This window comes from Pelodiscus sinensis, chromosome 9 (genome assembly GCF_052426305.1).
Source record: "Pelodiscus sinensis isolate ZL-2025 chromosome 9, ASM5242630v1, whole genome shotgun sequence".
Lineage (NCBI taxonomy): Eukaryota > Metazoa > Chordata > Testudines > Trionychidae > Pelodiscus > Pelodiscus sinensis.
Window position 1 is genome coordinate 21,141,258 of NC_143060.1, and position 144,179 is coordinate 21,285,436.

Here is a 144,179-nt window from a genome sequence, read left to right on the forward strand (position 1 = left end):
TGGTTCAGTTCCCCCCCCTCCCCGGAGAGTGTCGAATTTTAGCATGAATGATAGTTTAGAGGATTCCCTTTCAAGTGCAGATGTAAAAGGTCTTTGTAGCAGAATGCAGGTAGTTAAGCTTTTCTGGTTGAAATGGCAAGAAATTGTTTTGTCTTTGTGATCCTGTCTGATATCTGTTTTGTGGGCATTAATCCTTTGGCGAAGTGTCTGAGACGTCTGTCCAATGTACATAGCAGACGGACACTTTCGGCACATGATAGCATAAATTATATTTCTGGATGCTCAGGAAGCTCTTGCGCAAGAAAGCTCTGACTGCCATTTACAGAATGGCCATGACAGCATTTGTGCTTTTTCAGATTTGCACAAGAAACCCCTGTGCAGCGTCCACACATCCTTTTTGCGCAACAATTGTAGCACAAAGGAGTTATGCCTCATAGAAGGAAGTTTACCTGCACCGCAAAAAGCCCTCTGTTCTGACGTTTTACTGTCGATTTACTTGAGCAAAAGCACACTTAAGGTGGGCGCACCACAGGTTTTTGCCAAAAACAGACGTTTTTGAGCAAAAACCTTGTAGTGTAGATGTAGCCTCAGCGTCCCACCACAGAGAAACAAATAAGGTAGATACCTGTGGAAACCTTTGGGAGAGGATTGCTGAGTAGCTCCATGGAAGTTTCATGAAAATCTTTCAGAATGATTGAAGGGACATATCTGTGCCCATAAACAAACTGTTCTGCAAGGCCCCTGGCCTACCTCTAGAGGTGAATAAAAAGCAAATAATTTTATCTCTTTGCGGGGGGGGGGGCGTTATAAATTGAAAGCCGGTTGCATGATTGTTCACCTCATGATTTTTTAATACTTGGGGTCGTAGGTACTGCTGTTATGGATGTAGACTGGCATGAACCCGATTTGCATTAGGGGTGTGTGTGTGTGCTGGTGATGAGGGACTCGAGGGCGGGGCGGGCAGAGTCGGTTGCTCTCCCTCCGCCTCGGATCGCCGCTGGGTGGAGGGGAAGGATTTCCCTACGCGCGGGGAGAAGGGCCTGACAGGGCGGGGCTTTCTATTCTCTACGTTAGACCATCAGCTGTGCTGCGCGGCCTGGCAGCGCGCGTTCTGGTGTCGGGGGCGTGCAACAGCCCGGCCTGGAGCGTGCACGGGGCGCTGTCGGGGGCGCGCCCGCCGCCTGTGCGCGGTGACGTGCAGTGTCTGTGCCCCCGGCGGCCCCCCCCTCCCTTGGCCGCCGCATCCGTGACCCGCCGCCGCCGGTGCCGCTTCCTTCGCCGCGGCGGCGATGTGACCCTTCCCCCTCCCCGTCCCGCCCGCCAGTCAGGCCGCGCAGCGAACATGGCGGAGGTAAGAGCCCGGCTCTGGGGCGGGGGCCGGCCGGGAACTTGTTGCGCGGGGCCGCGGCCGGGAGGAGCTTCCCACAAGTTAGTTACCTGGGAGGGGAGGCCGCCCTGTGCCCCTCCCGCGGACCTCTGCCCCGGGCACGGCCCCGCCCTGCTGGCGGGGGTCCTAAGTTGGGACGGGGGGTGGTGAGTTGAGGGGCGCGCTCCTTGCTGCCCCTGGGCCGGGAGCGGTGCCTCGGGGCGGAGACAGACGCAGCCAGGGATGAAACGGCCCTACCCTGCGGGGGGCGGCCGGCCACGGGGGCGCCACCCCTGTGAAAGGAGGGGCAGGCCAGCCTCGGGGCAGGGCATCACCCAATGGCAGGTGGGCAGCCTGGGGGGCGCCAGGGCTCCACCCTTATGGGAGGGAGGGGGCAGCGGGAAGTGCTGCCTAAAAAGGAGGAGGGGAGGTTTGGTGATTCGAATGGCAGTGGAGGTAGCCAGGTAGCCTGTGGGGTTGGGGTGGGTAGCTCCTGCACTGTGTGCTTGGAGAGAGGGTCAAGGTTGGTTTTTTTCCAGTTGGGGGGACCCCCTTCGAGGTCTATGCGCTATCTATATTTGTTCCCTTTTGTGGCTCATGTATGATGTGATATAAAAAGGTTGACTTGAGTTTTGTGTGGTAGGGATTTGCATCTTCAGATGGGATATGGTAGGGAAACGTTTTCCTCTTCGTGGGGAATTGCTCAGTTCATGTTCTGGATGGAGGGAGTAGAAATGTTGCTGAGGTTTCTTTGGTTTCAAATGGAAAGTTTGAACTCATATGCTGGTAGAACCATTTCAGTGAATTACATTGTACATGTTCATTTGCAATTCATACAGTAAAGCCACCTTCTTTAGAGGGAGCGTTTTTAGAAACAACTGACTTACAGTTAATCAACTCAGGGACGCCTGTCCCTTTTTAGAATACAGATTGATGTCTATCAGATGTTATCCTTTTTTAAATTATGGGGTATGAAACCTAGTTTTTCCTACCTCCTCTCAAAACTTGCACTTTTTTTAAAAATTTTTGACTTGGGGAAGTTTTTTCCCATTATGTATCCCTAGCCATCTCTAGTGAAGAACCTGATTTGGCATTCAGACCCCTTCCTGACAAAGAAGTCTGTGCTATCAAGGTGCTCAGTATGTATCCTCAATGTCACCACAATTGGGAGAAAAATATCTTCATTTTTTCTTTTGACATCTTGGGAGTCAAGTCAGTGTGTCACAATTTTTCTCACTTACTTGAATTTTTGCAGGTTATAGAAATATTATGTAACTCTTTTCTCCTCTCATATTGTCAGGGCTGTGAAATGTAGGGGTGCTTGATGTTTTGGTCAAACAGGATCTCTGTGTGTGTTAAATTGCTAATTGCTTGCACATTTTGTCAATTAAATACTGTTGTTAGTTCTGGAATCTCTTGCATGCTAGTGTGAACTCAAGTTCACCATGTTGTTGCAAGAGCCAGTAAGTGGTACTTTCTGCATTGCTTTCCAGAGTTACTTCCTTTTAATGTGTATTACATATACGCTCACATTGTACAAGCTTATACAATGCACAGTGCTACAGAGACCATACAGAGCTGTAGAAAGCCATCTTGGTGTAGCTTGTGAAACTAATTTTTTTCCATATGCTTTGTTCTGGAGCTATAGTTGTATTCTTTTGGGCTTGATATTTTGCTAATGGTTAGAAAAAATGTTCAGCAGCTACAGTAGTACTACAGAGGTTTATTTTAAAATTTTGATGTTTCTGGGAATATGGACTTAGGCTGAGATGCTCATCCCCACTTTGGCTATTTTCTGCTCTTGTACATATCTGGGAAGGCTGTGTTGGTTTGTACTCAGGTGGTTATCCCAAACTGCTGCCTGGGTTTCCTGACCAGAGGTTAAATTGATGTTTTTTGCAAACTAGCTCAAGCAGAAGTAGTGCATCTCTGTCTGTGCTCTGGGAAGAAAGCTTCCAACTGCAGTACAAAGTACTTTAAGTGAGGAAGTATCATAAACTCTTTTGTTCAATGATAGAGCTCTTTAAGACCCAAATTATAAATGTAAAATGATGAATAAATCTAATACAAATATTAAAAGACTGGATTATTTTTAGTTCAATGGTTGCATCGGGTTTGAAACAGTTTCTGTTGATGGGAACTCAAACCCCAATATGCTAGTAAATGGGACCAGAAAATGAAACTGATTTTTAGCAGCAAAAGTGAAACTATTTTTTTAAAGTTAATACTGGTTTAAATGCTCCTTTTTATATATTTTTAGTTTGCTTTTACTTATTGAGGACTACTTTTTATTTAATTTATAGACATTTCTGTGGCACAGGCACTCCTGATAAATTCACTTAAATTTAACTTTCCTGCTTTCTTTGAGATAGGAGTTAATACTGTCGGTTGGATCTCCCTGGTCTGATATCCTCAATATCTGACCAGCCCCAATCAAAGGAATTTTCTAGATGTGGGAAAGTCAAGGCTCTCCCTCCCCTCCTAGCCACCGGCCTGGCCAGTAGCCACTCCCAGCCTCTAGTGCAGGTGTGGGCAAAAGGGGCTCCATGGGCTGGATCTGGCCTGCCAAGCAAATTGATCTGGCTCACGGAGGCCTTGTCGCTCCCCCTTCCCCCAGGCTAATCAGGGCCTGGGGCTGGGGGGAAGTGTGCAAAGTCTCCTCCCACCCTGCCTCCATCCTGCAAGAAGTGCATGGCTCTTAAAAGTGCCACGTGCTCCTGGCAGGGCAGTAGGAGACTTCATGCGCTCCCCCTGCCCCGAAGCCTTGATTGACTGGGGTGGGGTGGAAGGAAGCATATGAAGTCTCCTCGTACCCTGTGAGGGGTGCAGCGCTTCTAAGTGCTGCACGCTCCTTGCAGGATGGGGGGCGAAGTGGGAGGAGACTTTGTGCGCTTCCCCTGCCCCCAGACCAATCAAGGCTGGGGGGGTGGGAGGAAATGCATGAAGTCTCCTCCCAGCAAGAAGCTCAGCACTTAGTCAACCTAAGCACCTTGCAGGGTGGGCGCAGGGAGTGAGAGGCTTCTCGTGCTTCCCCTCCCCAGGCCCTGATTGACCTGGGGACAATAGGGGGGAGCACCCAAAGCTTACAATCAGGAAAAGAGTCAATTAAATTGCATGTACACCATTACACGGGCAAGGGTACCTAGAGGGAACCTCCAGCTGTTCAGAACATCTGGCAGTTCTCTGGGGGGGGAGGGGCAAAGACTTTGTGTGTTTCCCCCACCCTCAGACAAATCAGGGTCTGTGGGTGAAGAAGCATGGAAGTGTCCTGTCCCCCTCTTCTGCCTGGGGCCCTGCCCCTTCTGGGGTGGCCTGGGGCCACTTAAAAAAATTTCTGAAGTGGCCCCTGTTCAGAAATTATTGCCCACCCCTGCTCTGGTGGCTGCTGGGCTGACCAGGCTGCATTCCCAGCCTCCAGTGGCTGTCAGCTGCCTGGCCTTCTGCCTCCAGACTCTCAACTGACAGCTGCTGGGGCTCAACTATCCAGAGGCTCTCTGGTCCAGCAATATCCGTGGTCCTGCTGGACTACCGATGTTGCCAGACCAGAGATGTTCAACCTGTACTTCGCTAAGAACAGTGGATTTTTAGAAACATTTGTCTTACACTGTAGAACTTCAGAGTTACCAAATGCTTTGGGAATGAAGGTTGTTCATAACTCTGAAATATTTCTAAGTCTGAACAAAACATTATGGTTCTTCTTTCAAAAGTTTAAAACTGACTTAATACATCTTTGAAAATTACTATGCAGAAGAAAGACTGCTTTTCCTTTTTTAATAGTTTAACATTGTACTGTACTGTGGGTTTTTTTTCTTTCTCTGCTGGTGCCTGATTGTGTGCTTCTGGTTCCGAATGAAGTTTATAGTTGTTCAGTTCCTAACTCTGGTATTAATAACTGAGGTGCTACTGTACATTCATTCTGTAATGGTGTACATGCAATTTTAATTGACACTTTTCCTGATTGTAAGCTTTTGAAAAAAATTAGTACCCTTTTATGGTTCAGCATTTTTAATTGGATCTGGCCCACGAAAGCTCATCATCTAATAAACCATCTTGTTAGTCTTTAAAGTGCTACATAGTCCTGTATTTTGTTTCAGCTACACCAGACTAACACAGCTACATTTCTGTCACATTTTTAACGATGAGAGTAAAGGGAGACACTTGCTGGAAAGGGAGATCTTACTGTTAAAATCATTTGTAAAATTAATGTATAATATTTTGATTGGGTATCCACATTTTGAACAGGTTTGAAAATAGGTATGCAATTGTTAATCAGAATTCTAGTTTAATACAGAGGCTGAGGAGAAAGTGTAATTACATATGTTCAGTTACTTTGGCTGATATGTTCTTTTTTAGCCCATACTAAATACCACAGATTTTAAAATGCTGTGCTTGCTCTTTGATGCTCCTTTCCCTCCTCCCCCCCAATCTTTATCGTTAATGGTGCTATGGGAACCTTTGCAGCTCGTGGCATCTGTAACTGTGTTCTTATGTGTTTCCCATATATTTTAAGTCTCAGCAGAATACTGTATAATTTGATTCTGTGAAATGTTTGCTCTTCCAGAGGGTGAGGGGAGAGGGTTCTAACTAACAGTAATGCAATATGCTATAAGAAATAGAGTAGCATTGTCACTTGTTTAGCAATCTTATTAGCTCTGACTGAGTTCTTCACGTTTTACAAATTGAGGAGCGACGAGCTGTATGAAGGTGGGAGACTTCCAAGGAATCACAGGCTGCTACAGGAAACTTCAGTCAAATCAATCTTCAGGACAAATTAATTACTCAGTACAGCGTTTTGGGATGTTGTGCTGTTGAGAGCTTATGCTTCTGATGAGACATAAAGCAGAGGTTTTGACTAACTATGATCCTCAAATTCTTCATCACACTTCTGTAAAAATGACCAAATATGGGTAATTAGTTTGTCTTCCTAAATTTGCCTAAGTAGTTATAACTAGGTTGGATTGTTCACTTTGAGTTTATGACCATTAACTTATCTTAGTTTAGAACACAGCATTTTAAAAAAATTTCTCACTTATAAATACAGGCAGTCCCCGACTTACGCGGATCCGACTTATGTCGGATCCGCACTTACGAACGGGGCTTTCTCGCCCCGGAGGTCGAGGTGGCGGATTGCTACCTGCGAGCTCCGGGACGAGAGAGCCCCGTTCGTAAGCTGCTCCAGTGCCCCTGGTCTGCTGGAGACCGTCTCCAGCAGACCAGGAGCACCGGGCGGGTTCCCCCATTTCTGAGGCTTTGCCAGAGCAAAGCCTCAGAAGCGCGGGGAACCGCCGCTGCTGCCGCTTCAGTCCCGGTGCCTGTGGTCTGCTGGGGACCGTCCCCCGCAGACCACAGGCACCGGGACTGAAGCCGCAGCCGCGGCAGGTTCCCGCGCTTCTGAGGCTTTGCCAGAGCAAAGCCTCAGAGGCGCGGCACCCTGCTGCCGCTGCGGCTCTGCTCCCCGTGTCCCTGGTCTGCTGGAGGGGGGGGGAGCAGCTAGTGTGCCCCCCCCCCCAGCAGACCAGGCTTTTGTTTTCGGCCCTGGGGCAGAGCAGCTGGGGCGCTGCCGATTGGTCCCACAGCGCCACTCTGGGCACTACTGGACCAACCCGGCAGCACCCCAGCTGCTCTGCCCCGGGTCCTGATTCAGCCGCTGCTGGTCAGTTTCAGCAGTGGCTGAATCAGGACGCCTAGGGCAGAGCAGCTGGGGTGCTGCTGGGTTGGTCCAGTAGCGCCGAGGAGCGGTGCTACTGGAGCACCCCAGCAGCACCCCAGCTGCTCTGCCCCAGGCGTCCCCAAGTCAGCCGCTGCTGAAACTGACCAGCGCTGACTACAGGAAGCCCGAGGCAGAGTTGCTCTGCCCCAGGCTTCCTGGAATCAGCCGCTGATCAGTTTCAGCAGCAGCTGACTTGTGGAAGCTTGGGGTTCTTAAGTTGAATCTGTATGTAAGTCAGAACTGGCGGTCAGTTTCAGCAGCGGCTGAATCTGGACGCCAGTTCCGACTTACATACAGATTCAACTTAAGAACAAACCTACAGTCCCTATCTTGTACGTAACCCGGGGACTGCCTGTAGAACAAAATCTTTCCTAACCCCTTTCTCACAAGAACCCAAAGTAAATCAAAGTTGGGCTGAATCTGATTAAAGGGAATTTTGTAATCAAAGATCCTCTGCTGAGAATGTGTTGGATTATCTAGTCTTTAATGTACAAGCTTGATTGTCCCAACTGACCTCAGCTTTCTGAGTGAGTCACAGGGGAGTCAACAGTCTCTTGAATACCTTGTAACCAAATAAAAGTCTTCATAAATTCTCAGCCTTCCCCCAAGACCCTGCCCCTTCCTTGAAGCCCCGCCCCACCCTCTCTGTTCTCCTCCTCTCCGTCACTTTCTATCCCCTACCCTTATAGTGCTGCTTTTTCCCCCAATTCTTCTGTAGGATGGGGCTGGTGTGCTGGAGAACAGAGCCTACAGCTGGGTGGAGAGCCTTGATCTCCCCATGTCTGGCAAACTGTGTGTTGGGAAAGACTCTGGTACTGGGAGTGCCAGACCAGGGAAGTCTGTTGGGTACAACTCTCTACCTACTATTCCATGTTTATAAAGCTTGACTTCAGAAGTTAGATATTCCCCCCCCCCCCCCCCCCCATTCTTTCCTTAGATATACAAGCATTTTTCAGCCCAGTTCTTTATACCCGGTCACAGATTTAGCGTTTTTTATTTAAATGTCTTAAGAGCTTATATGTTTATGCTTTAGTATACTTAGTATTACATTCAGATTCCATATTAAGTAGGTTTATTTTTATAAACTTGTAATTGTTAAAAAAAAATCCACAAACCAAAAAAAAAAATGGATTTTAAATGGGATTTATTACATTGATTTTTATCTACCTTTTGAAAGCGTTTCAGAAACAGGTCATTTTTAAGAGCTTAGTCTACACACTTGGCATGGTGCACAGTCATGGATCTAGTCAAGGCAAAAGTGAAACAATGCTTTTGAGATTTTTACAAGAAGATCTTACTATGGGCCTAAAACTGAAACAGCTGTTGTCACGTGTTAGACACAGCAAACAGACATAGAATTAATCTAATTTAGGTACAAGATTTCTCAAAAGTGCCTCTCTTCTTTATTCCTTGTCAGTAAAGAGAAGTCTTTCTTGGACTTATATTAAACACTGGAACTAATCATAATTTTGATCCCTCTTAAGCAGTGGCCATTATTTTTTTTACTTTAAAATTGGCTATCCACATGCAAGCAATTTGGTAAGGAGTAAGGATGTTAAAATTCAGTTAATTGACTAGTTGATGGAATTTCCGTCGACTAGTTGATAGGCACGTCCGCATTCCTCCTTTGGGCACTAATCAGGAGTGGAGCCAATACAGTCTCTCAAGCATCGTTAACAAAACTACCTAATGTACCTAGAATTTGTGCGGTATGTCGACTGAACTCTAGCAGCAGTTTGGATGCAGAGGGAGTGCATGGCGCTCTGTCAATATTGTGTGCAATCAGCATGCATCTCACTTCATGTGTCTGAAGCAAGGAGTTTGTGTGTCACTTTAGTAATGGTAGGAAAAGAACTATGTAGAAGGAAACTAGCAGAATCTGGCAACCCTGCTCATGGGCTGCATGCAGAATCCTGATGGCTCCCAGGTTGCCTACCAATGATCTGGGGTCTCACTGTGTGCCATCCCCACCAAAAAAAAAAAATCATTATTTCAGGGAGTGGCTTAGCTACTTATGTCCAGAATGTATATTCCTGAGAAGAATAAGGTTATTGCTTGGAGTTTGATAAAACTATTCTCTACTAGCTGAAAGCCTTCACCACCCCCTCCCCGTTTGTGTGTAATGGGTAAAGTTGTGTATAAATGAGTGAGGGAGGCAGAAATGGATAAGAATTAAAAAAATCAGATCATAAGGGAATGTGAAACTCAGTGATGATTATAACTAGTTGTCAGCCTAGGGATGTTAGCGGATAGTTGACTAGTCACTTGACTAGTTGCTTCTCTCCCTCCCCCCCTCTCCCTGCCCCCCGGCCTCTATCAGAGACAGCAAGGAGGGGGGGAGCAGGAGCCAGTGCTGGGGAGAGCCAGCTTAAAAGCCAGTTTCCCCCAGCACTGTCTCTTCGGGGGGCAGGAGAAGGAGAGGGATAGCGGGGACCAGGAGCAAGCTGGGAATCAGCTTATTCCTGGCTCTCTGTCTCAGATGCTGTGCCTCTGCTTTTTAAATGTATTAAGAGCCTGCTGACTCTTAATATGTTTAAAAGGCTGGTGTGCAGCGGGGGGACCAGTGCAAGCCAGGACACCTGATTCCTGGCTCATGCCAGGTTCTCCCACACTGCCATTCAGCCTTTGAAATGTATTAAGAGCCTGCTGGCTCTCAATACATTTAAAAGGCAGAGCCACAGTAGGGTTAGCCTCCCGGAGTCAGCTGCTGGTCAATTTCAGCAGCAGCTGAATTGGGGACAGCTGGAGCAGAGCAGTTGGTGTGCTGCCGGGTTGGTCCAGTAGCGCTGCCCCTCAGCGCTGCGGGACCAACCTGGCAGCACCCCAGCTGCTCTGCCCCGGGTGTCCCCAAGTCAGCTGCTGCTGAAACTGATCAGCAGCTGATTCCAGGAAGCCTGAGGCAGAGCTGCTCTGTCCCGGGCTTCCCGGAGTCAGCCCCTGGTCAATTTTAGCAGTGGCTGAATGGGGACAGCTGGGGTGCTGCCAGGTTGGTCTCGCAGCCCCGAGGGCAGCACTACGGGACCTACCAGGCAGCACCCCAGATGCTCTGCCCTCGCCTTCACCGATTCAGCTGCTGGTCAGTTTCAGCAGCGGCTGAATCGGGGAAGCCGGGGACAGAGTAGCTCCAATGGTCCGGCTGCTCGGAGCGCTTCTGGGTTCCTGATGGTGCCGGACCATCAGATGCTGGACCAATGGAGTTTTACTGTAATTGGAGGTTTTTGTGTGTGGCTTTTGTGGAATCACACTGGTCAGCCTTATTTTCCTTCTGCTTCAGTGCATGTAAATATTTTGCTGAAATGGGAAGGAGCTAAAGATGGGTAGGTATTATGGAACTTGATAGTTTCAAGAGGTTTGATCTGTAGTCAGTGCATGTTCCCTAATGGCTTATTGCTTTGGTTCCATGGTGTATGAGGCATGACATACTCTAGTCCCGGGGTTCCCAAACTTTTTGAGACGGGGACCAGTAAATCCATTCACGAGCTTTTGGAGGACTGGTTACATTCATTTGCAGATTTGCATATTCATTAAGCAAATGATGAATATGCAAATAAGTTTCTGGTCCTCCCGAAGCCATCAGTTCCAGCTTTAGCTAAACTTTTGATACGATCACCCACAATATTCTTGCTAGAAAGTTAAGGGAATATGGATTGGATAAGTGGACTGTAAGATGGATAGAAAGCTGGCTAGACCAGGGTTTCCCAAACTTTTTACTTTAGTTGGAATCCATTTTTTTAGTACTGTTTTTTGCAGCCTAAAAATATAAATGCATATGAAGAAAAAGAATGAAAAACGAATACATTTTCATTGTGTATTATTTATTCACAACAATAACAGTACATAACATAAATCTTAATTACAATTTAACCAATAGAATTTTAACAATTGTAAAGTTTGTTTATAATTGAATGAGTTGAATACAAGTCATTTGTGTGCACTTTATAACTTTTAAATAACTAAAAAGAGAACTAATGGGAAGGGTGATGTTGTTTTGCATCACACAGCAACTTTGTCAGGAGCAAAAGAAGAAAGTTTTATCCTCAAATATGGTTCAACATTCAATCAATTTCTATATTTATTTTTGAAGAAAACCAAAGATGAGAAACTAGATTCACACTTATATGACGTGACGAAAGGCATTAAGAATTTGACTGTTTTCTCAGATAAATGTGACTATTCATTTCTATAGCTCAACGAAAAATCAATCAAGGAGAGTTTATCAAAGTTCTCATTTAAGGCAGAGTCACAGGAAAGTTCAATTAATGAATCCACTTCTGATGCACTCAGTTGTAGTATTTCTTCATTTTCGGTGTCAATAGTAAAGGGGTTCTTAATCCACATTTTATTGGCGTCAATTGGAAGAAAATATTCATTTAAACTTGATGTTAGCCCCAAGAGGTGTTCTTGGATTGCTGCAGAAATCGCATCTGAGATATTAGTTTCAGCATATTTTTCTTGTAATTCAGTTAAAGTACAAAAAGACTTAAAGTTTCTCATGTTAACGTGCTGTGCCCATAAACAAAGTTTTTTTTAATTGTTGCCTTAACTTTTTCATGAACTTTGAAAATATTAATTTTAGTGCCTTGTAAATTCAAACTTAAATAATTTAAAAGACAAAATATGTCACATAAGTAAGCCACCATTGTTAATCAATCAAACTCATGAAACCTGTCTTTAAATGTAAATATAACATCTGTTGCTGATGGAGGATGTTGCTCCAAGAACAATAAAACTTCATCCTTCATTTCAAAGAGTCATTTCAAAATGTTTCCTTTCCATAGACATCAAATCTCACCGTGTAGTAAGAGATGCTCATATTCACTTCCTAATTCGTTGCACAAAGCAGTAAAGATTCTGGAATTCAAAGGACGAGTTTTTATATAATTTATAAACTTCACACATTCTTGAAGAGTGAAACTCAAAAGTGATGGCATAGTTTTCACAGCTAGTGCCTCTCTGAATACTGCAGTGCACCCATACACAGTCAGGCGCTACAGCTCGAATCCGCGGGACAAGCCCAGTGCGAGACCCTGCCATTGCTTAACCTCCTTAACTGCTCAGTCCAACACACTTTTTCCAGTCAATATCGCTTTGAATAATAAAATCATTGATTAGCTTAAAAATGTTGGCAGCTGTTGTTCTTGTTGGAAGTGGTTTACAAAATAAGAGATCTTGAATGGAGCTTTCATAATCATATCTAACAAAACACATTAAATTGGCAGCATCAGCTATATCAGTGCTTTCATCCACTTGTAATGCAAATAACGGACTATTCTGTAGTCGATGAATGAACATTTCTTCAATATTTTTTGCCATTTCTTTAATTCTACATTTCACTGTATTAGATAAAGACAGAGAACCCAACTGATTTCCATTTTTTCCTCCATAAATACGGGATGTAATAGTATTCAAAGCAGGAAGTATTAACCTTTCACCAACAGTATGCGGGTAACCTGTCTCTGCTATTAGTTTTGAAATTTCATATAAGCCAACACAAGGTTTTCATTTGAAGAGCCCATTGAAAGTGCACTTGTCATGCTTTTTTTTAGCAATAGCTAATTCATTTCTCTTATTTATGAAAAAAAATCTATGGGCTTACTCGTGTATTCTGGATGTTTGCATTCCAAATGGCGTTTCAGTTTTGATGATTTCATGCATTCGTTGGATAGTTCCATGTGACAGATTAGGCATAATAGCAAGTGATTATCACTACCAGCACTTATAAAACCAAATTTCAAATACTCCTCAGAATAATTGCGGGTCGAAGGAGTTTGTATCTTCTTATTCTCACTTGTACTAGGCTGCACTTCATTCAAACATTTTTTAGTTGTATTTACAGTCACATTCTTCAGCCACTTATCCATATTGAAGATGAAAATGAGAGGGTATGTTATTGAAAATAAATGAAAGCTTAAGCAGTTAACCTAAGATGACATGCACCACTGTGCAGAAACAAGCTGAGGCTGCTGTATCACATGACGGGAAAACCAATGACACAAGCTGGGCTGCATGAAAATACACGTGCTTCCGGGGAGACGAAGCCCTTTCCCTGTCCTTGTCAGGTGGCGTGCGCTCCCCGGCACTGCCAAAGCACTGTGCTGCCTCAGAGAGCCCGCACCCTGGAGGGGCCACTGAAATCCAATAGGAAGTAGTCCGCCACTCACCCATGGAGACCATCACCTGTATCCTCCGTCCAGCACTGACCAGGGCTTGGGGATGCAGTGCCGCATGGGCAGTCCGGGAGCCCATAACTCCTGGCCGTATCCTCTGTGCAGCCTGGGCCAGGGTTCGGGGCCACGGCGCCGCATGGGCCAGCTGGGAGGAGGGAACTCCCAGCTGCATCCTCTGTGCAGCCCGGGCCAGGGCTCCAGGACGCTGCACCCCAGCAGCCATGCTGAGGCCCGGTATATTTTTGCTGCGGCCTGATAGCGGGCTGCAGCCCATAGTTTGGGAAACACTGCTCTAGTCAAGTGTAATGATTTTCAAACTGAAGGTCGTGACCCAGTACTGGGTTGTGGAAATTCAGGCACTGGGTCACTGTGCTGTAGGATGACCAGGTTACCAGCAGGAATGCTATCGCAGGCTTCCTCCCTGTCCTGGCATGGCAGACCCTGCTGTGGCCCAGAAGCAGCCAACAGCTAGTTCAGCTCCTAGGTGGGGCTGGATGGGGCTCCCTGCACTGCTTCCACCCTGGGCATTGGCTCTGGAGACCAGTACCTGGAGCCGTGCACAGAGCCACTGGTGCACCTCTGCCTATGAACCAGACCTGCTGCTGGCCACTTCCGGGGTGCAGTGCAGTCTGCGGTGCCAGGACAGGCAGGAAGCCTACCTTAGCAATCCTACTAACTGCCAGCACTGCTAACTGGGGGCTGGCAGAGAAAAGCCCATGCCCAAACCCTGAGCACTGCCCCTCTGCCACAGCCCTGAGCCTCTCCAAACCAAGAGCCCCCTCCTTCACTCTAAACACCTCATCTCCATTTAGTCCCAGAGCCTGCACCTCCTGAAAACTGCTCCAACCCCAGCCCAGAGCTTCTTCTCACACCCTAAACTCCTCTGCCTTGCCCCTACCTTGGAACTCCCTATTATACTCCAAAACCTCATCCTACTCCGCACTAGAGCCTGCACACCCAAATGGAGCCCTGTGCCGCCCTCCGCCCCACACCAACTCCATCCTAGCCCCACCCATCGCTCCCACTCTTGTCTAAAGATATAATTATGTTGGGTTGCAGGCATCAAGAGTTTCCTTCAACTGGGTCACTGGGTCAGCAAGGTTCTCTGTAAGCTGCAGAGGTTCAGCATTCCCTGTGCAGGCAGGGAGCACAGCTGATTGGCCGGGGTGGGGGAGAGTGCTGCTGACGATTGCTGTAAATGGAGAAGCTGGCTCCAGCCTCTACTCTAGTGCTGGGCAAAAGGTGATCTATGGACGGGATCCTGCCCATCCCACACCTGCTTGGCACTCAGAAAAGCTGGGTGCAGGGCCAGGTGTGTGTTTCTGAAGGGCCTGAAGGGAGGGTAGACAGGGTTCTTGTGCTGCCCCCGCCTCCAGTAGCTTCCACTGGCCTGTTTGAAAGATAGGCAGCATGTGAAGTAGGGATGTAATGTATAGTTGATTAACCGATAAGCAAAAGCTTATCGGTTAATGTTATGGATTACATACATTTTCCCCCTACTCTCTCCCGCCAGTAAATTTTTTAGCAGGCTGGCCAGCAGCCTGGTTCAGTCCTGGCTTGTGGTGGGGTCTGGGACCTACCTCTGCTGTGGCTCTGCATTTAAAGTGTATTAGGAGCTAGGTGGGCAGGCAGCCTGGCACAATTCTGTCTCGCACTGGGTCTGGAAGCTCAGGACCTCCTCTCCCAACACCGGACAGGGGTTGCTGCCACCCTGTGAAGAGGCAGCAGCATGGGACAACAGGGAGCCAGTCCACATGGGGAGCTGGTTTTTAAACTGGCTGCCGACCCCGCCCTTGGATACTATAGAATAGTCGAGTAACCGATAAATTATGAGGTTACTTGATGATTCACTTAACTGATGTTTAACATCCCTAATCTGAAGTTCCCCATTTCCCTCATCCCCTGGGCTCTCAGCATTCAGTTCAGAGCAATAAATATACTTGTGCAACACCCCTGAGCACGTACAGTGGCTGGAAGGCAGGGACCCTGGCTAAGGCACCTGCTAGGCTGCTGGCTGAGAGCCAGGTAAGGTCTCCCAGCCAGAGCCTACCTCTGGCACCCCAACCCCTTTCCCTTCCTTCTCCAACCCTCTGCTCCACTTCTGCCCTTGTATCCCAAACTTTCTGCACCCCTGCTCCAGCCCTCATACATTTTCCCAGACACTGCATCCCCTTCCACACCCCTCCTCAGGTCACAACCCACTCTAAGACCTTATATCCCAAGCCGCTATCCCTGGTCAAGCCCAAATCCCTGCACCCCCTCCTGCATTTCTGTCTTGGGTCACAACCCCATCCCAGGTCCTGTGCCCCCTCCTCACAGCAGTCCGTTGTCCCAGGTAATGATCCCCTACTTCACCCAAACTAAGGATGTTAAGGACTAGTCAACTATCTGATAAGCAAATGCTTATCAGAAAGTCAAGTTGACTAGTTGATTCTCCCCCTCCCCCTGCTGCCTCTATCAGAGGCAGTGAAAGTGGAGGGAGAGAGTACTTCAAAGCAGCAGCACCACACAGCTGTGGCAGCGTTTCAAAGTGGCAATGCCGCGTGGAGCCCAGGGTTAGCTGGGGACTCCCTAACTGACCCCAGGCTCCCTGTGGCATTTCTGCGGAACCTGGAGTCAGCTGGGGAGTCCCCAGCTGATCTTGGACTTGGTGTGGCACTGCCACTTTGAAATATTGAGCAGAGCCCAGAATCATCTGGGGACTCCTCAGCTGATCCTGGGCTCCAGTGCAGCATTTCAAAGTGCACAGAACCTGGGTTCAGCTGGGGACTCCCGAGCTGACTCTGGGTTCTGTGGAAATGCTGCGTGGAGCCTGAGGTCAGCTGGGAACTCCCTCTGGCCCCAGGCTCCATGTGGCATTTCAAAGTGGCAGTGCTGCTTGGAGCTCGGGGTCAGCAGGGGACTCTGAGTCTCACGCTGACCCCAGGTTCCTTCCATGAGGGCGCTTCCACTTTGAAATGCACACGAGCTCCTGCTGGGCTCTTGTACATTTCAAAGGAAGAATGTGGAACTCCACCTGCACCCTGGGCTCTACGGGGGTGCTTCTGCTTTGAAATGTAGATTTCAAAGGCGGAATGTGGAAGTGACTATTGACTAGTCAAGTAGTTGATGGAAACTCCATCGACTACTCAGCTAGTAAATTGATCATTAGTTAATATCCTTAACCCAAACTCCCTCTCAGATCCCACATACCTGTCTCTTACCCCAAGCTCCCTTTTGCAACCAACATCCATCCCAGACCCCCACACCACTTCCAATAATATAATGGAAATGTGTGGCCCTCATCCACTTACCAAATTCTTGGAGTGGACCCCCATCAACATTTATTGCCCACACCCGTGTTAATGGCTAGTGGTCAGAAAGAAAAAGATTATTTTAACAGAATTTTTTTGAGTGTTGCAGATATCTAAAACTCGAATCTTAATGATTTTTTAAAAATCCTGTGTATCTAATTAATACATGGTAAACTGTAGTGCAGTAAGGTCAGATCTTTGCTATCTGTTAGAGTTCTGGCTTTTGAGAGTCAGAAGTAGCAAGTATTAGGTGTGATGCTAGCTGTTTTGTAGAATGAAACCTTATTTGCAAGATCTTTGAAACTTGCATCTGTCTGTTAGAAAGGATACATAATACATGTACTCTAAGGTCTCAGAGGGGTAGCTGTGTTAGTTTGTAACTAAAAAATGTAAAAAATAGCAATGATCCTATAGCACAGTGGTCCCCAACATGGTGCCCACGGGAGCCATAGCGCCCGCGGGGCCATTTGTGTGCGCCCGCCAAGTGCTCGGGGCTGGCCTGGCCCCAGGCACATGGTGCATGCATGGAGCCGGAGCCAGACACCGGCCCCAGGAGCACCGCAAATTGGCTGCTCACGCCCCGGGCATGCGGCGCTTGCGGGGGGGGTGCCGGGCGCGCGGCGTGCATGTGTCCCCGCCCTCTGGTGCTCGGCAGGCGAACGGCCACGGCCACGCCCCCTGGCACCCGGCAGCCTCTAAAGGTTGGGGACCACTGCTATAGCACCTTAGACTAACATATATAAATAGTATCATGAGCTTTCGTAGGCACAACCCACTTCTTCGGCCAAGGGTAGTGTTAATTTTCTTTATTTGATTTCATATTAAATAATCATAAGCATTGTTTCTTATTAATTATATCTTGTTTAATAGATTTTCTTCCATAGCTATGGATTATTTAAAACATTCATAGATACAGTTTTTGTTTGTACTGCTGGGGGGCACATCCACACGCTACCTCAATATTGGTGTTGCACATAAGAAATTTCAACTTGCTTGAGGATGGAAAATCTTAGAGGGGACACTGTCCCATTCCCTGACACACTTCCAACTTTCTGCTAATCCCATTGTTGGTTGTTTAGTAGTTTTTGTCACTGATCACGAGGAAAAAAGTTTGAAAACCACTGCTCTAGTGTAGCTGTGTAGAGAGATCTTTTGAGAATGTATCTGTTTACCAGTATCTAGACTTTGTCCCCTCTCTTATCTATGCATCTGTGAGAAGTAAAACATTCTTCTGTTGCAGCTGACAACACTTTTAAGCAACACAACAAAATTTAAGAAACTGGCTAGTTCCTTTGCTTCTGAGAACTGCCTAGGTAGCAGCAATTAAACTGAGCAGTTTATCAACTGAAAGTTTTACCCAAGGTTGCTCAGATCCTTAACTTAAATTTTATTTTTCTTCATTTAAATCATTGTTCTGGAGTGGGGTTGGGGATGAAGGGTTCAGCATACAGGCTGCCCTGGGGAAAGAAAACGGCTCCTTTCTCATTACAGCAGGTTGGGGCCAAATGAGAAGTGCCTGTCCGCGGCCTCTGCAACTGAAGTGGCACAGTCAGGAGTGGGATGCATGTCCCCAGCTGTGGGACAGATGGACAGACACAAAAACAGACAAACTCTCTGAAATATATAGTAGATCAGTGTTTTTCAACCTTTTTTATAAAGTACTCTTTCTTAAAAAAATAAGTACTTCTGGTACCTACAGTTTTCAGACATTTTTTTTCCTACCATTGCAACACATTTGTTTAAACAACTTAATCGTAGCCAGGTGGGCAATTACATTTTTGGGTGTAAAGTATACAAAAATAATAAAATGCTGTAAAACTTAAAACAAAAATTCAGTTTTCTCCAAGCTTCAGTTTTGCTGATGTACCCCCTAGACTTCTCTCAAGTACCCCTAAGGGTACTCATACCACTAGTTGAGAAACACTGTAGTAGATAACTGTCCCTTTCTCCATCCCTACCACTTTTTGGTCCCTTGCTGCCTCTCAGTGGTCATTCTGCAGTATAACTTCCTCTTACCCGTAGGGATGTAAAGTAGGAATGTTGGGTCGCAATTAATTGAATAATAACTGCATCAAATATTAGGTGTTACACGATTAATCGATAGTTCCCGGAGTTGGGGGGGAGCTCCACTCTGGGGGAGCCCCCTGCTGCTCTGTGCAAGAAATCTAAGAGTGTCAGGCTATGTCTATACTGAAAAGGTTTGGTGATAAGTGTTGTCTACATGGAGAAGTTGCCAAAACTGAAAATGTGTCAAACCAGTTTTTCTACCATCCATTGTCAACATTTTATGGCCACGTTCCTGTTGACAGAAAGAGAACAGCAATATGGGTAAACATTCCACAGTGCCTGGTGTCACCTTCAGTCACTAAGCACTGTGGGAATGCACAGTGCATTTTGGGAATGTGAAAATGTCCCATCAGCCACTCCTTTGCTTCCCAGCCCACCCTGGGCTTCCAGCTATACTGTAGGAACCATTGGGAAAGGGGTAATGAGAGGAAAATGTTTTAACCACAATATAGATATCCTTGATGCACCCAAATCTTGAGTACTGCATACAGTTCTGGGCAACTTATCTGAAAAAAATTGGAAAAGCTACAAAAAAGGATAGCAGAAATAATTAGCATGTGAGTAGAGATTAAAAAACTGGAGTGTTCAGCATGGAAAGGAGACAACTAAAGGGGTATTTGATAAATCTGTAAAATTGTGAATGGTGTGGAGAAAGTGAATAAGGAAGTGTTATTTACCTCTTCATATGACACAAAAAGGAGGGGGTCACTCAATCAAATTAATGGGCAACATGTTTAAAACAGACAAAAGGAAGTATTTCACACAGTGCACAGCCTGTTGTACTTGTTAGATGATATAAAGGCCACACATATAACTCAATTAAAAAAGAGTAAATGAAGTTCCTCGAGGAACCAGGAGAGTCAGGATGCAACCTCATGCTCTGAGTGTTCCTAAACTTGAGATTGCCAGAATCAGAAGTTGCCCAGGGATTGTATCACTTGGTGATTGCCTGTTCTATTCATTCTCTCTGAAGCTTCTGGCACAGGCCACTGGCAATGACAGGATACTTGGCTAGATGATACAGTGAAATATACTGGCCACAATAGCTCCTCTTACCATTTTCCCATCTTTTTGACCATTGTAGTAAGTTGCAGCTTAAGAAATGAGCAAACATATTCAGAAAACTTTACGGCATACATTTATTTTAGCCAATTCTGTAAAAATATTCATATTTGGAAAAGTTAATCTGAAAATAGCTTCTTAGTTTCATTAGAAGGTTTGTTTCAAGAGTAGGGCTCTTGTTACATTTTACAAAGCAAGAGCATTGTGAGAGCAGGGGGCGAGCAGGGGACTCAGGCAGACCCCGCTGGCCCCATGCTCCCTGCTTTTGAAGTAGACCCCTCCCTGCCCAATGCTCTTGAACATTTCAAAAGCAAACCATGCAGAGGGAGCACGGGGCTAGTGGAGGACTGCTTGCCCACTGGCCCCATGCTCCCGCACGTGCTTCTGCCTTTGTATTGTAGCAAGAGCCAGAGGTGCCCTTATCGACTAATCAAATAGTCAATGCAAATTGTATCAACTATTCGATTAGTTGATTAATCTAAATTTAATATCCTTATAGGAGAGGTGACTTTTAAGGAAACTTTCAAAAATCTCCCAGTTTTGGGTTGCAGATATTTACTAGTTTATCTCCTTTCTAAGGATTTCCTATTGCGGTTTCTGACTTTAAAAGGGGGAGAGGGGAGATTTTTAGTATTTTAAGTGCAAATGAGATACCTTAGTAATGTGCTACTTATTTACCTTGGTTTCAGAATTGCTGCCTTTTATGATCTCAAACTCAATCATTGCTTCACAAAATGGGGAATTATTCCCTTTATTATTTGCCTAAATATAAAACAACAAAGCTGAAAGTATAAAGAAAGAAATGAATCTATCATTTTAAATCCATTTAGAATCATCCTGGTGTTTCTGATATCTTGGTGGAAAAAAAAAGTGACTGGTAATTTTATATCTGATCAACTATTGAGTTCATCTTCTGTGTTTATACAGACAATGTGGGGGAAAACTAATGGTGTGTTTTTTTTTTTTTTTTTTTTTTTTTGTAGCCTTCCCTACAGTCTTCAAGCCCAGGTAAAAGATTTCATGTAATATTACATTTGGGAGGGACGGACACTCTTCAGAGAAAAAAGAGTCTTTCTACTTTCTACTTTTAAAATGTTATGCTATTGGAATTAACTCAACAGTGCAAAGTTTGAGACTCCTGCATTACACAATTTCCTGTTTGATTTTTTTATCATGATTACATTTTTACATTTTATTATTTGTAGTGCTTGTGCTTAGATCTAGTAGTTAGAATCTATAGTTAGTATACATATTCCTATTTGTATCTTTTAAAGAAAAATTATAAAAAAATATTCAATTTGCATATATCACAAATAATTTGAGTAGATGGCCAATAAATTTCTACACTTTCAGTTTGTGGATTGAAGATTAAGATCATTTTACCGAGCACTGTAATTTGCACAGCAACTACTAGTGTTATGTCTAGTATGTGGCTAGTGACAATTATATTTGTCCCATGTTTTCCCGTGTGTGAAATTCGGTCACATTAAAAGGAAAAACAAGGTTTTATCAGGAAAAACGGTACACTTTTGTTTTAAACTGATCCTGCAGTACACTATTTGCCTGTAACCAACAGGAGCATATTTGCTTCTATGAATTATTGAAAAACAGACATTTCCATCTACTTTTTAAAAACTAATTTGTGTCTGATATGGTTAAACTCATTTTTTCTGGGCCTTTTAGCATGCCGTCTAGTCATAAATACTGAGTGCTTGCTTTTTTACCTCTTGCTACTAGGAATGTAAGAAAGTAGTTGACTAACCAATAAGCCTAGGCTTATCAATTAGTTGAATTGTGGCTCTGCAGTTTAAATGTACTAGGAGCCGGGTTGCCTGCCTGCCCTGCTCTTACTGCATTGAAACTGCAGAGTCACAACGGAGGTAGCTCCCAGACCTGGCGCTAGCAGGTACTGAGCACCTTCCTTTATCAACTATCAACTACACGATTAGTGAAATACCCACGTCTTAACATGCCTTCTTGCTATTACTGTAGCCAGTGTTACATTATATAATGCTTTGTCCAAGATTGCCATTTTCGAGTGACATCTTAGTCGTTGAAAAGCAAGCAATCCAGCATTAGCAGCTTCACTTTTGTTAATTACCTCCTCTTGATTGTTATACCACTTAACTATATTTTAGCAATAAAAGCAGTACAAACCCCTACTATCGATGCAGTTATATTAGTATAAGACCTTTTCTACTTTTATAACTCTATCCATACTAAGGAGTTGTACTGCTATAACTTTGTTTTTCAGCGCCAAAAAAAAATAAAATAAAAATCACACCTGCATATGGCTTTAGTTTAGCTTAATGGTTTTGTTTGCTCAATTTTCACTTTGTTCCTTGAAAAAAAAAGGGGGTTCTTTTAGAATTAGTGACAGTGAGTATTTTTTCTACTTTAGGTAATGAATATGCTGCTTTTGGTTATGAAATGTCACATATGTTTTCTCAATTTTTCTGAGATAATTTCAAATGAAAGTCAGACTCTGATGAAAGTCCTATAAAAGATCAGGTTTTGGCATTGGAATTTACTGCATCAACGAAAGTCCAAATCTTTAATTTTTAAGATTTTACAAAGCATCACTGTTTGTTAGTACTCTTTCATGTACTGAAAATGCTAAACAAAATAATTCAGTAAATTAGGTAATTATACAGGCCATAAATTACCAGAAATGTCAAATAATATAAACAGTTGGAAATGTATGTTTTCATTTATCATGTAAATTCATTTTTGAACAGTTTTTTTTTCTCTCTTGAAGATATCTTCATTGTCTTTCTGAGAGGGAAACTGTCATCTGTAGTGACTTCATAACCTAAAGACATTTATTAGGTTTCCCTTTGCATATTAGATGCTAAACTTCACTCTGTTCATATCCCTGGAAAATAGTGTATTTGAAAACATAAATATAGCTAAAACTCATTTAATGGTGATACTGATGCACTTTTATATTAAAATAGATTTATAAACAATCTTTATTATATCATTGGAGATACATATTATCACTTCTTGCAGATCTGGAAACTGAAACACACATGAAGTTATTTCCCCAAAGAAGTACAGGCAGTCCCCGACTTACGCGGATCCGACTTATGTCGGATCCGCAGTTACGAACGGGGCTGCCCCAGAGTACACGGACTGCGGGACCTCGCGGTCCTGCCGCCCATGTACTCTGGGGCTTTCTCTGCGTCTCCCTGGTCTGCAGACCAGGAAGACGCAGAGCAAAGCCGCGGGGAAGTCGGTGGCGGGGCAGCCCAGGCACGCCTGGGCTGCCTCGCTGCCCGAGCCCCCCCAGCGGCTTTCCAAAGCTGCGGGGGGGGCTCGGGCAGTGAGGCAGCCCAGGCGCGCCTGGGCTGCTCCGCTGCTGGCTTTCCCGAGGCTTTGCAAAGCCGCGGGGGGGGGGGCTCGGGCAGCGGGGCACCCCAGGCGTGCCTGGGCTGCTCCGCTGCCGGCTTCGCAAAGCTGCGGGAGGGCTCGGGCAGTGGGGCACCCCAGGCGCGCCTGGGCTGCTCCGCTGCCGACTTCCCCGAGGCTTTGCAAAGCTGCGGGGGAAGCCGGCAGTGGGACAGCCCAGACGCCCGGCGGCTGTCCCACTGCTGGCGTCCTCAGAGGCTTTGCTCCCCGTCTCCCTGGTCTGCTGGTCTCCAGCAGACCAGGGAGACGGGGAGCAAAGCCGCGGAGGACCCAGGCAGCGGGACCGCGGTGCGTCTCGGTCCGCCGCCCGTGTCTTCCTGGTCTGCTGGGGTGGGGGGGGGGGGGCGCAGCTAGTACGACCCCCCCGCCCCAGCAGACTAGGCTTTTCTCCGGACGCCTGTGGCAGAGCAGCTGGGGTGTGCTGCTGGTTGGTCCCGCAGCACCGCTCTGGATGCTACTGGTCCAACCCAGCAGAACCCCAGCTGCTCTGGTCCTGATTCAGCCGCTGCTGGTCAGTTTCAGCAGCGGCTGAATCAGGACGCCTGGGGCAGAGCAGATGGGGTGCTGCTGGGTTGGTCCAGTAGTGCCGAGGAGCGGCGCTACTGGAGCAACCCAGCAGCACCCCAGCTGCTCAGCCCCAGGCGTCCTGATTTAGCCGCTGCTGAAACTGACCAGCGCTGACTACAGGAAGCCCGAGGCAGAGTTGCTCTGCCCCGGGCTTCCTGGAATCAGCTGCTGATCAGTTTCAGCAGCAGCTGATTTGGGGACGCTTGGGGTTCTTAAGTTGATTCTGTATGTAAGTCAGAACTGGCGGTCAGTTTCAGCAGCGGCTGAATCTGGACGCCAGTTCCGACTTACATACAGATTCAACTTAAGAACAAACCTACAGTCCCTATCTTGTACGTAACCCGGGGACTCCCTGTAGTTAAAAGTGCTGGGATTAGAAATAAGTACAGGCAATCCCCGGGTTACATGGATCCGACTTACATCGGATCCCTATTTACAAACGGGGTGAGGCAACCCCACACTAGCTGCTTCCCCCCAGCAGACCAGGGAGATGTGAAGCTAGCGCCCCCCCTAGCAGACCAGAGAGACGCGGAGCGGCTTTTCTCAGCAGACACCTCAGCTTGAGAATAAAGGACTGAGGGAAGTGAGGTGTGGGAGAATAAAACTGAACTCTGGAGAAATGTTTGGCTAGAGTTTCCCCTACAATATGTACCAGTTTCGACTTACATACAAATTCAACTTAAGAACAAACCTACAGTCCCTATCTTGTACATAACCCGGGGACTGCCTGTAGTTTGTGAGTTGCAGCATTGTGCTCAGTCTATTAGACTAGTCTGCCTTTTATTTATTTTGTCACTTATTACTGCTGATGGTTGGTATATCTAGTGTATTTTTAACACTGAATCATGTAATCTGTGATATTCTATAATTATGAATATCAGTGAATCTATTCATGTTCTTCCAGTTTCAAGAGTAGTATCTTCCAAGAAGCCAAGAAAATTCCCTTCATATAGATAGCCAATATTTGTTGTAATTTACTTAATGCAGAACTCTGGTACAGACTGTTGAATATCTCAGCCTTTGAAGACACAACCCTCCTCAGTTATCAATGTGAGAGGGTTAAACTGAGGGCTGCATGTAGCAGCAGCAGGTGTCTTGCAACTGTAACTGTGTAGTACTTTGAAACTGAATAGTCAGACCATCACTTCTGATTAGATAGTCAAAAGCTATAAAAACAGAGTATAAACCTCTTCTTTGAATAAATAGAACAGTTGGATTCTTTAACACTTCAGGCTTTTCAAATATTTTTTGTCTAGATTTTATTTTAGTTTTTAGCATGGGCATTAGTGAAACTTTTATTAATACCAAGCTAACTCTTTAAGCCCATGATGTGATCAAATCCTTTTCAAAATTTGTATACTAGGAGGTTCCGCAACATCTGATGACCATGAATTTGACCCATCAGCTGACATGCTGGTTCATGATTTTGATGATGAACGTACATTAGAAGAGGAAGAAATGATGGAAGGAGAAACAAACTTCAGTTCTGAAATAGAGGATCTTACAAGGGTAAATGGCACTTACATAAAATGGTATTTTTGTTTTATAACCTGTAAGATGGCTATATGTTGTTGGATTTGATCACAACTACATTTGTGAACAAATAAGTCCTAAGAATGGTGATCTGTGGAGGTACTTTGTTTGCAGTTCTGTAACAAAGATGATGATATGTGTATAATAGATTAATACTTGTAGAGATATAGGTTTCTTTTGTTTATGCCCACTGGTGTAGATATCACATTTTAGACCTATCCTAAACTAAGTGCACTATAGCCAAGCATTTGTTTTACCTAAATTAATTATTTCCTATGTATTTGATTAGTATGTTAACTTCAAATTTCAGTAAATAAACTTTCATTCCACAACTTTTTAATTTTTATCGTTTACATTCTTTGTACAAACATTCATCCTCATTCCATTCCTGTGATGAAGTAAGTAGTATTTGCTGCATTCTATAGGTGGAGAAACAGAGAGGAATTAAGTGATTTACCTGGAGCCACATAATGTGCTCCCAGCAGAGCTGGGATTAAAGTACCAATTAATGACGACTGTGCATTAGGGATGTAAAATTAAATGTTAAGTTTAACCGGTTAACTGATTAAATGGGGACGAGCACAAGGGCAGCTCCAGCCTAGTCAGGCTGGAGCACTCTTGCAGGCAGGCTCTACAGGACTAGACCAGTCCTGCTATGCATATATCTTAAAATGTGTACTGGAAATAATCCCTACTATGCATATATCTTAAAATGTGTACTAGAAATAATTGCCTTCTAAAATTCATTAATTTTTTTATCTTGGGCTCCTGCTGTCATCACTTTAAATGGACTGTTCAGTAATATGAACTTGGAAGAACCTTGATTTGAAGTACAACTGGCTATTCAATCAAGAACAATACTTTTTGGTTTAAGGATCTTCACAGTTAATTCTAAATTAATTTAAATGCAGTCTGATTTCATTGGTTGAAAGGCTTTCTTCAGCACATGTAATTATCTTCAAATGTATATCTAAACACATTTTCTTCAACTACAATAAATCATTGCTAGTTAAAATTTAAAGAGCTATTTAGCATGTTTAATCTACAAGTAACAGTAACAAATTGTCACTTATGTTTGTAGTTGCAAGTTTTATATTAAAGATGAAAGTGAAGTTAAGTATATCAGATTATTACAAATTTGGAGACCTTGGGTGAATTCTGGGAAATAGGATTCCTCAAATGTGTAGAAAGAGCTTTCCATAAAATTGCTTTCCTTACTTATATTTTACCCTCTGCATTCAGCCTCTTGTGAATGGATCCAATTTTTGGATCAAGCCAACTGGGTCTGGGTAGAATATAGTCATAAGAACAGCCATCCTGGGTCAGACAAATGGTCCATTTGGCCCAGTATCCTGTCTTGCCGACAGTGGCCAATATCAGATGCCCCAGAGGGAAGGAACACAACAGGTAATACTCATGTGATCCCTCCCGTCATCCACCTCCAGAGAAACAGAAGCTAGGGATACCATTCTTACCCATCCTGGCTAATAGCCATTGATGGACCTAACCTCCATGAATCTATCTATCTAGCTCTTTTTTTGAACCTTGTTAAAGTTCTAGCCTTCACCACATCCTCTGGCAAGGAGTTCCAGAGATTGACTGTGCGCTGAGTGAAGAAAAACTTCCTTTTGTTTGTTTTAAATCTGCTGGTCACTGGTTCTAGCTATGGAACTCTAGAACAGGGGTTTCAGACTCCTAGCCCATTGGCCATCCCTGGCCAGAGCATGTGTGCAATCTGGCTTGGGCGTTTCAATGGGATGGAGGCACCTGCCTGTTCCCATCCTCCAAGCCCTGTCCCTTTCTGCCATCACTCTGCCCTCTCCCCTCATGACATTCCATTTTTTGAGGGATCATATCTGGATTATCGGGGGATCTGGCATGGCAGCAGCAGTTGGGTCTCTCTGCAGTCCCCGTGACTGCAGTAGCCACAGAGAAGTAGACCACACTCGGCAAGCACACTCGCTCTGCTTCTCTACAGTTCCTGCTACTGCAGGGAGTGTGTGGGAGCCCAATCACTGCTGCCCTATCATGCAAATCCACACACCCCTCTCCTGGTAACTCCCTAGGTAGCATCCCTCAGTGAACAGTTTGCCATGGGAGGGAGAGGGCAGGGTGATGGCGAGAAGTGACAGGGCTTGGAGAATGGGAATAGACAGGCGCCTGTGTCCCACCAGGACTCCCAGGTCAGATTATACAACTGCTTTGGCCAGGGATAGCCTGTGGGCTAGGAGTTTGAGACCCCTGCTCTAGAGAGAACGTTCCCAAAGCTCAGATTGCTTGTCTTTCATTCTTCTTTGAGATTTAGAATACTTCAATCCAGCTCATGTATATCCTGAAACTAGTGTCAGATCTCCCAAGTCATATGATACATCAGTTCTGCCTAGGTTGTGGGCACTTGGGGCTTGCTAGTTTTAACTCTTCAGAGATGATGTAGTAGGAAAGAAGGGAACACAATTTTAGCAAAGGAATTGCTTAACTGTAAAGTTGCTTTACTTTTAAAGTATTCAAAAGCTATAGATCTTTGAAAATAACAAAGTTCAGATACACACCATCCCCTAATTTAAGATCAACCCTACTTTTAAGTCAATTATTTGTCAACATCTTGGGCTGCACAGTCTCCCTTCAAGTTTTTGTATATGGTGATTGGCTCCCTAAGGCTAGTATACCCTTCTTAGACTCTGTGCCATGTGCTGTCAGGAAGAAGCTCCAAATCTACTAGTCATGTTTCTGGTCTCCCTCTCCCGGGTGTAGAGGAAGCATTGTGTGTGGGCCAGTAGTTAAGAAACAAAGTGATGGTTCTAAATTTCAGTCTTGATAGATCTCAGTTATAGTCACTTCAAGGTGTCATACGCCTTTCCTGAGCAGGGTAGCTCTCTGGAATACAATAGTTGCCCTAGGGTAAGTTCAGAATCGGACAGTTATGATACTTATATTTCTACAGATAGGACAACATAGAGATAATTGGATACCAACTGATCCGCACCTTATCTCACAGATCACCAGCTAACACTTATTCACCAAGTAGCAGCATTGGTGGCTGTTGAACATCTTTGAATAGTAAATAGGAGGACTTGACCCTGCTCAAAAGTACTTTCTCTTCCAGTTTAGTTCTCAGATAAATGAATATGTAAAAATGTTGCCACTATATTTCACAGATATACTACTTGTGTTTATCTAGAGTCCTGTCGTCTGACTTCATGATAAAATGTGTTTTTTCTACTTTTTACTTTTGGCAAAATTGCAGAGCTAAGGGATTGGATTGTTAGCTGGCTTCTTTGTGTGTCAAAAGAATGAGTTACGAAGTTCCAATAACAAGGCCAATCAGAGGCACTAGTCCATCACCACTTAAGGCAGTGAAGTTATATAAGTGTTAGAGTGTATAATTTGCCAGCAGAACTCATGTTGTGATTCAGAAAAATGAAAGATCCCATGTTGACTTTGCATGGCTGGCAGTTAATGCTGTATTTTAAGCTGAACACACACCAAAAAGAAAGATCTAGGAGCCAAATGTAGTCATTCTTCAGAGTAGAACCTCTTTTAAATATGAAGACCTAAAAATGGACAAATATTTTCAAAGGTTACTTTAACTGTGTACATTTTGAAGTCAATTTTTAGTAGTATTATTTTTAAAGTAGTGCAACAGTGTGCTCAGTATTCGTTTCTTGCACATGAAGAGCTGAGGTGTAATAGGGATGCTAGAGAGTAGTCGACTGCTTGACTACCTGATAAGCATAGAGTCGTGTGGAGTACTTGATTGTAAGAGGAAGCAAGGTGGGGGAGGGACAGGAGACAGTGCTGGGGGAGCTAGCTTAAGCTGGTTTCTCCCAGCACTCTCTGCAGTGCCAGGGATATAGGGGAGGGCTGTCTTGACTCGTGCCAGTCTGGGACAAAGCAGTCCCAGCTTGCACTAGTCCGGGATGCTGCGCCTCTGCATTTTAAATGTAGTAAGAGCCCAACGGCTCTTACTACATTTAAAATGCAGAGCCATTATGCGGGTGGCTCCCAGGGTCAGCACAAGCTGGGACTGCTCAGTCCCAGCTTGAGTTGGCTCCAGGAGCTAGCCCTGCTGCAGCTCTGTGCAGCGGTCCTTACTGACTAATCATGTATTTGATGCAAATTGTATTGACTACATGATTAGCGAGATAACTGTAGTTTAACATCTTTAAGGTGTATCTGTGAAGTGACTTGCTAGTCAGTGTTGTGCATAATTTGGGAATATGTATGCAAAATTAGGTTGAAATTTCCACACTTCTAGAATTTGGAAGTCCTGCCATGTGTCATTCAAGAAGAAATTTTCCACAGCTTTGTAAGGTTTCTGATTTTTTTTTGTCGATGACCGAATTTTCATGTTAGCTCAGAGTCTTAAAACGTGAATTCCTCATATTTTTGCCTGTGTTGGGTTGTGCAAAATACAAATCTTAAAAATGTGGCAAAGGTCTGAATAATGTGGAAATGTCTTTGTGGAAGTCAAAACTTTGTTTGGTGGATGTTATTCAGGAAGGTGATATGCCAATTCATGAACTACTTAGCCTTTATGGCTATGATGGTAGAGTCCCACTCCCCGAAGAGGAGGATGAGGAGGAGGAGGAAGAGGAGGAGGAAGAGGAAGGAGAAGATGATGAAGATGTTGATAATGATGACAACAGTGGGTGTAGTGGAGAAAACAAAGTAAGTGACTGTACTAATTGGGGAAAAAAATTTCCCATTCTGTATGTCTAGTATGTCCTTAAACTCTAAACTATTTTGCATCCTCTTTCTAATTTAGTTACCACTAGGACATAACAGCCCAGCATAAAAGTGAAAAATGCCAAACAGAGGAACATAAATAACAGCTATACTGGGTCAGACCAATGGTCCATCTAGCCTAATGTCCTCTCTTTCAACAATGGTCAGTATCAGGTGTTTCAGAGGTAATGAAGAGAACAGACAATGATTGAGTGATCCATTCCAACTTCTGGCAGTTAATTAGGGATACCCAGAGAATGGAGTTGCATCCCTAATCACCTTGGCTAATAGCCACCAAGGAGTCTATCTTCCATGAACTTACCTGTTCATTTTCTGAACTCCATTGTAGTGTGAATTAATACTTCCTTTTGTCTATTTTATACCAGCCCAGTTCTTGTGTTATGTGAATAGAGAAGTACTGTTATACTCACTCACTTTCTTCAGTCATAGTTTTATAGACCTCTGTCATATCCCCTCTAATCATCTATTTTCCAAGCTGAAAAGTTCCAGTCTTTTATCTTTTCTCCTATAGAAGCTGTTCCAAACTCTTAATCATTTTTATTGCTCTTCTCCATATATTCAATTTTAATGCATCTTTTCTGAGATGGGGTGACCAGTACCGCTTTTAATATCTATAACTGATGCACATTCAAAGTATGGACATACCATGAATTTATAGTGTGGCATTTTGATGTTTTCTGTCTTTCCTAATATTGTTAGCTTTTTTGACAGCCACTGAACATTGAGCGGATGTTTTCAGAGCTGTCCACAATAGGGATCTTAAATTTCAATTAACTAATCGAATAGTCGATGGGATTTCCATCAACCATTCACTTAGTCGATAAGAACTTCTGCGTTCTGCCTTTGAAAGGTATAAAAGTCCCTAGCAGGAAATCATGTGCATTTCAAAGCGGAAGCACTACATGGAGCCTGGGGCCAGCAGGGGACTCAGTTCTGTGCGTGCCCCAGGCTCTATGCTGCGCTTCCTCTTTGAAATGCACAAGAGCCCCTGCTGGAGTGTCTTGTACATTTCAAAGCTGGCATGCCGCGTGGAGCCTGGGGTCAGGGGAGGACTCCTCTGCTGCCTTTTTGTTATCGAGGCAGCAAGGGGTGGGGAAGCGACTAGTTGACTAGTGAGTCGACTATCCAATAAGCTTTTACTTATCAGATAGTTGATTAGTAGCTTACATCCCTAGTCCACAATATCTTCAAGATCTTTGAATAGTGACAGCTAATTTTTAGACCTATGATTTTATACGTTGATTGTTTGCATTACTTTTCATTTATCAACATTTGAATTTTATCTGATATTTTCTTATCTAGTGATCCAGTTTTGTGAAATGCTTTTGTAACTCTTTGCAGTCCGCTATGGACTTATTATCTTGAGTAATTTTGTATTCTGCACAAATTTTGCCACTTCACTGTTTACCGATTTTTCTCAATCACTTATGAGTATGTTGAAAAGCACTGGTCCCAGGACAGATCCCTTGGGGAACCCCACTATGTACCTCTCTCCATTCTGAATGTTGACCATTTATTCCTGTCTTTTTATTTTCTGTTCTTTTAACCAATTCCTGACACGAGAGGACTTTCCCTATTATCTCATGATGGTTTAGTTTGCTTAAGAGTGTTTTAGGGACTTTGACAAAGGTTTTCTGAAAATCCAAGTAAATTCCTTATCCACATGTTTATTGACAGGGCTCGACAAAACGCGGCGAGATCTACTCACCAGCCCCACACTGTGCATGCGCCAGACTGGCACTGTGCATGCTTGCAGCGCCAGTGAATGGAGTGACCAGCTGGAATCTACTCGCCACAGGCGATTAGAAACAGCGATTTGTCGAGCCCTGCTTATTGATTCCTTCAAAGAATTCTTGTAGATTGGTGAGGCATGGTTTCCCTTTACAAAAGCCATGTTGTCTTTTTTTCCTAACAAATTATGTTCATCTATATATCTAATAATTCTGGGTTTTTTTACTACAATTTCAATCAATTTTCCTTGTATTGAAATTAGATTTCCCAGCCTAAAATTGTCAGGATTACCTCAGGACTAGGGATGTAAGTGACTAGTCAACTATCCGATAAGCAAAAGCTTATTGGTTAGTCAACATACTAGTTGATTAGTTGCTTCCCCCTACTCTGCTGCCTCTATCACAAAGAGGCGGCAGGGGGAGGAGGGGCGGAGGGGAGAAAAGGGGCTGCTGGAAGACGCTGGCTTAGAAGGGGGGAGGGAAACAGTGATGGCATTCCAACTTTGAAATGTACAAGAGCCCCTACTGGGGCTCTTGTGGCATTTCCTCTCTGAAATGCACACAGAGCCCAAGGCCAGCGGGGGAGTCCCCCGTGACCCGGGCTCCACGTGGAGTTTCAATCTAACTCTAACCCTTACGTTTCAAAGGAGGAACGTGGTAGTTCTTATCAACTAGTCAAATAGTCGATGGAAATCCCCGTGACTATTTGATTGATTAATCAAAATTTAACATCCCTACTCAGGAGCCTGTTTTAAAAATCGGTGCCACATTAGCTATCTTCTAGTCATCTGTACAGAAGTTGAAAGAAACAGGAAGAAGTTTTTTTGAGTTGAGGCATATCTAGTTTGAATTCTTGCATGCGACTGCATTCCTGAACACTGCATAGTTGATTTCAAAAGGCCTCCAAATAGAAGTGTGGAAGAAGCAATGAATGGTACACCTAATGGATCTTTGTATGAGAGGTCCACGTGGCCTAAACACTTTTATCAAAGGGCTGAATTAGTTGTTGCTCCCCCTCATCCTGCTTCTGCTCTACATCCAGTTGTAGTTCATGTGCCTAGGCTAATGTTCCCTCTACTCTTTCCCATCTATGTGCAGAATAAATTTTATGTGCACCACGAGAAGAAACGTAAGCCTAGCTGTGAGTGTTTTTCTAATCAGCTGGGCAGCACTAGAATCTGTGCTGAGCGACCACACAGCATACAGAGAATACCATACTTAAGCCTTTTTACACATGTTGAATCATAACTGTTGTCTGCCAAGTTTCTTGCAGCTGTATCTAATACCTAATCGCTGTCAGATTTAGAATAAATTTGTCTAGATGGACCAGCAGTCCGACCCAGTCCAGCACTTTCTATTCTCCTGTAAAAGGAACTTTTACTTGAACTTTGCTCACTTGTTCAGGAATGAGTGCTAAACATCTATTCCATCCCATAAACTCTTGGTGCGTTTCATCTTTGTAGTATCCAGAATTGATACTGAGACAAATTAAAAATTGCACTTAGCTGTAGTGTTATGCACAACAGGCCCATAGTTTGCTTTAATACAGTGTCTGACTCTTCTCAAAACAGGCTATTTTATGTACTTGAGCATATTACAATGGATGTGATTAATCCTTAGTTATTGTATTGATGTAATACTAAAACAAAGTTCCCATCATGATTGCAGATTGCCTGAATTTCTGAAATTTAGCCATTTTATATCACTCTTGACTGACATTATAAGCCGCCAGTGATTATTCCTGATAATAAATAGCTAAAATAAATGTCTGGTTAAAATATTTAATGAGAATATATAGTTATGATCACGGCCTCTTTAAAATTCATTTGTGAACTCTTAAAATAAGTGAGCATCTTGCATTTTTCTGCTTGCAGTTCTTCATATCCTGCAATTAACTGTGGTTGTAATTATTCCGTTTTTTATTTCTTCTATCCTGTCATGATATAATTATATGTTGGCCATTGTTGGTGGCCTTTTAAAGCACATGATCTTACAGTATTACACTTGTAATATAAAATCTTTGGTTAATAGCAAAAGGATCAAGGAAAGTTAGGAAGCTTAATCTGGATTGAAAAAGGAAATACTTTGTCTTTATAATAAACAGTACATTATTTATATTAGTGCTCTCAACTGAAGACCTATCATACTCATTTTTACAGATATAGAAACTAAAACACAGGCAGGTAAAGTGACTGATGTAAAGTTGCATAATAGCTGTATGGATAATAAGATATAAATTAAGGCCTGGGGTCACCTGTTTCTTTGAGGTAATTTGACTTTTTGTCCTTTGAGAGAGAAACCAGTTTGGTGTGATTTATGCATTCTATTATGGTAACATGAAAGCAAATAGAATTTAAATAAACATATCACTGTCTAAATTAATATAATTTTCTTAAACTGAGGATGATTAAAACAAAGGCTATAGTTGAGGTTGATTAGTCAAAACATTGAGGAGTCTTGTGGCACCTTAGGCCTGGTCTCAGGGCAGTCCTTAGGATTTATGGTGCCCTAGGCGGGATCGTTAAACTGGTGCCCCTATGCCTGACTTGCTCTTTCACCCCTATCCCCTCCCCTTCCCAGAGACCCCAGCAGCCTATCCCCTCCCTCAGACTGTGCTGCAGGGCAGCGCATTCAGCCCTCTCTAGGACCCAGCCCTACTGTTATATGTGTAACCCTTTCGCCAGGTAGTCCCAGCAGCAACCAGGGCCGGGTTCAATATCTCGGGGTCCATCTCACACAGAACCAGCTCGAGCCTCCATCCAGTAGCCTGGGAAATTCACACACCCCTTGGTGCCTCTGAGAAGCAATGCTTCCCCACTCACAAGCACAGTCTGAGTGAAGAAAAGAAACCTTTAATGAAAGACAGAGAAGTCACATGGCATTATCTTGGGAAAATACTACGTGGCTATGTCTACGCTCGCAGCTTCTTGCGTGAGTTATATGCAAATGAGGCTAAGCATGGAATATTGCTGAGCCTCATTTGCATACCTAATACTTACTTTTACTTACTGCCCATTACGCCAATGGCGCATAGGGCAGCAACAAAGTCCTTCCACTTCTGTCTGTCGCAGGCCAAAGCGCCTATTGTTCCCCAAGTGTGATGATGGTCTTTTAATTCTATTTCTGCCGTTCGGCGCCAGGTTGTTTTTGGTCTTCCTCTCTTTCTCTTCCCGTCTGGTTTCCAGTGGAGTGCAATTTTCGTAATAGATCCGTCTTCTCTTCGTAACACATGACCTATCCTTCGCCAGCGTCTTTTCATAATTATAGTGGCCATGTCTTCTTGTTTACACTGAGACAGTAGATCTTCTTTGGAAGTTTTATTTGGCCAAAATATCCTGATTATTCTTCTAAGATTCTTGGTATGGAATGTAGACAATTTAGTAAGGTCTCGTTGTATCATGCGCCAACATTCTGCTCCATAGAGAAGCACTGGAAGAACACAGCTGTTGTATAGTTTCAGCTTAGTGCGCATGCTGTACTTTGAGGATTTCCAGATGTTATTTATACTGATAAAGGCATTTCGTGCTTTACTCAGTCTATTCTGAATGTCTTGCTTACTTCCACCATCTGGGGTGATGATACTACCCAAATATACAAATCTATCAGTAAAGGGAAGATCGTTGTTATTGATCTTGATGGGGGTACCTAATGCATACCTAATGAGCCACCATTTTTCAGAAGAGGCTCGTGCACAAGGAGTGTCTACACTGCCCCTTCTTGCGCAAGAAAAACCCTCTTGCGCAATGCTGTTATTCCTGAAAAGTAATAGGTGTAACAGTATTGCGCAAGAGGGTTTTTCTTGCGCAAGAAGGGACAGTGTAGACACTCCTTGTGCAAGAGCCTCTTCTGGGGAAAAAAAATGGCTCATTAGGTATGCAAATGAGGCTCGGCGATATTCCACACTTAGCCTCATTTGCATATTACTCGAGCAAGAAGCCACAAGTGTAGACATAGCTCAAGAGTTCACTTACCCATACCCCACTTAAAACACCCCACTTACAGCTCTATCCAGTCAGTGCAGACCCTGACACATCATCCGGATGACTCCCCTCCTTGAGCCTGAAGGTAGGCCACCTTTGTGCTGCTCCTGTAGTCCACTGGCTGCTCCCACCAGCCACTTCGCTGGCCATTCCACTGGCTGCAACGGGTCTAGCTCCCAGCCAAACCAGTGATTTCAGCTCTTTAGCCACCACCTAGGCTGGTAAAAGATTCCAGCTTCCACTGGGCTAGCAAAAAGACACCTCATGGAGTCTGCTTTAGGTGTGTCCTTAAAACCAGGGGAAAAGGAGCAGGTTGAGCCAATCTTACAGCTCACACCTGACAGGCATGAAGCAGGCTGACTCAGCCCTCAAGCCCTTCCCCCCCCCCAACTCAGTTCATTTAACTCTGGCAGGGGGGAGGCTTGTTCCTCTGAGACCTCTTACAATGATGGTGTCTCTCCTGCAAGCACTGGTGTCATATTTTACAGTTCCCACATTTAGGGGTGGCATGATTTGTGACCCCCTAAGATAGCCCCAAATTGGTTACAATAAACCACATTCCATTCCAACACTGATCCTCCATCAGCCCTGGCTGAATTGGATTTACATAACCACACCTCCAGTTCCTTCCCTCTCCTGGCATGAGCTGTATTTATATATCAACAGTTAATTATCTTGCAGAGCTAAACAATTGGAGTGAGCACACCCACCCACAGGGTAGCTCTCCTTTTAGCTGGCTGATAGCAAGCAGTAGTTTAGCCCCTGCTTATGCATACCCCACTGCTTCCTTTCAGTCCCTGCAGAGTGGTGTCCCAGAAATACTGGTACCCTAGGCAACTGCCTATTCTGCCTATGGCTAAGGACGGCTCTGCCTGGTCTACACTAGACCAAGCAGGATGGCTTAAGGTATGCCACCCAGCTACACAAAATGGGTAGCTGGATTTGGCTTACCTTTAAACTGAGCCATTGTAACATGTACTCTGCGGGAAGCAGATGGTTGCACATACTCCCATCGGCTTCCCTTACTCCTCACAGAATGAGAAGTACAGGATGCCAATTGGGGCTGCCTTCCGTGTTTGATTTTGGGGGTCTATACCAGACCCGCTAAAGCAAATGCTAGAAGATCAACCTCCAGAGGGTCGATCTTCCCCGTAGTGTAAACATGCTCTTGGAGACTAACAGGCTTATTAAGGCATAAGCTTTCATAGATAAAATCCACTTCATTAGGTAAATTGGAGATGAAGTGGGTTTTACCTACAAAAGTGTATGCCCTAATAAGTCCATTAGTCTCTTAGGTGCCACAAGACATTTAGTCTGTATCTGCAAAAACAACACACACAGCTACCCCTGTCAGACTTCATCAGTCACAGTATTAATATCATAAAGGGGGTTCTGTAGTTGATCAGATCAACACAGTCAATTGTATCTAGAGGTCAGTGATTCATATGATGAATCTTTGGTCTACCTTTAATTAGGAGCCCCCACCTGTTCCTGTTTAAGCAGCTGACCAATTACACAACAGTTAACTGATTAAACAGGATTTTACAGCCTTACTTTTGGTGGTCCCTTCTGGCTTACCTTACACATACTAACCTCATATAGTCAAAGGCATAGTTTTCTCAGCTCCTGTTCCAGCTAACTTATCTGCTTTTAACACAGTGATGATCAGGAGCTCACAATTCCCACAGTGGGTAGACTAATTTAATGCTGACATCTCTAAGAATGAAAAATTACACTTTCATCTGTAAGTTGCTCAGAATTTGAGTTGGTATCTAATTGTATTACTTTTAATATAGATTTACATAGTGCTACTACATAAATATCTACATGTCCACGTTAGAAAGGTAGCAAGAAATGAGTTATATCACAAACTGTCAGTTATCTAATTAAGAGGTTTCCTTCACTTTTGTCCAAACCTAAGGACAGAACTGTTGTTGAGATCCTGGTAATGTAAATACCATCTCAATAAAGCAAAATGAAGTTTATACACTTGAAGCCACACTATGTAGGCCCGCATGTCTTGCTTGGGTTTTTGGCTGAGCTAAGAATAGAGCTCTTTGACATGAACTCTCATATGTTCAGTCTCTAGTCAACATATGAGTGAAATCCTAGCAGCAGTTTTTAAAGGATTAAAATGTTATAAAATTCTAATTATGCTTCTAAAATAGGGCTACAGAAAAAATGGCTGAAGCATGGCATTTGCTTACTTAAGGTACATTGGTGCCTTAAGTGAACTTCAGGTTTTTCTTTAAGATATATTAAAGTTCTGACCCATTTGAAAATTGAATGCTGAATAGAGCTCCAATTCCATAAGCTCATGAGGATGAGTATAAGCCTTTGGTACCCTTGTCAATATTCCATTGACACTTCCATCCCTTGTATCAGTGGGACTCTTGCCCACCCACTCTTTAGGTGGAGTGCACCAAATACATGAACAGCTTTTTAAAGCATTTATATTCTTATGATTTAAAAGCTACCCGGTAAAAATTGCAAAGTCTGTGCAAATTGAATGACTCTGAAAGATGAAAGTTGTAAGGTTTGAATATCATTCTGAAGGAAACAAAAAACATAGAAAACTAATGGGGGGATGTATTTTATGCAGTATAGCGAGTGGAAATTTAAAATTAATAACAGTAAATTAAAAATGGAAAGTTCCTATGGTGTCATTGATTTGGTTGTGTTTGCATTTGGACTGTTAGATTTCTAGTTTACTTATTAAACTTGCAGCTTATATTCTGTTTTTCCTTTAAAGGAATAAAGGATGTGCATAATGTGTCTGAAATGTTGCATCAAATATTGAGCAGGTTGCATTTGTTATCGTCACCAATGCATAAATTAGTCCACTAACTCATTTTTAACCGTTCTCATGTAACTTTGTTTAGTTCTAGTATTTCCCACTGGTGGTTTCATTTCCGCACAGGACCTGTTCTTTTAATGTTTGACCTCTTTACCATTTTTACTTAACTCAAATGTTAGATTTAGAGTATCCTGATATTTTCTTGTGGGATGGAAAGGTTTTTGTGAACCTCACACCTTGAAGAGTAACTTTTTGGCTACATCTATGCTACAAGCTAAGTGTGTGATTCCCTGCTCACGTACACATACTAAGCACAAGTATAAATAGGAGAATATCTTCAGTACCATGGGTAGTAACACATCTGAGTTTTGCCAGGTACATGCTTATAAGGGATTCAAGCAGGTTTGTACTTGGCATGACTGAGCCGTGCTACCACTGTCTGTCTACTTTGGCTCCATTACTATTTTTTGCTTATGCTAGCTCTCATCAAACTAGTATACATATATGTATGCAAGCGGAGGATCTCACCTGTAGCTCATAATGTTCCATATGACTTAAAAATTATTATCCAGCATTTCTTATTCCTGATATTAAAAGAACATCCAAAATTCTGTAAGAATTTTTACATTTTAAAAGAAAGAGAGCTATAAAGAATTTTATGTCTCTATAACTGCATATAATTTATTCCATCAGACATTTAAAAAACTGTCTCCAATTAAAAGTGAAGGGAACTTGTACCATTCACTATTAATATCTGTAAGTTTACTGACTCATTTTCAGTGCCCAGTATGAGAATTTTGTGGACAGCTAGTGGTTCATATAATAAAATTTGTGAAATTAATCTATTCCTTGGTCCCAAGATCCATACAAACAGCTTCACCAAAAAAAGTCTGTATACCTGGAGTTGCTTCTAGCAAAACAGAATTATTTTGTAATGCAAATCCAGCATATCCCCATCTCTGCTCAGTTTCATTAGGTAAAGGATGTCAAATATAATCAATTTCTCTCTCTCAAATAAATCCCTGCATCTCTGAGAAAACTCAGTTCACACAAACGTGACAGCACTTATTGTTACTCATGGGATAATATTGCAACCCTAAATTTCCATACTGGAAAAACTAGATGCAAGGATTAATTCTGATTAGATCATCTATGATTAATATTTTTCAAAATCTATATACATACTCTGTAATTCATCTAAATAATCTTTGTGGTTGTCCACAGCCAGTATGCAGATGTAACTAGTCTCCTGTTTGCTTCATTGTATTTAAGGAGGAGACCATAAAGGATTCATCAGGTCAGGAGGATGAGACACAGTCCTCCAATGATGACCCAGCACCATCTGTTGCTTCTCAGGATCCACAGGAGATAATTCACCCACGTCGATGTAAATATTTTGATACAAGTATGTGATATTCAGTACTAAGCACCATCATCTAAATTGTCCTAACTTTATTTAAGATCTAAAAATAATAGAATGTTGTTACTAACAATTTAAGTCTTCCTGCTTGTGTAGTCAGATCTCTTTTCTTCCACTTTTGTTCTTTATCAGGTTACTTAAACATAAGGTTTTTGTTGTCCACTGTTATGATATAAAGCATCTCTCTTTTCTACAAGTCATGGACTACGTACATTAGTTTTATTAAAGGAAAAGTGTAGGATTAAATCTGGTGCAAATTTAAAGAGAGGAGCAAAACTTAAGGTCACTAGAAATGCTTTCAGTAACTTCGTTTCCACTGAGCTGTTAAATAGTCTCTAGTCCTGCAGACAGGTCCATATATGCATGCCTCTTCACCTCTGCAAAACTCCCTTGCCATCCACCTGAAGACCACTGAAGTTACTGGGGCTCACCATGTTGACCAGTGTGAAGGATCCATGCAAATATTCCCCCTCGTGTTTGTAATCTTGCATTGATATATGCTCAAGTGTATCATTTCCCTGACTGTGGCACTCTGCTGATGATCCAAGAAGAGTTGGCTGGCTGCTTGATGCAGCCTCACCTTATTTTCAGATGCTAATTCACACTAAACAGACAATAAAAATACTTTTTCTTATATAACCATTCTGAGTAAGCAATTGCTGCAGTTGCTACGTGGAGGCTAAATTATCCTAAATGGGAGAGGTACTGGGCCACAAGACAGTATGTGTTAAGTTGTGGTCTATTCCTTTTGAGAACCCTTGTGCTAGTGACTGAGAACTAGAAAAATGAAATTGGCAATGAAGAAAATAATACTGGTTATTTCTGTTGTCTAATCTCAGTAATGGAAACATGAATAAAAATAAAAAACTAAAATAAATTTTGAAAATTGTCAGGTTTTAATAGATCTAGGGGAAAGAAACCACACAGAAAGAAATTAGCTTTTTAGATACTTATCTTGACATACCTCTATTCCTTCTGTTTCTTAAATATGCTTAAAATTCACTCTTACAGCCACTTGGAACTACTGATCTAGTTAGTTTTATGTATCTCTCACCTTAGCCAGGTCTCAAACGTGCACTCTTTCCTAATGAGTAGCATATAGTACAACCAGCCAAGTCATTTGGACAGCTAAATTTTTCACTGGGGGGGGGGGGGGGGGGAGGGTAGCCAATTATACCAGGGGAAGGTAATACATCATTCCTGGCACTTGGAGTATTAGATCTGTATAATTTACAACAAAAAATATGACCTTTTATAGTTAAATGTTGCTTATAGCTCTATATATCCAGTGCTTCAAAATGAAGGAAATTAACATTTGAAGTTCTCTTCATCTACATCACTAGTTATATCCTTTTCAAGTTTATTAGTTGGATTGCAGTAACACCTAGCAGCCCCAGTCATGAACAAGGACTTGTGCTGGGCACACCATAAACACAGCAGAAGAAAAAAGTTCTTGCCCCAAACACATTACAATCTAAGTAACTTTCACCTTGAATGTTTATCTAATACAGATGTCCTAGTTAGCTTTTGTTTCCTCTGCCAATGTTTAAGAACACTGATTTGCGTTTAATAAAATCGTCTTTCTACTACCTGATATGTGCTGGCATTAATATGGCTCCTTTCAACACCATGCAAATGACAGTCCCTAATACAGACTATTATCCACCATCTCTTAGAGACCATATCCTGTCTTAAGGACCCCTAAATATATTCACTATAGCAAATGCAAGTACCAGATGTCACAGATCAGGTATTAAGGACTCTGGTTTCTTATTGCTACCCATGACTAACTGAGCTGTGAAGTTCAGTGCTTCTATGTATCATTGTACCTGAGCATGTAAAGCAGGGGAGGGCACTTAGAGTGAAAGCAGGGAGTGGGAGACTTTGTGCACTCCTCCCACCCCAGGCCCTGATTGGCCTGGATTTGGGAGGAGCTTGCAAAGTCTCCTCCTGCCCTGGCAAGGGGACAGGTGCCTAGAGGGAGCCACTGTTCACAACAGCTGGTATTTCTCTCTAGGTGGGGGGAGGGCAGGGGCAAAGACTTCACATGCTGCCCCACCACTGGGCTAATCAGGGTCTGTGGGAGGGGAAGCATGGAAGTGTCCTGACCCCACCCCTTGTGCCAGAGGCCCTGCCCCTTCTGGGGTGGCCTGGGGCCACTTAAAAAATTAGTGAAGTGGTCCCCCATCTAAAATTACTGCCCACCCCTGATGTAAAAGCATGATTTGAAGTGCCCCACATATTGTGCTTCAGTATAAACAGTTCAACAGAGGCTGGCAGTGATGCCTGTCTTGCTGTAAGGGTGAGGAAAGACAGTGATGGATGAAGGATCTGAAATGAAACGAATGACTAGCCTAGCAGCCTGCCAGTTATTTGGAAGTAAGGACAATCTGGGTTTCGGTGTAATCAACAAATACACTGGCATGCCTGCAGAAAACAACTGTCTCTGATTGTTTGGAATGTTGTCAGCCTATACTTGTAAAGTTGGGTAAAAGGGAATGGAGTCTTATAGTGGGGCCCCAAAGATAGAAAGATGGTTCTTTTGAAATCATTGCTTCTTAAAAACTTTCGTCCTGTCTGTTGTCTTTCTGATTAACCAGACATTTAACGTTTCTGGGTGAGCACATTAGCTGTGATTTTTTTTTTCTTCTACGGCAGAACAGGAGACCTTTCAACTTGAAAATAGACCAAGTTGTGCTCTCACATTTTGCTCTTCAGTAATGTGATTCCAGCCACATGTTCGTTCACAGAAAGTTGGTTGTGATGACATAGCTCAAGATCCAAATAGCCCACCAGCAATGGCTTTTGGCAATCTGTCTCCAAGACATGTTTTACTGGAATATAATGCAGGTCTGGAAAGGATTTATGAAGATCTTCCTATTTATATAATGTCTAAAAATGTCTTGTAGACAGTGAAATAGAAGAAGAATCGGAGGAAGATGAAGATTATATACCTTCAGAAGACTGGAAAAAGGTAAACATTTGAGGGCTTGCTACTAAGGATAATCTTTATTAAATACATGTTCGTAAACTGCAGTGAACTGTAGATTATTCCATGCATAAGTGGGTGTTGTATCCTATCAGCAGGAAACATGAAATAAGAGTTCACTGGCATTAGTTCCTATAAACAGGTTCCTTTATGCCAATTTTCAGTTTATCCAGAAGGCTGCCAAAAATAACCCCAAAGCTGGTGTTTTTAGTTATCCTTAGCTCATTTTCAATAAATCATTTCATAATTTTGCAGTTAAATACAAATACTGCCAAGTTAAGACTTTTAAACTTTGTTTTCCCTACTCTGTTTTCTGAAGTCCATGATGATTTCCATTCCTTTCTGGGGCTAGGACTACTTTGCACAGGAGTAGCCTCTATTTTTGAGATGTTCTACTGACTTCCTTGCCTGGAGTCCAGAGCCTCTGCTTAATGGTTTTCTTAAAAAACCTGTTAAAGGGCTAGCTGCATCTCTGTCCCATCTCAGATTGCTGAGTACACTCCTTCAGATGTCAGGCCTTTTGTCTTTTGCAGAAGTGAAATCACACAGTTCTCCCACTCCTAGGCCAGGCCTTGACTATAGTACTTTGTGTGTCACTGTTTTCCCCAGTGGGTCTGACTGAGTTTGACATCTGCAGCTCTTTTGGGGAGTTTGGTCCCTTTTTATCAGGTCTCACAGGCTTCTCAAACCAAAGTGGCATTTAATCTTAGCTGTTAGGAATAAAGTGTAACATGAGAGGAAGGATTTAAAACATTCGACATGCATGTTTCTTACTTAAAGATCTACCATCTGGTGATGGTGACCTGTGAGGGAAAGGGGGAGAAGTGGGTGTCATTCCAAATAGCTTCTTGGCCACAACTGCCTTGATCTCTGGACAGAATATTGTAATCCTTCTGATCTGCTGGCCTCCAGCTGTGGGTCTGTAACTGGCTGTAACCTGGAGGTAGGATCTTCAAAGTTAATAGCTCAGGCCTTGTGTTTTAACCATGCTAAAGTATTTACAGAGAAGTAGTGTATCTTGAGTTATTGTTTCAGTTCCTGCTGCTGGAAAATACGAGCTGGTTCTTAAATTAACATATACGTACAGTGAAATCCCAATAATCATGTCACATACACTATTCATAAATTATCACAGAACAGCTCTAAATCCATCTGACCAATTAGGAGACTGTAACTTCTTTTAGTGAAATAAATTCTTATTTAAATCACATTAGTTTCACTGAAGTAATTGCTATATTTGTTCTAATTATCATTACACCTGGGGTGTTTCAATACAATTTAAGCATTATATGAAGTGCATGTAATTGTTTTTAATTTCAATAAGTAGATATAAAAGAATGCATATTTAATTGCTTTGCTCTTTCCTCTACCAATTATGACTCTCAGTGAATAACCATAATAAATGTTATCATACTGTGAAGGGGTTTTAATTCCCAAAATAAAGGGGTAGGGTTTAGGTTTAACTTGTGAGTTTGTAGAGCTCAGTTGCCTGCTTCCTATTTCTCTTAATAATTAAAAAAGAACAGTTTTAGTGTTAGTGGATGTTTTCTTTTAATAGCCTCTCAAAGCCTCATAGAGAAAAAAATAAATTTCTATCTTGGTGGTGGTGGTGGTTGTTTTAATTCCTGTTAGGCTTTTTCATGTATTTTCTAGGTTATTGGTGGCAGTAGATTTTAGTGCTTAAAAGAATATTGTATGTCTGCCATTCTTCAGTGTGTCAAGTGCATTATATTTGTTTATTTTTTGAAAAACAGGAAATCATGGTGGGCTCTATGTTTCAAGCTGAAATTCCAGCTGGCATATGCAAATACAAGGAGAATGAGAAAGGTGAGCTTTGATGCAATCAACATTTCTGAAATGATTTGTACACCTTTATGTACTAACATTTGAGGGATAATTTCAGACAAGACATCTTAGAAAAAAATTTAAAACTATTTATTAACGTTGCCATTTGTGTAACAGTTTATTCCATCAGACAGATGTTTCTGTATTTGAAACTGTTTACACGGTTAAAAATGATCTAATTAGCATAAAGTGCTAATTTATTAGAACAGTAACAATTGTAACGAAAGAGACTTCATGGCCTTCAGTAGGTTTATTTGGTGCCTAATTACAAAAAAGAAAATTACTTAACTGAACTATTAGAAAAATGCGAAACCCAATTAAATGAAAACATTAAAAAGTAAAAGAATGATACCATAATGCAAATGCCCTATCCTGCCCACATAAGGAGTTGGATAGAAGGAGATGGGAAGAATTTACTTCTTCAGTTTGACGTTTACTTGTTGAGCCTTCTTTTGTTCCATTAACAAATATGTTATGCGGGCTGTTACTAGTATTACCCCTTTCTTTAGTATTGTCTAGCAAAATTTGTTTGAAACAATTGTATGTAATATTTGAAAAATCTTATACATTGATGTAATTGTGGTAAGTAATGTGTATGCTAGGTGGGACATGTAATTTTGACTTTGTCGTTCCATTATTTTGAATACTTGTTCCACCTTACAATTCTCTTAATATACTTTTATGGGTTTCTTTTTTTTTTTAAAGCCTGGGAAATATCTTATTCTAGGACTATATCACCAGATCCTCTCTCCTAATCAGTCTTCGTAAGATGAATATTTTATGAAATTTTAGGAACTTTGTAACTCCCCTTATAAAACAGTTGCTTGTGCTTACCAGAGCAGAGCCATTACTCCAGCATAATTTGAGTTATGCAAAACAGGTATCTGCCCCAGCTATAGACTAGGGATGTTAAATTTAGTTCAATCAACTAATTGACTAGTCGATGGAATTTCCATTGACTGGTTGATTAGTTGATGATTGGGGGAGCCACAACAGTGTTAGCTCCCAGCCCTAGGAGTTAACCACGCTGCAGCTCTGCCTTATAAATGTATTAGGAGCCAGAAGGCTCTTAATACATTTAAAAGGCTGAAGTGCAGCCAAGGGTACCCAGCATGAGCCAGGACAGCTGATTCCTGGCTCGTGCCCAGGTCTGCCCCACTGCAGCTGTGTTTTTTAAATATATTAAGAGCTAGCAGGCCCTTAATACATTTAAAAAGCAGCTGTGCAGTGTCTGGGACTGAGCGTGAGCTGGGAATCAGCTGATTCCCAGCTCATGCCCAGTCCCTGCTATCCCCTGTGGAAATAGTACTGGGGGAAACCTGCTTAAGAAACGGCTCCCCCCCAGCACTGGCTCCTGCTTTCCCCCTCTCTCCCCCACCGCTGCCTCTGGTAGAGGCAGCAAGGGGTGGGGGAAGTGACTAGTTGAGGGACTAGTTGACTATCCAGTAAGCTTATACTTATCAGATACTTGACTAGTTGCTTACATCCCTACTACAGACCTAAGAAGAAAACTCCTTAATAGGCCTGTAGTTAGGATAGTTCCTGCCCAACTTGAGCAGCCAGGTGATGTGATAGTCAGAATAACTTGAGTCTCTCAGGGTATGGATCAGTCACAGAAATTGAAAGCATAGTTTCAGTGAAAATTTTAGCGAGAAATATCTGTGTATCCTTATGCACTTTATATTCAAAGAGTTTTTGAAATGGCAGATCTTTTTTTGCTTGAATTTAAAAAAATGAAAAATCCAACACAGTTCAGGTCCAAAAAATTTCATCTAGATAAGTCAAAAGTTCCAAATGAATTAACATGAGTTTAAAATGAAAGCTACAGTGCATCCCTAACTATAAAGGTGTGGTTGTTCCTTTTGCTATTAAATGTCACTGTGTGGAATACAATTATTTTTAATATTAATGCACTAAAGGATAAAACATGCGCCACTGGCTGTGAAGAAACCTCTTTTGGTGCTCTTTTCTTTATCTTTTAGGTATCTTAACATAGAGCTTGAAATCTGTATTTCTTTATCCAAAATGCAACACTTTGCTGCCCGTTCACCCATTCTTATTACTTTAGTATAGTAAAGTTCTTCCTAGCTATTGTATGTATGTAAAAGCTTGGAATCTGTTGCAAACAGAGACATATCTAGTTTGTAGTTCGTAACACGTGCTCAGATTTGTTGGAGTTCAATAATCCTTTATTGCTAAAGTTTCTCAGAAATGAAGTTGGAAATATTTGAGATGTGTTAAGAATTAAGCTGAGGTACCTGCAGTGTCAGGCATGCCATTTGGCAGTTAGAGGAACATGGAGGAGAGGCCAAATGAAACAATCCCTTGAAATGCTACTTAGAAAATGTATGGGACTTAAAATAGAGGGTAGAGGTTCCGATTTTTGAAGGGACCTTGAGAGGTCATCAAGTCCAGTCTCCAGCCCTCCCAGCAGGACCAAGGACCATCTAGACTATCCCTGTTAGATGTCTATCTAACCATCATCTAATGATTTGTGACAGTCATTCTTTGTGTGTCTAATAACTTCAAATACTCTCCTAAAGTGGTGCCAGTTACAAAATTAAGAAATGTATTAAATTCTTATCCACAACAAATTTCAGAGGGGTAGCCAAATATTTGAAGTGGGTTTTCCCCATGAAAGCTTATGCCCAAATAAATGTAAGTCTTTAAGGTTCCATAGGACTGCTCATTATTTATACATAAGACTTTGTTCACCACCACTGCTTGATTTAACTACTGTCGTTTTTTCCATAGTCATGCCTGTCCAATGGTGGTTGTTTTTAGCCTGTATTATTGAGAGAAAGTTTGAGACTTCAGCAATCTCAAAATAACTCTCTTCTATTTTCATCTCAGGTAGTAGATCTTTTCAGCAGAGTACAGGCAGTCCCCGGGTTACATACAAGATAGGGACTGTAGGTTTGTTCTTAAGTTGAATTTGTATGTAAGTCGGAACAGGTACATATTGTAAGGGAAACTCTAGCCAAACATTTCTCCAGAGCTCAGTTTTATTCTCCCACACCTCACTTTCCTCAGTCCTTTGATTCTCAAGCTGAGGTGTCTGCTGAGAAAAGCCGCTCCGCATCTCCCTGGTCTGCTGGGGGGGCACTAGCTTCGCGTCTCCCTGGTCTGCTGGGGGGAAGCAGCTAGTGCGGGGTTGCCTCACCCCGTTTAAGTAGGAATCCGATGTAAGTCGGATCCATGTAACCTGGGGACTGCCTGTACAATGAAAATTGCACAGTCTTATTTTGGTGGTTAGGTGAAGGCAGTCTGACTCTCTGTTTGAAATAGTGCTGCTATCTTGTGATTTTTGTAACTTAAAGGGAGGAGGGGGGGAAGGGCTTTTCCCCCCCTATAGACATTGTGTATGCTTGGGGAGTCAATTAGATTCACAATGTTTTGCAGCACTTCAGTGGGTATGTATGTGTGTATATATGGTCATGTATAGACATGTCTAAGAAGACGTTCACTGCAATTTTAACAAAATGCAAAGAAGATACCAATGTAGAATTTCTAACTATAGCTAGAGCACTCTATTCAAGATTTAATAATCTGAAGATCCTTCCAAAATCTGGGAGAACTGAATTGTGGAGCATGCTTTCAGAGATCTTAAAGGAGCAACAATGATGTGGAAACTATAGAACCTGAACCACCAAAAAAGAAAATCCATTCTTCTGTAGGTGGAATCTGACTTGTTAAGAAAATGAGCATGTGTCAATCTATACTGCTGTGGATTGTTATCAAGCAGAACCCTTCATTAGCATGAATGTACGTCCTCTGGAATGGTGATTGAAGCATGAAGGTCCATGTGACTCTTTAGTGCATCTGGCATGTAAATATCTTTTGATGCTGACACAGCAATGGCATATGCCTATTCCCACTTTCAGGTGAAATTATAAACAAGAAGCAGGCAGCATTATCTCCTCCAAATGTTCATCTAAGCAATTGGCTGAACAAGAAGTAGGACTGAGTAAAACTTTAGGATCTCTAAGGTTTTATATGGCTTTATTTTTAAATGCAGTTATTTTTGTACATAATTCTGCATTTGAAGTTCTGTGTTAACACGTTTTTATTCTGTGTTGTAATTGAAATAAATATATTGAAAAGGAAGAAAACATCCAAAATATTTAAATTTCAGTTGGTAGCCTATTATTTAACAGGGCAATCAACTGTGATTAATTTTATCACTTGACAGACCTATTTTTAACTTAGTATGTTTTCTTTGAGGTTGAATAGAAGTTAGTCTTACAAAATATGCTTCATTTTTCTTTTGTTTTCCTTAATTTAGTATATGAAAATGATGACCAACTGCTCTGGAATCCTGATTATTTAACAGAGGATAAAGTGATTGAATTCCTTAATGAAGCCTCCAGGCGAACAGGAGATGAGAGAGGGCTAGATGCAATTCCTGAAGGGTCACATATTAAAGACAATGAACAGGTACACATTAGAATTTTTAATAGCCTTAGGGTGTGTTACAATTGGTATTGTAACTATCTCATTTGCTACCCCATACTTCAAAATCTGATTTGAAATCACTTCCATTTTTTCCTCTTATCCCCATCAGAGGAAATTAATTGCTTTTTCCCTCTTTCCTCCTACAAAAGCAAATGTTTAAGAATGCAAATCAATAACACAATACATATTCATTTTTAAAATTAACAAGTGCATTATGAAACATCTTTTATCTTCAAAGATCTAAATTCTGGTCTCTCTTCCTGTTGTAGATTTTATAGCTCTTTACTAACAAGAACCAAGTTCTGTTCCTGCCTTAACAAAAAAAACATGGACTTAACAAATGTGTACAGTTATTAGCGTTTTGATGTGCACATATATTCAGTTTTCATATTAAAACCATGTCAATCTTGTTAATACACATCTGAGGGTGAGGCTGAACCTATGAAAAAGTGAGAATAGATTCCTTAAAGTGCAAAATCACCAGTCTTGCAGATTTCTTAAGTGTAAGGATGCATGGTAAAATTGAATTGCCAGCCCAGTTTGGGTACTCTTTGTGTAACTAACCATATGTGTACATTTATGGGAATATCAGAATTCCATTTGAGTCTCTCCATAAAATAGGCAGAAGCTATACCTGTTGTCACTTCTGTGGCTAAAGGATCAGTTGTACACTTTTGTCCTATAAATGAGAGTAGAGCATGGAAGCTATTGTATGTAATACTATAATACAACATTTTAGAACAAAAAATGAGGGAAAAAGTATGTGTTTTATATATGCACTATCTAGAAGGCGTGTAACCTGAAAGGTGCCTGTCTCCATTGGGAAGTTTTTTGTGTGCTAATATTGAGCCTTTAAGTAGATTTTAAAATATATTTTTTAACTGGATTTTTAGAGAAATTAGACTTTTCAGAATAAATATAAGTAATAGTTGTACCTAGGGATGTAAAATCCTGTTTAATAGGCTAGCCGGTGTAACACATTGTTTAACCGGTTGACTTGATTTGGCTCCCTCTCCTGCCGCTGGGCTGGTGGTGCCCCGCCAGGCACCACCTGGCAGGGACTGCACAAGATGGGCTAGAGCAGCCCTTGCTTGGGTGGACCAGGATACCTCACAGTCGGGGCTGCTCCGGCATCCCAGTTGGAGCAGCCCCTGCCTGCAGGATGCTCAGGCCCGTCGCAGACAGGGGCTGCTCCAGTTCCCACCAGTTAACTTTAAGCCATAAAACTGTCACATCCCCTTTGCACCATTGTAATAATATGCAAATTCATTAGTATATGGAGTCAAGCATTAAATGTGTAGTTTTTCACCTTTCCAGGCGTTGTATGAATTGGTTAAGTGCAATTTTGATACTGAAGAATCATTGAGAAGATTAAGATTTAATGTAAAAGCAGCCAGAGGTAAGAATACTTCAGATTTTAAATGTACTTTTATTTCCCCCCCATACCTCCTTTAATTTGTCAAAATAATTAAAATTAAGCATTGATTGCTGTTGTCAGATATCTCAGATCATGGTAGGATTTCACATCCACATTGTTATAGCACTATTATGGCTTTTCCCCCAAATTTAGGAATTAATGAACTCTGACCCCATATTTAGGGTTCATGTCTAATGGAGCCATGTAGGGACATACATACACTGTGCTTCTAAAAGTTAAGAGCCAAGATGAGATTTTGGAAGATGAAGTGATGAGAATAATATAAATATATAAGTACCTTAGCAGTAACCCAAAAGAAAGAGGGCTTATGAATAATAGCTTGACATTTTTATTCATTACTTTGCAACTTTTAGAATTCCGTATCCACCCAACTAAATTATAAATTGTTGAGGGCTTATTCTCTAGACTCAAGTTTATATAATTCATTACATTCTTGTGTGTGAAATTATACCGGAATTCATAATTATTTGTAGAAAAAAAATTAGGCCTCTAACTCTTGTAGATAGAAAAAGATTCTAAATTTTAATAAACTAACCTGCATTTTCAGAAGACACACTTTGAGTTCACTGTAAATTGTTTTGTCCTTGTACAGATTTTTCCTTTATATCCTTCTGTCTGATATTTCCTCTTCATTCGTTTAACTTTCATCTTCTGACTTGGGTCTTCCTGTATTTCTCTTCACACACTCCAAGCTTGCACGTCTCTTAGTACTTTATGCCTGCTCTGCTTCTGAAGTCATTTTGTGAAGGTGATGGCAGAGAAAATTAGAACCCTAGACCTGTCTACATGAAAAAAATTGCTGTAAAGCATAGATTCGCTTCTTTCTTTCCCACACTACCCCTCCTGTGCCCTGGGTAGATGAGACCAATCTCTTCCATATTTTGGGTAATATCTTGACTGATAATAAGAGCTTTGCCACTGAGGTCAGCGGGACCAGAATTTCTCACCCTGTGCTGTGGAAAGCATGATGGCTTATTTACTGAGATAGGCCTACCCTTAAATCTCCTAATCTTTCTTGACAGTTGCTCATTTCAGTGAAATGTATTGTCAAGTTGATCTTCTCTGGGCTTCTCTGCCACAATTTTCCCAAACGTTGCTAATACCAGTTCATCATATTGGCAGAGGTAGTATAAGAAGTCCATTGACTGCATAGCCATTTTAACTATCATGCTGGTTCTGTCTGTATGGAGTAAATTTAGGCAACAGTACTTAAAATGAGAGCAGCAGCTTAACAATGTTGCTAACAGCACTGGAGCGGAACCAATATTTGTTGAAATATTTCATTTTTAAGGTTTGAATTTCCCTAGTATCAACAGTCTTGACTGTCTGTGTTTAAATGCTTTTTGTCCCATCTATTCCAGTAGCTAAATGATATTAAGCATCATCTGAGGGATCCGTTACTGACAGTTCTTAGCAAACGAATCCCTTTTCCACTTTCAGACTGAAACAGATGCTTTCTGATTTTCACACTAGTAATTGGAATTTTGGAATGCTGTTCTCCTTTAATCATATTATGATCAAGAAACTTAAATACAGAGTATATTTTGTATCAGATTCTTGAGTTTCCATTTGTTATCCTTATGCTGTCACTTTAAAATGTTTTCTATATTGTTTCTTATATCAGAAGAGTTAGCTGTATGGACAGAGGAAGAATGTAGGAATTTTGAACAAGGACTGAAGGCCTATGGAAAGGATTTTCATTTGATTCAGGCAAACAAGGTAAGAATGTTTTAAAAAGTAGTTATTTTCCTACTGTTTTTGTAGTTAAAAAGATACTAAATATATCTTAACTTCCCTCCAGATAACTTGTTTAATTTAGTCACTGTGTTATACATATCCTTCTTTCACTTCTTCTATAGAAGGTTGTTCTGATAAGCTTCATGAGTTAACTGGCATTTTATGGAATATGGGAAAATGATTCCGAAATGCTGTTTTTGTTATACAAGGCCTTTAATGGGTCTGTTCACAAAAATGTTAATCAACAATATCATTTAATACTTACCTGGTCAGAATATGTTATCTTGTTAAGTAGAGTTAAAGAGCCTGTAGAGGATGGTAGGCATCTTCAAAAACGCTGCAATCAAAGTTGTTACAGGAATATTAATAGGAATTTTCATATTGTAATAATTCTTGCGTTTATCCACTGATTTTACCTGGACATTTTGGAGTAGAGTTCAAAATTTGACTGTATACTGTATTCAGAGCCCTAGTCAAATAGAAGTTAGAGGGTAATGAAATCTTTTTTTCAGAAACCACTGGGGAATAAAACATAGATGGAGTCTCCTACTAGTAATACAACAACAAAAATCATATTGGTAATCTGCAGGAATACTGGTACTATGGTATTTTTTGCATTTGTCCAAAGATCTCTGTCAGAGCATGTGTAAACCCCATAAAATGGGGAGTTAGAATCTGCTTTCTACAGTTCTCTTATTATGGTTTTTGCCTGCCCCACATGCAGACTCTAGGGCTGCTCTTCAGCAGATGTAAAACGTGAAGTCATCTATCCCAAGTTCCTAAATATTGTTCCCATTGCACACATGGGGCATGAAAGCTGCTGCTTCTTAAATTGCTCCCTTTAATAGGATCAAGGCTTGAGGCATCCTCCTTGTTAGTGTGTTCCTGGTGCTTCTCTGGTCACTTGTAAACCTATCCCTGTAGCATGCACCTCCTTTTGCCAATATACTTATTCCTGCTCAATGCTGCGGTAAAGTACTCTTCTATTTGAAATAGGTGCCAAGCCTAGAAGGGACCATTGGGATGATCTAGTGTGACTTCCTGTAAAACACAGGCCATAGAACATCCCCCAAAATAATTCCTAAAGGTATATCTTTTAGAAAAACCTGCAGTCTTGATTTTAAAGTAGTTAATGAAGAAGAATCAACCATAACATTGGTGAACTGTTCCAATGATTAATTAACCTCCCTGACAAAAATGTATACCTTTCTCTGCTAGATTGAAAAGCCATTTATTAAATATTTATTCTCCATTTAACATGATAGTTTCTTGATTGGTAGTATGCCACAATTTTGCGGCTGGCATATTCATTTTCATCTGGACTGGTTTCCTTGAGCTAAGCTAGTCACTGAAATGTGGACATGCACAGAAATTTTCTGCCATTGTGAGTTAATGTTTGAGGACAAAAAGCTCAGGAAGCCCTCCTTCCCTGCCTAATTTGCTCATTTTTTATCAAAATAGGATTTGGCATTTAGCTTTATTTCATAAAATAACTTCCAGAATATTCCTGAATTATGATTAAAAATAGGTGTGTCTCAGGAAATAAAGAATTGCTATGCTGGAGTAGGTGGACCTCTGATTTGATCTGGTATCCTGTTAGACAATGACCAGCACCAAGGAAAGTATAAGACCTCTCCTGTAGGTAGATGTGAGATAATCTGCCCCTATCTCTTGTAGCTCTCATCCTGAGCTCTTAATAATTGAGGGACTTGATCCCTGAAATATCCCTTCCTAAACTTTTATCATTTAAACATCTAATTCCATTTTGAATCATGTGAATTGATTTGCCTTAAGTTCCTGTTATCAGTAAGTTTTTAATTACATGTTATTTATAATTCATCCCCTTTTAAGTGCATTGAATATCTTCTTGGCCTTGTGTTCAGAGACCAGGAGAACAAATGTTCTCCATGTACCATTTATTACTTTTATCCTGTCATCCTGTTCCTCATCATATTAGGATGAACAATTTTAAGGGAATGCTTTGAGTCTCCACTCTGGCCATACAAAACCTCTCAGTTAGGGTTGCCAGGTGTCCGGTATTGAACTGGACAATCTGGTATTTTCACCTCCTGTCCAATTAAAAAAAAATTCAGAAAATACTGAACACCTAAAACATCTGGTATTTTCTGATTTTTATTCTGCTTACCAGGTTCTGCAGGGGAGCTATCTAGCCCCGTACGGCAGCCATCAGCAGGTTGTTAGGGCCAGAAAGCCTCAAAAGTTTTTCTTAAAGGGGCCACCTGGGTTTATTTTATTTTATTTTATGCTTAACTCTTGGTGTGTCCCCCACCCCGGTATTTTTTCAGAAACCATCTGGCACCCCTACTCAAAGTCTAATGTATCTCATAGTTGCTAGAAAAAATACATTTGAATTAATCAACGTTTTTGTGTGGCACCTGTTTCACAGGTACGAACCAGATCAGTTGGTGAGTGTGTGGCATTTTATTACATGTGGAAAAAATCTGAGCGGTATGACTTCTTTGCACAGCAGACCAGATTTGGGAAAAAGAAGTATAATCTTCATCCTGGTGTAACGTAAGTTGTGCTGTTTTTTTCATACATGTCAGATCTATAGACTATTCTTAATATTGCTGTCTTTAAGGTGTCATGGGACTCTTTATTTTTGCACATCAGACTAATATGGCTACCCCTTTAAGAATTTACATTGAACAGTTCATTTAATTTAGCTTGTTTACTATTTGTGAATTGTCTGAACAGATACGTTTCTATAGCTACATTTGTTGGTGAATATTTTTAAGTAAACACATCACAAATTTCAAATTGACTTTCTGCAAGTATTCTGCAATTTCTTCAAATCTGTTTTGGCAAACATTCATGTCAGTAAAATTGTTCTCTTGAATATTTGGAGAAAGTAATAGTATGCACATGCAGGTAAAGCATGTTTGTTTAAATTTAAATGTTTGCAAGTAGTTATTTTCATCATTTTACTAGGTTGTGTAGAAGAAAGAAAGAGCCTGAAGCATAGGCCTAGTGCTTGAACCAAAGTAAGCAAGATTTGTTACTAGGAGTAACAGACAGGCTGTGTCAAAAGCAGATGTTTGCCTGCAAGTCAGTGTCTCTCAGCACTGAAACTGCTAGCACTGGATAACTGCAGATGAACTATGTAAATTCAAAACACTAGGACAGTACAGGGACATCCAGCTGTACATGATAAAATAGTTTGAAACGAGTGAAAGCATACAAAGGGTAGCGAATGCTTTGGAGGAAAGTACAAGGGAGATACCAAACATGTCATTAATGCAGAAGATGATACGTTAGGTGTGTATCGTTGATTGTTCATTTCTGTCTGTAAATGTTGGTGTACTTCACTTAACTCTTTGGCCAGCCTACGGGGCAATAGTGAAATCCACACTATTAATTGAGCCATGTCCATTTTCCCAGGTACTGACAACTATTTAATGTACTGTGTTCGACAATGAACCTGACCCAGGTGCCTTCATACCTTATCTGAGTCAGTGGTCTTTAGGGGTTCTCATGAAGTCTATTATGCTAGCTACCTGTGCAGAGCCGGCATGGTATGCTGAGGGAGCATACGAAAATGCAGGCAGCCAAACATTTATCATCAATGACGGAACAGGAAACCTGTCAGGATGCCACACCAGTAAATCCTGAATTTACTGTATCGCTGTCCTCAACTACTACAGGTGGTCGCACATTTTGTAGCTTCTATGTGTTGAGCGAATTGCCAAGAATTCCTTGCACTCTATTATTCCCTTTGCTCCTTTCCCATTCTATTTCATGGACTCATTGTGCATGTAACCTTCATGCCAAGGGCTCTGTACATAGCCCTTGATTGCCCCCTCCATTGTGCAATTTGGACAAATAACAGGAGAATCAAAATTAGAATGGGTCGAACCTCTCTAGTCTGGCAACATCCATGGTCTGGCATGATTTTAGTTAGCTGGATGTCCCCTTAACATGGGTGTGGCCAAGCTTTCTGTGGTCCCGTAAAGTTTGTTTACAGACATCAGTCCAACTCTGTGCTCTGTGCCATTATTTAGCTCTAATTTATCCTAAATGTCTTCTAAGATCCCAGTAAGCAGTAGAAATATTGGTAATGCTGCTAGACAACATAGACCACCTGTGGTTTAGCAAATTCTCTGGTTTGACACCAGTCAGGTCCTGAGGGTGCCGCACTAGAGAGGTTCAACCTGTATAAGTATCAGGGGTAGTTGTGTTAGTCTGAATCTGCATAAAAAACGAGAAGTCCTGTGGCACCTTATAGGCTAACAGATTTATTGTTGCATAAGCTTTTGTGGGCAAAGACTCACTTTGGGTATGTCTAGACTACAGGCTTTTGTCGACAGAAGTTTTGTCGACAGATACTGTCAACAAAGCTTCTGTCGACAAAGAGCATCTAGACACATTCAGTTCTGTCGACAAAGCAAGCTGCTTTGTCAACAAAACCCTGTAGTCTAGACACAACCCTAGATGCAATAACACCTTCTGTCGACAGAACTCTGTCGACAGAAGGCGTTATGCCTCGTAAAATGAGGTTTACCAGTGTCGACAAAACTGCTGAGTTCTGTCGACATTATGTCGACATAACTCAGCGGTAGTGTAGACGCAGGTTTAGTTTTGTCGACAAAAGTCCACTTTTGTCGACAAAACCCTGTAGTCTAGACACACCCTTAGTCAGAGGCAACCTGTATAAGGAGATTAGAAAGCACAGAAAAGCTATAAAGCACAGGTTGAACCTCTCTTGGTCTGTCACCCTCAGGATCTGATTGGTCCTGAACTAGGGAATTTGCCTGACTGGGGAGGCCAAATGCTGGTCCCTCTGATCCCAGCTGCTGGCTCCTGGGGGCACTGACCCCTACGTTATGCTGCCAGGTGGTGGGGCTCTGCTGACCATCCCTAGAGTGCTACACTCCCCAGGGCATTTGGGGGGGGGGTGTCAACTTTCAGCCATTGGGGCCCTGGGCTGCCGGCCCCCCTTTCCCTGTCCTGCAATATTTCTTGGCCCAGCCCGCTGATTTTTCCAAGTGAGTGCTCTAGCCTCGGAGCGCCACTGGGTCACCAATGATGCTGGAAAGGGGTGGTGCCAGACTAGAAAGAGGGTTGTAGGTAAGTCTGGATTAGGGAGGTTCAAACTGCACCTAAATACTTGAAGCAGGAGTAAAAAAGGGTGTGTGTGTACAATATATTATGAACGCACATGACCAAGCTGATGCTAAAAAGCTGAGCTGATGCTGAGTGTGGTGTTTGTTTTTAGGGACTACATGGATCGTCTTTTAGATGAAAGTGAAAGTGCTGCTTCCAGTCGAGCTCCGTCCCCTCCCCCTACAACTTCTAACAGCACTACCAGTCAGTCTGAGAGGGAGGACAGCACTAGCAACAGTAATCAAAACGGTAAGTAAACACTGATTTCTCCCCCACTTCATCTCCTTCAGTTATAAAATAAGTTGCCATATCATAGAAACAATCTTGGAAATTAACTAAAAAGTTGTAAAAGGAATATTTTAATGAGAATAGAGAGGACCCATGTAACACGTAATTTCCAAGGGGCTTGGTTAGGTACCAGCTGTAAGTTACAAAATTAAAAGACCTAATTGCACATTAATTTAAATACAAAATGTTTGACAACTTTAGCTTTCTTCCACTTAAATATTTTCTTTTCAGACTCAGCCCTGCCTACACCTATGCATGTGTTTAACTGAGTAGTTCCTTCGACTTTAAAGCTAAGTATGTGACAAGCTAATGCTTCTCCCGTACTTGCTTCAGGTGACACATGAGAAGCAGAGCTAACTAATCTGCTATCCTTACCTGAATTTGGGTGTTGGAGGGCTGGCATCATCAAGAGGAAAAGAATAATAGATGTTCAAAGGGAAGAAAGGTGTGGTGCAGGGGTGGGAAGTGCAGGGGTGGGAGGGATCTATGAAGCATAGTGATCCTGGGATCAAGAGGGACCAACATGCTGCAGAGAAGGTTGGATGGGGAGAATCTGTCAGCTGCTTGCTTTCATCTCTAAGGACAACCTTTAGTGTTCAGACACTTAAAAAGAAACTGGCAAGTAGAATAGAGAAGATAGACACAGAGTTGCTGTTTATATTGGTGGCATTCAGGAAGTTAGTTGTGCTTATGAGCTAGCAGTGAAAGAATTTAAATCTTCCGGGTGCACATACTATTATTTGATTTCTAAATGTGACAAGATCTCCTGTAACAAAGTTGAATCAGTCAAATTCTTCTCATAAAATTGTAAACCTTGAAGTCCTGAAAGATTAACATTTCAAGAATATTCACAGTGAGCTTCAATCGTCATGAATACAATGGCTGAGCTCAATGAACTTTAATGTGACACCATTACAGATGAGATACATTTTAGCCATTTCTATAGAGAACATAGTAGAGCAATTCAACTCACATTTGCCAGTTTTCATTCAATGATTGAATTTGGTTTTAGTATGGGAGACAGCAGGCTTCAAAAATTCTATATCATATATAGAATTGTGAGTATTTTTCTTTTGATAATTTTTTTTTAAAAAGCTAGTAACTTTTCCCAGATAAACTAATTTGTGTAAGGAAAGAGCTTCTTTGAAGGTGAAATAAAACAAACTAAACAGCTCTGGTTCTTGTAGATTTGGTTTTTAACTCACCTGCAAACTGAAGTATGCACCATTTCTTCAGAAGAATAATAATTTGTGCAGTTCTGGATCTCTAGAATGATGATGTAAGAGTGACACCTAGGGATGTGAATGATGTCAGCTATTCAATAAGCAAATGCTTATCGGATAATCAAATCAACTAGTTGCTTCCCCCCTCCCCTTGCCTTTATCAGAAAGAGGCAGCAGGAGGGGGGGAGCAGGAGGGAGAGGAGAGGAGAGGATACTTCAAAGTGGCAACACCATGTGGAACCTGGGGCCAGTTGGGGTGTCCCCAGGCTGCAAGTGGCATTTCAAAGTAGCAGTACTGCATGAAGCCCGGGATCAACTAGGGACTCCCCGACTGACCCTGGCTCTGCGTGGTGCTCCTGCTTTGAAAACACCGTGGGGAGCACGGGGACAGCGGGGGACTGCCTTACTGGCCTTGTGCTCCTCGCAGCGCTTTTACTACACTTCAATGGTGACAGCCCTAGGGCTGTTGCTACACTTCAAAGGCTGAGACTCTCTATCAACTAATCGAATAGTCGATGCAATTTGCAACTTACTTGAAATTTAACATATGCCAGTTATATTTGCTGAGTTTTCAAACAAATCAGCTTGTGCTCTTGCTTGTTAGCCCTGCGGCCCCAGTAATACAGCTGGGTGAGGAAACTGGATTCTATTCATCATGATGCACCAACAGAAATATTTACCAACTTCCATATCCAGGACCAGTCAAATTCAGTGAAAATAGATTTTAACTGATCTTCCTAAAGACATAATCTAGAGAAAATGTTGTACACAACACAGCATGTGAGACCATAGTTTGGCCTGTAGAACCTCCAAGAGTTCAAGCTGAAGTTTCAAGGCTGGCAGTTAGGGGAAAATTTGTAAATTATTTATAAACAGTACATGTTGGACTTGGAACCTTGCGGGATACAAACATGAAACCCTGCACTCTCACTGTGAAGCACTTTTCAGTTTGGAAGGACATTTTAATTAGATCATTGATATTCCTTGATTTTAAAATGATAAATGTTTAAAATAGTTTTCTATTATCTTTAAAAGAATGTATGAAATAACTTTGAAAGTTAGAGAAAACAAGCTCTATTGTTCATCCCCAACTAAGTAATGTTGAGGTGTATATTGAAGAAAATTATAGTTGGATTTTGGAAAAGAAAGTTATAATCAACTCCTTTCTTGTACATGAGATAGGCCTAAAAGTCTGTCCAAACCTACAGGCAGAGTTAGAAGTATTTTTTTTTTTTCAACTGCCAGTCGTTCCACCTTAGGCACAGGAATTTGACACTTGTCTTTGTTGTGCATCAGGATTTTTTTATTGCTTTCATCTATATGTATTAGAAATATGCGTGTGTCTTTCTGTCCTGTCTGTCCATCAGTTTATTCAAGAGCTCCTCCAAAATCATGGGTGGGCAATAATTTTTGTAGGAAGGCCACGTCATGAATTTTGGTACATGGTCACGGGCTGGCTCTGGCCTCCCCTGAAAGGGCAAGGTATTGGGTGGAAGGGGTGGGGCTAGAGGCTAAGTATGTGTGTGTTTATGAAAGAGAGATACTGTGAGAGAGAGAAAGTTTGAGACAGATTGTGTGTGTGATACAGTGTGTGTGCTGACTGTTGCTGGTAGGTTCCTAAAAGAAGCCACACTGACTCTAAGACAGGGAAAGCTCTCCTGCTCTGTTGTCTCTCCACTCCCTTGCTCTGCAGAGATGCAGCACTAGGGGGTAGTGTGTGCATGTGCATGAGCACTGAAATCTTAAACAGTGCATTGCCTCTTAAGACAGCCACTCCTCTGAGTCACTTACCATCCATGCTTCAGACTGGAGCAGGTCCACTGTGTGTCTCCTCTTCCTGACCCCTGCTCTGCAGAGATGAGGTGTTGAAATGCTTGGAGAGCTGGCTCTGGCTCTAGGGCCTGATTGTGCCCATCCCTGTCCTAAACGATAAGCGCTAGGGCCACCAAATTTGATATGCAGCTTCCTCTTAACCAAATCCGATCTTGCTTTAAGTTAAGTTATGCCAGGACAATGAAACTAGAAAGTTTCCTCATAAAATGGAAAGGGAGAGGTCTGGTAGGAGGGAGTTACACTGTGGGAATGATCACGGAGACAGCAAGTGCCCCAGTGGAAGGAAGCCACTGGCTGGCAACAGCCCCGTACCCCAGCCTGACCTGGAGAGCAGCTACTGGCCATTGCACAACCCTGCTGTCCCCAGGTGGGACCCCAGGCAAAGCTGGTGGCTGTGGTGCATAGCTCCCCTAGGCTGCTCCCTTCCTCTTCTGCTCCTCCCTGCTGTGGGCTGACCTGGGGAGAAGAGTCAGGGTGCGCAGCCCCACTCCTGCCTGGGCAATGCCGGGTAAAATCTTCTAGTCTTATACTATTCAGATGAAGTAACAATTTGATTTTTGAGGAAGGGGTTTTCCTGCACTTGAGAATTAGGTTGATAAGCTCTTCTCAAATTGATATAGACCTGACTCTCTTATAATAGGACTGAGAAATCTTGGTATCTTGGACATATGTGTAAACTGTACTTTGATTATCCAGCAAAACTGTCATACTGCTGAATTATTTAGGATATGTGTCTGTATAGAATCTATAACTTACCATGCCTTCAGGTATAGACCTTTTGGAATGGCAGTAAATGTGTAATGTGTTACGTATTTCTTCTGTAATGCAGGTGTATCCACTAATGGGCCAGGTGAGATATCGAGTAAAGATGAAGTAAAAATTGAAGGATTGCATGTGAATGGACCCACAGGTGGCAAGAAAACTCCTCTCTCAGATCTGGATACAAATGGATATGAAACTGAAACCCTTTCCATTGACCCTAAACTTGCTCACTCAGCTGCAAAAAATGAAAATGATTTTGAAGAAAAAAATGAAAGACCTTCAAAAAGGAGAAGACTCAACAGCAATGAAAAAGAAAGTCCAGGCTCCTCAGAGCTTTTTCAAGAAGCAATATCACATGGGAAGTTTGAAGAATTAGAGACTTTGGATGACTGAATATGGGAACTGATTTTATTCCTTGGAGTAAATTCTGGGGTGCCTAAAATTTCCAGGGTTGATGGGTTACCTTACAAAATCAAACTCCTTGACATAATCTGAGATTTTTCTTGTATCTTTCAGTTGGCTCTGAAGTTCTGCTGGTTTTCACAGCTGAAATGCAGAACTGGAATATTTTTGTTTTCACAGAGCTATGGACTATTACTGTTCTGGCAATATTTAGGTATTTTAAAGAGTTTTGAGAAATTAATCCAGAAACTTGATTATATTGCAAAAACTTTTCCTGCTTAATTTATTAAGGAAGTTTCTGTTATATACACATTCTTCAAATTGTTTAGATATTGTACAATTGTACACATTATATTTGTTGGAGGAGAGCTGATTCAATTTCAAAATTGTCACAAGTAGTTGATGTGAAATGTAGAATTCCATGACACAATGGAGGAGCAGGAATAGAGATTTTCAGTCTAAATGAAGAGAAGTTGTATACAATTAAGGAACCCCTATGAATCCTGAAAGTTACAAGCATGAGTTATTTTTATATATAGAAGTTTTTTAAAAAAAATAAACCAAGTCAGGTTTGTGTATGTAAAATTGTTGACATCAGTGATGTCTTCCATATTCTTATCTGGGCTAAAGAAATACATTCTGTATTTTTCCAGATTTCTTTGTAGCCTTTGAAAGATTTTTACAGTACTTATGTCTTGATTGAGCTGTCCTTTCTTAAAACAGAAGCTTGTATAATGTTTCTTAACTTGTACAATTGGTAAACTTTTATGAAACAATAGATATTCTGGGTCTAATGTCAGCTTCATTTTATTTTGCTAAACTTTCTAAAAAAAAAAACCAAAAACATGGTAAATACTAATTTTAAGTGTTTATGCAGTTATTAGCAAGTCATGTTTTCTTCTCAGAAAACTGAAAACCATTCAGATTATCAGGAAGGTTCAAATAGTCACATAATTATGAGAGTATGATTTTGCAAACTTCTGTCTAAGGATAAATAGTGATTTTTGAGTATTTTGGAATTAAGCATGAGGCTTTATTGCACAAACTTTCTTGCTTTTATTATACATTTTAAAATTTTATTTTTGAGGTAAGACAAAAGCTTAATTTCAGCCAAATCCTTAAATATGTTAAAATGTATCTTGTGCATCTCAGTGACCACAGGAGTAGAAAATAGATCAGTGATTCTGGTTGCATATGTTAGGAATTATGCACAGCTGGTTACTGTGGGCCTGATCTTGCATCCGTTTGAACCATTGGGATTCATACTATTAACTTTCAGCAAGTGCAGAAGCAGCATCTGTGTACATAGCTGGCACAGCATGTATGTATGTATGTGTGTGTATATATATGCATATATACATGTGTATATATGTAAGAGGCGATAGTAGGTTTTTAAGAGATGGTGCTAGAAAGGAAAACCATTATCAAGGGACGGGAGGATGCTAAATCTGTTTTCTAGCTTTCCCAGTACAGGTCTGAAATGTTGTTGTGGTAGGAGATTATCTCTGTGGAAAAAAAAGTTTACAACGTTTACAATCGGGTGCTTTTTAGCCATAGTTACACAAAACAATGTAAAGAAACTCATAGGAAATATTGCCCTGATTATTTAATTTATAAATTGTCTTCTGCTTCTGTAGTTTTACAAATATACTATTACCTTTTTTTACTAGCTTATTTCTGCTAGTCTTCAAAAGTTGGTATATATGTGTCTTCAGAGCTTCAGTTTGAAAATTGATACACTGAGCCGAATTCAGACTGGTTGTACTCCATTGATTTAATTAGCTAAGTTAGGCCGTTGTTCTCAGATGTTTTAGGTGATCTGTTTTAACTGGTTCAGCCAACATTAGGGCATTGACATTAATCTACTTAAAATCAGATAACATTTAAGAGAGTATTTAATTTACGGCCTGCATTAATATTGTGGATTCATTGTTTTAGGAGGTGGTCACTGTCAATTTAAAAATTTGATTGAACAGAAATCCACAGTATCAAGTCGTATATCAGAGGTGGTATTTGGAAACTTTGAGTGAAGGTAGTGTAGTGCTTCTAAAAACCTTTACATCTGTAATCAGAAACCTATTTTCAATTTCTTATTTTTATGCATTTTTGTTTGCAAGTGGAAATACTTGCAAAAACATTTTATAGGAGAGATTATAAGTAAGTTGTCTCAGGCTTGTGTGTAAAATATGGCACTGTGTACATTATCAGAAATGTTGATTTGTTTTTAATCTTTTTATGGTATGCCTAAAGAGATCTGACATTCCATAATCATATAATATGTAATGCTCAGCTATACTTAAAGAAGTATTTAATTATAATTTGCATTTTGTTTTATGCTGATGTGTTTTTATACAATATTTGGTTCATGATCTTTAAAATGCAGCCACTATAACTTGATAAGTCATTGCACTACTAGTACTATTTAAAATTTTAGTAATATAGTAACTTTGATTTGTTTCAGAAACATTCAGTACAGTTTGGAACCAAGGAATATTCGAATCGGGTTCCAGACTGCATTGAAAAGACAGCAGTTATGTGTAACACTTAGTATATTTTCAAGCACTGTCATGATGGATCAAGCTGGATCAGGTGTCTGGGTTCATGAAGTGCTTTAAGAGTGCAGCCTGAATCAAAAATTCAGTTCAACAGAATAAACTTTTGTTGGACTTTATAAAGGATTTAAAGCGATATTTTAAAAAAATAAAAATTTATGAATTAGTTTTTATACTTTTTTTCACGCATAGTAATTTTGCACTGTTAGTAATTCCCTTATCTTTCCCCATTCCCTTTCTGCAATTCTGGAAAAAGCTTATTAAAATATTTTTTTAAATGGACTGTCTGTGTATACAGTTATTGAGGTTTTTAAATTCAGAGCAGAACTTTTGGGTGAATAGCTATAAGAAATGTGCAAATGTATAGTCATGTCTTACAGGAGAGTTGGTAGGGACTCCATAGTTAAGTTGTGATTTACAATTATAAGTGAAATTCCCTGTGTTTTCCAATTTGAGTTGAATCTCCAAATTTTAGACTAACTTATGTGAATAATTGAATATTCTTTGTATTTAGTAACTGTTGCTGATGAAACAGCTGAGCCAGGTGCTTTTTCAAATTTCGCTATTTTCCCCCTCTTACTGCCTTGGGTGGTTCTAGCTATAAATCATCAGGAGCTCCAAACTTCTTTCATATTCAGTTATTTCTGAGAACCAACAGTTACATCACAACTTACGTTTCCCAATGACTACTGCCTTCCTGATTCACCAACTGCTGCAGAGACCATGGAGAGCCATGTCAGACTGAAAGAGATTTAGTGAGGTACGTGCAGAGGAATGGGGGAACCTGGGCTTACAGGTGAGGGGCAATGTTCCCTGTAAGTGGAGTGCTGGGGTGGCCATCCAGGAGAGATTCAAGCGTTGCCCAGCTGATAATCAGATCCCACAGTCAGCAGCATGTTTCTACTGGTGATGCACATCCGTATACATCTTGGTGCACATAACACTTATTCCACATGTGGATTGAAAAAATTAAAAGGAGCATTGGTGAGGGGTCTTGGCTCTCTCTAGAGCCACATCATATCTGATTCTTCTTAGAGTGATTGCTCATGGTGCTGGTTCAGGCACCTGCTGGAGTGGCATACATGCTGTGCTATGTAGGGCACCTCTGGCCCCCTCCACCTTCAGTGCCTTCTTGCCATCAGGGATGGTGTTTGGAACCTGCTCGTCTTGGCATTAGCTGTTGCACGTTTCCCTAGTTGGACTTTGTTTTCCCTGTAAATACTTTTACTGTTTAGCCTGGGTCCAGGGCATGCTGTGGAGGGGTGTGGTGATTAGGCAGTTCTGGGTGGTATTTGCCAGGTTAGAGGAGCAGTGAGTGTGTTGTGGGAGTAACGAGTGATATTGCAAAGAGCGGCAGTGTTTGCAGGGCTTGGGGGGATGAGAGGTGGACAGTGAAGGAACTGGGCAGCACAACAGAGGCAACATTTGTAGGGGCTGGACAATGTTTGCAGGGCTTGGGGGCTGAGAGTATTATGGGCAGGGATATTTAGGAAGGGGCTGTGCCATATGCAGAATTAATCTTATGTGCACCACCAGAAGAAACATACTCTGCCTCTGAGCTCTCTGCCAATCAGCTAGGCAGTACCTGAATGTCCTGTAAGCTGTGCGCTTAGGTGGCCAGCCAGGAGAGACTGCTGGGCAGTATTACAAGGGGGGATGGTTGCAGGAAGAGTGGACTGAGAGGCTACTGGTGAGGGCAGGGAAGTATTAGGGCAGGCAGTGGTTGTGGAACTCAAGAGCTGAAGAGAATATGGCCATTTCTTGTGGGCTTTTAATCAGTCCTAGGGCTCTGCTATGTTCTCGGTGCCCTGCAGCAGGTGCCTGCCCTGGCTGAGCAGCCAGCACTGTACTGAGACCTTACAGCATGTTGCATTACTATTTAAAGTGACATGTTTTTTATAACTGAAAATGTAAAGACTATTGTATGAAATTTAGAAGACAAGCAGATAATTTACTAGTCATTCAATATAGTTGAGACAAGTGACTGGATGCAGGAATGTAATTGGGTTGTGGAAACAAACACAGGTGACACAGCCTTACTCCAATAACTTGTGCTATTGTCTCCTGATAGCAAAACAGCAAGAAGTGGGCTATGAGCAGAAGACAGCAATCATTTGACCTACAGGACATGATATAACCCTACAGCAATCTCATAAATGCTGCTAATTGGGTCATAAGTGGAGATTTAAACCCAGGACCTCCCTACATGAAAGTATTGGTATTTAAGGTGCGGTTAGCTAAATCTCTGGTACAGCCACTAGAGGGGGCACAGAGACCTACGTGGTATTCAGCATGAAGGAGAAGATGCCCATGCATGTTAAGTTCAGTAAGACAGCTGGCAGCATGAAAAATACTAGATGAATTGGAGAAAACCAAACTGAGGAAAAAAAGTATTTATTTAAAGCCAGTACAAAATGCTCATAGGCACAAAATTTGTTTTGCTGTCACCTGACTTACAGATATAAAGCCTGCAGTACATTCAAATCAAAATGGTCACTTTGTAAATAGAATCTATATAGAAAAAATACATATAGTAAGATTAACAACATAGAAAATATACTATTGTATTTATTTTGTTCATCTTCCCAGTGTATACAATAACATCTGGACGTTGGCACTAAAAGGTGCACGTTTACAAACAAAATAAGCTTTAAAAATATTTTACAGGACATCAAATCTAGCCAGCAGATTTTCTTTAAAATTGTAAAAGTTCTCGGTAACAAACATGTTACAGCAAGATGACAGACAAACAAGTGACTTGAAAAGATTCCAGTTTTAGCAAAGACCATTACTTCTTGCCATAGCTTAAACCAACTTGAGTGACTTGGTCAAACAAATAAAAATAGAACCACAGGGGATGGATTCTATGCTACTCTAAAAAAAGCAGTAGCACTGCTATGGACCTAAAATGGCCACAGTAGGTATTTGGATCTCTCCCAGGGTGGTCTTGGATATAAAGGCTTTTAGAACAAGTAAGTTCTGAGCTGATCCACCAAATGAATGAGGATAGTATGAAAACAAATTTCAATATTGTAACTAGATTAAGGAAGTGATAATCCACTCATAACCCCAGATCCCACCAATTAAAAATGGGGACTTTGCATATTTAGGTGAAAAGGTGCAAGTAGAAAACAATTTATCCACTCAGCTCCAAATCCAAGGTATTTTGCATGGTATGCCCAAAATGTCTAATAGCAGAATTCCCAGTTTCTATACTGACAATTTTTCTTAATGAACATCAGAATTGTTTACAATGGTCTCTTCCTCTAGCCCATGATACAGGAATTATGAACAAATAGCATTATAGGGTTGCCTACTTGAAGAAAAAACAAAGCCCCATTGTCCCTGGGCATATAAACCTCAGCGGTAGCCAATCCCTTCAGTTAGAGATATACTCTCAGGCACAAGTACATGAGGATGGAAATAAAAGATTTATATAAGAGAAGAAGAGGACAACATACAGACAGCAGCAACACCTCCCTCAAAAGGGAAGAAGGGCCCTGTGTGGTCATGGTCATCCTCTATTCTAATCATCAGTAGTTCTCCCTCATGGTATGTCTTACTCTTCTTCCCCTCCCCCACCCCACCCCACAGGACACCGGAATCAGAGTGGATGGCGGATGTATACACACACACACACAACACAGAGGCCAAGACTTTTCTAGAGAAAATTCAAAACCTACTTTTAAGCAACCTAAATAGGGCACTGATGTTCCTGAACTTGCACCAGGCTGAAAAGATTATTCAAGACTCATCAGAACTCTTGATGCCACAGAGCTAACAAAACCATAGCTGACTTGATGTGCCTGGTGGTTTTCAGCAGCATTTCAAGCAGCTGCAGTAACCCAAATTCTAGCTCCATATAAATGCCTCCTACAGGAGAGCCTAGAGTCTGGGTGTCAGGAAACAGGGAGTGAAGCATCATTCTCCTGTAGACAAATGGCTGACTGAGCAAGATAATGGGCCCTCCAAGAGAGCAGACCTGTCGGACTTGCGGGTTAGCCCCAAGCTGCTCACATATACCATGGCCATGCAATTATTCCAATGAACTAAGAATTGAGAAGTAAGGTTTCCAAAGCTATGAGCTCCAGCCCTGCACGTTGAAGAGACTCTGACAATGTGTTCCTTCGTGCAACAGACATGCTAGGTTAACAAAATCCCCAGGTGTGAACACTCCACACAAGTGATTTGCATCACTGGTAATGCAACTGAGGCCAGGGTGAATAGAAACAAGGGCCACACAAACAGCAGGTATTGCATAGGATTCCAGGGATGAATTGGGAGCGCTAGCCTCCAAGGGAGGACAGTGAATGCCCTCTAGACAGGAGACCCACACAGGCTGCACTGTGGCTCAACAATCAAAGAAAGCATCAGGGCAAAACTAGGAAGGAGGATCTGACCAATGACTTTGTTCAAAAGACTGGAGTTTATCCAGGGGCATGAAAGATGATGCCTGAAGAATTCAGGCCTGTATCCCCTAAGATCTGGGCCATGTGGTAGGTGGTCCTGAGGCTGAAGGCACCTGAGGAAGGTCATCAGGCATCTCAGGTGGAAGAGGCCCACATTTTCACAAATATCACCACAAGGCTCACATGCCACAGGGAGAAGAGGGGGCCAGCTGGTCTGAACTCAGCAGTGTGGTTTTGGGAAAGAAGGCTGTGTCTACACTGGCCACTTATTCCGGAAAATCAGCCACTTTTCCGGAATAACCTGCCAGCTGTCTACACTGGCCCCTTGAATTTCAAAGATTAAGCCCTTTAAGCAGAGCTGACTTTGTTCCTTCAGCCACAGTCCTCTCCCAAAAGCCAAATATGGCGCTGACCCACACTGTCAACTTTTCATGCAGGCAGCTTCACACAAAGAGGATACTGCTGCTGTAGAACTGGGGCCAATGGAGAAAGCCTTCTACAGGTTGAACCTCTCTAGTGTGGCATGAAACCAGAGAAGGTCCAGCAGCATTATCAGCACTTCCACTCTTACTAGGCACTCAGAAGACATTTAGGGATAAATTAGAGCTAAATAATAGCACAGAACCAGGAGTGGTGCCTCTCAACAAATTTTATGGGACCACAGGAACCATAGCCACATTTCCAATGTTGACATGCAGCTAACCAAACTCATTCTGGACCACACATGATGCCAAACCCGAGAGTGCTGGATTACAGAGGTTCAACCTGTAGCTCTGTGTCACAGGAAAAGCAGCAGAAACACCCTGCTGAAGTCCACCCATAGAGTTTGGGGGACACATGCAAAATGGGCTGCAAGATGACAAGTGACTGCTGTGCCACTAAACCGTACGAAGGGGCACAGTCATCCCAGTCTTGACTGCAGGGTAAACATATACTCCACAGAACAATTTAGAAGTGCAACATAAGGCCTGTGCATTCACAGCAAATACTTTGTTTCGTTCCTCACAAGAAACAGGAAACCAGCTAGCCTTAGGGCAAGAGTCTCTGATGCCCTGGTCCAAGGCAGTTCCAGTCTTCAGAGGCAAGGTCCAGGATGGTCAAGTGCAAGGGGTTCATAAAATACTAGAACTGTAAAGGACTGCGAGAGATCATCAAGTCCAGTCCCCTGCCCTCACAGCAGGACCAAGCTCCATCTAGAATCCCTGACAGGTGTCTGTCTAACCTGCTCTTAAATAGCCCCAGTGATGGGGATTCCACAACCTCCCTAGGCAATTTATTCCAGTGTTTAACCACCCTGACACGCAGGACATTTTTCTTAATGATACCTGCCCTCGCCGGTGGAGAACCACATATGCTTGAAAACAGCATCTTTGGGGGTCTTCACACCAAGAATGCAGACAATGAGTGCTTCCAGTCAGGAGGACACAAGAATCTGCATCAGAATCAGGATCAACCCAGGGGCTGGGAGGCCTGGTAAGTCTAGGAGCAGATCACAGCCAAGATCTTGCTCCCTCTCTTCTAATTCTGGGCTTGTAAAGACTTGGGAAGGAGGTCTCCCTCGGCCCTTCAAAGGAAAAATGCCTGCCAAGGTTTGAGGAGATTTGGTGTAGAATAGGCCTACCCACAGTTCTGCGAATTGTTAGTAATTAACTTAACAGCAACTTGGTCTGCCTTTAACTCTCCATCCTCTAGCAGAGAAACTGCTGCTGGCTTTTTACGTCTTTCTCCCATTTTTTATTTAAAGACCCTGCCCACAAAAGAATGAAAAGAGATGGCAGGATAGCTAAGGCAAGGGTTCCAGTCTTCCAAAGGAGGAAAAGGCAAATTAAGGGAACAGTGCTGAGGTTTATGCACTTAAGGGCAGTATCCAGAAAGTCTTTGATTCCAATTGGTGTCACTATGATGCTAGCTGTTCCTGATTTGCACATGGGAAGACAAGGAGACAAAAGGAATTGAGCAACATATTTTGAAGTTTATAGCAGAATGAGCTAAACTGAAAACCATTTTATAACTTTTTTTCCTACCTTGGCATTTAAAAACAGGCATATTTATCAGATGTACAGTTGAAGTTAGTCTTAAGAGTCAAACCTTAGAAAAAGAATGGGGATCACAACAGGCTAACTTTAAAAAGAAAATCTGGTTCCTTAGCCTATTTTACTTTGGGGGTATTAAAATTTCTGCAAGGTCTTTGAGTTAAATCTTCCACAAGCCAGCCACCGTGAGAGACATTCAGCACAAAAAATAGTCAAAAGTTTTACTTTCCTCAACTAATTACTGCTGTGCTGCCAATAGCTAACCTGGAGCTAGCCTACAAAAGTAAGGAATTATTTTCAAACTACTGGCATCAGCAGTAGTGTGTTTACAAAATTTACTGCCTCTTGAGGGTAAGATACTTTTACAAAAATTGCACTGTGCTTGATGGCACTTACCAGGACAGCCTCTTAAGGTGACACTAGTAATTCTGCCATCACATCATGGTACACAGTGAGGAACCACAGCAAAGCATGAGCTGGCTGCATGATTGTAGGAAGCTAGCAAAAGCAGCAACAAATCAGGTAAGTTTTTTAATTACCGGTATTTGTATTGACGTATTCCCCCATCCTTTTTCTTCTGGTATACAGTATCACCAAATACCACTTAGCTTAATTAAATCAAGAACTGGATAAGCAGGCTAGCTAAAAGTGCAAGCTGCCAAAGAGAAACAATAGATAAATACTGTAACACACAGTATGATAATTAAATGTTTCAGAAATTCTCTTCTCGATTACATAAAAAATATTCTGACAAATTCAATGTTTCTTTCAATACTATGTCAGTCAATTTTCCACCAAATATTCTTCCAAATGCAATTAGGTTCTTTGCCCGTGAAAATCTTTTCTTGTAAATGAAGGAGAATGAAGAATAAGTTGTGGGGAAAAAATAAGTGCACAATTTTAACCAAAGAAAGATGTGAAGGGAGAAAGACAAACAGTAATATTGCATCAATTTTAAATTTAAAAAAAAATCAATTCTGCTTGACATTTTAAAAACTGATCTCCATTAAAAACAGTTCACAAGGCAAAGACATTTTGCTGCATCCAAAAATAAACTGAAAGGCATAAAATTTGGACAGGGTTAAAACATCACAGCTGTATCAATCATGTAATGGTACAACTTAAAGGTACCAATTAATGAATTAACTTGATATCATCTAGAAGAGTAATGGTATTCTCAACTATGAGATAAATATTCATTCTAGGTGATATCTGTAGTCCTGTCACTACCTGTAGCTGCACGAAATATTATATATGCATTAACTGTTAATTTACTAAACCAAAAAGATAACATTTCAAGTTTAGTCTTGTACTGTCTCAGAATAATGGGCACACTTGGTCCTGGAGGGGAATTAAAAACAAGCATTAATTCATTTCAAAAAGTTTCTTAGCCACAGATTTTCACTTGATTTTGAATGACTGCTAGGCCTTACCCTGCAAAAACCGCACATGAATTGCTTTAATTATTAAGCTAGCCATTGGGACTACTTGTGTAAGTAAAGTTTCTCATGTATGAATGCAGGATAAGTCTCATTTCAATTCAGCACTCCCCTGCTGAGTTCTCTAATATATTATGTAAAATCAGAAGACAGTGTGCCATCAGCCCTCCAACTATTCTTGAGTTTCCCTGTACTACATCAGAGTCACAAGAGGTGCTAAGATGTTGTAAGCATACAGAATCTGACCAGGATGAACATACACTTAAATGTTCATTAAAAACACCTGAACACTATTAAAACCATCAGCTACTCAAGCATGTTTTGGCCAAAAATGTACAACCTGAGGTCTGACTGAAATTAACGTAATGTTGAACTGGTTCCTCTACTGAAAGGTCTGCACTTGCATATGCAAGGTTGCAGAGTCGTATCTTTCCTTAGGAGATGATAAAGGAGTTACATTTCCATCTCCCTCCATTTCTGTTGTATATTCCAGCTCGAGAGAAAACAGTCTCTTTTCTTTCCCTTTTTCTTGTTCCTCTAAAAGCTTACTATTGAAATAAAAAATACAAATCTTCTTTTCATGATCTATGTTGGGCTTACAATGGGCTTATAGTTAAAGTCTATAAATGCTCCCTTGCTTCAGTAGCTTCCTTCATGAAAATATAGTAAACTCATCTGTTAGCTGCGTTTTCTTAAGATAAGGGTGAGATTCCATGTTGCCTCTCCATGAGGCACAGAACTTGCAGCCCTGCACAGAGGAGCCCATGCTGGCTTTAAGTCATCTTTGTGCCCCGATGCTTCAGGGACTAGAGAGTCCTTCCCTGTTCATCACCTGGAGGACTTTGTCTAAGCTGTACTAGTCTCCCATGGGTGTCTTCTGGGCTGCAGCATTGCCTGAATCTCCACACTGCTCTGTGCTCAGCAACACTTCCCCTCTCCTCCATACAAACTGCCTATCCCCCCATCTCTGGCGTGCCATCATGCCAGTTTGTGAGGGGTTCCTCAGAAAGTAGCCTGAAGGCTGTTTCTCCACAGTGCCAGCACTGAAAGGGACACAGGACTTTTTGGGAACTTTGACATCACCCTCGGCCTTTTGGACAGCATGAAAGGGAGTCAATTATTCTCTTTAAAAACTAATTAAAAATATTTATGATTGCCCATTGCGCTGCTCACGTGCAAGACAACCTAGATGTAAGTTAAATGTATCTAGAAAGTTAGGACAAGTCTTCTTGCAAGAAAATAAAACTGAATTTAAAAACATTGATGGTGCGTGTGATACACTCCTGTGAAATCAAAACATTTACGTTGTCTGGGCATGATTCTATCACCATACTTGATCATAATAAATTACCAAAGAGGTATTCCTCATAATCCAGATTAAATTAATTTAGTGTGCAGTCAATCATAAATCTCTTTTTAGTAAAATTTTTAAAAAGGCAGCATATTTCAATTGTGCAAATGCAGAGTACCAGCATTATTCCATAACAGACACCTCCACTGTACTATTTTTACACTAAACTGCCAGTGATCACTGAACAAAATCAAGGCGTTACTTCTCAGAAGTAATCCTTTGGTCATACTGAACTTTTTCCTTTAATATCCATCTTGATAGACGCTTCAGACTGCTTGTTCATTTGCTCTTCTGTAAAAGTGATGTAAGAATACACCAGGCTTCCAGCAATACTACAAAACACATTTTTAGATAAAAAAGAAATTATGTGTATTAATGTTAGAACACCATGTAAATTATTGTGTACGTAACATTCTACACACTCTAAGTACATTTTAAACTTGCATTCCTTTCTCAGATTTACTAATATAACACTTTCACCTAGTATCCAATAGAGAGATTGGTCTGAATTTTGATTAATTCCTACCATTATACCAAAATAACCATGGATCTCATTATGCAGATGTACCAAACCCTAGGCCAGGTGGTATAGCAGTTGAGGTGGGCCAATAAATCGCTGGTCAGCCACAGAAATAAAAAGTTTTATTCTGTGCCCTCCTGTTTTATACAGGCTGCAAAAGGAACAAAGGAAGTTTGGTAAAGTATGAGGAGGCTGAACAAAGTGAGGAAGAGTCAGTCAAACTTAATTTAGCTAGCTAATTCCCCCTCTGTCTCCTTGAAATCAATCCTCTCCTCCCCATACAATTCTATTTTCAATCTGATTTACAATTCATTTTCTCTAACCACTACATATAGAGGCCTTATTTTTATTATCACATGACTTGATGTTCTGAAGTTACCATTCAGAAGAACATAATGCGGGGGGAAGAGTACGTGTGTTCTACGCAGAGCTAAAAACAGGAGATCCTTTTATGGTTATTTTATTCTTTTAGTGTACCCTCTGACTTGTGTCAGACCACGCAATAATGTATGCTCCGGCACATTACAAAATCAATCAATCAAGCTTAAGTAGCTTCATTCTCTTTTAGTATCTTTAGTTACAAGTTTTACAATTGTCATTCAAAAAGATAGAGAGAATGGTCCATATTTATAAGCATATTTTAGAAGAACCAAATTTCCACCTAGGGATGTAAGTGACTAGTCGACTACTCAATAAGCATATGCTAATCGGGCAGTTAAGTAGTGACTCGACTAGTGGCTTCCTGCCCCCCCCCCCCCTTGCTGTCTCTATCAGAGAGAGGCAGCAAGGGGCCGGGACACTGCAGAAGCTGGTGCTGGGGGAGGGGGAAAGCTGGCTTAAAAGCTGGTTTCCCCTCAGCACTGTCTGGGGTGGGGGTAGGGGAGGCAGAGGCATAGCTGAGACCAGGTGAGAGCCGGGAATCAGCTGACTCCCAGCCAGTCCAAGACACTGTGCCTCTGCTTTTTAAATGCATTAAGAGCTGCGATGCTCCTAATACATTTAAAAAGCAGAGATGCAGTGGGAGGGGGGATACCAGATGGGAGACAGGAATCACCTAATTCCTGGCTCACACCCAGTCCCTCCCCCCCCCACTACATCTCTGCCTTTTAAATGTATTAAGAGCCTGGCAGCTCTTAATATACAGGCAGTCCCCGGGTTACATGGATCCAACTTACAAACGGGGTGAGGCAACCCCGCACTAGCTGCTTCCCCCCAGCAGACCAGGGAGACACGGAGCGGCTTTTCTCAGCAGACACCTCAGCTTGAGAATAAAGGACTGAGGGAAGTGAGGTGTGGGAGAATAAAACTGAGCTCTGGAGAAATGTTTGGCTAGAGTTTCCCCTACAATATGTACCAGTTCTGACTTACATACAAATTCAACTTAAGAACAAACCTACAGTCCCTATCTTGTACGTAACCCGGGGACTGCCTGTAGTACATTTAAAAGGCAGAGCTGTAGCAGGGTTAGCTCCCAACCCTGGGAGCTAACCCCACTGTGGTTCTGCAGTTCCCCCCTTATCGACTAATAGAGTAGTCAATGGAAATTCCATCAATTACTCGATTAGCTGATTACACACAATTTAATATCCCTATCTCCACCAATAACTAACTAAATAACAATATTTACTTATTTATTTATGCATGCAATTAAAGGAATGGCACTATTTGAAGGTGTCATATAATCTGAGCTGCAAATACTCAGCCAAGTATAAAAAAAAGCTCAACCTCTTCCATCATGACTGCCTTCTAGATCAGTCAAAAGTAGGTCAGGATTGTATCAACTTGCTGCTAATGTGCCCTGAATACCAAACAACCTCCCTGCTTTTCCCAGTGGTGCTGCCAACAAGGAGCAGTGCATGTTTACATTACTGAATATTTTCAAAGGAGAACCAGGAAGGTGCATGTGTGTTTTCAAAAATCATTTTAAAAAAGGATAACCATTTAAGTTGATAGGATCAGGGGAAGAATTGTAGAATCAGAACTGGAAGAAACCTTGAGAGATCATTAAGGTCAGTCCCCTCCACCTACTGCAGGACCAAGTACCATCTTTTAGACCATCCCTAACAGCTGTTTGTCTAACCTGCTCTTAAAAATGTCCAAATGATGATGATTCTACAACCTCCCCAGGCAGCGTATTCCAGTGCTTAACCACCCAGACAGGAAGTTACAAAGGGGTTGTTTGTTTTAAGGTATTTATCAATTGAAAAGACAAGTCTCAAGGTTTTGTTTTTTTAAGTTGTTTGGTAAATCATTTTTCCCTTATGCAGTTTCCACACATGACACAGTTTTCTGTAGTAGATGATGCTCAGTGAACCAAGCAGTCCCAATCCTCAGACAGTAGTTCGGACACGATAACTCAGAAAAAGGTATGAGACCCCATAAATGCCACAATTATGTCAAAGAGGGACAATCTTATTCATTACTCCAGCTGAAGATCTGCTTATGCTCTGAAGTAAGAAGATGGATAAATGTAATTTTCTTTACTGTTGATAATATAACTGCAGATTGTCATTTCTTTCATCCGTCTGTCTTAGAGCTTAATATTGCTACTCATCACTATAGTATAGAGATGTTAAAAGTTGATTAAACAGGTAACCGTGTAACCACTGAACAGCTCAGTGGTTAAATGCTGCGGGCTCTACAGTATAAAGCTTAAATAAGCTTTACTTAAGCTTCGTACTGCCCAGCCCACAGTGAAGCCTTCCCAGGAGCCTCTGCCAGCTCCCAGGGAGGTAGCTTTCCTGCCGCAGAGAAGGTAGCTCTTGCCCCAGCTAGCTGAGTGTAACCGACACCATTAACCAAGAAGCATCAGCTTATCAGTTAAACGGTTTCATACTAATATCCCCTACAATAGGATTAAGCGTTTTCCATTAAAAAAAAAAAAAAAAAAGAGCAGCAGCAAAGTCCCTAATGCACTTAATTGAGACTCTGGGACTTGCCATTCTGAGGCAAACACTCTGCGTAGGGTAGGGTTTTTAATGTGCTGCTAATGAAAAGAAGAAATGCAGCGATTTCTTGGATGGAAGGGGGATGTTAATGTTGTGTCATTCTGATAGTGAAAAGTATTTAGTGGAGAAGAAGGTTTTAGAGCATTTCCTAAAGGAGGTCAGATTCACCTGATCTCTCGAAAAGTCTGTTTCAGAGTTGAAACCTGCCGCACATTTCCTACATCACAAGCTTTGTGATCTGTACTGTCCCCGAGGACTGTAGCCAATCAAAATGCGTCTTTTGATCCTACTTTGAAAATTTCAGACCAAAGATTTAAACTGGCATTAGCATCTAACCGGGAGCCAGGCGAGGGATTGGAGTATGAGCCTAATATGCTCATGGAGCAGCTAGAGCCTGTGACGTGCTCCCATACTTTATGGAAATACATTTTTGAATATGAATTGCATAACTCAAACACGCTTTATGAAAAACATGGCATGTAATCTATCATCGGAGAGCTTGTAATCCCCTGAATGTGTATATTCTATTTGTTGCATGTATCACTCCTGTACTTGGAGTTAGAAATATGAAGTATAACCCTGTTTAGCTATCTAGATGTGCTTAATGTCCCAGGACACAGGACAATGATCTGTAAATAGTCTTGCTTTTCCTATAAGGCTGGACTATCGTTGGTCCTACCAAGACTTGTGGCCAGTCATTTGGTACTGGAACCCATTTTGAAAATGGTATTTTTCCGTGGGGGTGCGAAGGAATTGAAACTGAACACTATTCCCACCCTAGGCAAAATCTATTTGTCAGCAGGAGCTTACTAGAGCATGGATACCAGCAGTCAGGGCCTTGCCTGGAGGAAAGGACAACACATTTTTAGGTAGCTGGAGGTAAAAAGAATGTTTAGATGTTGATGCGGTCACCCAACTTCAGGAGCCCAAAAGGATCCAGAGGCTTCACAGCACTTTGATGAATGGGGGCTGTGCACCATCAATGGAAGCTGAAGACAGACACTTAGATCAGCGCACGCTCCCCCTTCCAACACTCAGTCTTTCCATGGTCCTGCTTGACCCGGCTGCTCTCCTTCCAAGAGCTGATTTCTTGTAGGCATTCTGGCATTTTAGCAGTGTTTGTGCTTTCATCCATTGAGAATGATGTATTTCAGTTTAGCTGGCAACTAGATCCCCAGCATCTTCCCCCGCCCCTCTCCCCCACTCCACAATGGTCTCATGTAGTTATTGGAGAGAAGAGAGGAGAGTGCAGGCCCGTTTAGGACCCTAGAGGTGAGGGTCTGTGGAAGGGCTAAGCAGTTACCCTTCACTGCTCTTTGAGTCATGCTGGAGAGCAACAACGGGAGCCACTGTAATGCTGGGCCATCTACTCCTGCTGTGTCATGTAGCAGTACATTGCTGTCCTGTGTCAAACGCTACAGAGAGATCCAGCAATGTGAGCCTGGTGATCTTATGCCCACGAGGAGACTCTATTTTAGTGCTATCAGTGCTGCCTCTGCTCTGTGCCCCATCAGGTATCTACTATGCTGGTTGAGTCACATGCTGGAGCAGGATGCTTGGTGATTTCTCAACTATTTTGCCATGGACTGGCAAGCTGGAGACAGGAGTGCAACTGGAAAGCTCTTCAGGGGCAAGTGATTATTTATTTATTTTCTGAGGACTGGGTGAGCTGCTCTGTTTTCTCCTGAGGAGATTGGTAGGTGACTTTTCCTCTCTGCCAGAGGATTTGTTTAAATTAGTGGTATACATAATTCTTCCCAGGAGGGGCACGGATCCATTTTACAGGGTTTGGGTCTAATACCTTCCAGGGTATTTTGAGCGTCAGCACAGGCCATACTCAGCCAGGGTGGTGAGGTAGATAACAGAATTCTACCTCAAGTGGACTGTTTTCCCATTGACTTCTTATGTATTGTGTTGATCTCATCAAAGCCAACAGCTCTTCACAGCAGCCAATGTTTAAGACTGGTGCTGAGCTATGCAGGCAGGTTTGACTAGCTGGCTCCCTTGTTAAAATAACTCAGGACAACGAGGAGGCTTACTTTTGCCCCCTTTACTACAGTGGCTTAGTCCTGTAAGACTGCTGCTTGGATGAAGCAGTGATCGGTCCAGGAGAGTGGTACACTGGCGATGCCTCCAATATCCACACGTACACAGAAGGTAGGATCAAACGAATGTCCAGCTACAATACTGGTCTAGACACTGCTTGGAAGACTGATGCCTTACGTAGGCTGTAAGATCCAGCACTACTGAATCACTGAGGCTATAGGAAGGCTGAGGTCAAAGCAGATGAACGCATGTAGGAGTCTGGTTTGCAGTACAGCTGGTCCCCGAGTTGCGAACGGTCGACTTACAACTGTTCGCAGTTACGACTGAAGCTGTTGTAAATGGCAGACCCCGAGTTACAAACGCGATCCGCACTTACGAACAGTGCAGTTGTGTGTAACTCTATGGGGTCCAACTTACGAACAAACCGAGTTACGACTAATTGCTTGGTCCGTACCGGTTCGTAAGTCGGGAAAAGGCTGTACTATACTGGCCAGTAGCTAGTTCTTTCCAGAAGCTGACTGGATTTCCATCTGGAGTACTCTGCTAGGAGTCCTACATTCCTCTTGTCCTTCATTTCACAGATCACATGGATGTACTTCAAAGTTGGGGGGGGGGAGAAATGTTTCAGTATCAGAGCCTGGGAATACCAACAAGATTCCTATTCCATGACCTCTCCTTTTTCTGGTGCATTCTGGGGTCAGCTTGTGGTTTGCTGGGCATTCCATTTGCTTGTGGTTGAAGGACTAGCTGTTCCAGGTTGATCTGGATGCAGCACTGACCTATCCATGTCTCCCTAGTGATGCTAACAAGGCTAACTGCTTCACCCCAAATGAGATGATGGGCAGCACTGGTTATGACTGATGACCTTGCCTCCTCCAGCAGGAACTTCAGTTCTTTTGTTTTTCGCCTCCATTCAGTGATCTTACCAATTGAACAATTGGCTTTAGGTGCCTCACTTTTGGATTTATCAATTCCTCTTTGAAACTTACAACATACCTTTGTGATTAGCATAGCAAAAAATTTGCTTTTTAAATTTCAAATGCATTCAAATTCTTGAGACAGCTTGAAGGTGACATAGGATTACATCACATAGCCTCAAGTTCACCCTCCTACATGCGTTTAGAATAGCAACCAACATTGCATGTAAAAATAAGATGCCAGGAAGAAAATATACTTTTTATAAAAGATACACCCATAGTTGTCATACAGAATACACACACCTGCTTCTATGAAAGGTTCTCCCCTTAGAATCCCTCATTTCCTTTTCCTTCACCTCCAAACAAATATGTTATCAAACACGGTGATACAAAAAATAAATCTTAAATGAAATTGTAAGAACACAATCCTGCAAGCAATTAGGCACATATTTAATGTTATGCACATAAATCCTTTGATATCAAATAGACTACTCACATCCTGTTTTCAGAACCAAGATTTCCTAATAACTTTGTAGTAGATTCTTCCTAAATGCAGTTCCACTTTGGAAAGTGATTCTATTTGGATGGTTCAATAGTGCTTTCCGTAATTCAATAGTCAGTTGCTCAATTTACAAGTTATTCTGTAGAGTGTTACGTACATTCAAGACAAATCTTCAGTTTTCTTACCTGATATTTAACCCAATGAAGTTTGTCCATGTGAAAATATAGTCTCCTCCAAAAAACATTCCAATATAGGTTATTAATATATTCTGGAAAGAGAAAAAATAAATATTTTGCTTAAAATTTGTGAACAGGTATTTATGTATATTCCACAGGTATAAAGATGCTGAAACATATAGAAAAGAGTCAGAAGAGATAACAGTGTGAAAGATACTGACATATGTATTGACGATATTCATTTGAAAGTTACTATATCAGGACTACTATGTCAGGCCTTACTTTTTGTATTAGTAAGTTTCTCCTTCATATTGCCCTACTGAGCCCAAACATTGTTTCCCCACACCCTAAAAAACAAAGGCTGCAACATAGAAAAAAACCCTCTTCTTTTTTTAAAAAACAACCTTACAACGATGTACCCAGAGTACTGAATTCTTCAGAATTCAGCTGTTCTCTTGCTCTCTCTTCCTTATTTGCAAGTAGGCAAGTGCTGACATGTACAAAAATCCTTACCCTTCAAAAGTTATGCATTTCCCAAACTACATATACTGCTGGCAGCCCTAATACTAGACCTAACAGCTTCAAAAGCAGCATTTTAGTTCTCATACTTTAGTTTTACTGGTTTCCCACTTCCCCTCAGATGCCACTGGTTTTGTTAAAGACTTCATTTAGATCTCCAGTCACGGCAAAATTCAATAGACTCAGCTATTAAGTGCAAAACCATTTACAGGCCTTCTACAGTAGGGCTCCACAGGAGCATTATACCAATGCATGAGGCAAAAGATACTCAAGCATTTACTTGGCAGAGCTCCACGTATAGTTGCTGGCAGCTACAGATCACTACCGAGAACCTGTATCAATGAATGGAAAGGAGCTGAGGCATGTACAGCCCTGCGTGGATAAAAAAAGTACCTGCATCTGTATCTGCAGAAATGAGCTGTGGATAGCCACACTGACTAGGGATGTAAGGGAGTAGTCAACTACCCAACAAACCTATGCTTATTGGCAGGGCTCGCCAAGCGGCAGCGAGCCCCGCTCGCCAGCCGTGCAGTTCTGCGCTCTGAGCATGCACAGATAGCTCTGCGCCGGCTCTTCTGGGTTGTAATCTACTCGCCACAGGCGAGTAGATTACATTACTTGTCGAGCCCTGCTTATTGGGTAGTCGAATCAATTACTCCCATTCCCCTCACCCTTGCTGCCTCTGTATCAGAGGCAGCAAGGGGGAGGGAGGAAGCAGGAGCCAGTGCTGGGGGAAGCTGGCTTAAAAGCTGATTCCCCCTCAGCACCTTCTTCGTGGTGCCACCCCACTCCCCCCCACTGCTGCTTCTATCAAAGGCAGTGATGGGGGGAGGGGCAGGATCTGCTGCCGAGTAGCAGCCCTTATCCGGTGGTAGCCCAGCCTCTGTGCGCGGGAGGTCCCAATTCCCTCCTGGGAGCCCCATGCACAGGGGCTGCTGCTGACTAGGCAGGTGGCCTGGGTTGCACCGGGCGCGGGACCAACACCCGCGGTAGCTCTGCATTTAAAATGTAGTAGGATCCAGGCGGGCAAGCAACCCAGCTCTGTCCCAGCTCGTGCTGGGTGCGGGACTAAACCCTGCTGGGGCTCTGCAATTTAAAATGCAGCAGGAACCGGGGCAAGCTGCCTGGCTCCAACTGCCTTTTAAATTGCAGAGACGCAGCGGGGTTTGGCCCCGCACCTAGCACAAGCTGGGACTGAGCCGGGCTGACTACTGTCTAATCGAGTAGTCAATACAAATTCTATCGACTACTCAATTAGCTAAATACCCGCCTCTTAACATTCCTAACACTGACCTCCGACGATGTGGATACCCACAGATATAAAGTAGATAACTGTGGATTTGCTGGGCTCTTGGAGATCATTAGCCCGAAAGGGAAGTTCTGCTCTGAAGAGCTGAAAGTCTCCGTATCTTCTCTCTCCATGTGGTCCTTGCCTATCCTCTAACTTCTTTGAGGACCTATTCTGGTTCACTATTGTAATCAAGCCAAGGCCCTGAAAGGTGAGTCTTTCCACTTTCAGTGAGACTATAGAAAGAAAACAGACTTAGGCCATGTCTGCACTACGAGAAAGTTGAATTTGTTAAGGTTGATTATTTTGCATCCAATTTTGTGACCTTGGTTGCCCCGCTTGCCTGCTGACCATTCTCCTCCTCCACCATGCTGTCATCCGTACCTCTGCTTGAGGCTGCCTGAGTATCTTGGGAGGAATCCACTGACTGGGTAGGGAAGCTGGTAAGGTCTCTCCCAAAGATCACATGCAGCTGCTGTTTGCCTCCTTTGTCTTTTGATAGGACTGCTTCAGCTCCTTTATTTTCACACCGCACTTCTGGGCATCCCTGGTATATTTTTTCTGCTCCAGGACCCTTGTAATCTTGGTATAGATATCTGAATTTCTTTTGCTGGTTTGTAGTTCTGCGAGAATAGATGCCTTTCCCCACACAGCAATGAAATTCAGGATCTCTTGCATGCTCCAGGCTGGGGTTTGTCTGTGACCTCACGGGCAGGTGTGCTTCCTACTCTGAGGTCTGCTCGCCACAAAGGAAATGAAATTCAAATTTCGCCAGGACTTTTCCTGTTCACATGGAGAGCAGTAGAGTTGAAAGTTGTGTCCAGACCACCGGTCATCCAGGGCACAGTGGGCCACCTCGCAGAGGCCAAGAATGTCAGCTTTAAAAATGCTGCGTCTAAACTATCAGAAAGGCAACCGTACAAGATCGATCAGCGATTACTCCTCGATAAAGCAGGAGGATAGAAATCAACTTCAGTGGCCCTTTAAGAGAACAGGACGGGCTTGGTAATGTGGACTCAATCTTTAGAAAAATCAACCTAATGTGGCTAAATTCAACCTAAACTTCAAGTGTAGATCAGACCTTGGACACTGGCTACTTCAAGTTCTCTGCTCAGGCTGTTCACCTCAAATCGTCAAGTCAACAGCTCTACAAACAAATTGCAGCAGCAGCAAAGCAACTGAGCTACAAAAAAAAGCTAGAACACAGCATGAAAAGGAAGCAACTCTCTAGTCTAGCATTGCTTCTGCAATCTAACAACTCCTCCAAGACTTTTAACACAGTTGGCAAGAAGTTTGCAAAATCACTGCCAACAAATGAGTTATAAATTATTCTCATCGTGGATTTTACTAGATTATTCAAACGTTATTGTCAATAAAGTACTAACAGCTTCTCCTGCTAACCCCAAGCTTGTTTAGCCTATGTACACCTAGAGAAAGGAGACATAAAATTATCTGAATTACTGCAGTTAGTGAATGAAGAAACTCTACTCTTCTAAATTAGAAACTTTTGAATGGCTTCTTTTAAGTAAACAAGATAAATACTTTCTCCAGATTCAAAAGGACTTAGCTAAAATCACCTACCATTTCCCATTTGTAAATTGTTTGGGTTAGCAATAATAAACCAAACAAGATTCATCAACCCTTAAATGGAATTATTTTACCCAAATATCAATTGTGATATTTACATATGCTCTACTAAGACAGAACTCACTGCTGAATTGCAGAATATTACCCTTTGGTTTTAATTTATCTAGGGAATTACATCCCCCGTAGCTAAGACTCATTCTCAATGATGTAATCGCTAATAGAACCATGTAAAAGACTGACTGAAGCATCCATTTACCTGTAGCTAGTAGGTCTTATTCCTTTCTTTTATTAATATGTTATTCATAATTTATAAGCCTGAGTATTTTGTGAGGCTTTAGTTGTGGAGTCCCACAACTCAGCGTCACAGATGAGTAAATAGGAGGTCACATCCTTGAACTGGCATTGGGAAAGAAAATCATGAAGATTTGACTTACTCTTCTTGATTTCTCTGGATTTCTCTGGACCAGAAATTTTTAGTAGCTCGGAGGATAAAATTATTTAGCTCTCATCACCCCTTCCACTCATACAAAAGCCTCTGAGAATACAAACATTTATACGGCCTTTGTAAGCATCATACAGGCAATACTGTAACACAAGAAATGGAAGCTCAATATTTTGACAAATATTTAAGAGATTTGTGCAATTTACCTTAATACAGCCAACTATTGTAGTTGTAAGAGCAGAATTATACTGAGTGCAAAGAACTGTGGAGTACATCAAAATAAACCTGCAGCAGAAAAAACAAAAGCAACATTCAGCTTTTCAGAATTTGAGGCAGCATTTATTGTACTAAAATGCCATCTCACTCTCTGCTCTTAATTATATACCATTCTACAGAACTTCCTTCGCTACTAGTTTGGAGAGACCTGTATAATTCACTATGGAGTAATGTTATCTTTCAAAATACATAGCAATAGCACCCCATACCATCAGGTATACTATACTATATACCCCAGTGTTCCCTGTATCAGAGGCAGCAGCGCGGGGTGGCAGGCAGAATTCGGTCCACCACAGGAGCCAGTTTAAACATCAGCTCCCTGCGCAGACTGGCTGCTTACCACACCGCACTGCTGCTTCTGATACAGAGGCAGCAGTGTGGAATGGCAACAGCCCCAGTCCATTGGGAGCTCAGACCCCCTGGTGGAAAGGGGCTGCTGCCAGGGACCAGCTTCTCTCCACGGGGACCTTGGACCCCCCTGCGGACAGGGGCTGCTTTGCGGCAACCTCCCCTGCCCCTCACCCAGCCCCACTCTGCTGCCTCTGACAGGAGGCAGAAAGGGGGGAAAGGTGGGTCTGTGGAACTGGCACGTGTGGGGAGCCTGCTTAAAAGCAGTTCCCCATGCATATCAGCTCCAGCCTGCCCCCTCACCCTCCACACTATTGCCTCTATCAGAAGCAGCCGTGCAGGAGTGGAGGGGGGAAGGCAGGCAGATCAGGTGCTCGGGGGGAGTCTGCTTAAACCCAGGCTTCTCAGTTAATTGTGTAGTCGACTACACGTTGACATCCCTAATTCAAATGCCACCCAAAAGATTAGCAGGGTGCCCACAGTTGGCAGCATGTGTTGCTGCTAGTGGTGCACAACCACACATGCCTCAGTGCACATAATGAAATTTATTCTGCACATGGATGGTAAAAATTGAAAGGAACATTGCTATACACTAGAAAGTAGGACCTCGCTAGCAGAGCCACCCTTTGGGGGTCATTAATTTTTATAAATTGAAGTGACCAAACAGACTAGAAAGTATACTACAGCACAATGTGTACAGATAATAAATTAGTTGTCAAACTGAATTATCAGGTTATGTTTGAGAGTATCAGGAACTATATTTTTAAAAAAATAATGAAATCTTAGTAATGACTTCATTACCACACTCTATTGTTTAAGTCTAAGAAGTGGACCAAGACAACTGGAGTTTGTGGAATCAAGTTTGTGTATTTCTAAAATGAGAGGTAGTAAAATGCTACTAGCTTGTGTAAAAGGAAATAGTAAGATATGCCACTGCTCATAAAAATGGCTAAATTTAAGAAGATAAAAGATACATTATAGATATGAAGTGTCTCCAAAAAACAGACCATACATTAGCATCTGAATGTCTAATTCACAAGGCAGCCTTTTAAGCAATAATCTCTCTGCAAACTGTTTTGTGCCACCACTGAAAATGGACTTTCTACTAATTTGTACTTTATCAACAGCAGAAATTCTCTGCAAACATTATACTCCACACAATTAACATTAATGGGATTTTTATGTGCATATTGACTACAGAGCAGGCCTTCATAGTAAGGCACTTCCTTAATACCTGTTGGTGAGGCTATAAGACAGACTACTATCTGGAGGAAACACCAGCAAAGTTAAAGTAAATCCTTACCCCATTATACATGAGAGTGTAAACTGTATAACGAAGAGTGTATCTGCCCAGCCTTTGTATTCCATCGCCTGAAACAAACAAATCCAATTTTAAAAACAAAAAAATAACGTTCCCAAGTAGACATTAATCCTTTAACATTTTGCTGCACTTAATATGAAAGCCAGAAATGAGCACAAAAGTTCTTAGGGTCATGGCCATAAGGAGATTATTCACCAACGTTATTACAGCTTCTTGAATGCAGACGCTTAGTCTGAATCCAGATTCTAGAATCACAGAAATGAAAGGCTAAAAGTGACCTTGAGAGGTCACTAGGTCCAGCCCTCTGCAATGTGGCTTAGAACATCCATTTATGCAGCTATGTTGGTCATAGGATATTAGAGACACAAGATGAGTGAGGTAATCTCTTACTAGAACTACTTCTGTTGGTGAAAGAGAAGCTGTCAAGCTTACAGAGAGAGCTCTTTTTCAGGTCAGTCAACCCAGACCTGAAGAGGAGTTCTATCTATGTAAATTCAACAACTTGTCTCTCACCAACAGAAGTTGGTTTAACATAAGATATTACCTCACCCATCTTGCCTCTAATAAACCATCCCTGAAAGGTGTATTTAAAAACCTCCATTGATGCCGATGAACAATTTTCCTCGAAAGTCTATTCAAGAGCTAAACTACCTATACCACCAGAAAGTATTTTGTAGTATCTAATCTAATTCTCCCTTGCTGCAGATTAAGCCAAATACTTTTTTTGCTGTTTTCAGTGACATGGAGAATAATTGATTGGGCCTCTTTATAGCAGATCTAAACACATCTGAAAACTTATCAGAACCCTGACACCTGGCCAGCCTTTGATCAAAACTAAAAGTGACTATTTTTTCATCTTTATTCATAAGTAAGTCAGGTTTTCTAAACCTTTTAGCAATTTTATTACTCTGCTCTTAACGCTCCAATTTGTCCACATCTTTCCTGAAGTGTGGTGCCCAGAACAGGACACTGTATTCCAACTGAGCCCTTACCAGTTCCAACTAGAACTGGACAATTACCTCCCATGAGTTACATACAATGTGCCTATTAATACATTCCAGAAGAGCAGCCTTTTTTGCAGCTGCTTCACAATGATGACGTCAATCTGTGATCCACTATAATCCTCAAATCTTTTTCAGCAGCACTTATCACCTTGCCTGTTATTCCCCATTTGATAGCTGTGCATTTCATTTTTCCTTCCTAAGTGAAGTGCTCTGAACTTCTCTTCACTTAATTTCATCTTGTTGAATTCAGACAAAATTCTCCAATTTGTCAAGATTGTTCTGAATTCTAGTCCTGTCTTCTAAAGTGTTTACAACCTCTTCCCATCTTGGGTGTCATCTGAACATTTATTAAGCATACTCTTGACTCTATTAATCAAGTCATTAATGAAAACTAAGTAGTTCTATTCCCAGAACTGATCGCTATGAGACTCCACTGGAGAAGGATTCAGTGTAACACCTTGCAGTTTTATAACTATTCCTTGAGCATGGTCTTTCAATAGTCTGGTGTGCATGTATCCTATATTAAATTCATCTAGTGTTTATTTCCCTATTTTGGTTTGAGAATCATGTGGGACTGTGTCAAAAGCCTTATTGAAATAAAGATAACACATCTATCGCTCCCTTCCTAACTGGTAGGCTAGAAGGAAAGACCAAAGAAGGTTCATTTAGCATAATTTGTTCATAACAAATCCATGCCTGATTTGCGAAGTGTTCAAGATACAAGGAGAGGACTGATGCTGTTGGACTCTTGTTCTTCTCTTTTCCCTCCCCAATGAGCCTAAACGCAGGAAAAGAGGCAAGTAGTAGTTTGTAAGATCATTACTGCATGGCCTTAGCTTCTTGAGAAGCAATTGCAAGGAACAAGACAGCTTGCTTCTTTCAATCACTTATAGCAATATTCAGCATAGACAGTGAAAGTGCAGGATGCTTAATCTTTTGGCTTTAAAACTAAGCACCACACAAGACATGGTATTTTATATTGGGTGGTATATATTGAATGTAGCAGATTTTCCTGATTAATTTGAAGAGGAACCAACAAGGGTTATGGGGAGGAAGAAATCAGATATCAAAACTTTATTCTCAACAAACACCTCTCTGGAATTTTTACATGTTAAGAGTTCTAATATTCAGGCATTTGTAGCATAATTAAGTACAGGCAGTCCCCGGGTTACGTACAAGATAGGGACTGTAGGTTTGTTCTTAAGTTGAATTTGTATGTAAGCTGGAACTGGTACATATTGTAGGGGAAACTCTAGCCAAACATTTCTCCAGAGCTCAGTTTTATTCTCCCACACCTCACTTTCCGCAGTCCTTTATTCTCAAGCTGAGGTGTCTGCTGAGAAAAGCCGCTCCGCGTCTCCCTGGTCTGCTGGGGGGGGAAGGGGGAAGGGGGCGCTAGCTTTGCGTCTCCCTGGTCTGCTGGGGGGAAGCAGCTAGTGCGGGGTTTTCTCACCCCGTTTGTAAGTAGGGATCCGATGTAAGTCGGATCCATGTAACCCGGGGACTGCCTGGATTACATTTACTTGTCAAACACGTAGGCTGTGTCTAGACTGGCAAGTTTTTCTGCAAAATCACATGATTTTGCGGAAAAACTTGCCAGCTGTCTACACTGGCCGCTTGAATTTCCGGAAAAGCACTGACGATCTCCTGTAAAATCGTCAGTGCTTTTCCAGAAATACTATGCTGCTCCCGTTCGGGCAAGTCTTTTTCCGAAAGACTTTTGTGCAAAAGGGCCAGTGTAGACAGCATAGTATTTTTTTCTGCAAAAAAGCCCCGATCGTGAAAATGGCGATCGGGGCTTTTTTGCGGAAAACTGCGTCTAAATTGGCCACGAACGCTTTTCTGCAAAAAGTGCTTTTGCGGAAAAGCATCCTGCCAATCTAGACGTGCTTTTCCGAAAATGCTTTTAACGGAAAACTTTTCCTAAAAGCATTTTCGGAAAATCATGCCAGTGTAGACGTAGCTGTACAGATTAAAGGAACCAGATCATTTTGCTGTAGAATTTAAGTCAAATTTACCTGGGACCTTGAATACAACTGTGTCCAAGGCAGTATCAGTTGTGTTCAAGGTCTCAAGTAAGCTTGACTTAAATTCTACAGCAAAATTATCTCCTATGGCAGCCTGGAAATTCTGAACCAGCTTCAGATAGGTAACAATCTGAATTGTATTGATGCAATTATGCATCAATACAAACAACTGTCAGAAGAGAACTGGAGATTTTAACAAATGGGAACAAGACTTCTGGAATCTGTGAAGGCAAGGGAGAGTCTGAGATTGTCTGTTGGGGGAGTGACATACCTTTTAACAGTAACAACTAAATGTTTCCTACTAAAAAATTACCAGCAATGAATTATTTAGTGATATTTAAAATGTGAATATCACTAACAACTCACTGAAATCAATGGGAATTCACACCTTTTGAAGCTAACATTTCAGGTAGCAATAGGCAACCTACATAGTAAGTGGGTCATACAAGTGGCCTTTCTTCATCTCAGTGGGCTGCAAGATTGTTGTAACCAAGATGGTTTCCAGGAATAGGACAGTTTTGCTATGGGCGGGAGGGGGAGGTGCCGAATGAACCTCAGAAGTGCTTTGTTTATATACAGAGGGAGCACACGGCTCTCACAGTCAATGTCGTGTGCAATCAGCACACACCTCACTTCACATGCCCTTGCTAGACGTGCGTATCATTTTTAAAATACCAGTAGGAAAAAAAATTATGCATTTGGAAACTGGTGGAATCTGGCAAGGCAGGGGTAAACAAAATGTCTCTGGAGCCACACACAGAACCCCAGTAGGGCCACAGGTTGCCTACGACTGATCTCAGGCCATCTTTATCACTGTACTCAAGAAAACAAAGCAGTAGTAGTTTACCCATTTTAAGGTTACGTTCCTAGCCACAGAGGCTACAAACAAATACTCTCATAGGCCCCCTGTCTATACTAGAGCTCCCAAAGACATGCCATCTGCACTGCCCAAAGCTCAGTCTCTGAACACAATTCAGGTTTGAGCCCAAATCCTCCTTCTGTTCATCACAAATCGGCCTGACTCAAATCAGCTGAAACTCAGGTCCAAGTCCTGTTATTATGCAGTATGGAGTCTGGTCAAGGCACAGACCCATGCCAGAAGGTCTGCATAGCATAGTATGGATGCAATAGCAAGGCTGAGAGACCAGATTTACAGTGCCGCACGGATGCTCAATCCCAGGTTTGGAAACACAGTCCAAATGTCCAGACCTCACAGACCCAGGGTTAGTGTGCAGTTTGGAAACAATTGCTATCACCAACACAGCTCTACCAGTGTGAGCAATAAAAATATAGATTTTTGTAAAAATAAGTCTAGTATCAATAGCACTTAAGTGCCTGTTGGCTTGTCTATATTGCAAGTGGCACCAGTTTAGTGCAAGGTTTTTAACCAAACCTGATTTTTTTATATATATATTAAAAAAACCACACACAAGGCAAACATCTGTATTCAAATAAGGTTGTGCCATTTAAAAAAATTAATTCGCAATTTCCTAATGATACAATGCTTCATGCACAATTAACTGTTCTCCAGAATTTTAGTTAGCTTTTTTTCAGTCTCCAGCTGTGTCAAAGTTATTTGCTGAGTACTTCACAGATTCTGAAGCTAAACAGGGCAGCTCAACTAGAGCTGCTGGGTATTAATGTGTTGGGATAGTAAAATCTAACACATATTAAGGTACATTTTAAAGCATGTGATTATATAAACTACCAGAAACTGCATTCTGAATGTTATTTTAGAAAGTTATTGTACAAATTAACAAAGTTTCACTGCTTTACTGGTGCCAAGCGTACCTCTACCCTCTAATAAAAGTTCCATAGCAGGGCTGTGGTTGGCGCAAATCAGATGAGACAGATTTGTGGGCTAAAAATAGCTGTGTAGCCATTCATGCTTTCCCCCATGAGGTCCCAGAGGCCACGCTCAGAATCTACACCAGAGATGGACAACCATAAATAATGGGCAGACTGCAAGAGTAGCCCTCATTCATCTTGGTGGGGCACAGCAATCTACAGCTCACTGGTATTCCACCTGCAGCCCGTCCCCATCTGCTCTCCCTCCCCCATGTGCCTCTCACACTGTGGGGCACCAGAGCCCCACGCTTACTTGCTCCTTCCCCTCCCTCCCAGCACTTTTGGAGTCCATGAAGCTCTTAATTCACACTCCATCCTCCCTCCCAGAGGTTGAACAGCCACGAACAGCTGATTTATGTTGTACTAGCTCTGGGGAGGCAGAGTGTGGGGGGTGGGGTGGGGAGGGAGTATAAATCAGGAGATTTGCAGCTCCTCCAAAAGTGCTGGGAGGGAGGGGCAAGACGTAGGAAGTGTGGGGCTCCGATACTCCAGTGCACGAGAAGGGGCAGCCGGTTGCCCACCACTGATCTACACAGCAATTTTACAGCTATGAAGCCAGAGTCCAGTCAGCTCAAGTCAGCCAACCACGGGTGTTTAGTAGAAGCACAGACGTAGGCATATCCAAGAGCGTAATAACTTAGTATTCAAATGCAGTTGCTAATACTGCTCTTGGGATTTGAGGGCCATCAATTTCTAAATGATTTACATTTCGAACAAACAGTTACTAATGCCAACCCACAGCAGATGTGCCAAATGGCTGATCAAATCCCAGTTGTAGTAATATGAATGGCTTTGAGAATGAGTTACTTGTCTCCTAAGGGTGTGGTGTCTGTTCCATTTTGTATCTGAAAATTACACTACACCTATGAAGACACAAATGCATTCCAAGTGTGTGTGTGCCAGGGTGGGGGAAGAACATGGCAGGAAAGAAAAAAGGAAATAATTCAGGTGCTTCACTGCCTGAGCCAGTAGGGGAATATCATGTTGTAGAGCAGATACTCAGAGGTTCACGAGCCCCATGTCTCCCCTGAGACTCTTTGATATTAAAATCCTGTAATTTAATTAACAGCCAATCAGGGCTTTTACTAGGTTATTAACCAATGAAGTTTCAACTTACTTTGCTGCACCCAGAGAGAGAGAGAGAGAGAGAGAGAGAGAGTAAATGAAACAACGAATTCACACTAATGCTTCTCTTCTGGGTAATATTGATTACTAATTTAGCTGCTCAACCACTGAGGTTGACTATGACTGTGGTAGAGAGTGCAGCAAGAGTAAATTGTCCAGAGCATGTCTTGTGTCATTCCAAGAGCAATCAATCCAGCTAATTAAGAAACCCTATTCAAAGGGGAAGATTACTATAATACAGGCAGAAATTTTAAGTGTTGCTAACAATTACACAACCCTAACAGTTCTTAAGTGTTCTCCTTGCAGCTGGTTCTCCAGGAACTGTATCTTGTTGTTTATCATCTTGTACAAGTCGAGGCCAAAACATACAAGGAGACAATATGTTGCTAGAGTTAACATGACAATGAACTAAGCTTCACAGAACATTTAGCAGTTCATTATTAATGGGTTTGACTGTATGTCCTTTGAGTTTACCAACAAGGATGTCTAGTGTTGCTTAGTTGTAACTAGGATGAGGGAAGTCTCTTGATTTCTTTGCCTTTCTTAATGATACTGTTCTGCGTTGGTTTTGTTCAAGTAGAACTCTTACAGTAGTACATGTCCTGATTTCTATGATGTAGCCATCTGATGAAAAACAGGTCTCCATGCTGAACTGTCCAGCATCATTTGCATTTATTTTTAAAATATAAATATACATACACACAGAGTCAGTACTGGAAACAAAAGGCTCTCTCTCCCCTACATCTGTGGTATTAAAGGGTCTCTGCACTGGATATTCTTCCCAACTACCAGATAATGTCCCTCTGAAGTATTTTAGAGAGGAAGGATGGTTCAGTGGTTAGACTTGGGATCCCTGGATTCAATTATGTGATCCAACGACTTCTTGTGTGAGTTTGTGCAAGTCACTTGGGGGCCTGATGCTCTATTCCCATTTGTAAAACGGGGGCAATAGTATTAATACTATAGCAGTATTTCACACAGGTGTTGAGAGGATAAACTGAGAGGCCTGTAATAATGATGGGGGCTATATACAGACTTGAAATAGAAAAAATAAATGAGCCTGATCAGTTAAAGAAACTTAAACCTTCTTGAGGTTTATTCACTACATTGTCATGAATTATTTATATGTAAATTTTGCTTGCACTCAGATAACAGACATTTACGCCTGATGCGTAACTGGAAGCTCAAGAAGATGCCAATACAGTAAAACTCCGATGGTCCGGCACTCCTGATGGTCTGGCACCATCAGGAACCCGGAAGTGCTTCGGGCAGCCGGACCATTGGAGCTGCTCTGCCCCCAGCTTCCCCGATTCAGCCACTGCTAAAACTGACCAGCGGCTGAATCGGGGAAGCCGGGGGCAGAGCAGCTGGAGTGCTGCTGGGTAGGTCCCGTAGTGCTGCCCCTCGGGGCTGCGGGACCAACCCGGCAGCACCCCAGCTGTCCCCATTCAGCTGCTGCTGAAACAGACCAGTGGCTGACTCCAGGAAGCCCGAGGCAGAGCTGCTCTGCCCCGGCTTCCTGGAATCAGCCCCTGATCAGTTTCAGCAGCAGCTGACTTGGGGACACCTGGGACAGAGCAGCTGGGGAGCTGCCGGGTTGGTCCCCGCAGCGCTGAGGTGCGGTGCTACTGGACCAACCCTGCAGCGCCCCAGCTGCTCTGCCCCAGGAGTCCTGATTCAGCAGCTGTTGAAACTGACCAGTGGCTGACTCCAGGAAGCCTGGGGCAGAGCAGCTCTGCCTCGGGATTCCTGGAGTCAGCCGCTGGTCAGTATCAGCAGCAGCTGACTTGGGGACACCTGGGGTAGAGCAGCTGGGGTGCTGCTGGATTGGGCCAGTAGCGCCGAGGAGTGGTGCTGCGGGACCAACCCAGCAGCACCCCAGCTGCTCTGCCCCAAGCATCTCCAAGAGCAGCTGGGGTGCTGCCGGGTTGGTCTCGCCATGCCAAGGGTCAGCGCTACCGGACCAACCAGGCAGCACCCCAGCTGCTCTGCTGCAGGCGTCCCCGATTCAGCCGCTACTGAAACTGACTAGCAGCGGCTGAATCAGGGATGCCTGGAGCAGAATCGGACTATCGGAAGGGGGGGCTACGAGGGGTCTGGAGTGGCATCCCCCCCATCCCACCCCAGACCCCTCATAGCCCCCCCTTCCGATAGTCCGGCATATCTGATAATCCGGCACCCCCTGGGTCCTAAAGGTGCATGATTATCGGAAGTTTACTGTATTTTTGACATGGATTAATGAAACACTGTGTATAACCATGATAAAGCATTTACATGCTTTAACAATGCGAAAATGTTAGCAACTTTACAAACATTTTGCTATGGTTCTGAAATCTGATAGATATCCCTCCACAAAAATCCAGTTTTTGAGCATATTTACGTAACAGACAACTACTCTCCCCTGTAGCTACACTTTTTATTATTGCTTTAGTACTGTATTTTTTATTAGCAGAGAATGCAAAAAAGTAATACAATGATACGCTTTAGAAAAGACATTAAAATAAGTACATGCATTTATTAAAGTTTCATAACCCTGTGAACGTTGAATTTTCTGGGGCTAAGTTAAACAGAATGAGTCTTTGTTCACCTTCATTGCCAAGACTTTTTTCAGAGAGCAGAAGAAAGTTGATTTAAAAAAAAACAACTGGGAAAAGGAGGTTTCTACACATACTATGAATACACAGACTCTACAGAGTAGCACAAAGCTGGCATTCAACTCCAAGTTGTTGGCTCCAACTTATAAATGAGTACATTTTCCTCAAATATATTCCAGCTGAATTGCCTTTGGCCTATCTCAGAGAAGCAGTGAGGTGAGGACAGACGGACACTCTGAAATGTTTTCTCTGTTCATATGCAGTTTCTCTCAAGCTAATCGTATATTCATAATGCTGCTCCCAGCATTATGATTATTAGTTACATTAAACTTCTAATTAAACAGAAAAAATATTCCAACTAGTAGATATAGCTTTAAATCACAAGACTTCCCAATTTAAATATCTACGCAGAATCACAAACATCCCAAAATAGTTAATAGTAAGTGTATGTGGATTGTGACTTTAATAAAGGTGCAATGCTAGTAATTGCTTTCTATGATTTTATGTTTTCTCTACTGATATGTAACAGATTTACTTATTTAACTGACAATGTTAAATGGCCTTCCCCATATAAATTCCTTCTGTGTCAATGATAAAGGACTTCCCACACCCACACCCGATATATAACTGTTCTACCATTTCACTTTTTAGTATAAGCCACCTATGGGTGGAAATCTCAAGTGGTACCTCCTCGGGGAAGTTATATCAATTAATTTTATTAAGTGGTGTGCAAGATCAATGCTTTTCTCAGTGCTTGCACATGAGTAAGTTCTACATTTGCATAAGGATGTTAAACACATTGTTCTGTAGGCAAGCAATATACTCGTGAGAGTTGATATTAGCAAATGATATTTACAGTGTTCAAAATCAAATCATATAGACCAACTACCTCTACAATAGGAAAGAAAAGAAAGCCAAGAAGTCTGAAGTGTTTCCTCTTTCTAGTACAAGCTGACCATCAAATAAACCTATTCCAAAGTCTCCATTTCTTCTTGGTTTTAATTATTCCCCTCCTCTTTAGGAAAAAGGAACTGCTAAGTCATTATGATCAGCAAAAAGCCATTACATAGATTTAGTAAGAAATAAGATCTTTCATATCAACAATAACTAATTTGCTCCACTCTTTATTTTTAGTTTTATCAGGAACTTCTGTGGTTTCTTCATTCATCCCTCCCAAAATGATCCCTTACATCCAAATTTAGTACATGGCAGATATGACTTACACACTCTGTAGACAGCCAATCTATAGAAGATAGTTTTGCATTTACATATGAATGACAAATTTTGATTAAAAAGGTGGTAAGTTACAGGAAAACAAAGTTATCATGCATTCACAACTGAGATATAAAGATTAGAAAAAAACCCCACATTTTCTGTAGCAATACAGCAGCTTATATTTGACAGAAAATATTTAATGTGCAACTAAAGACTTGCAATTTGGAATAAGAGTCCTACCTTTTGCACATCTCCTGTGAAATAGGCAATGGCCAGGGTGGGAAGAATCATAAACAGTGCATTGTAATAAAGTAGACCATATCTTCCCAGCTCCTAGGGACAGGAAATAGTTGCACATTTAGATTGGCTCCAGCAAACAGAGACATAAAACCTTATACATAAGGCTACACAAAACCAGGTCTCATCAGTGAAATGAATGTGGTATTCCTGAATAATTAGAAGCAAAACATGGACATTTTAAATTATTATAAAAGAAGCCTGCCTTGCACGTGACACTTTTAGATCAAGTGGGCCAATTCCGTGCTTGGGTGTTCCGTCAGAGACCCATAAGGCATTGCTGAAATATTAACAACCATCAATATTCAAGTCTTAAAAATTCAGACACTTTTAGGGATATATTCAAGTTTCATTTCAAGTAGTGAAAGCAATTTGATTTGGAATTACTGAGAAGATAAGAGGGGGTCAGCTGTTCCTCAGAATATGAGCAGGCCTGTGCATCCGCTAAGTAAATGACCTCTATGGACCTCACAACCAACCACCAATGCAGACATAGCCAAACTCTGTTGGAGCTCAAAAGCTGTCTCTCTCACCAACAGAAACTGGTCCAATAAAAGGGTACGTCTAGACTACATGCCTCTGTCGCCAGAGGCATGTAGATTAGGCTACCAGGCATAGGAAAATGAAGCGGCGATTTAAATAATCGCCGTTTCATTTAAATTTACATGGCTGCCGCGCTGAGCCGACAAACACCTGATCAGCTGTTTGTCGGCTCAGCGTGGTAGTCTGGACGCGCGGGTGTCGACATCAAAGGCATTTGTCAACCACCCAGGTATACCTCACCCATATGTCTCTCTGAGACACCTGAAATCAGCAATTACTACTGAGCGCTCATTCTGATTGGATTTTCTGCATCATTATGGTTTGGCTCTGTTTATATCAGTAGCCAAAGCATTCAATAATAATTTTCTGAGAGTAGAGGAAAGGTGCATTGTTGGGGGAGTTGTATTTTGACATGAGTTCTCTCAAACACTGACCAATTCCCAACAACAGAGAAAAAGAAGAGTGTACCTCAGCAGCAGGCTTGATGAAGCACTATTTATCAGACTTCTAAATCTCTCCCTTGCATTTTGTTCATTAGGCAATACTTTCACCTAGTTTGACTTCTGTTCAGTAGGCCTGGAAATCTGGTTAATAGTTATTAATAAAGTGGAAATGCCTTCCTTGTTAAACTCTGGAACACTTTAAGATTGCAGGATATGGATATGCCCAGAGCATACCTACCTCAAACTTTGCATGTTACTTTGTTCTTTCTCATAGCATCAGACTAGTGACATAACCCACCTTATTCACATGCAAGCTGCATTTTTATACACACAAAATATCACACAAAAATCATGTAACTTCATCACAGGAAACAAAAGGAGAAGCAGCAGCAATAAACTCAACATTCACAATGAATATCAAGAAAATACTGCATATCACAGGAAACAGATGCCCCAAAGGATTTACAGTGAACTTATACTTGTACCTTCCCGGCCAGATTAATAGAAATGGAATTCACCAGCAGTGAGGGTTTGTCCTCTACCTTGTACTTAAGTTATATTTAGCCTTCACACTATATGTTGTGCACATCTGATAAGCTCATCCTTGCACTTTCAGGGTAGCCAAAACAATCATTGTCTGTCTCAGAAGTTGAATTACTAGAAACAGCAATACTGTTTAAAGCCTAGCTAAATACAGCACATTTATGTTCACTGTTGGTAAGGAGATGAACAGGGACTCGCAATTGCCCCAAAGTGCACTACAATGCATCCTTCAGCTCCAGTGTTAAAAAAAAAACAGTTGCAGCAATAAGGACAGAAGTTCATTTCCATGGCCTGCTGCAGAAAAAAGGGTAAAACGGGCTGATGTATCAGCTTTCCCTGCCTTTGAAAATGAAGAGAGGGAGGGAAGTGGTCAGGCCTCTGTCAAGTAAAGAACCGGGTTTTTAAATTCTTTTGAAAGACCCTGACTTTATACCTAAATAATTATATCTATTATTTCACGTTACAAATAAATGTAGCTCCAATAAAAAAATAACGAGTTATGCTTACAGTTTGATACAACTAAATGTATAGCTTATTTCAAAATACATACAACTGTATTTGCAAATAAACATAAGTGTCAAGTTAAGATCCAAAAGAATATTTTTTAGGACAAACAAGAACAAAAAACTACAGAAGTTCTACATTAAATAACAGTGACGAGATGTGAGGAGTTCAGTGACAGAGCACAATGCTTGAGGAAATGAACAGCTCATCAAAATATTGTGTTGCCAGCTGCAGAATACACTCACATTTCCAGTCTACAACAATTAGCTTTCTATTCATTTACCGATAATGTGCAAATTTTTTAAAAGTGGCAGTATTGTAGGTTAGTTGCTACTCTGTTATACAATAATGGCATTTTTAAAATTGAGAATGGAAGTCAGCCTACCTTTGAATCCAGTTTCTGTTTTACATATGCACCATTTGCAGCTGTCAAGACATCGTTAATCAGGATAAAAATATATCCTTCTAGATCAAATGCCAAATCAGTACTGGAAGGGGAAATTAAGATTTTAAATTGCTCAGACTGTAACATTTACAAAACTCCTCCATGTTATATTTTGTCTGATGTAAAATGTAAAAAAGCCATTTCCAGAGAGCTTACCTTGTAAGCCAGTCTCTGCAATTGAGGCACTGAGCTAAAACTCTATATCACAAATTCTGTGTTCAGCACAACTTATTGAACAAACTAAAGCCCCGATCCCCATAAATGGCACAAAAATCTTATACATGTTTAATTTTACTAGCATGAGCAGTCCCCTTGATATCAGTGGAATGACTCCTGAGAGAGTGCAGTCCACCATCTTCTCTAATTCTGAACTTTTTAAAAAAAATGAAAAACAAACATTATACCATTAACTAGCTATCTAGTCTTCTCACAGGTAAAATGAGTTTTTCTACTTACTTTGTCCAGACAATTAAATTCAATGTGTTCACTGCTTTCAAAACATCCATGTAAAAGGATCATAAACTATTTAAAATTAAGCTTTGATATGACGACTTAAGCCTTGTTTATATTATAAAATAATATCACTTTCACTTTTTCAAGTATACTGATATACAGGAGCTTGTCCCAATATACTTTATTACTCCCTCTAGAAGGTGAATAAGTTATACTGATAAAAGGCACCTTAATACCAATATAACGGCATCTACACCAGGGCTTTTACTGATACAGTTATAAGTACAAATAAAGCCATACCCTTAACCAAATAAGCAGAACATCAAATTCAGACCAGGCCATAGCGCATCCTACCACTATCTACATCACAGCTTTCCCATAATCATCCCAGACAGTGAAAAAAAGTGGAAGCTGAACAAGGACAAGTTATGCTTTCAAGTTTAGAATTTTCTACTTGGTCTATTCATCTTTTAAAGTGCCACCTTTACATTATTAAAATTTATTAATTCTAATTAACTTTGTAAACTTACTGACATTCTCTCTACAAGCCATTTCAAAGACAAATTGTCATAATATAAAATGTAAACAACTGTGTAATATATAGTAGAATGGATAAAAGCTGGAAGTCTTACCTAGCAGCTACAAATGCACCAATTATCATTGCAAACACTGTCATTTGAATGCCCCACGAAAATTTCTTCCTGAAATAAAGACACAAGAACTTTAATATATCACAGTTCAATTTTCACATCACAGTTAGGGACACATCACAGTTAGGGATGCTAAATTTAGATTAATAGGCTAATCGAATAGTTGATGCAATTTGCAGGGCTGTTGCTACACTTCAAAGGCAAAAGGGCTGCGGATACACAGGGCCAGCAGGGGACTCAAGCAGTCCTCTGCTGGCACCGTGCTTCCCACAACATTTCAAAGTGGCAGTGTTGCGTGGAGCCCGGGATGACTGGCCACTACCACTGACTAGTCTATGAACAAATGACATTCAAAAGAGGGAGATAAGGGAAATACATCAGTAATACACAGAGTGAGTGACCCTCATAAGAAACTCTTTGGGATAGCCTCCCACTCAGAGAATTACAGGGTAGGAAGACTGACACCTATACACAAGGAACTAATGATCCTGCCTACATTGCAAGTAAACATTGTTAGAATCGAACTGCATCAATATAATGAAGCTAGAGCCTTGACCTCATCCAAGACAGCCAAAATACAGTACACCCCCACTATAGAGAATTAATTGTGTGTAAACCATCTGTCAGAGGAACATAATCTACAGTGGAATCAGCCCAGCGACAAGTATGATTAAGAAGCAACATAGAAAATGCCTTATTAATGTAAGAATCTTAACTTTTCTCCTCCCTTAGGTTTATAGTTAAATATATAAATGTAATGCATTAGATGATTTTTTTCTTTGATATAAACACGAAGGTGAAAGACTCATTTAGCACAACTGTGGTTTTTTTTAAATACAACAATGTATTGTGTGCGCTTTCTCTCTTCCTTACCCCCAAATTTCCTAATCCCAATTTACGGCCAGTTAAATCAGAGTGCACAAATCCTTCACATACAAAGGCATAGTAAAATGTTTGCAAGTACTTTTGTAACTGTCAGTAGGTGTGTGCATTACACTTTTACAATCTTAAAGATAACATGACAAAAAGGTTAATTGATGAGCAATAACTCACTTGAGTAAAATTCCTTCAGCAAACATTGTAAACAGAATAGAGAACCTTCTCAGAACTGTGAACATTGGCAAGCTGCAACAGAAAAAATAAGATTAAACAGGAAAAATAATTACAAATGCCAGAGACACTCCAAACTCATCCCACAGTAATACTTTGAATCAATGCCAAATTCTTTTATAGGAACTAAGATAAGCGCTAAACAAAACTGCCACGACAGTAAGGATTCAATGACATCTCTCCAGCTATCAATTTGATAGCCCATACCTGTATTTCACAGGAGAAAGACTACTCCTACCAGCTGTATGTAGTATGTTACATGTTACTTCCAGACTAACAGTAATTAGATTTTATATTTTCAAGCTCAAATCTATGAAATGCAGAGTAACAAATGAGTGTTGATTATATTTATTACCAGATGTATCTATTTATCTTAAGGCTCTGCTCAACTCAAAGTCATCAATTTGTATCATAATGAAAACAGTTTTCCATGAAGTTGATTGTGGGTGTCCCCGTCGTCCCCCCCGCACACACACACACACTCCCTCAAAATTGTGTCTTTTCAAAACATGTAAGTCATACTAGTTCCTCCCTCTTCTTCCCCTCTTCCCCGCCCCTTGCTTCAGTAGAGCTCTTAGTAGACTCTCTCCCCTCTCCTTTTCTTGTGTCTCCCCAGATGCTAGTTAAATATAAGAAAAGAGACTGCTCTAAGATCATAAGAATTAGCTTCACTGGAGACACTGAGAGATCAGTAAATGCCAGTCAATAAAGTGGCACTTTATAATTTATGGCCCTTTTAAATCTTGCACAATCCAAGGCCAACAAAAAGATTCCTAATTATCAAATAGTTTTTAACCCTCATTCCATGATACAAATCAAGCTCATGTTGATTTTAAAGATTAGTTTCACCTTTATATACAATCTTAGTACATTATAACTTCACTAAATGATAAAAGTTCTCCATACTTCAGTTTCTTTGTGCTGAACAGTCCTGTGATTTGGTTCCCAAAATAAAGCAGAGGTAGTGGAAATGTCTAGAAAATTATAAGAGGACAATGGTCAATAAACAATTAAAGACAGCTAGAGAACTACCCATTCATTAGGAACATAGTTACATGACCAGAATTCTTTCATCCTGAAATGGACAGTTCTCTTACACACATTCAGACTTCAGATAATACAATAAAGCAGTGACTCTATAACAACAGCTTACAAATAGGGAAGTATCTCAGTATGGTGACAAGCAAGGACATTTGTGCAGTCTACTTTAAAGCATGTGTTACAACAGTCTCTCTCAACCAGTGGTATGAGTATCCACAGGGGTACTTGAGAGAAGTCTGGAAGGTACGTCAACACAACTGAAATTTGGAGAAAAATTAATTTTTGTTTTAAGTTTTACAGCACTTTATTATTTTTGTACTTTTTACACCCAAAAATGTCATTGACCACCCAGCTACGATTAAATTGTTTAAACAAATGTGTCACAATGGTAGAAAAAAATTGTGTGTATCTGAAAACAGTAGGTACTGGGGGTACTTATTTTTTTTTAAAGGGGGTACTTTTTTTTGAAAAAGGGGTAGTTTATAAAAAAAAGGTTGAGAAACATTGAGTTACAACATACTTTTGAAAAATGAATTTATCTTAAGCAATAGTTTATGAAACATCAACCGAACATCTTTGGTTGAATATAGATATTGTCTTTAAAACAAAAGGGAACATAGGCTGGGAAAATAGATGTGCATGAGAATAGAAAAATAAATAGATGATACAACAACTGTGTTACACAGCAAAAATCTGTGTTGATTACAGAATGTAATATGGCAGAAACCAAGTTATATTTGATTAATAAAATATATTTTTAAATAAAATGCATTATTTCTTTCAAGTTGAGCTAAAAGATGTTACTGAACTTTTTAGAGAATATTCACATGTTAAAGTTGTTAGACCTTAAAAGGATAGTAAGGATTGTGTTATAACCAATGTACATTACATTTACATTTGACACTATGGGGGAAAAACATTTTACCTTTCGAGGTATATTTCTGTCGAAGTCTGGAAACTTCACCACCCTGAGCGCCTTTCCCACCCAAAGCACAATCACGGTGGCCAGCATCTGTAAGAGGAGCACAAAACATTCACTGTTTCACCCACAGACCCCTCCCATACACTGCTAAAAGCATGCAATATTCAGGAATCCAACTAACCTGGCCTAATCCAACACATAGTGAGGAGGGAAATCTATAGATAAAAAAATACAAAAGTCAGTAAATTAAACATTATACTTTCAAACACATTTGTGTGTGAGAGAGAGAGAGAGATCACATAAAAATATAATCTGCCCCCCTTTCAAAGGTGGCTCCTTTACTTTGCCATATCTGCATTAAACATTTCCAGGCCAAAGTTTAAAAAGGCTGGATGTATCTCTCTACTTAAGAGCATTCAATGCCCATGACCCTATAGCTTTGGCATGCTAAAGGTTTGTTCTCCCATGGCCCACAGTCTTAGATGCTCTGAACACTTCCTTTCAGGAAGAGGACCGGCACCCCAGCCTGCTCCACACAAGCAGAACCCCCCCAGCAATTAGCAATTACCTGGGGAGCTCATCGGAACCATGCACCACCCTAGTGCAGCAATGAGTGTCAGCCATGTCACTTCCAAGCAAGGGGGGGGGAAGACCGGGGTACTTTAAAGCGGCAGTGCTGTGCGGAGCCTGGGGTCCTGTGCTCCATGTGGCGCTGCCGCTTTGAAACACTGAAGCAGCGTTTCAAAGGGGCAGCGCTGCATAGCTGATCTTGGGTTCCGTGGGGCACTGCCTCTTTGAAATACCATCACAGTGTTTCAAAGAGGCAGCGCCGCCCTACTGACTAATCAAATAGTCAATGCAAAAATGCAACAACTATTCGATTAGTCAATTACACAATACTTAACATCCTTAGTCTGCACCTAAGCTGGGGGGTGGGATCAGAACTGAGGCACCAAACACACACAGCCACGATCTGCAGCCAGAAGGCAGAAAGGGGCAAATGCCTTCACCCCTGTGTTTGCAGAAGGGGAAGGTGTGTGTGTGTGGGGGGGGGGGGGTGCCCTAGCCCATGCCCACCCCACTGGGATATTTATCAGGTTCTTACCCCCCTACATTCCCCTTCTCAGTGCTGTAACTCCCTCCCTGAGCCTAGTGGCATGGGGTGAATATTGCTCAGAGCAGGGGCCAATGGGGGAGGCTGTGAAGAGGGGCCACCCAGAAGGTCAGGGGGGCACATGGATCACCACATTTAGGAGGTGCAGGGGGCTACCCAGAGAGCAGGAGTGCTCCCCATTTAGGAGGCACACAGGGCCACCCACAGGGCAAGGGGGCTCCTCATTTAGAAGGCGCACAGGGCCACCCAGAGGGCAAGGGGGGCACGTGGGACTCCCCATTTAGGAGGCGCACAGGGCCACCCAAAGGGCAGGGGGCTCCCCATTTAGGAGACGCACAGGGCCGCCCAGAGGGCAAGGGGGCTCCCCCTTTAGGAGACGCACAGGGTCACCCAGAGGGCAAGGGGGCTCCCCCTTTAGGAGACGCACAGGGCCACCCAGAGGGCAAGGGGGCTCCCCCTTTAGGAGGCGCACAGGGCCACCCAGAGGGCAAGGGGGGCACGTGGGGCTCCCCATTTAGGAGGCGCACAGGGCCACCCAGAGGGCAAAGGGGCTCCCCATTTAGGACGTGCACAGCGCCACCCAGAGGGCAGGGGGCTCCCCATTTAGGAGGCGCCTGGGGCACCCCATTGAGCACTTAAAATATTGACGGGGGGAGGGGAGATGCGGATGCGCAGCCTCCCTCTCTCCCCCCCGGTGCTACCACGAGTCATCTCTGGCTCCGGGCCCCGCCGCACGAGTTAATGTGCAACCAGCCCCGGCTGCCTGCCCGCGGCTTCCGCGGCGGCGCCGAGCTGTGCCCGCGCGGGCCGGCCCGGCTCACCCGTAGCTGGTGAGGACGCTCTTGTTCACCACCACGATGAGGAAGGAGCTGAACCCGTAGAGCGCCGCCGCCAGCAGCTTGAGGCAGACGCTGAGGCTCGGGGCCGCCATGCCCGGCTCCTCATCTCCGCCGGCGGGGGCTGCTGCTGCCCCGGCTGCCTGGCGTCTGCGCGCGGCGGCCGACATGGCTGCAGGGGCGCGGCAGACGGGCGGGGGGCGGCGCCGGGCGCGGGGCCCAGAGGGCGGCGCTGCGCAGCGGCGGGGTTGGACTCGGGGGAGGCCGCTGCCCAGGCCTGGGGAGTGCGAGCAGCTCCCGGGCGCTTGGCCGGACACCGATAGCGGACGCGGTGCTGCCGGCGGAGGCGGGAGGCTGCAGCCTCGCCCGCTCCTTGGGGATGTCCCCGGCCAGAGGCTGGACCCGGGAGAAGCATCCGCGACAGGTGCTTGTCCAAGCTGTGCCCGCAGCCCTGCCACCGCCGCGCGCCCACGGCTCCCCCCTGCACCGGCCACCCTCGGCCGGGATCTCTAAAGCGGCCCTGACAACTGGTCAGAGGCTCTTGTCGCGGAGACTGTTACCAGGTTCTCTCCCCCTTTCCCCGCGATTAAACGTGCTCGGTGTTTGTTCACCTTTCCTCACAGCTCAGGTGTCTGCACCCGGTGTCCTTGTTCTTGCTCTGGACTCTCCCCAGTTTGCCCACATCTTTCCTAAAGTGTGGTGCCTAGAAGTGGCCCCTGTTTTACAGCGGAGGTCTCCCGCAAGCTGGGGGGAAGGAGGAGACCCTCCTCTTTGACAGGGGCCACACCTCCCTTCATGCACCCCACACGGATTAGCCTCTTTAGCAACTGCCTTACCTTGTCGACTCATATTGACCAGTTTCTGGTCAGCAATACTGATGTCTGCTCAGTGCTGTCCCGTTTTGTAGTTGTGCATTTCATTTCATTTCTCCTTCCTAAGTGGGGAGTGCTTATGTCAGAGGTGAGCAAAAGGGCTTCTGGGGGCCGGATTTGGCCCACCAAGCGGGTTGATACGGGTGGTGGAATCCCTGCCGCTCTCCCCACCTCCAGAGCCAATTAGGGCCCGAGGGCAGGTGGAGAGCAGTGGACACCTCCTCTGCCCTGCAAGGAGCACACTGCACTTCTAAGTGCCATGCACTCCTGGCAGGGTGGGTGGAGGCTTCACATGCTCCCCTGTCCCCAGGCCAATCAGGCGGGGGGGTGGAGTGGGGGCAGAGAGTGTGCGCAAAGTTTCCTTTCCCTGCCTCCACCCTGCGAGGATCATGCGGCACTTAGAAGCGCTGCACCCTCCTCACAGGGCAGGAGGAGGTTTCACATGCTCCCCCACCCTCAGGCTATGTCTAGACTGCAAGCCTCTTTCGAAAGCCTCTTTCGAAAGAGAGCGTCTAGACTGCACGCGGAATTTCGAAAAAGCAAGCCGCTTTTCGAAAGAAAGCACCCAGTGAGTCTGGATGCTCTCTTTCTAAAAAGCCTGTTTGCTTTCAAGAACGCCTTCTTTCGAAAGAGGGCGTTCTTCCTCGTGGAATTAGGTTTACCACCGTCGAAAGAAAAGCCGCGTTCTTTCGATTTAATTTCGAAAGAACGCGGCTGCAGTCTAGACGCAGGTGAAGTTTTTTCGGAAAAAGGCTACTTTTCCCGAAAAAAACCCTGAGTCTGGACACAGCCTCAGGGAGAGCACAGGAAGCCTCCTCCCACAGCCAGGGGCATGGGTGGGACGTGGGGGCAAAGAGGCTCCCCACCTCCACACAAATCATGGGGGTGTGGAAGCCCAGAAGCATCCTAGCCCACCCCTTCCATTTGAGGCCCTGCCCCTTCCATTGCGGCCCGTGGCCACTTTAAAAAATAACTAACAAATTTTTGAAGTGGCCCACAGCAAAAAGTTATTGCCCACCCCTGACTTATGTTCACTGATTTTCATCTTGAATGCAGACTCATTGGTCAAGATTATTTTATATTCTAATCATGCTCAACCTCTCGCAAAATGGTATCATCTGCACATTTTATAAGCATAATTTCTCCTCCACCATTATCCAAGTCATTAATATATTTTGACTAGTACCAGATCCAGGACTGATGCCTGGGACCCTACTAGATAAGCCCTACCAGTTTGACAGCAAATGATTGATAAGTACTCTGTGTGTGATCTTTTTCAACAGTTGCGTACCAACCATATAGTAGATTCATCTAGACCTTATTTGCCTAGTTTGTATAAGAATGTCATAGGACTGTGTCAACAGCTTTACTAAAACGGAAATATATCACATCTACTCCTTCTCCCAAGGAGTGCAGGTAACCCTGATAAAGAAGGAAATTAGGTTGATTCAGCATGATTTGTTCTTGACAAATCTGCTGGCTATTTCCTATAACATTATGTCCCATAGGCAGGGCTTCACAAACGGCGGCGAAAGCCGCTTGCCAGCCCCAAACTGTGCGTGCAGTTTGTCGAGCCCTGCCCATAAGTATTTACAAATTGATAATCTGTTACAGTATTTTTCTGTGCATCAAAGTTAGGCTGACTGGTTTGTAATTCCCAGGGTCATCATTAAAAAGAGAAATAAAGAGAAGTATTAAGTTTGCCCTTCTGCAATCCTCTGGGACCTCACCTATCTTCTGATTATAAATATCTAAGGGTGTGACTACACTAGCCCCCTAGTTCGAACTAGGGTGGCTAATGTAGGCACTCAAACTTACAAATGAAGCCCATAGTTCAAACTGACTGCCCGTGGCTACACACAGCAGTCAAAAGTTAATCCAAACTAAATCCTTAGTTCGGATTAACTGTTACACCTCATTGCAGGAGGAGTAACAGTTAATCCAAACTAAGGACTGCTGCTGCAGCCCGCCTTGAGCCACTCCTGGATAAGGGGAAGTCATTTCTGATTCCCCTGCCACTGACTCGAATTGGCCTGGCCCACTGGCCTCCCAGCCAGTTCCCTACCTACTGTTGGCTTTGCTACACTGCCAACCCCACTGGGCAGCCACGTGCCGTGGTGCTGGGCCCTGCTGGATAGCCACACACGGCAAATCCAGACCCTGCATGGCTACCACACCCTGCCGGTGCTGCTTTGGCAGCTCCCAAACCTGCAGGATAGCCACTGCCTTCCAGCCCCACTGCTCAGCTGGGTCTTCCAGCCCCACTGCTCAGCTCCACTGCCATGCACTGTGTGGCTCCACCAGCAGCTCACTGCAGGCAGTGCTCCTTGCTGCTGGTTCTTCACTGGGACACTTTAATCCTGCAACATCTGTGCCGGACCACAGATGTTGCCGATACAGAGAATCCTGGTTTAGCAAGTTTCAACCTGTATGTCTCCATCAGGGTCTTTTTAATGACCTGGAAATCAAAAAGGAATCTCATAAAAAGTAGAAGCATGGACAAATTGCTAATGAGGAGTACAGAACACCACAAAAATGTAGGGCAAAAGCAAAATAGTCTAATACACTGAGTTACAACTAACAAGGAACATAAAAGGGAATAAGAAGATGTTCTTTAAATACAGTAGGAGCAAGGAAAAGACAATGAAAAGTGTAGGTCTGCTGCTTGGTGGAGAAGGAAAGTGAATAGATGACATCAAGAAGGCTGATGGGCTGATACTTCCAGTTCTTCCTGTGTATTCCCCATCTTCCTTGCATTTGTGTATAAACATCTAAGATGTCAAGCAGATTCCCCCCCGTGATTTCCCTCTTGTTGACCCCATTATAATTTTCCATGTCCCCCCTCCAAATCAAGGTCTCTGTTACGGTCACCTTTTCTATATTTGCCTGCTCTCTTGGAACATGGTTTATAGCTCTCCTCACTACGTTGGTAAGTTGGCATGCAAAGATATTCTTTTCCTCCATGGTCAGGTGGACCCCATCTTTCCAAGCAGACTTTCTTTCTGAAACAGCAACATGTGGCCAAGGAAGCCAAAGCCGACCCATTGACACCATCTACACAGCCATGCATTCATCTCCAGCATGGTGTGATGAGTGCGATCACAACTCTGTCACTGCTGATCTTCTCAGGGTCATACCTGGATAAGCAGCATGGTGTAGTGGTCAGAGGGTTGGCTGAACCTTGGTAAGCTTTGTGCAACATTTCAGCCTCTAGGCAGGCAGCACATGCCCCAGGACATCATATCAGGTCAGCAGATGGATGCCTCCATTCCTCTCAGAAGGGAGTCCCTGACCATCAGCATCCTACACCTCCTCTTCTTGGGTAGAGTGGCCCTGAGCCTCCCAGCTTTTGGAGAAGATTCTTCCTCAGACATTGGGATCTGTTCCTTACCTCCGGTTGCCACTACAACATAATAGTTCTTCATCTCAATGCATAGGGGGAATCTGAGTGGAGTACTGTTTGCTGCCCAAGGTGGCCAGCAGCTAGTCTCCACTCCAGCAAGCAGCCAGTTCTCCTTCCTACTCTGGTCTCACTATCATCATCCAAATCACCTAGCCTCCTCCATGCTCGTGGATTAAATACTGGTGAGTCTTTTCCTCCTGTCGCTCTTACCTGCTCCCCGAGGGATACCTCTCCCACCAAAGGATTCCCTCTGCCTGGCTTTCATTGGCAGGCTGCATTCCTAGCAAGTCGAGACCAGACCCTAGGTAGAAGTCTCTTTGGCAGAGGGCCCCCACAATTGCAGGCAGAGGAAAAGCTATCAGTGATGTTGGCAGCACACCATGTGCCTTATTTTGGCTACAAGTGCCAGAAAACTACACACAACTTACCTCCCTTTCTTCAGCAGCTCACTAATTGCCTTTGTTTCCCAGCTGCCTTTGCCTTACCCACCCACAGGCAGCCTTGGCTCTACAAACAGTTGAAATTCACTCTAATCACTGGCCTACCCAATCAAAACTGCTCTTCAGTCACATCAGAGAGCTCTGCTAGAAAACAGGTAAAAACTCATCTACCTGCAGGGCAATGGCAACCAGCCCAGTCCTACCAAGAGCTCCCAGCATGGGATATACTCTTCTTTCACTCCCCACAGCTAATCAACGGCGATAAGACAGATGTGCCCCAGAGATGCTCACCAGCTGGTTAACTCCCAAAGACTCCCAGCTGCCTTCATCTCACCTGCCACATGAAGTCTGCAAAGGTGCTGGGGTTATAGTGAGAGCTGGGGTGACATGTAATGTGCTGGTGGATGGAAGGATTATACCGGGCAAGAGGAAGGATTTGCATGGGTGGAAGCTGTCTCCATTCGGGCATTCATTGGTGATCCAGCCACATTTACAAAAATAAGTCCATATTTTTAAAAAATACATAAAAAGCCAACAGGGATATGGGGCAGACAAAGGTACATTTTGGAGCCTACACAGTTGGCTGTCTCTTTGATGCAGCAATGTCAAAAGGAACATGAACTTTGCTACTTTGTCATTTTACAAGAAAGGTTGCACAGGTCAGCGACATGCTTGTTGTGGGGAGGAGCTGTGTGGAAATTTAAAAAAAAAGACAAAATGACCCCAACATAAACATTTATTTTCCTCAGTAATTTCATTTCTAGGAAAAGCATTACAAATACAGTGTTCACATATACAAACACATCAGCTCAGTTCAGAAACCAAAGTACATGCTCAGCCATGTTGTATATACTCTAGCAATGTAATGAGTTAAAGCCAAGGACCCATGGACTTGCATCACTGTTTAGGCACCTACCGATTGGAAGTGTGGGGTCTTGCATGTTGCTTACTGAAAAAGTAGTAAGAGTGAAACTGCATATCTAGTCAGACGTTCAAATTACCAGGCTGAATATAATGTGTAAATTTAGATTCATCTAGTAAAATATCTTCTAAACAGCATGAGGAAAATCTCCTGTATTTATTTCAGTTCAAAACACTTCCCATATGGAGACAATTTATCCTGCTGAAAGCCCCTTTCTTCTTTTTAAGTGCCCGTGATTTAATATTAGCTGAAAATAGGTTATGCACGTAGTCATTAGTTTATGTGTATTGTCAAAAATGTACTTTATGGAGAATTTCAGCCTAATCCAATATTGCTAAATATTAAAAGCCACATTCCACTAAATACACTTTTATTAAAATTGCAAGGGAGAACTTGGCTAGAATCTTGATGTGTACAACATAGATCATAAGCAATATGATTCATAGTACTAGAAGTTGTAAGACTTTAAAATCTACGTGGTATATTAAGAAAGAAAGGTAGATAACACTCTAAATATAATTTCTCTTTGTATTTAAAAATAAAGAACTATCTTAATGTATTAAAATGTTCAAAAGCAAATGTATTCAGGAAAATAAATAATTTCTGTGCTTGAAACAAGAGTTTAATGTTTTGTATGCGGGTCTAATAAAACCATTGAATAAAGGTTTATAAAGGCCTATCAATTAATTTTAAGAGACACACATCCCTTTATAACTGCTATGTCATAATTAATTACAGTGGCAAATATCTCATGGTTTACATACGTTCATGTAAAAAATAATAGCTGTTCTGACAAAAATTATCATAACATCTTGATTGGCAGATGCATTTATTTCAGAAATGGATCGATCCCATGTATCTATGACAGTCAATCAATAGATATACCATCAGTTAATTGGAGTGACTAGTGTCCTTTGGAGTATCAGTATCATCTGTAAATTCAGCTTGAACTTTTTTTATCTTGAATTCTGAGGCATGACATTATGCGGTTGGTATACTAATAATTGGATGATTGAAGTTAACAGGTAATGATGCCAGGCATTCAGGTAGCATTGCTTTTTTGATCTCAGGACTGCTGCCTGGCATTGCATATGAATCTTTCAGTAATGCTGAAGATCTGCTAGTGCTCCAGAATTCCACAGTATTAACCCATTCTTGGCTTTTCCTATTGTCTGTGCAATACTCATTATTTAGCTTTATCGCAGTTGATTTTTCTTCCTTGCTGAAAGCTGGCTGAGAACACCTGGCAGATTTGGTTACTTCAGCGATTTCTTCATTATTGTCACTAGGCAGAGGGTTTTTCTTAAAACAAACTGCAGGTTGAATAATGCTTTTGTTTTCCCAATGATCATATGAGATTTTGTGAAATGATTGTGAATTGACATTTGGGCAGTCATGTATTTTAATAGGTTTTGTTATGGATATATAATCCAACTGTGATGAATCAGCCAGCCTGCCTTTTTTTTGAAGCTGGGAGACTGTGAACAGTGGTTTTCTGTAAGAACCATGAAATTTAGCAACAGTTGCTGCATTTATTTTAGTGGATTGGTGTGCTGCAGCTTTTGGGTTTACTCCAAATATAACAAGGCCATCAGGATTACATTCAGCCTTTGTTGCTGAAACATTCCTGTCTTTTGATATGAGCTTACTGATTGGTACTTCAGCATCATGAAAGCTACCAGCTATTTTCTGAACAAGAATTTTTTCCTTCTGTGAATTTTTTATGCTTTTACTTTTTCCATCTGGAGATAAAATATGAATATTGATTTTTTGTTTCCCAGATAATGTTCTTTTTAGCTTTTTATTCCCCTTAGCAGTTACATTAAAAGTACTCTTTTCTTCCTTTCCAGATAAGGCCAGGGCATAATCAAAGTTGTTTTGTAAAACTGAATTTGGATTTGTTTGTACCTCATCATTTTCATTTTCTAAGTCACAAGACACTTTATTTCCATGTAAACGCAGCCACCTCTTCAAAATAAAGTTTTGCATATATCCTTCTTCAGCATAAATGATGGGGTATGTTTCACTCACTTTCTGTAGAAAAAAAGAAATTGAACTTAAGTTTTCTCACTTCTTTCATATAGTTCTAAGGTGTTTACTTAAAAAAGTCCAAGAATATGTCGAAGATGCAGAAATAAATAGGCTCAGATCAGATAATATACTTAGACATCACATTAACAGTCACATAGTGCTGAAATTCACGATAAATACAGCTTATTATATGGCACTACAATGTATTATAAATGATTGACATTTGTTTCCAGCTCAGGTAGACCATGAGTATCCATATACAACTATTCAGAAAACTGTAGTAAAAGCAAAAAGGGATACATAGAGCTCCCATGGGAAGGAAAGACCTCCAGAGTTTTGTTTTCTGGGTTGTTTAAAAAAATCTTTAAATATGTCTGAAAAAATAGCCAGTAAGTCCAGTAAGTGAATTCAGGCTCCAGGGCTAAAGTTTATTCAGGACACGCATGATACAAGCTAATCTCAAACTTCAACCCTGGAGAAGTCTAGTCAGACCACAGTTCAATTACCAATATAAACCACAAATTGCATTTTAGTAGATCTTAAAATTAATCATGAAATCTGGAGCCTTAAAGCATTATGAATGTATTTGTCATTATTCCTCTTTACTGAGGGACTAGAATGACTAGTCATCACAAATTCATCATCTCCTTCCCCATCTGTGGGCCCTGCTCCCTTCTCTCTCAAAAAGCCTCTCATCTATTGTAGAGTGCTAGAATGTGCAGCTCTCCATGTCCAGCGCCCACCCCCAACCTGCACCACTTTCTCACTCTCCTCTGTTGCTAGCTCTAAGCCAGTTCCTCCCCATCACCAGATCCCAATAGATGTCTCTTCTCTCACCCTGCCAGTTTGCAAACTAAGCAAGAACTGGCTGCAGATCATGTCAAGATTACTGGAAAGGGGAGCAGAGGAAATAGAACTAGGTTGACTCCTTCCAAGAGTCCTAATTTACCCTCTTCTTTGGGAGCTAAAAACAGCACTCCCTTCTCCTCAGACAACATTCCAACTGAGAGCCTAGGAAACTAGCCAGAAGCTAATGTGTTCGAAATTAAGGATGTTAAGAAGCATGTAATTAATTAATTGTGTAGTTGCCCAAAATATGTGGGACTGAGCCAGACTACCTGGCTTCTAGATTACTTTTATTGCAGAACTGCAGCAGGGGTAGCTCTGGGGACCCAGAGCCAACTGAGACTGAGCCATGCTGCTAGCCAGCCCTCTAAAAAACGTACTGTCGAGGGGGGATGCATGTAGTCAATAGCATTAACCAATAAGCTTTTGCTTATCGGTTAATCATTTAATCCTCTATGCTATTACATCCCTATTTGAAATATGATGAAGGGCAGTGACTCTGAATCTTTCCAGACTGCTGTACCTCTTGCAGGTATCTGATTTTTCTTCCATGCCTCAAAATGTGACCTCACTTAAAAACTACTTGCTTACAAAATCAGGCATAGAAATATAAGGATTCAGCATGCTTATTACTGGACAATGCCTTACTTTCTAATTTTGACCATATAATTATAAAATAAACTGGAATGTAAATACTGTACTTCCATTTCTGTGTATAGTATACAGAATAATATAAACGAGTCATTGTATGATATTTGGGTTTGTACTGACTTTGCTAGTGCTTTTTACGTAGCCTGTTGAGCTAGATGAGCTGATATGACCTCTGGAAGACCTCAGTGTATCCCCAGGGCTACATATATCCCGGGCTATCCTTAGAACTTATGAGGCCCTACATAGTAGTAGTAAATTGTTTCCCCTATGCCCAACAGCCACCCAGGGAGGGGAGAATGATGATGTTTTTATAGACGTGATTTTATAATTTTCAGCAACACACTTATGAAATATTTTAAAACAAAGGTCCTGTAGACTAACACAGTAAATTCAGAAACAGACAGCCTATACATGGGGTTGGCAAATGCTTGTTAAATGGCTTCATTACAGTTGAAAGGCTCTTTCACAGGTTCAGTGTGCAGCTAATAGCTCTGACAGGCTTTTTCACTTTTAAGTTAACTGGATTCTCTCTGGAGGAAACAGAGCCACAGAACAGGGATAGGAAGAGGTGAGTGGGTGGACATTAAGACCCAGTGGTGTCCCAAATTTTCAGGTGTTCTACAGAGCTGCATATTCTGCATATGGGTAAGGAGAGCTCTGCATGTATCCCTAGTTGAGTACTACTGATCTAGGGTGCTAAAAGTTACACTCTATGTACTATTCCAAATATGAATAATGAAATAGGAAGCTCTTATTGCAGGAATCTCAAGGGTTCAGAAGTCTGGTCTTATTTCAAAATAGAATATTCCTTTACTAGCAGCAGGTACTAGCATAAAAGACCTTTTATAAACTTTACCAAACACAACAGGGATGGTATAAACAGGACATTACCACCACTGGCCTGGGAGATTTTGGTTTTGGAGCGCCCACGCTGATTATTTTAGCATTTGTTTTTTCCATTTCATCTTCAATACTCAAGGAGACGAGATTTTTCTTTTCTTCTGAAGCAGATTTAGTTACATGAAAATTATTCGTACTTTTTGTTTCTTCAAGATCAAGAACACTTTCTTTCAGAGAAGCTTCGTTTCTTAAAATAAAGAAGGCTACAGTTAAACAGGCAATGATGCAGATAGCTGCTTCTTACCTGAAACATGTTCAGACAGCAATGTTTTAAAAGCAGGTATGGGCATTCAGCTTGGGGTATGACTCCACTTCATGCTGGAAGTGTAATTCCCAGCTTGGGATGATGTGCACGTACTAGCTTTGATTGAACTAGTGCGCTAAAATGGCAGTTTAAACACAGTGAATGGACTTGCTGCCCTGAATATTATCCTATCCCAGGCTCTAGGTACTTAGCCTCTCACCCCATCTGCACTGTTGTGGCTATGCTGCCATTTTTAGTGTACTGTGTTCATGGGCGAATGGTGCCTGCAGGGGAGAAGGTTCAGGGAGGGCCATTCAGTGGGACTGCTCCATTTAGCAATTAGTATTTTGGTGGGGGTATGTGCTGATCAAAGCCGGTGCTATCTGAGCTGGAAATTCTATCTCCAGCTCCAGGGCAGACAGTTTTTCCTGAAGATTTGGCTCATCATGAGCATTGCCTAATATCAGGCTGCAAAAAGGAGAAAGAAACAGGCTGTGTGGAAATGCACGGACAGAGTTTCAAAAAGAGCTCCATGCCCAGCATTCCCATTGTGATATGAATATCGGTGCTGAGCTCATTTGTGGCTAAAGGGTTCTTACCACAGCACTATCTAATAAACACAAGCCTTTTGTAGCCACCACCTGCTCCTATCTGTGACCTGATTGCACCATTGTCCTACCATGGGATATCACTGAGCCCTTCTGGGGGCACAGCTCAATGGGGTCCAAAGACTCCCACTCAAGCTCAGAGACATTGTATGTCATGCAACAAGGTCCACCATTACCTATAAGGTCCAGCAGGGTCTGGCACGACCTTCTGACCCCATTCTGACTCAAGCCATGAGCTGCAGAACTGTCATGCTAACTACCTCCATGATGGTATCGCATGGCCCACTACACACATTAAACATGGGCAGTGGAGGTGGGTCACCTGATCTAACTCCTTCTTTGCCTTCCTCTTTAATCATCAAAGGCTGCCCATCGTTCTGGCACATAAAGCAAAACCAGCTCCTCACTTCTGGGCTGTCCGGTCTCAATGGGGTCTAAGCTTGACAGTACACAGCAACCCTATGCAATAGTTGAGGAAAAGGGATGACTACCATAGCCAGGTGAAACTGCAGGGGCAACATAAGTAGGCAGAATGCAATCACTCCCAGGCTACGTCTAGACTACATCCCTTTTTCGGAAAAGGGATGTAAATTAGACGTATCGCAATTGCTAATGAAGCGGGGATTTAAATCTCCCCCGCTTCATTAGCATAAAAATGGCTACCGCTTCTTTTCCGCACAGAGCTTTGTCGGAAAAAAGCGCCAGTCTAGACGCTGATCTTGCGGAAAATAAAGCCTTTTATGAAAGATCCCTTATCCCTAAATTCAAAGCTCTGTGCGGAAAAAAAGCAGCAGCCATTTTTATGCTAATGAAGCGGGGGAGCTTTAAATCCCCGCTTCATTAGCAATTGCGATACGTCTAATTTACATCCCTTTTCCGAAAAAGGGATGTAGTCTTGTCCCAGGGTAATGGCTCTTTCTTTGCTAAAGTGACCTTTAGTGACCAGCAAGACTTGTCTTTTAAGCTTTACAATAAAGATGCACTTTAAGAAGCATAGTGCTCCTTAGCATCATTGCTAGTTCCACTTCCTTCATTATTCTAGGCACTCCTTGAAGTTCTCCACTCCTGCGACTGCCCAGACCTAACTTGCTTGTCTTATGAGATCTAACCAAGTAGTAAGGCCAGTTATTGACGACTGGGATGCCACACAGTGGGTCATTCAGAAAGAAATTCAACATAGATTTGCAGTAATATTTACAGTCTGTCAGCAATTACCTTTCTTTCAAACCATTTACACAGACTCTGATTGTGTTGTCTCTCTCTAGCTGTTGAGCAATGAATTTGCCAGCTTCCCCATAAATACTGTATTGCGCTATCTTGTCCCCTGAAAAGACAGTGAGTTTTTATACATGATATATAGATGTGCAAATAAGGGAGACAAAAGTTACTTCTCACTGGATGGTGTTGGAAAATATAATAGACATTGGGCTTTATAAAGTGCACAGGGGATCCTCAACAAACCACATCAGTGCGCTAAACTAACTGATCCTAGCCTATAGCTTTGCAGAGTGGGCATCTCCTGGCAGTTGGTGCTGCAGGAACAATACATCCAAAAGGATTCCTTCTTCAGAACAAAGGATCCAAAATGACAGCAGAAGTGTGGCAGGTCATGTAGCATTCCCCATCTCAGGGTACACTGCACATTACTAAAATTCAGTTTTTATTTTATTTTATTTTATTTTATTTTATTTTATTAAAACTAAAAAATACTTGCCCCACAGAACATTTTCTAATGATGTTGATGCACAAACTGGAAATAGCTACATTTGAATTTTTAGATCTCAGGCTGATGTTGCCAGTCAAGCAGACAGAAAAATAAACATTTACATGTAAACGGAGCAGGTTTAATATGGAAGCATTAGAAACACAAGAAAAGTGAACCTCAGGATAGCATTTTTATAAAGTAACTTCTCAGAGGAGATGATATTTTAATGTCACATGACCATGACTAATGTAAGAAAAATAAATAAAGAAAAATGTAAATTGAAGAGATTATATGATAGGGAAACACTTAAATAAGTTAGAATAATGCACATTTAACAGCCCATTTAAGCAGGATGAGTCCTTGTACCCCACTCTCTCAGATAATTTCTCCAAGAAAAACTTTCCTTCTAATTCTAATGCATTGCAGTGGTATTGGTGAATCTCCAATTTTCTTTAACTGTAGCTACATAAGGCTTTCACTGATTCTTACCCTTTAATGCTGTTAGAAATGATTCTTCATTCTGGTTACTGGCATTTTTAGGAGGGCACCAATGAGAAATGTCCATATGGTCAAGAGTAGATGGTAAATGGGCTTGGCTGTCTTGCTGACAGAGGGCATCCAGCTTCAGAACATTTTCAACCTGGATATCGGAAAGTATTTGTACATATGAACATCAGATATTTGTAATGAGCCACCCTTACAACTGTAACCCTAACATGGAAACTTTTAAAGGATCTTCAAGGTAAATGGTATGTCAGAATCTTTAAATGATCCATGCATTTAAAGCATAAAACTTTAGAAACTGAACAACAACAACAAAAAGATTAGAAAATGTAGCGTTTGTTGTAAAATGACAGAGTTCAGACACTTAAATTATAAATAAGAACCCAGGAATTGCTGTACGGGATCATTGTGTAACCATTTATACAAAGCTCATGACAGAATCTGACTGCCCAATATAAAGCAAGTATGCACACAATGTGGGTCTCAGTTAAGTTTTGTAGATTTCACATTTTAGGGCCAGGTGTTAGGCTCAGAAATGTGAGCAAACACTGCCTACCTAACAAAACAATCCACAATATTACATGTTTACGTGGGCATAGTATAATGGTGGCTATTAAAAAGTCATTTTTTGCCAATAGATACTGCAGATTACCACTGATATTAGTCTTTTAATTATAAGGATAAGGTGTGGCAGCTTAGATACCACTGTTATAGCTGTTAGCGTAATGTTACCGTATTCTTTAACTATGTGCTGATGCACATCTGCAGTTGGGATGTGGCCTTCACCCTGAAGGAAAATCCTTGCATATATCAGAGTTCTGAGAGCAGGCACTGGTTGTTATGACTCAGCAGGGTAAGAAAAAGATCTGTCTATGCCAATCAGAATCTGCTTAGCCACAAAGGGTTATAACTATGTTAAATAACAAAGCAAAACTCCACATGTTCCCCTTTTACTTCTTCTCCCCTGCCATGTTCCACACCTCCTTCCCTTTTCTTTCATGTTGGCTCATCCCCTCCTAACTAAACCCTGCCACCCAAAATGGCGAATGTCTCAGTTATCGCCATCTGTTGGTTCATATTCCAGCTTGTGTGTTTTGCCCCTTTTCCCCACCCTCTGTCTGTCTATAAGCATCTCAGAGAAGGACCCTATAAATAAGCAACATGCACAAGAAAGCCCCATTCTTGGTTGGCCCTTCAGCACTGCTGTAATAAACATGATTAATAATAAAAGCTATAACTGTTCATTACAAGAAATAGAAGAAATTTGTTGTAGTTCACAGTAGGAAGAAGACTGATTTTTTCCACTTGTAATTTGTTCCACTGGCATATTTTTGGCTGTCTGATCCACCTTAACATTTTTCCCTTTGATGTATGCAGCTTGTGTTATATTAATGTGGTTTGCCTGCATGAGAAGCATCTATTCCAGGAATGTCTGTGCCAACTAGCCACTCGGTCACATGTTCGTTTATTGTGTCAAGTTCCATTCCAGCAAAGTATTTTTAAGCACTGGTCTCTTCCCTGAGTTTACAGTTGATAGTTATACGATATGAACATGAAGCTCAGAACTTTCCCCATTATTGTCTCATCTTATAATGATTTTATTTTTCCATTTATTCTAAATGACATCAAATTTGGTATGCTAAATTATACAAAAAAATGTTTAATTTTTGCAAAAGGGAACATAGCCATGGACCAACAGATGTTGAAGAAGTTTGAAAAAATGTATGTTTTGCTAGAAAAAAATTGTGGTTAGTATTTTTTTAAGAGAAAAGAACTCTCTCATTTTCATGGATATTCAGATTACAACCAGAAAAGGAATTCTGCCCCAAACAGAGATCCTCTCTTTCCAGACCCTAAAAAGACACTGTAAAACATCCCTGAAGAAATTTGTATCAATTTTAAAGCATTTGTAAATCTGGTTAGAGTTAAGATACTATGGAGTGTATTAATTAGTAGTTTTGGGTTAAGCTGAGAGTGGAATTTACCTCTGTCTTCCATTTTGGTCTTCTGTGAACTTTTGTTCTAAGATTAACAGGTTTTTCTTTTTGGTTTAGTTTTAATGAAATAAAACCTTCTTTTAACATGTGGAGATTGTCTATAAAAAGGATACATATGAAAACAGGAATAATTTGATGAGATTATTATAGTGCAGTATTTTAAATTAATAGGTTTCATTAGAGGTGGATTAATCATTAAAATAAGCAGACACATCAATCAAGGAAACTGCTGAAGGGACAGTGATTGCATATAATGGTTTGCTCCATTGCTTATGTTTGCAACCATGTAGCAGGTTTACCCTGAAATGCTATTTTTTTAAACAGAACCATTCTTACTCATCCACATGTAGCACTCCCTGCACCTGTAGTTATATCAGCACATTCTGAGATTCCTAAAGCCAGGGGGGCCAACTGTTTCTGCAGGCCCCTGGGCAAGGTGGGAGTAGGGGCTTTGTGCCTCAAAGGGGGCAGGGCCTCAGGCAGAAGGGGCAGGGCAGCCATCCATCATTGCTGCCTGGAGCAAGGCATTGGGCTTCCTACCTCAGCCCTCAAAGCTGTTTAGAGCATGTGGACTGGTGCTCTGGTGGCAATTTAAAGAGCCGGAGCTCGGGCCACCACCACTGTCACAGTAGGGCCCCTTTGAATCGCCAGGCTGTGGGTCAACTGCCCTCTTTGTGCCCCCTTTGTCAGAAGGCCTGCCTGGAACACATATCTAACCATGCCCAGCAGTCTCCAGAAGCAAGAGCTTTTTGGTCATTTCCTAGCACAAGACACTGTACTGCAGGACAGGTTAGGAGAACTAGCTGAGCCAGTACTGCTGCAACATTTGTGGTTTCCTTTTCACAATGTACTGGTACAACCCTATCTGAGCTGAAGATGTTCTCCCACATGTACAGTCATCACTTTTATCTGAGATGGCTGTTGCACGTAGATGCAAGGACCTGCACAAGTACTGTAAGCTCAACATATCCAAACAAATTGTTTCTTGCAACCAGCCATTTTCTTTTGCGATGGCCTCACTGTAAGAGAACATGCATTTTTTCCATCAAGTTAACTAACTATCTCGATGTAAAAACACACCTTTTTGGCTAGTGAAGACCTCGTTTAGTGTAGACAGGCTGCAATAGTACTCACGCGGGGTGGGCAATAAAAAATTGGCAGCCCACACAGTTAGTCCCTGGTGGGCTGCTGATATATTTACCTGCGTCTCCACAGGTATCGGATGATCGCAGCTCTGGTTGGCCACAAATCACTGTTTGCGGCCAACGTGAGTGGCAGGAAGCTTTGGGGACCAGGACGCCACTTCCCACTGCTCGTATTAGCTATGAATGGTGATTCGTGGCCAACCAGAGCAGCAATCCTCCGATATCTGCAGAGGCACCGGTAAACATGGAGGTGGTCGCCTTCCAGGGACTAGCCTTGTGGGCCAGAATTTGCCCACCCCTGCCATGCTTTTAGAAATGTGCCATGGAATGTCAATACTTTGTGTACAACGTTTTACACAATAGCTAAACAACGTAAAAGAACTTGTATGTCAGAATTAGCAGTAGCCAAGGGTTACATAAAGAAGTACCTTTCTGATTACATGCTTTAGCTTGCAAGACATCTGGAGCACTAAATGGCCTTGCAGTTAGTTTTCCAGAGTGACTCTTTCTAGCTGCCAGTTTTGGCACCACGGATTTAAGCCTGAAAGGACAAAAATCAAAGTTGTACATTTTATAGCCATTCATGACCAACAACTGACTAAAAAAAAGTGAAACAGGTTGGAAAGGGTGACATAAGTGTGCAACTTTGGCTGATATTGCAAAATATAGGTTGTCTCCTCAACTGATGAGACATAATGGAATTAACAAAATTTAGCACTTACGAGTGGCAGCTCTAGGTCCAAAACGTTAGGCTGGGCTCTATCATTTTGTGTATTTGTTCTGGAGGTTAATCCTGAAAGATGCTGAGCATTTGAACTATAACTGAAATTAATGGGAACAGAAGGCGCCCAGTACAAGCCCTAGTACTTTTGAAATTGCTCCCATGGCAGTCTAACACAATTCTGCTACTTTAGAGCATCCTATTCTAATATGCACTATACAGACTGTAGCAGCTGCCCCACGAGTCTTGAATCTGGAAGAGAATTTCCATTAAATTAATCTTTGTCAATGGTGCTGAGAACTGGGAGGACATTAAAATGATTTTACTTAATGTTATATTTCAGTGGCAGAAGCAATGGTCAGAAGCACAATGCCTCCAAATTTGAGAATGTTCAAAGTACAGATTGGATTTTTCACTGCCCCTCTCTGCCAATTAGCAGGGAATATAAACATAAACATTATGAATGGCTATAGTGGGTCAGTCCAAGGGTCCATCTTGCCCAGTATCCTGTCATTGACAGTGGCCAATGCCACATGCTCCAGAGGGAATGAACAGAACAGAGTTATTTTGACTGGTCTTTCATTTGTCCAGTTCTAGCTTCTGGCAGTCAAATATTTAGGGACACCCAAAGAATGGGGATGCTTCTCAAACCATTGGACTAATAGCCTTGGATGGATCTATCCTCCATGAATTTATCTAATTCTTTTTGAACCAAGCTATAGTTCACAAGATCCCTTGGAAGTAAGTTCCACAGGTTGACCGTGAACTGCTTCCTTTGTTTTAAACCTGCTGCCTATTAATTTAATCCCCCAGCTGATTTATCATGTGAAGTGGTAAATAACACTTCCCTGTTCACTTTCTCCACACCACTGATGATTTTATAGACTTCTGTTATAACCTCCTTTAGTCAAACCTTTGCTAACCTGTAAAGTCCCTGTACACTCTTTTTAATCACTCCTTGTACAGAAGCTCTTGCATATCCCTAATCATTTTTGTTGCTCTTCTCTGAATATTTTTTTTAGATGAGGCAACAAAAATTGCATGCAGTATTCAAGGTGTGGATGTACCATGCATTTTATACAGCAGCATTGTATTTTCTGTTTTTATTTTATCTATCCCTTTACTAATTGTTCCTAACTTTGGGTATGTCTATACTACAGCACTAATTCGAACTAACTTAATTCAAATCAGTTAATTCGAACTAAGCTAATTCGAATTAGTGCATCTAGACCTAAAAACTAATTCAAATTAGCGTTTTGCTAATTCGAACTAGCATGTCCATATTGAGTGGACCCTGAACCGAAGTTAAGGCAGGGCATCAGGTTAAGACTTAGAGTGTGGAGCTGCTGCCTCAGGTTAGCCGAGGGCTGTGCTTAAAGGGACCCGACCCCCACCCCAGACAGACAGTTCTCAGGGTTCCCCGCTTGCTTGTCTACCTCGATGAGGGACAGCAAGCAGTCCTGTCTTGGAGTGCCCTGAGTGCCTACACTCAGCACATCACAGCACTCGATCATCAGCCTGGCTGCACTTTCCGCAGGCTGCCATCCGGTGGGGGTGGGGGGTTAATTGGGGGGCTCTCAGGATTCAGGAAGCCCTGCAAGAGAGCTTCCACCCCGAGGAGCCTGCAGAGCCACCCCAGTCCTCCCCATCGGGGGCTCGTGACCCATTCCTCCCTCATCTCCTTCCACTTACCCCTCCCTAGCCCCCCTTCCTGATGTAAAAAATAATGGACATGTGTGTTCAAAAACAGAAACTCTCTTTATTTAACAAAACTTGGGGGGGGGGGAGATTAACCTCTGGGGAGACTGGGAAAAGGAGGTGGAAGACGGGAAGAGAGGGTGGGAGAGGGGAGGGGGAAACCTGGGAGGAGGGAGCTGGAAGGGGGAAGCCAGGGGAAGAAGGAGGAGGGGAAGTATAAAACTATGGTACGCCATATCTTCAGTACTGTGTACAGATGTGGTCTCCTCACCTCGAAAAAGATGTTTTGGCCTTGGAAAGGATTCAGAAAAGGGCAACTAAAATGATTAGGGGTTTGGAACAGGTTCCATATGAAGAGAGGCTAAAGAGACTGGGATTTTTCAGCTTAGAAAAGAGGAGACGGAAGGGTGATATGATAGAGGTATATAAAATCATGAGTGGTGTGGAGAGGGTGCATAAAGAAAAGTTCTTCATTAGTTCCCATAATATAAGGACTACAGGACACCAAATGAAATGAATGGGTAGCAGGTTTCAAACTAATAAAAGAAAGTTCTTCTTCACAAAGCAAATAGTCAACCTGTGGAACTCCTTGCCGCAGGACGCTGTGAAGGCTAGAACTATAACAGAGTTTAAAGAGAAGTTAGATAAAGTCATGAAGGTTGGGTCCATAGACTATTAGCCAGGAGGTAGGAACGGTGTCCCTGGCCTCTGTTTGTGGAAGGCTGGAGATGGATGGCACGAGACAAATGGCTTGGTCATTGTCTTTGGTCCATCCCCTCCAGGGTAGCTGGTGTTGGCCGCTGTCGGCAGACAGGCTACTGGGCTAGATGGACCTTTGGTCTGACCCAGTACGGCCGTTCTTATGTTCTTATGTTCTAAGCTCAGGGATCAGGGTTGGGGGTCTCACTGGACCAACTTGATTTTCATGCAAACCTGCTCCTGGGTTCGTATGTGGCCTTTGGTGGCCAGGCTGGCAGCTATCCTGCCCTAGACGGCCACTTTCCTTTGCCTACTGCGGAGATTGTGGACGTTGGAGGCCTCCCCCCAAACCTGAATGAGGTCCATGATCTCTGCACTAGACCAGGCGGGTGCCTGCCTTTTGCGGCCCCGGGCAGGCTCCTGGGAGCTGCCAGCTTGGTCCTGGGAAGAGGCGGAGGGCTGGGTGGCTGGCTCGTGCCGTGCCAGGAGCAGGGTCTGCTGGATGGGTGCTGTCAGGCTTGCATCTGGCATGGGCACCGGAGCCAGACCGTGGCCCTTTAAGGGCTCCAGGGCCATGAGGGGGGCAGAAAAGTTTCCCTGGCTTGGCCCAGAGTGGCCACCAGGGCAAGCTGGGGAGGGCTAGCCTCCAACTAGTTCGAATTAAGTGGCTACACAGCCCTTAATTCGAACTACTTAATTCGAACTAGGCGTTAGTCCTCGTAGAATGAGGTTTACCTAGTTTGAATTAAGCGCGCCGCTAGTTCGAATTAAGTTCGAACTAGCGGTTTGCATGTGTAGTGCCTATGAAAGTTAATTCGAACTAATGGCTGTTAGTTCAATTAACTTTGTAGTGTAGACATACCCTTTGTTAGCTTATTTATTTGGACTGTGTCTTGAAATATTTTCAGAGATCTAGCCACAATCACCCCAAGATCTTTCTTGAGTGGTAATAGCTAATTTAGACCTCATCATTTTGTGTGTATAGTTGAAAATATGTTTTCCAGTGTGTGTTACAGTACTCTGGATTTATCAGTATTGAATTGTATCTACCATTTTATCATCGAGTCACCCAGTTCAGTGAAGTTAGGTCTACAGTCTGTAATTGCCAGAATCACCTCTGGAGCTTTTTAAAAAACCAGATGTTATATTAGCTACTGTCCAGTTATCGGGTTCAATGGTTGATTTAAGAGATAAGTTACACACCACAGCTAACAGTTCTGCAATTTCTTATCTGAATCCTTTTATTGTACGTTTTTCCTAATGATAACGCCTTTGACATGAACAATTACTATTTAAAATGGTAAATCATACAAACAAGATAGTTGTAACAACTTACATTTAATTGTGCTGAGAATAAACTGATGTATAAGATGAATAGGAATAGTATTTTTACAATATTTATAACCTCTCTAACCTCTGGGTTGGAAGCCAAACTAAAAATAACACAAAACCACACACATACACAAAAATAAAGGTCACCTTATCTGCTGATGTCTGAAGAACTGTTCATCTTCTGAAAATTGCTGAGCAGGTTTAGACCTGGAAATATTTGTTGTTCTAGCACTTGGTATCTCATAATCCTCCTTAAATTCAAATGTCAATGGAGTTGTCACAAATGGTTTCAACTGCAATTTCCCAAGACCCGGGCTCTGCAACAAAATACAATATATATGGCCTTAATGGGTCAATGTGTTTGTGCAATATGTTTGTTTCTATGATGTGAAATATTACTAACTTTTGGATGCATCTGCACTGTACCCTTAGCTTGAAATAAGCTAAGAAATTTGAGCTATGCAAATTTCATAGCTTATTTTGAATTAATTTAGAAAAAGAACGCTATTCCAAAACATCCCTTTATCCTCATGGAATAAAGTTTACAGGGACATTGGAATAGTGCACCTGTTATTTCGAAAGCTATTTCAAAATAATGGGCGTGCTGTCAAGTTGCAGAAAATGTTATTTTGGGATACCGGAAGTATCCTGAAATAGCGCCGCTGTGTAGATGCACCCAAGTTTGTGACCCACCAGCTATTGTTATCGCTTCCTGCAATTAAGTAACTGAATTTAAAGCCAACATGAGTCAAAGCAGTAAAACCTGGATTATTTTATTAATTTATCTTTGTCTCAGAAGGCAAGTGGATCTGCTAATATGAAACTACCATTTGACATAATCACTCGGAGATTAAATGCACTTTAAAATGTCTTTTGCATTTAACTACAATGCAATCCAGTTGTTGACAGAGATTACTGCTATATATTGGTTACCCTAACTTTTGCTACAGAAAATCATTTTGCTAGAATTCTGGCAAAGAACATATTATGAAGCCAGACAATTTGGTGAGGCAAAGTACATGACAAAAGAGAGGGGGAGTTGGTGTGCAAATACTAGTATTGTGGTAGATGTGTTAACAGGTGCTCTGTGGTCAAATGCTCCATTGGCTTTTTGTCACTGGCCCCTCTGAGCCAGTGGGGCACCCCGCAAGGCAAGCATGCCTTAATTTTTACAGCAGTAAACGGATATGTAACTCAAGATGGCCAGCGGCCACCTAGGTTTTAAATTTCATGATATAAAAGTGCCCTTAACTAGTTCAACCAAGAATTTCACTCAGTGCCGGGCTGGCTCCTGGGAGTGGGCAGGTCAGTTCAGAAAAATAAGCAAAAGTCAGCTCCTAAAAACAAGCTTAACCCACTGCTACTTTATGAAAGAGATAAAAATAAACCCGAACTACTCCTATGGTTATATTATTAATGCATCAAAACTTAGCACCTGCTGCACGTTCTCATCTTTAAAGTTCATGGCAGTGTCATGTCCCAAATTATGGATCTAACCCCAAGGATTGGATGCTGTGAGATTTTCACACTGTTTGGCTTTTTTAAGGCAGCCTCCCATGTACTTTGTATCCCTCAGCTTGTTCCCAGTCACAGTCGCACCACACAGCTGCCTGTGGCACAGACATCTTGCTTGTAGCCTGAGCCCCACACGATCCCTTTCACACAGGTCAGTTGGAGACTTGTGAAGCTGCCATGGACAAGAATGGGAGGGCTGGTGCCCATAGGAAGTAAGGGAAGGTATGTTGGGGGGGGGGCTACCTGGCACGTGTGTGGCGGTGGCAAGGGTTATGGGCTACTTCTCCTTGGCAGCACTCTGCAAATCCAAATCCACATTAATTTTTTTAATAAAGAGTATGCAGATTCAGTCACATGATTGGCCTCTTGCGGCCGTATGGTCTGAAAAGCAGCCATTGGCATGGGATGCATGTGAGGTTATGCCAGTGGGCAGGAGGTTCTTTTCAAAATGATCACTTCTCACTGATCCCTGCAGCCTACAGCTTCAAAACATCACACCTGCTGGGTCCTCTCAAAGCTTCTAGCTCCTGGAGGGCTAATTTTCATTGGTTCTGCTTGCTGCTGATCCGAGGTGGCCTCTCTCACTATTTCCCACCAAAAGGTGCCTTATTTGGACAGTGTACACCAATGGCCAGGCCTCCAGCAGGGGGTGCCAAATGCTTGATACATCCCACCACACTTCTAATGCTCTTTTCTCATCTGTTAGATGACCTCCTCACTTTATCAGTATTCCTTTGTTATCTGGAATAATCATCAGTCAGACACAAATCAGTTCCATCTGTCTCATCCATCTATCTTTTATATTAATTATATGGTGCAAATCACAGTAGTGAATAGGTGCTGGCATAACTCAATTAACAGTTCTTTCAAAGCTGACTACAGGTGTGTCTATCCTTCATATGATTTTGATTTGCTCCATACTTACTTCAATTTTTCCATGTCTGGCCAGTCTTTTGCGTGAATATTGTTCCAGAGCATCAAGTTTTCCTAAGAGTCTCTGGGTCATTTTTCCTAAACAAACTTCCTAAAATACGATATAAGAAAATAAACTAATTATGATAATAAAACAATGATTTTAGAAAAATGGTTACTTTCATGCTATAAACTTTTAAAACCTCTTTGTGGTGCTTCGGGAACTTTGTGGCAATGTAATGGAGAACAATCCATGGATAATAATGCTGTCCTATCACTTTGTTAAGGGTCATGTTATCCCCTAGCACAGAGGTATGCAATCATTTTTGATGGGGGAGCCATTCCAAGAATTTGGTAAATGGTCAAAGGCTGAACTCTTCTATGATATTAATGAAGGAGGTACAGAGTCTGGAATAAAGGTTGGGTGCAGAGTGGGAGTTGGGGTCTGGAAGGGAGTTTGGGTGCAGGAGAAGATTCTGACCTGGAAGAGGGCATGCAAGGTCTGGGCGGTGGTTGTGACCTGGGGCAGGAGTGTAGGAGTTTTCCAGCCAATGGGAGCTGGGAAATTGTGCTGGGACTGTGGGCAAAGCCCACTCTTAAGGGCGTGCAGCACACAGAGAGCATGCAGGGAGGGGCTCAGTGGGCAGGGAGCCTTCCCGCTGGGCTGTAGGATGGTGGTAGGCCAGATTCAGAGGTTTGTTGTGCCAGATCTGGCCCATGGGCCATAATTCACATGCTCCTGCCCGTGCCCTAGCAGGAAACACCTAGGGTGCATCTAGACTGGCAAGATTTTGTGCAAAAGCATGTGCTTTTGCGCAAAATCTTGCCACCTATCTACACTAGCCGCAAGTATTTGCGCAAGAACACTGACTTTGTACTGTCCAAAATCAGTGGTTCCTGCACAAATATTCTGAGGCTCCCGCTCAGGGATAAGCCCTCTTGCACAAGTATTCTTGAGCAAGAGGGCCAGTGTAGACAGCCAAGTTAATTTCTTGCGCAAGAAAGCCCGATGGCTAAAAAGACCATCGGAGCTTTCTTGCACAAGAGAGCGTCTACACTGGCACGGATGCTTTTGTGCAAAAGCAAATCTTTTGCGCAAAGGCACATGCCAGTATAGACGCTCTCTTGCGCAAATACTTTTAACGGAAAAATTTTTCCGTTAAAAGTATTTGCGCAAAATCATGCCAGTCTAGATGCAGCCCTAGGGTGAAGTTATGCAGCGTATGAGCTGTATTAGCTCCTGATTGGGTTTCCAATGTGAAATCTGCAGGGGAGGGAGTGGTAAATAGCCAAAGACATTAAAGGCGAGGTGCAAAGAGGAAAAGGGAGTGTAGGGGATATTTTCCTTTTAAAAAATGTCATGATGTATGAAGATTATTTCCTGCTTGCTATTCTCAGAAATACTGGCAATATATTTTTGTCTCTCCTGCTTTTGCTGGAAGTCTCCTTGTAGGTCCACAATGCTGCAAGACATGGAACTCTTAGTCTTTCAGTAAAAGAGAGGGAATGCTGATTCCTTAACAAAGAGGTCTTTTCTCCCACTGGTGTCCCTGCTCTTTGTTATATACATATTAACAAAAAACAAAACCAGACTTTTAAACACCCTCACACTCTCAAATGCTAAGGTATCAATTCTACAAGTTCTGGTGATGTCATTGTCCTACTAGTTTCTCCAGTAGTCCATAGGGTCTTCCAGAAAAGACCGAATAGACAATGTCTGAATGTGTAATGTAAAGATAAGCAGAAGCTGAAAAACAAAGTATTTTAAAACCAGGTATTTTTCATACATCAAAACCCAACAAGAAAAAGGGCACAAACAACATTTTCTTAGCGTGTCATTTTCTGCATAGGAACATAGAGTTTGCCATATTGGATCTGATTCAGGTCTATTTAACCCAACCGCCTGTTTCTGAGGCTAAATCTGCACTGCCACTTTTCTTACACTGCAGCTTTCTGGCTAGTGAAAGAACACACGTCCCCCCGAGTGCAGTGAGTTCCAGTGCTGTAAAGCACCAGTGTAAATGAAAGAGCTCTGTCCTGTCCAGCACTCTTACTGGCCACACTTTCACTTTAAAGGCCTGTGCAGCTGCACTTTAATGTTAGAAGCATAGGCAAAGCCTGAGTGTATCCAATGTTAAATGTTTCCAAGGAAGGCAAAGAGCCTCCTACTCTCCCTGTCTGACTGCAGTGCTGGGTTTGCTGTCTGTGAAGGGGAGTGATGGAGTGTGAATTCCTTCCTGACTTCCATGGTGGGAGGGGGGGGGGAGGGGGGGGTCAATTTATGCTTTGCGTCCAGGATCACTCCTTCTCAAAGCTCATCCTGCTGTGGTCGAGCCCGACTTTGCCAGCCCACCCTGGCTTCTGCAGTAGCTGACATACAGTTGCAGTCTGGCTTTGCTGATGGAAAGAGAAAACTGCAAAGACTCACAACAGCCCAGATGATGAGGTACGGCTGGGCCCCGCTGCGGCTCCCTCAGCTGCAGATTTCCACAGGCCTTCTGTGTGCAGTGTGGTTAGCAAGTGTCCTCCGAAGGTTTCATCCAGGTTCACACTCTCGTGTTGTGTAACCGCCCGCCCTGCACTTGTACTACAACATGCTGCAGCAGCGAAGCCCAAGTTCAGTGAGACAAATTGAATGAGGCTTCCATGGTGAGAAGCTTCATGAGACAGGGACAGGGGAAAAGAAGGGTTATTTATGGGGCTCTGGGGGATGGAAGGGGTCAGGGAAGGGAAGGGAGAGATGCTCCTTGACCAATAGTAGAATTTACAGGAGGCCTGTATGACAATAATAATAAAATATTGTTTAGTTGATAGATTGCAATTCACATGCTTAAAGCACTTTACAGAGATTAATCCTCAGAAGTTACTGTTGTCTTCATACGACCAATGGTGGAACCAAGATAGAAAGGTTAGATGAGTTGCCCAAGGCTACACAAAGAAGCACTGGCAGAGCAGTGAATAGACCACAGGCCTCCAGGATTCTCCATGCACTGACCACTAGGCAACATGGACTGATAGCACAATAAATGGTTGCGGCCTCATTTTCAGATGGAATGAACATGTACCTCTATAAATCAGGCTTAGTGTCTCTGAATTTTTGAACACACAGTACCCAGCTTGCAACAGCAACAGCAAAAGAGCCACAAGGGCTAAGGGTTTCAAAATGGCAACATTTGATCCCTCTTGTAGTATGAAGAGAAATATGATCAGTTTAACATACCCATCCCCATGCACAAATTTTAAAACAATGAGACTCTGGAGAATTGCTCCAGCATGATGAAGCAATTCTTGTTCTGAGGGAAGCAATAGCTTGTCATGACCTGAGCATTGCCAAGCATGTAGTTCAAGTACCTTGAAATTCTTTCCAAGGTAAGCATGTTCTTAAGTACTTTCCTGAAGGGGGGCTGAGGCTGAAGTAGTACAGACATATGCCATGGTGCAGCCTCAGCTCTGAACTGTGGCAACAGCTGAAAAGTTACGTCTTTTGTGTTATACAAAACGCCTGCCAATGAGAGGAGAGAGAAAGAGAGACAAGGATAGAGAGAGCCAGCACATTGTACCAAACATATCCAAGCTCCATAGAAACCTTTGTGTGTGTATCTACAGCAACTTAGAAAAGTCAACTGTATATTCATCTACATCTCCAGTTGAGACAATGAGATAATATACTTTAAGCAACAGTAAAAACAGACATGGTATGAAGCATATATATTGAATGGGGTAGCACAATTTAAAAACATAACATTTGGGGGTTTTGTAGTCTGCAGTTAAAAGTCCAACCTTAGATTACCAGCTCCAAAAGAGGTTAGAAAAAAAATCTAGTGATTGTTCTGATTTTTTGAGTTTATTGTGTGCACTTCTGTAACCTGCTTCATTGACTTCTCTGTATGGTTAGATAGTGAGTTGGTTCCCCCTGTCTGTGTAAGTCTTTTACACTGGAATAAGTTAGAGTAAACTTATTTTTAAACTGGAAAATGTGATTGTAAAACCAGAAGTGTCTGGATGAATTAACGACAATCATAGTGTCTGAAATCTCTAATCCATTGTTTTAAAAAAATCTGACGGTATTCCAGTTAATCATACACCTTTCAAACAACAGCCTTGCCAGTAGGCACAATGAGGTCACATGCACACCTGTATCCTGTTATTCTAGAGCCACAGGGTACAATCAAAAAACATGTTGAGGCTGACAGTGTGTGTTCACTATGAATGCAGCTTAACTGGTGCAGAGCCAGGTTTAACCTGCATGTACAGATAGCTGTTCTCTTCTGAGCGGCTGCTGAATACTGTTTACCCATGTCTGCATTTTCAGTTAAAATCTGTTCAGTACTGGTCAAATGACACTCATTGTCAGCTATGGGATATCAGCAAAGGGAAGAGCAGGCTAATCTATTCCAGTGGGCACAGGGCAATCACACATATCACACCTGGCATCTTCTATCCAAGAAACTCAACACACTTTTACACAGGGGCGGATGATAATTTTGCGGGGCCTAGGGCAGCGCTGCGGGGCCCAGGGCAGCACAATTTCGCGCAAGCGCCTCGGCAGCAGCCGACCAGAAGTAGTTTTGCGCATGCACCTCAGCAGCAGCCAACCGGAAGCAGAGTTTCACAAATGCACCTCGGCAGCAGCCGACTGGACGTAGCGTTTCATGCATGCCCCTTGGCAGCAGCTGACTGGAAGTAGCATTTCATGCATGCGCCTCGGCAGCAGCCGACCGGAAGTAGCATGCACGGGGCATGTGCGCGGGGCCTATTGAAGCGCGGGGCCTGGGGCAGCCGCCCCACTCGCCCTGCCCTACATCCGCCGCTGCTTTTACAGATCTTGAGAGTGCTTCACAACATGCCTAGCAGGGCAGGTATTTACCCCTTTTACAGAAAGTGAAACTGAACTACTGCTCCTCCTAATCTCTCCTATCCTTCCTTTCCCTGTTTCTCCCCCTCCTGCACAAGGGTGCTGGAGCAATTTTTAGGGTGGAGGGCCAATAACAGAAACCACCTATCTGGTGTTTGTTACTATCCTCAGTACCCGTAGTTCCAGCACCCTGCTGCTTCTCCCCTCTTGTCTTCCCATCACTTCTTCACTCCTGTGGCCACACACTGTTTCCCCACAAATCTGCCTTCCCCCTCCTCGACACCTGAGTCCTGTTGCTTCTCTTCGTGTCTAACCCCAAGGCTGTTGCCTCTCCACCAATTCTTGTTGCTTCTCTGGGCATCTCAGGGACTCCCCTGACTGTGTTGTTCCACACAGTCTCCACTTCTTCTACCTCCCCTGCAGTTCCCTTCTCTTGCTGTGGCACTTACCAGAAAAGATCTTCAGGGCCCCCTAGCCCACCTGCAGAGCTGCTCTGAGCTCCCATGGTCTGCTCCAGACAGACAGCGTGCACATGGTGTGGAGATGCAGCTCACTCATTTGGCCTCTGCACTCCTTTCCCCATTCTGCCATGGCCTTTTGTTACTGTGTTGCTCAGCAATAGCTTCCTCAGCTCATTGGGCTGGGTTTGCTTATCGTATGTTGGCTACCGTCCGGCACCACCAGGCCTATGTGTTCTGTTCCCAGGTTCAATCATTTGAATTCCGGCTCTGCCCAAAGGGAGTGAACTGTACACAACCCCACCCAGCCTGGAGAAGGGGATATTCTGCTTTTTACAGAAGTGCCTACGCTGGACATGCAGGACCTGATTCTCTTCTGGTTTATGCTGGTGTAAATCTAGAGGAACTGCCAAGATTTGCACTTGTCCACCAGAGAGAAAAACAGATCTGTCCTTTCCTATGTGATTTGCTCCCATGTTATGAGGTGAGAGAGACAGGAAAGGAACAATTATTGCCTGAACCAGATAGGAGCTCAAATTCTATTAAAGGGTTATATTTAAACCATAGCAAAGACTTGAGTTAAGTTTATCTTAAACATGGGTGCAGCCTGTTTTATAAGAGCGCATTCACCCTACAAATATAGCCGCCTTGGGGGACCCATTATAGAGATCTCTACATGGTTGCATTTGTGAGCTAGAGAGAAAACCCTAACACAATTTGGCCAGCCTGGGTGTTCAAAGAGAAAGCACGTTAAAATTATGCTTGCAGGCCATGTGGTTCCTACAGAATTTGCTCCTGTCCATGCTCAAGAGGAGCTGAAGAGCAGTTGTACTTCTTCATCCCACCCTCCCAGCTCCCCACTTACGTATTCTCAGCACTAGAATGATGAGACAGAAGCAGAGGCTTCTCTTGACTGTGGTTCGGAGAGCAGCCCTGGTTAAAGTCTCTCCCATAATCTCCGTATCCCAGAATCCTTTGTCCCATTTTATGACAACAGGGCATTAGCGACACAACTCAGCATGATATTTATAAAAGCATTTGGCAATTGTAAAGTGCTATACTGCTGACTGCTTAACCCTCACACTTGCCTTCTCACAGGGATGTTAAGTATTCTACACACTCCATGGCCATCTAGAATTATACAGATGTCACAATGCTATACTCTAGCCACACAAAGGCTAAAAACACAGATCTTTTTGCTATAAGAGCCCTTACTGCTAGAGCTCAGGGAGAATTGCTTTTATTTTGAAGGCCAGGCGATGATATTTGCTCAGTTCTGAATCCATCCAGCAGAGGGAAGTGATAGCCATTCACAACTCACTTTGACTTCTTCTAGACTGCAGGCTTCTTTTGGAAGGAGGCTTTTTTGGAAGAGATCGTCCACACACAAAAGCGCATCAGACAGGAGCTCAAGATTGATTGGACGCTCTCTCGCATAAAAGGCCACCCAGAACCACTTCAGCCAGGGCTGTAGGTCACCAGTTGCTTCTGAGTGCTGGTGCCGAAGCCTTATAGAGACATGCATTTAAAGGGACCCCTGCCCCCCCTCCGGACAGCCGTTTCTCTGCTTCTGCTGCCTGCTTGCTACCTCTTCAAGGGACAGCGAAACTCTCCCAGTGCCTGCTGTGGTTGCCCTGTTCTTTTTTGGATGCCACAGCTTTGTTCTCTGTGCCATGGGCCAGAGCTGCCCAAGGCCTCTCCAATAGGGGCCTCTGGCTTGCTGCTCTATTCCTTCCCCACTACAGCCCCTCCCTTTGCCCCTTCCCTGACCTCTCAATAAAAACACTTGTTTGATTTTGAACAAAACGAAGTTTGTATTTATATTATATTAATAAAGGTGTGCAGAAGGAGGGGGCTCAGGGCTGGGAGGGAAGAGGGGGAGTGGCTCGATGTGCCACTGCAGGTGTGGGGACCTCGTCAGAGTTGGGGTTGGGTGGGTCCAGGGACCACAGGGGAGTGAACAGGAAGGGGGCTGGGATAGCAGGGGAAGGAGGCATAGGCATCACTTGGGGTGGAGGACATAGCATTGCTAGGAAAGGGGGAATGGGCATCATTTGGGGAAGAAGCGGAGGCATAGCAGGGGGGCAGGCAGAGGGAAAATGGGCATAGCAGGGGAGCCGGAGGGTGGAAGCCAGGAGCAGCAGCATCAGGTGGATGTGCCATCATGCACGACATGACAGCACACATGTTGTCATACCACTGCATCAGCTGGTCCCATATGCGGTTCTACCACTCCAAGTTCTCGCAGACCTTGTGCATTAGGGCCTGCTGCATGTCGCGCAGGATGCTGATGTGCTGGCACATCAGATCTTCATGGATCATGGCAAGCCTTCGGGTCCCCCGGGCTCTGTCAGGTGGCTCTGGTGGCGTGGCTCGGCCCTCAGTCCCAGCTGGTCCGGCTGTGGAGAACACAAAGAGGGGGAGGTGGTTAGTCATCCATGCAGACACTGTCCCTGAGGCCATGTCCTCCTCTGTAAGCAGCAACCAACAGTCCTCAGGCCAGAAGAGGGGGATGTTCCGGGAGCAAGGCCATGTGTGGCTTGCACAGTGGGTCATGCCTCACAGGGACCCCGACATGCCCAGGGGACCATGATGCCCACTTCTCCCTCCTCCCTGGCCCACAGACAAGCAGGCAAGGGAAGTGATGGGATCTCATCATGGGCGGCAGAGGAGCCGGGAGCAGCCTGGGCCTCCCTGGGGTCCACACACATAGCTGCGGCTTGCAGCGCTGTCTACAGGAGTGGCTGCTGTCTCACACATGCAGGCATGCCCGTGTGCTGTGTGTGACACTCCTTGGTCTGTGTGGGGTCGTGCCTGTGCCCTTGTGGCTAGCCTGCTTCCAGCTGTGCCAGTCCCACTCCCCTCAGTGGCAGGATGTGAGTGGCGTCCCCTGAGCCTGGCAGCAGGATCCTGGGCATGCTCAGAGGCGGCCTGCTGTGTCTGCGTGCTGCACACTAACGCTGCACATAGTTGCATGTGCACGGACCACAGCATGCTGTCCAGCCCAAGCAGGTCAAGCAACACTCGCTCCCCGTCCCCTGTGCGCCCACCTCCCCTGCCCTGTGTGTGTGACAAAGTGAAACCACTCACCTGAAGATCCCTCCCAGGCATCCAAGGAGGCCTGGAAGACATCCTGGGTCACTGGCACTGGCTCCAGGGACAGGGTTACAGTGTCTGTCTCCTCCTCCTCCGCCGCTTCTGGCTGGCGCTGGCCCTCCTACTCCTCCTCTATGGAGACCTCCGGCTGGGTGATGACGGGGGGTCTCCAGGCCTGAGTCCACCAAGACAGGTGGGGAAGACATTTCCCCACCCCCCAGGATCTGGTGCAGCTCCTGGTAATTGGGGCAGGTGTAGGGTCCTGTCCCTGAGCACAAGCTGCGCTCTGTGGGCCGGACATATCCCTGGCGGAGCTCCTTTACTTTACTCCGGACCTGTTATAAGGTGGGTGGGTGTCCACACTCTGCCAGGAATTGGCCATCCAGCCATCAATGTCCGCATTTAGGTGCTTGGACCGGAAATCCTACAAGGTCTCCTCGACCCACGGTTTGAGGAGGGACAGTATCTCCAGGCTGGACCAGGAGGGTGTGCCCCTCTTGGTCTGCCTGGGTGGCTCCTGGGACCCTTGGAGCTGCTCCCTGTGAGGGTCAGGGAGATTGCGCGGGGCTTTAGGCTCAGCTGTGGCTGGCAAGGCCTGTGGCAGGGAGACCCCCGCAGTGAGGTGTTGCTCTGAAACTGGCTTCCTGCTACAAGGCTTGTCCAGGGTGCCTGCAGCTTTAAGAGGGGCCAGGAGGCAGGAACTATAGAGTCCTGATTACTATGGATGGAGTGGCCACCAGGGCACCTGTGCTATTTCCTGGAGGCCTCTTCTTTTGAAAAAAAAAAACAAACCCTCCTCCCCGTCCACACATGCATTTTTCTGAAAGAGCTCTTTCGGAAAAAAGCTTCTTCCTCATAGAATGAGGATTAAAAATGTTGGAAAAAGCCCTCTGCACGTTCAGTTTACTTTCACAAGAATGTGATTGCAGTGTGGACGTTCTGCAAGTTTTGTTGGAAAAATGGCTGTTTTACTGATGAAACTCTGTAGTGGAGACATACTTTTTGTTACAAATGTTTTTCTATTATTACAGTACACAAGGGGGCCAGCCCAGCTCTGCCCCCCAGTAGCTGGAGAAGGCTTGGCTGAGGCACTCCAGACCTGGCTCTGCCCCCCAACAGACAGGGAGGGCTGAGCTGAGGCCACGACATGCCAGGCCCGGCTCTGCCCCTGACAGCCGGGGAGGGCTGGGCCGAGGCTGCAGTGCACCAGTCTCGGCTCTCCTTGTGGCCACCAGAGAGGACTTGGTCTTGGCTCCAGGGACAAAGGGGTGGGGCTGGAGGCTGGGCTTTATCCATCCATGCATACCCCCCAGCCTGCGGATGTTGTGATATGATAACATCACTCTGTCATCCCACAGGAAAATATATATATATATATATATATATATATATATATATATATATATATATATATATATATATATATATATAAACACACACACACACACACACACACACAGAGAGAGAGAGAGAGAGAGAGAGAGAGAGAGAGAGAAAGAAAAAACACCACTACCACTACTATGCAAGCAGAAAGCTATTAAGGTTGCAAAGTCAAGCACTCACACCTCAGGAAATGCCTGTGCAACCTTAATTCATAGACTTTAAGGCCAGAAGAAAATGTTGTGCTCACCTAATCTGACCTCCTGCACATTACCGGCCATAGAATCTTACTCATTGACTCCTGTACTAGGCCCATAACCTCTGGCTGAGTTATTGAAGCCCTGAAATCTTAGTTTAAAGACTAAATTAAGAGACTCCACCATATACACTAGTTAAAAACAGCAAGTGACCTATGCTCCAGTGTGCAAACAAGACAAAAAACTCCCAGGATCTCTGCTGGTCTGACACCAGGGAAAATTCCTATCCAACCCCAGCTATGGTGATCAGTTTAGAGTGATCAAAGGGTGAGTGTGAAAAAATCTCCATCCCTAGAGGATTTCAAGTCCTGGCTTGACAAAGCCCTGGGTAGGACAATTTAGTGAGGATTGGTCCTGCTTTGGGCAGGGGCTGGACTTGAGACTGTAGAAGCTGTAGAAACCATTTTCATATTTAGCTAGAAGCCATCTTGTATATCAGAAACCATTTCAGCTTTTCTCTCAAGCACGTAGACCAGAGTGAACTTTCTGTTACCCCGTGAGAAGAGGCCTACAGGATGGGCTATTGGTATGTGTTAATTGGGCTGGTTGGGACAGGAGATGTACTCCCTCGTACCTGTCCGCCATCTTGTTGATAAGGCTTTGTTTTTCCAGATTTAATTGAGGATTTCTGTAATTGGATGCCCTGATGTCAGACTGTTTAGCTGAAGGTATAAAGATACTAGGATTGATTGTATTAGCTGCTTTACTGGGCCCGGCTTTGCTGGGACCACGTTTGGCTCATGCTGTGCTTTATTAATTAATAAAGCTGTTTGTTAGCTGCCTAAACATAGAGGAGAGTTTTTTTTTTTGCTTCAACAAGACCTCCTGAGGTCTCTTTCAGCCTTAGGATTCTATGAATTTATTCTTCAGGAGTGTATGCAAATATTTTACTTAATTTGCAGTCCAGTTTGGGTCACTCATGTTCTGTTCCTGGCCCAGATTTCAAGTTCAAATGAGAGCACAATCTTCAAGCACAAACCCATATATTTCACAAGGTTTCACATAAGAAACCAATATGAACTTTGTATCATTTCAACACAAAACATCAACCTACTTATGAAAATGTGTATCCTCTTTAGATATGTACTGTAGTGGGAAATCAGGCTGACGTGTCTGGAGGAGGTTCTGGGTAGAAATGGTTGAAGTAGATAGACATAGCAGCTTTAGATTTAAAACCCTTATTCTAGGAACATTCCTTATTTGCCAGAAGAAAGAGGCTTTTTCTGTGGTTCCTTTCCATCGTTACGGGATATCAAGTTCACTCAAATGATTCACAAAGTTTTCATTGAACTTGTAATAAAAATCTAAAGTCAGGTGAGCTTAATATAGATTTAATTGTTATTCTCACTATTTTTCACTGTTTCCATTTTATAAGATATTTTTAAAAGTACAGCTGGTCCCTGACTTACAAACAAATTATGGACCAAACACTTGGCCATAACTCGAAGTGTTCGTAAGTTGGACCCCATTCATTTACATGCGACCATGCTGGTCATAAGCGTGAATTGCGTTCGTAACTCGAGGACCACCTTTACGACTGCTTAATGGGAGGTTTGGTCATAAGTATGAACAGTTGTAAATCGACCATTCGTAACTCGGGGACTGGCTGTAAATTCTCTTTAATTAGCTTAATTAACAAGGGTCCTACAATTGACAGGTAACTGTTTTTGCTGTTATATGTATCTTGGATTCTGTATTTCTATTCCAACTCATCTGATACAGTGGGTTTTACCCACGAAAGCTCACGATCCCATACCTATGTTAATCTCTAAGGCTATGTCTATACTGTGGAGCTATTTCAGGATACTGGAAGTATCCCTAAATAACAATTCCGCGTGTTTTCAGCAAGCCCATTATTTGGAAATAAAATGGGCTCGCTATTCCGACATCCCTGTAAATCTCGTTTCATGAGGGTTAAGGGACATTTTGGAATAGCGCTCTATTTCAACATTTGGTGCTGTGTAGACAGCACCAAATTTTGAAACAAGCTGTTTTGTAGTTAACTCGAAATAAGCTATGCAATTTGTGTAGCTCAAACTGCGTTGCTTATTTCAGGACAAGATTGTAGTGTACACGCACCCTAAGGTGCCACAGGACTACTTGTTATTTTTAAAATTAAAGACTAACGTGGCTATCCCTCTGAGACTTCTTAGTCTGAATAGTTAGTTATCTGGAGTCTTTTTCTACTGCCATATTCTTTTAAGCAATACAGGGAACACCCTTTATTTTAGAGCTCTCTAATACCGTATTTTCCAGCGTATAAGACGACCTTTTATACTAAAAAACATCCCCCAAAAATCGGGGGTTGTCTTATACGCCAGGTATAAACATACTGTAGCTTTGGCTACTGTGACGGGGTGCCTCCGTCCCTGGGTGCACCCGCGGACGACCCCAGCAGCGGGGGGAGGAGAGCAGGAGCCGGCTCACTCCCCCGGCGGTGCGGTGCGTGTGCCCGAGTCTGCCCGCCGCGTTTAAAAGGCAGCCGGACCAGCTGGTCAGGGGCGGAAGCGGCGGAGAGCGTGGGGCCAGCCGGGGCGTCCCAGGGAGCGACCGCAGACTCCGGCCGGAGGAGGATCGTGGCGGGCACGGCTGGGAGCAGGGAGGCAGCCAGGAGGCCTCCGGGGATGACTGCGGACGCCGGCCAAGGGAGGAGGCCGGCAGAAACCCCAGGCAGCGGCGGCGGGGGCAAGCGGGGAGCACGGAGCTGGCACGAGAGGCAGGCACCGCGGCAGGGCGACCCGGGGTGCCAAGGCGGCAGAGGTGGCCCAAGAGGTCACGAGGTGGCAGAGGATGGTGACGCGAGGGGAAGAGAGTTCCAGACCCCCGGACGTGCACTGGACCCGGAGGCGAGGCGGCCCGAGACGCTGGCCCTTGGAGCGACACTTCCAACAGACCCAGAGGGGCCGTGAGTAGCCCCCCTGACGGGCGCCGGGTCCTCCCCATCCCAGATTACGGGGACTCTCCCCCAACCGGGGAAGCGGACGGCTTGTTGGGCGGTAGGTTGGTCTCTCCCAGATAAATGGGCGTAGACCGCAACCTAAACCCCACTTTGCAAGCAAGCCTAGAGCAAAGCTAGGGAGTGGGGCCTCCGTGCAGTCAACGCGAGGACCTGTCCCCACACGGGTTTGGGGGGGGGGGGAAGAGGGAGGTGGGCTATTACAACCTTTGCCAATCCGAGCAGGCTTTGTATGCATTAATAGAATACACCACTTGCCAGGATTGGCTCAGCGCGGTACATACAGTATCAGCACAGGGACGTTCTGTATGGGGGGTAGTCTTATACGGCGAGTATAGGCCAAAACCTATGTTTTACCTGGAAAATTAGGGGGTCGTCTTATACGCCCAGTCGCCTTATACGCCGGAAAATACGGTACTCCCTAAAAACCCATTAGAACCTGTAGATTTTTGCATTTTAAATTCTTCATGATAAAATCAACTTCCTCTGAAGTAATTATCCTATCAAGAGCTCCTACATCATTCCTACAAGCTGTAGTAGTTTTACATGTCTTGAATATCTATTTATAAATTCAAGATTTTGATCTTCTGAAGTGTACAAAGAATGGAAAATGTTAGCAAATCTTTCATAGATCAGTTTTATGCTGGTTACTAAATCCCCCTTTTTATTTTTAAGCAGTGGGATGGCTGACTTTTCCTGTTTCTTGAACTTTCTGGCTAACAGCAGATGTATTGCCCTTAATATAGGTACATCTTTGCTCACTCTTCTCTGTTTGTAACATGTTAATCTTCCCTCATATCAATTATTTTCTTATACATTTTTAAATCCTGTTGATTTATATCAACCTTCTAAAACAACAAGTTCCTTAACCAAACTCTCTTCTTTGAATGCTCTCATCTTATTGAGGGATGATTCTTTATTTATAAGGCTCTGCTCACTGCTGACTTTCTAGCATCTTAGATTCCTTCCTTACAATTTTGTTCTATTTCTGAAAATTTTCTTCCAGCTCTTTATTTCTAAAGGGGTTATACAACAAAACTCTATTCAACCACCCAGCCCTTTGTTTTTCCACTGAGTCCCAGTCTTTTAATTCAATATATGCAGTCAGAATACCTTTCTTTGACTAAATTTGCCAAAAAATAAAAATCATACCAATCCTGGAATAAGATCCATGAGTAGCAGACTAAGGGTACATCTACACTGCAACACTATTTTGAAATAACTAGCACTATTCTGAAATAACTTAGTACACAGCAGACAGTTATTTTGAAATAGTGTCAAAATACTGTCAAGTTGAAGGACTTCTTACTCTATCTCCTGTAACCCTCATTGTACGAGGAATAAGGGAAGTCAGAGGAAGAATGCTCTTTTTTAAAATGTGCTGTGTAGACGCTCTCTATTTCAAAATAAGAGTTGCAATTAACGTAGCTCAATTTGTGTAGCTTATTTCAAATTAAGCCCTGTAGTGCAGATACACCCTAAGATGTATAATGCCGAATATCTGGATTCATCTCCTGCCAGACACCCACAGGTCTTCATTTTCTAAGTCATGAAACACATTAGTACTTGATTGTTGCTGTTTATTAAGCCCTCTTTTGCTCTTTATCAAAGGCTGGAAACGGATGACAGGAGAGGGATCACTTGATGATTGCCTGTTCTGTTCACTCCTTCTGCGGCATCTGGCATTGGCCACTGTCGGCAGACAGGATACTGGGCTAGATGGACCTTTGGTCTAACCCAGTATGGCCGTTCTTATGAGATATGCTTCTTGTGGTAAATAGTATTTCATACTTGGTAATGCTTTTCCCCGACTATGGGGGTTTATAGTCTTAGCAAACATTTTACGTTTACAGAGCAAACATTATAACATTACCTTATAACAACATGGGATATAGATATTGTAAATGGGATTGTGACGGCTTCTAGTTTGGGCGTGAGCGCGCAACCCTCCCATGCCAGGGTTACGGCTCTGCGAGCCCACATACGTAAAGGTTCCGGTGCGTATCGCTCGGTGGAACCAAGGAAGTGAGGGAGGGAGAATGGGGGGTTAGGGGGACCCAGGCCCTTCCTCTCCACTGGGTCCCAGCCTGGGGCCCTAAGGGTTTGGGTCTTTAGCCCTCACCCAGCTCACGGGGTCCCACCCCGTAATGCGTCAGCCCATGGGCGCCAGTACAGCCCTGCCCTGGGCTGCTTCCTAGCCTTCCCCAAGCTGGTCTGGTGGGATCGGGCCTTGCTTCTCAGCCAGGGGGGAGGGCTCGCCCTCCTGGCGTCCTTCCTCCTCTTCTGGCCCTGGCCCCAGGTTTAAATGATCCGCCAGGGTTTGCGTCCCTGGCGTCCATCCCGCCCCCGGTGTTGACATCCCTCCTACATTGCGGCATAGGAGGCGGGGCTGCGTCCCGGCTTCCCCTGCCCCCAGCGTGCTCGGGCTTGTTGGCGCGGCCGGGAAATGCTGCCTGCTCCTGCCCTGCACCGGGTGCAGGAAACGCGGCACCCCAGCGGGGACTCCGTGGGGGCGCATCTCCTGGGTTCTCCGGGGGGGGGGGTCATGGCCTCAGCTCCCTCCCCCTCCAAGTGCAGGCCGGGGTTGGACCATCACAGGGATGAATACATTCAGCTGTCTCTAAGCATTCCATAAAGTCTAAACACATTCTCATAACTCTAATATATATTTCCACATTACTAACACACTTGTGAGCCAG

At 42.8% G+C, this 144,179-nt stretch overlaps 3 protein-coding genes across 5 annotated transcripts; 1 reads left to right on the forward strand and 2 right to left on the reverse strand.

Annotated features, from left to right (window-relative positions):
• Nucleotides 1-1,051: 1,051 nt before the first annotated feature.
• MIER1 (MIER1 transcriptional regulator) lies at nt 1,052-64,779 on the forward strand. Of its 3 annotated transcripts, XM_075936183.2 has the most exons (13): nt 1,053-1,351; nt 20,649-20,673; nt 25,007-25,152; nt 29,674-29,844; nt 39,702-39,834; nt 42,759-42,823; nt 44,593-44,665; nt 48,969-49,120; nt 50,456-50,537; nt 52,201-52,295; nt 54,721-54,848; nt 57,550-57,686; nt 61,611-64,779. In XM_075936183.2, the coding sequence occupies exons 1-13, from the start codon at nt 1,343-1,345 to the stop codon at nt 61,934-61,936; spliced, it is 1,542 nt and encodes a 513-aa protein (XP_075792298.1). In that variant the 5' UTR covers nt 1,053-1,342; the 3' UTR covers nt 61,937-64,779. The 3 variants fall into 3 exon arrangements, with proteins under 3 accessions (XP_075792300.1, XP_075792299.1, XP_075792298.1); XM_075936185.2 differs by lacking the exon at nt 29,674-29,844 and having other exon boundaries at nt 1,052-1,351; XM_075936184.2 differs by lacking the exon at nt 20,649-20,673 and having other exon boundaries at nt 1,052-1,351.
• A 2,096-nt stretch (nt 64,780-66,875) lies between these two features.
• SLC35D1 (solute carrier family 35 member D1) lies at nt 66,876-105,696 on the reverse strand. The gene is made up of 12 exons (XM_075936186.2): nt 105,319-105,696; nt 103,565-103,598; nt 103,387-103,473; nt 102,327-102,394; nt 101,364-101,435; nt 100,293-100,361; nt 99,148-99,250; nt 96,673-96,765; nt 86,602-86,669; nt 84,881-84,959; nt 80,848-80,930; nt 66,876-74,061 (listed from the first exon to the last, which is right to left on the reverse strand). Exons 1-12 carry the CDS (start codon nt 105,501-105,503, stop codon nt 73,953-73,955), a joined length of 1,050 nt encoding a protein of 349 aa, XP_075792301.2. The 5' UTR covers nt 105,504-105,696; the 3' UTR covers nt 66,876-73,952.
• Nucleotides 105,697-110,766: 5,070 nt separating this feature from the next.
• C9H1orf141 (chromosome 9 C1orf141 homolog) lies at nt 110,767-133,922 on the reverse strand. The gene is made up of 11 exons (XM_025185622.3): nt 133,783-133,922; nt 131,830-131,980; nt 130,907-131,253; nt 128,492-128,590; nt 126,199-126,368; nt 122,030-122,142; nt 120,445-120,554; nt 118,445-118,595; nt 117,466-117,574; nt 115,390-115,585; nt 110,767-113,004 (listed from the first exon to the last, which is right to left on the reverse strand). The coding sequence occupies exons 4-11, from the start codon at nt 128,570-128,572 to the stop codon at nt 111,952-111,954; spliced, it is 1,983 nt and encodes a 660-aa protein (XP_025041407.2). The 5' UTR covers nt 128,573-128,590; nt 130,907-131,253; nt 131,830-131,980; nt 133,783-133,922; the 3' UTR covers nt 110,767-111,951.
• Between the last annotated feature and the right edge of the window lie 10,257 nt (nt 133,923-144,179).

Excerpts from the sequence above, each read along its gene's own strand:
- C9H1orf141 (XM_025185622.3), bottom strand. The coding sequence starts at position 128,572 with ATGACCCAGAGACTCTTAGGAAAACTTGATGCTCTGGAACAATATTCA. Across the intron at positions 122,143-126,198 it reads TTCAGACATCAGCAGATAAG|GCTTAAATCCGTGGTGCCAA; the intron begins GTGACCTTTATT and ends TTGTCCTTTCAG. Across the intron at positions 120,555-122,029 it reads TAAAGCATGTAATCAGAAAG|ACAATCTCCACATGTTAAAA; the intron begins GTACTTCTTTAT and ends TCCTTTTTATAG.
- SLC35D1 (XM_075936186.2), bottom strand. The coding sequence starts at position 105,503 with ATGTCGGCCGCCGCGCGCAGACGCCAGGCAGCCGGGGCAGCAGCAGCC. Across the intron at positions 100,362-101,363 it reads GCTGAAGGAATTTTACTCAA|GAAGAAATTTTCGTGGGGCA; the intron begins GTGAGTTATTGC and ends TCTTTATTTCAG. Across the intron at positions 96,766-99,147 it reads AACAGAAACTGGATTCAAAG|GAGCTGGGAAGATATGGTCT; the intron begins GTAGGCTGACTT and ends TCCTGTCCCTAG.
- MIER1 (XM_075936183.2), top strand. Across the intron at positions 29,845-39,701 it reads GGTGTAGTGGAGAAAACAAA|GAGGAGACCATAAAGGATTC; the intron begins GTAAGTGACTGT and ends ATTGTATTTAAG. Across the intron at positions 49,121-50,455 it reads ATATTAAAGACAATGAACAG|GCGTTGTATGAATTGGTTAA; the intron begins GTACACATTAGA and ends TCACCTTTCCAG.